General features: G+C 36.1%; 2 protein-coding genes and 2 long non-coding RNA genes across 5 annotated transcripts; all 4 read left to right on the top strand.

Moving 5' to 3' along the window:
- Positions 1–24369: 24369 nt before the first annotated feature.
- On the top strand, positions 24370–27938 carry LOC131617216 (uncharacterized). The gene is made up of 6 exons (XR_009288487.1): positions 24370–24729; positions 25176–25239; positions 25418–25470; positions 25637–25692; positions 25995–26125; positions 26249–27938. It is a non-coding gene; the product is annotated as an uncharacterized LOC131617216 (long non-coding RNA).
- A 40317-nt stretch (positions 27939–68255) lies between these two features.
- LOC131617214 (probable cytosolic oligopeptidase A) lies at positions 68256–98295 on the top strand. Its single transcript, XM_058888553.1, is given in 17 exon segments — positions 68256–68516; positions 68600–68767; positions 69305–69434; positions 69810–69886; positions 70235–70378; positions 70467–70697; positions 70760–70855; positions 76529–76645; positions 77074–77181; positions 77270–77512; positions 82911–83056; positions 96677–96794; positions 97202–97361; positions 97608–97639; positions 97731–97796; positions 97991–98062; positions 98160–98295. Coding segments are annotated over 17 exon segments (2196 nt in total). The 5' UTR covers positions 68256–68306; the 3' UTR covers positions 98238–98295.
- LOC131617215 (FAS1 domain-containing protein SELMODRAFT_448915-like) lies at positions 73398–74163 on the top strand. The gene has a single exon (XM_058888554.1). It carries the CDS (start codon positions 73496–73498, stop codon positions 74033–74035), a length of 540 nt encoding a protein of 179 aa, XP_058744537.1. The 5' UTR covers positions 73398–73495; the 3' UTR covers positions 74036–74163.
- Positions 98296–107891: 9596 nt separating the features above from the next.
- LOC131620550 (uncharacterized) lies at positions 107892–114639 on the top strand. Of its 2 annotated transcripts, none has more exons than XR_009289179.1 (6): positions 107892–108110; positions 109218–109260; positions 111035–111104; positions 112290–112425; positions 112513–112591; positions 114013–114639. It is a non-coding gene; the product is annotated as an uncharacterized LOC131620550 (long non-coding RNA). The 2 variants fall into 2 exon arrangements; XR_009289178.1 differs by having other exon boundaries at positions 107912–108110; positions 111226–112425; positions 114013–114616.
- The last annotated feature ends 29540 nt before the right edge of the window (positions 114640–144179 follow it).

The following is a 144179-nucleotide window of genomic DNA, read 5'->3' as shown; positions in this document are numbered from 1 at the left end:
TTATTTAGGTTTAATTAGTTTTTTTACCAATTTCTTTTAGGTGATAAAATACTATTTTCTCCTACTAATTTTAGACTTTAATACAATTTTAGACATATAAAAATAATCACTAAAAAAGATATTAGTTTTAGGCTAATTTCCTTTTAATTCTTTATGCTTAATTCGAATTCTTTTTCTCATGTAAAATTCTCATAAGAATAGTATCTTTTAATTTATTTTCGCACCATATTTTAAATCATTTGTTTTCATGTTTTGTGCTATATTTTCAAGTCATTCTTTTAGCCAATTTTTGTACCAATTTTGTATCATGCTTACTTGTGATTTTTGCTTGTAATTTTTGCTTGTAACTTCACTTGTTTGTTCCTTTAGATTTAGGACCTATAATCTCCATAACCTTTAGGTTAGTCTTTTCCCTTAAAATCCTAACAATTAGGTATAATCATGACATTAGGCTAGTTATTCATTTTAGGCTAGTTTTCTCCTTTTCCTTTTCAACTTTAAAACATTTAATAAAGGAAGATGCGAATCACATTAAGAAAGTGATAGAGAAATGAGTGGGATTCATTCCCTAATCTGTTTCTCAATCACTTAGTGGCATAGAAATGAATGGGATTCATTCCCTAATCTGTTTCTCTGTCACTACTTAATGGGAGAGAAATGAGTGGGATTCATTCCCTAATCTGTTTCTCGAACATTGATTAATGGGATAGAAATGAGTGGGATTCATTCCCTAATCTGTTTCTTGAACATTACATAATGGGATAGAAGTGAGTGGGATTCATTCCCTAATCTGCTTCTCGATCATTATACATTTTATGTGATTCGAATCGCAAAGTAAATTCCCTTAAAAAACACTCAACCAAAAACATTTAAAACACTTAATAAAGGCTCAGACCTAAACAAAGTAATGAAGTGGTGTGAAACCTTGTATTGGGTTTTGTTCATCATGAAGTTACATAAAAAACACAAACCAATCTTCTCTCTTCTTTCTCTTGCCTCCGAGGCATTCTTTCTCTTGCCTTCAGGGCATTCTTTCTCCTAATCGGACACGTTATTTCCGCTCCATTCCCAGCTTAAGACTCCAGAGGTCGAGCAGCGGAGTGCGAATGTAACTGTTCAACTAAAAAACACAAAAACAAACAAAAACTAAAGAGCCGAACTACGGCGCTCTGATTCCTGAAAAGGATACGTAGGCATTAGGTCGCGGGGCCTAAGCGAGCACAACTATTTATAAACCTTATTTTCCCCGTGTTTCTTCTTTCATTTGCATGCATTCCCTTAGTAATTAAGCTTTAGATTTATACACCCTTAGAATAGAACAAACATAAGTGGATCCTGTGGAGTACCACAGACGTGAGGGGTGCTAATACCTTCCCCTCGCGTAACCGACTCCCGTACCCTATCTCTGGTCGAAAGACCTTTTCTTATCCTTTCTTTATTTTAGGTTTTCTGATATTCCTTTCCCTCTTTGGGATAAATATATTGGTGGCGACTCTGTCTGTTTCATTTTCGCGAGCGTGCGACAGTTGGCGACTCTGCTGGGGATGTGATAGACCTGTGCTGGTCCATTCTTAGCGAGTCGATCCTAACTTGTGTTTGTTTTCTTTTCTTTGGGTGTTTATTTATTGCTTTATTGCTTTATTACTTTATTGCTTTATTGCTTTATTTCTTTATGCATCACATTTTATTTTCATATACTATGATTATTGTTCTGCTGTCTGTTGGGATGGGATGTTCTATGAGGTAAAAGGCCCAATACCCAGGCCAGAGTGATACTTAGGCTACCTAGGACAGAGTGGATAATCATGACGCCAACAGAATGTCAGGTTCTGTTGATTGCGATCATGAGACCCACGACCAGTCGAGGTTCAAATGGGATACCATTGTTGGCATGTATTTGCAACAATGATGGTGTTTCAGGAGAACTGTTAACGCTGGAGACCTTTTGACCTACCTTGTACTAGATCATACCTGTGAGAGGGGTTGGGAAATTTTGTTTTGCAGGAAAACATGCCTCCATCCTACCCCATGCCATTCAGACTATCTATCATAATCAACGTCGAACCTCTGAATCTGGAAGGTTCGACCTTATGTGACTTATGCAAAGGTTATCTATCAGAATCAACGTCGAACCTCTGAATCTGGAGGGTTCGACCATCTTTGACTTATGCACAAGCTATTTATCCAGAAAGCAACGTCGAACCTCTGAATCTGGAGGATTCGGCCATATCTTATGACCATGAGAAGTTATTATCACAAGAGGCCTTGATCCTTGATCCTGATTTATGATACATTTGCATCTTCATTAACATTTTTGCATTCATGCATGTGCATCCATGGTTACCAAGACTCTTACCACTCTTCCTCTCCATCAGATCAGTCAAGACGATTCCTCCACACCGATATCTGACAAGAGCTCACAGAAGAAGAATCATGGAGAACTATGAACAAGATCAAGCTGCCATTAGAGAAGAGATGGACCAAATGAAAGGCAAGGTTGATGCTATTTTGGAAGCTATCCAAGCCTTAAGAGCTGAAAGGGTTCCCGTTGCACAAGAGATTCTTGTTCCTGATAATCAAGCTGCTGCTAGTCAACCTGATGTCATTCCACCTTCTACTAATCCACTTGAGTTCCAACCAAGGACTAATGCTACTCTTGGAATGCCATTTAGCTTCATGACTGTTGATACTCTTGGAGCTTCAAACCAAGGAGGACCTATGCCTATAACTTCTGGAGTGCCAACTATGACTGGTCCTGCTTTCCCATTTCCTGCTCCACCTCCTCATACAGAGATTCCTTATCCTGCTTTTTGTGGTCCTCAGTTTGCCAATCCAGAAATGCATCCAATACCAACTGCTGAAAGAGCTCAACCCGTTGAGAGATCTGCTGAGAAGTATCAAATTCTTGAGGAAAGGATTCGAGCTATTGAAGGTTTTAGTGCCTATGGAATGGATGCTGAAGAGATGTGCCTAGTTCCTAATCTGGTTATTCCGCCCAAGTTCAAGACTCCTGACTTTCAGAAGTACAAGGGTTTAAGTTGTCCAAAGAGCCATATCATCATGTACTGTCGTAAGATGGCTTCTCACATCCACAATGACTCATTGCTCATCCATTGCTTTCAAGATAGCTTGTCTGGGGCATCTTTGAACTGGTATATGAACCTGGAGCGTAATAGGATCCGATCTTGGAAGGATTTGTCCGATGCCTTTCTCAAGCAATATCAATACAACATTGACATGGCGCCGACTAGGTTGCAACTACAGAATCAGGTGCAAAGGACCAATGAGACATTCAAAGAATATGCCCAAAGGTGGAGAGAAATGGCTGCTCAGGTTAATCCACCACTTTCTGAATCCGAACTGGTTGATATGTTCATGAACACTCTTCAAGGGCATTACTATGAAAGGATGGTGGGTAGTGTTTCTTCTGGTTTCTCCGATCTAGTCAGGATTGGTGAAAGAATTGAGAATGGCTTGAAAATTGGTAAGATCCAGAATCCCGCCAATGCTGCTGCTGCAAATCAATATGGGTACAAGAAGCCTCAGGGTAATTTCATCAAGAAGAAAGAAGGCGAGACTAGTGCTGTTTCTACTCAAGATCAAGCTCCTTGCTATCAAGTGAATGCCACCGCTCCTCAAGCTTATGTGGCACCTGTTGGTCCACAACCTTGGGTTCCTTATCAACAATATGTCCAACAACAACAACAAGGTTTCCAACAACAAGGTTATCAACAAAGACAAGGTCAACAGAGGCAGAATAGGCCAAAAAGGGTGTATGATCGTGTACCAATGACTTATAGCCAAGTTCTTGCTGCCTTGCTTGACCGCAAACTGATTCAATTAGCGGAAGCTAGGCCTCCTCCTGACCCCCTCCCTCCAAACTACAAGATTAATGCTAAGTGTGAATTCCACTCAGGAGGATCTGGTCACACCACTGAAGAATGCAGAGTTCTCAAAGACAAAGTTCAGGATCTGCTTGATGCAAAAGAGATTGAGTTTGCACCTGTGGCACCTAATGTGATCAATAATCCCATGCCACCTCACAATGGAGCTTCCACCAGTGGACCATGAAGACTTTATGTTTGTCAGAGAACATTTCATTTGCATTAGAATAAGGCCAAGCTTGCCATTGTATAGATTTCTTTAGTATTTTCAATTGTATTGCTTTTGTTGTTATCAAGTACTTCTCATTGTAAGAAACCCATTCTGTTTGAATAAATAAAAATAATACAATATACATGTTTTTCTCAAATCATTTCATCTTTGTCATTATGTTCATTGATACTTCACTCATTTGTCTTAAGCAACTAAAAAAGGAGAATGATGAAAATAAAAAATACATGCACTACTAACCGTATGCTTTTGGAACAAAGATCCTGCTGACGATGTACAGGCATTGTTTCAATTCCTAAACACCGGTGTTATAAGGGAGTGAAACCCTCGTCAACCCATTTGAGCCTAAGGCGTAGTAGTTTCTTTTTCAAAAATACAAAACCCTCAATCTTAACCAGGGGCAGGGTAGTCTTCAGTTAGTGCGACCGAGCGCTCAACTTTCAGGTATTCCATCAGAGGATCGATCATATCTCAGATCTCACAACAAAAAAAAGGAAGAGCACAATCCACAATGGATGTCTCTCATCCACTGAGAAGAAGGCAGTCACAACCTTTTCATCAAGTCAATCAACAAAGTCATACAACTTGTTCCCGAACGGAAAAAAAAGAGAATGAAAAGAAAGTTATGAATCATGATAAAAAAAAAGAAGAAAGAAACAATAGCCCGCTAAGTCAAAAGAAAAAAGAAAAAAGCTTTGAAGCAATTGACTTAGGCAAAAATTAGGGCATATCCCGCTGGACAACAAAAACCAAAATCAAAAGAAACTTTCTGTCCAGGCAAAAGTTAGGGAAAGCAAAAGAAAAGAACAAGAACAAAAATCCTCCAAGGGACAAGTTGTTATAATCATCAACGAAAGCACCAAAGGGTGACTGCCACCTCTATCAAAACCATAAAGGATCCTCATCCATCACAATCCTTCCTGAAAGGCGAATACTCGTGTCGAACTAGCTGAACATAGGACTGGAGGACATCACGAAGAAGGGGTGGGTTAAGTAGAACTTGAGCCTTTATCCTTTGTTTCTTAAACCGTGAACCCGGCCACGTTACAACCCTCAAAAGTCCTAATTGAAGCAGGGTTCGTTCTGAAAGCATACAAACTGTGAAATCATGTCAAAACTGACTCCTAATGTTGCTGTGTCATTTGTGTTAGTATCAGTACAACATTTTGACAAATAAAAACTTTTACTTTGAGATTAACATGTGCATTGCATTCTCATTATCTTTCCAAAACAGAATTGTCTCTAAATCTGAAAGCAAGTACTTGATACCAAGGAAAGTTCAACATTGAAATTCCATCGAGTAGTCTTACAAAGGCAAAGGTTGGTCATCTGCTGAGCAAATATCCAAAGAATCCATTAGGTGGAAGAGTTCCTTTCAATCTGGGGCATTCATTCCATGATCAACACTGGGGAAAACCATTGTAATCTCCATGATTCAAGCACGTCAAAGTTCTATCTCAAAGAGATCATGCAAGCTGGGGCAAGCTAGTAACAACTCCTTTTTTCATCTTCAATCGAGTGTCAGATATCGAAATAGGTGTTGAGGATTCAAACCAAACACCTTCACCAATTCCATCCCTCAAGCAATGACCTTTCCACAAAGGCAGACTCCATCCATCCCTTCATCCTGGAAATCATCATTCCATTCATCGTCATACATGCATCATGCATATCATTGCATTCTCATTATCATTTCTCCCACATTGATCTAATCATCAATAAAGCAGGGGCATCCACCCCACCTTGATTCTCAAACAAAGTTTCTGAACTCCACCTAATCTATTACCCGCACAAAAGCAGAAAACCCGATCAATTAATCAGTACACTGCATATAGAATTCATTGCATCGCATCTCCAGAAGTGCATAAAACAAATCAAGCATTGCATATGAAGCATAAGCCAAGTTAATCATCAGATGAGGTCCCTACAAAGTATTCAAGTTGATATTCCACTAGATCACTCAGAGTTACCATTGTGGTGTCATCTCCCAAAGTCAATCATGTTTATCTTTCTTCAACCCAGAGTTGACGGCTATTCCTTGTTGATTTCTCTTCCCCCTCTCAACCAGAGTTGACGGTTATCTTTTATTCAACCCAGAGTTGATCATTTACCTTTTCCCACTCAACCCAGAGTTGATGGTCATCTTTGTCCTTTCCCACTCAACCCAGAGTTGACGGTTATCTCTTGTTTCTTTTCCCTCTCAACCCAGAGTTGACGGTTATCTTTTCTTTTCCCTCTCAACCCAGAGTTGACGGTTATCTTTTGTCTATTCCCACTCAACCCAGAATTGACGGTTATCTTTTATTCAATCCAGAATTGATTTCTTCCTTTCCCACTCAACCCAGAGTTGACGGTTATCTTTTATTCAACCCAAAGTTGATCCTTTCACTTTTCCACTCAACCCAGAGTTGACGATTATCCTTTATCTTTCCCACTCAACCCAGAGTTGACGGTTATCTTTTGTCTCTTTCCCACTCAACCCAGAGTTGACGGTTATTCCCATTCGACTTTCTTTTCCCACTCAACCCAGAGTTGACGGTTATCTTTCCTACTTTCTCACTCAACCCAGAGTTGACGGCCATCTTGTTTCTTTTCCCACTCAACCCAGAGTTGACGGTTATCCTTTCTCCTTTTCCCACTCAACCCAGAGTTGACGGTTGTCCCTTGTTCAATCCAGAATTGATTTCTCCTTCCCACTCAACCCAGAGTTGACGGTTATTTCTAATTGTTCATCCTTCCCCTTTCAACCCAGAGTTGAATTACTTTCTCTCAACCCAGAGATGATGTCTATCTCTTGTTTTCAACCTAGAGTTGATGTTCTTACCTTCTGTCTCAACCCAGAGTTGATGCCTATATCTTGTCCCATTAATACTGATTTCCCTTTCTATTCTCAACCCAGAGTTGATGTTTACATCTTGTCCAACCCAGAGTTGACTTCCCTTTATTTTTCGACCCAGAGTCGACCCACTATTCTTCTTCAATCCAGAGTTGAATTCTATTTCATTTCTAACCCAGAGTTAATTTGTTCAACCCATAGTTGATACAATCTTCCTCAGTGGATTTGACACCATCTTTTCCCCAGTGGATCTTATCTCTCATCAGGCAAATTTTCAGGTTCTCTTGGTATTTAATCTCCTTCAACCTTGAATGATCGAAAGGCTAGCGCCAATCTCACCTTCAGGTTTAAGACGATTAAATAGGGGCAGCTGTTGCACCCCAAAATTTGCCCATCTGATTTTTCTACTAACTGGCTTATTGTTTTTAACTTCACTTGCATTTTAGGTCATTTGCACATCATGCATTCATTAAGAATAATGTTGGTTCATTAAATTAGTGGCGGTGGATTAAAGGCATCGACTGGATCAGGGTTTATCTCCCTATGAGTGCGTCCATCAAAGTTTCTATTGAGATCATATGGATTAAGTATATCAATATTCATTTATTAATCAAGAAAATTTTTCTTGTGGAATATGGACACAATTATTCGGTGCACTGCTTGGATTATTAGATACAAAGCAGTATAGTAGATTTGGGCTTCTCATTATCATTTAAAGAGTTATTTATCTCATTAGTTGGGATACCGTTCATTTACTTCGGTTTACAATGTTTAGAATTTATGTGGAGTTCTCTCAAATTCTTATTGGTCATTAGTTTCAAATGCAGCAAGTAAAGTATTGGCGAGAGATTGAATCTTTCAAATCAGAAGTATTGGAGGAAAGAATTTCCAAATTGTTGTTGAAAAGGAAGAAAAGTAAAACCTATTTATACTACAATCCAAGCGTTTAATCACCCAAGTCCAACATTCATTCAAGTTCAAATTCAGTTTCTAAAAGTACAGATCCATGTCACTTACAAATTATGTCCATCATTTGTTACATATACAGAAATCTACAATTCAAATCTACAATTCAAACTATATGTCAATCCAAATTCCACCATCCAAATGCTTCAAATACCATTCAACATCCTTCATAATTTAAACTACATAATTCAAGAGTCCATCTCAAGCTTCTTCATGTTCAAATAAAACGGCAGCCATAACAGCTCTGCACACATCCTGCTTCAACAATTCAAACAGCCGGTAATTCATAACAGTCCCTCAATCCGAAGGCTAAACTCGAACCATACGACTCAGCCTGCACCAATAAAAAGAAAAGAACATTCAGAATCAGCTTTCAAAACCTATTCACATTCAAGTGCAACATCCATAATCTATTCAAAATACAAAAAAGGGAGGGGAAGCTATTGTAAATACAGCAGAGTTGCAGCCTTACATTCATCGACATCACACCTGCTATCATATTCAAATGCCAACCAAATGAAACCCACAACAATTATACATTAACCACATACCATGTAATCTATTTTCCAATTTCTAACTCACTTCAGTTACCCTCAAAACCTCATATATACACTAAACAAAACCAGTCCCTGCACTATAACTCAGCCCATTTAACCTATAACAGTTAACTGTCATAACTACCTCCTAACCACTTTTCAGACCAATAACCAACTCTAACCGAATTCATAACAAATTTATAACTTCCCTAACTTCTAACCTATAACAGATTTCCTAACCATAGCCTAACAGAATAACTAACAATAACAGAATTTTTTCACTAACCGATTCGGTTATAAACTTAACAGAATCTATAACAGAAAGAGGAGCATCAGAAAATCAGAGGAACACACCTATATATATGAGGCCATCTTCATCATTCAGCTCCCCATTTTTTCTTTCTTCATCTCAACGATTCACTCTCTTGATTCCCTCACCATCTTCATCCATCTTCACCATTCTGATTCCTCCATCTTCATATCTCACTTTCAATATCTCTCTGAACCTTCACAACTCACCTTCATCACTGCTCCTCTCGATTCCTTCTGCAACCCAGCCATTTCTTCACACATCCACCACAGAACCACCACAAACAATCTTCAACATTTCATCATCTTCTCAATCACTCTCAAGTTTCTCTTTGATTCACCCTTCATTCTTCTTCGCATATTCAGAATCAAGAAGCTTTTTTCAATCTCGTTTCAACCTCCATCTTCAATCTGCAACACACTCCATTCTCCTGCACTTCTGAATCTCCACCATTGCATCAGCCTCAGCTCTCCATTCAATACGCTTCAATCATCATCACACTGCAGCACATCACGCACGCAACATCATCACCAGATTCAGAGAAAGCCGAAAAAGAGCAAGATGAAGAGGAAGCCGAAGAATCTAAAAAACTAAGAGTAGAAGTTACCTGAAGAACTTCTCTGCCTCAAATTGCGCCAATCGCTCTCTGGTAGTATCAATCTTTAATCTCCGTTCGCAGAATCAGTGGGACAGAAATCAAGCATGAGAAACGGGAGGGAGAAACGCTCTTAGTCCAGTTCGTAGCGGCGTCGTTCACGGTGAAGGATCGCCGGAAATCGCCATTTGTGAGGAGAGAGGCGAGAACGCGAGTGAGACGAGAGAGTGAAAAAGAAGTAGAAACGGCGCAACGAGGTTACCCTAAGTCCCAATTCTATTTTTCTTTTTTATTAAATTATTTTATTCTTTATGAAATAACTGGATCATAACAAAAACAGCTCCTGGGCTCATGCTTTTGGGCCCTGCGCCACCTTTGGATTTTCATCATCCCTAATTCACTGTTCACCCCCCTGTTTATATCTTTTATTTAGGTTTAATTAGTTTTTTTACCAATTTATTTTAGGTGATAAAATACTATTTTCTCCTACTAATTTTAGACTTTAATACAATTTTAGACATATAAAAATAATCACTAAAAAAGATATTAGTTTTAGGCTAATTTCCTTTTAATTCTTTATGCTTAATTCGAATTCTTTTTCTCATGTAAAATTCTCATAAGAATAGTATCTTTTAATTTATTTTCGCACCATATTTTAAATCATTTGTTTTCATGTTTTGTGCTATATTTTCAAGTCATTCTTTTAGCCAATTTTTGTACCAATTTTGTATCATGCTTACTTGTGATTTTTGCTTGTAATTTTTGCTTGTAACTTCACTTGTTTGTTCCTTTAGATTTAGGACCTATAATCTCCATAACCTTTAGGTTAGTCTTTTCCCTTAAAATCCTAACAATTAGGTATAATCATGACATTAGGCTAGTTATTCATTTTAGGCTAGTTTTCTCCTTTTCCTTTTCAACTTTAAAACATTTAATAAAGGAAGATGCGAATCACATTAAGAAAGTGATAGAGAAATGAGTGGGATTCATTCCCTAATCTGTTTCTCAATCACTTAGTGGCATAGAAATGAATGGGATTCATTCCCTAATCTGTTTCTCTGTCACTACTTAATGGGAGAGAAATGAGTGGGATTCATTCCCTAATCTGTTTCTCGAACATTGATTAATGGGATAGAAATGAGTGGGATTCATTCCCTAATCTGTTTCTTGAACATTACATAATGGGATAGAAGTGAGTGGGATTCATTCCCTAATCTTCTTCTCGATCATTATACATTTTATGTGATTCGAATCGCAAAGTAAATTCCCTTAAAAAACACTCAACCAAAAACATTTAAAACACTTAATAAAGGCTCAGACCTAAACAAAGTAATGAAGTGGTGCGAAACCTTGTATTGGGTTTTGTTCATCATGAAGTTACATAAAAAACACAAACCAATCTTCTCTCTTCTTTCTCTTGCCTCCGAGGCATTCTTTCTCTTGCCTTCAGGGCATTCTTTCTCCTAATCGGACACGTTATTTCCGCTCCATTCCCAGCTTAAGACTCCAGAGGTCGAGCAGCGGAGTGCGAATGTAACTGTTCAACTAAAAAACACAAAAACAAACAAAAACTAAAGAGCCGAACTACGGCGCTCTGATTCCTGAAAAGGATACGTAGGCATTAGGTCGCGGGGCCTAAGCGAGCACAACTATTTATAAACCTTATTTTCCCCGTGTTTATTCTTTCATTTGCATGCATTCCCTTAGTAATTAAGCTTTAGATTTATACACCCTTAGAATAGAACAAACATAAGTGGATCCTGTGGAGTACCACAGACGTGAGGGGTGCTAATACCTTCCCCTCGCGTAACCGACTTCTTACCCGATCTCTGGTCGCAAGACCTTTTCTTATCCTTTTCTTATTCTAGGTTTTCTGATATTCCTTTCCCTCGATGGGATAAATATATTGGTGGCGACTCTGTTCATTTTCGCGAGCGTGCGACAACTAGGTGGAGAATGTGCATTGATTATCGTAGACTCAATAAAGCCACGAGAAAAGATCACTTCCCTTTACCATTCATGGATCAGATGCTTGAGATATTATCCGTACAAAACTATTACTGCTTCTTAGATGGATATTCCGGATACAACCAGATTGTGATCAACCTAGAAGACCATGAGAAGACAGCTTTCACATGTCCGTTTAGAATTTTCGCATATAGGAGAATGCCATTTGGGTTATGTAATGCTCCAGCCACCTTTTAACGGTGTATGCAAGCGATCTTCTCTGACCCCATTGAAAAGAGTATTGAAGTATTCAAGGATGATTTTTCGGTATTCGAAAAATCATTTGACATTTGTCTGGCTAATCTGGATGAGGCACTGGGAAGATGTATTGAGACCAACCTAATTCTAAATTAGGAGAAATTCCATTTCATAGTAACTGAAGGTATTGTACTAGGGCACAAGGTATCTTCAAGAGGGCTTGAAGTGGATAAAGCCAAGGTGGAGGTAATCTCAAAACTTCCACCTCCAGTAAACATAAAAGGGGTAAGAAGCTTTTTGGGTCATGCGGGATTTTATCAAAGATTCGTAAAGGATTTCTCGAAGATTGCCAAACCATTGAGTAACTTACTCAACAAAGGTACGTGTTTTACTTTCGATGAGTCATGTGTCCAAGCTTTTAATGAATTAAAAGAAAGGCTAGTTACCGCACCTGTGATCGTAGCACCTGATTGGAAAAAACATTTTGAACTTATGTGTGATGCTAGCGATTATGCCATAGGCGCGGTACAAGGCCAAAGAAAGGGAAAAAATATTTCATGTCATACACTATGCAAGCAAAGTTTTAAACGACGCTCAAGTCAATTATGCCACTACAGAAAAAGAGTTGCTAGCTATAGTGTATGCCCATGAAAAATTCAGATCCTATCTCATTGGAACAAAGGTGGTGATTTACACAGACCACGTGGCTATTAAATATCTACTTACTAAACCGGAATCGAAACAAAGACTCATTCGATGGGTTCTTCTTTTGCAAGAATTTGACTTAGAAATCCGGGATAAAAAAAGGTTCAGAAAATGTGGTAGCAGATCATTTATCCCGTCTGGTCAATGTAAATGTCACCCACCAAGAAGCTGAAATAAATGATGAATTCCCGGATGAACAAATTTTTCAAATCCAAGTGAGACCTTGGTTCGCCGATCTTGCAAATCATAAAGCAACCAGTATGATACCAGAGGACTTCGATTGGCACCAAAAGAAAAAGTTGTTATCCGATGCTAAATACTATGTGTGGGACGAACCATATTTGTTCAAGATAGGTAAGGATGACATACTAAGAAGGTGTGTTACTGAAGAGGAAGCCCAACAAATTCTCTGGCATTGTCATAATTCTCCTAGTGGTGGGAATTTTAAGGGATGGAGAACAGCAACAAAAGTTCTCCAATCCGGTTTTTTCTGGCCAACTATTTTCAAAGACGCCCACCACCATGCGATAAATTGTGATAAATGCCAAAGAGTGGGAGGGATAAGTAAACGAGATGAGATGCCACTTCAAACCATGATCGAAGTTGAAGTTTTTGATTGTTTGGGCATCGATTTCATGGGACCTTTTCTTCCCTCATTTACTAATGAATATATTTTAGTTGTTGTGGATTATGTTTCCAAGTGGGTTGAAGTTATCGCTACTCCTAAGGCGGATGCCAAAACGGTATTGAAATTTTTAAATCGTAACATCTTTACCCGGTTTGGCATGCCTCGAGTAATTATCAGCGATGGTGGATCCCATTTTGTTAATGAACAGGTTGCTAAAGTGCTGGAGAAGTGTGGCATCAGTCATAAGATTGCTTCACCGTATCACCCTCAAACCAACGGGAAGGCGGAGATTTCTAACAGGGCAATAAAGAATATCTTAGAGAAGACGGTCTCAGTATCCAGAAAAGATTGGTCCGCAAGGATTGATGATGCTCTTTGGGCATATCGGACTGCATACAAAGCACCCACTAGTGCATCGCCTTTTCAGATGGTTTATGGTAAGGCATGTCACTTACATGTTGAGATAAAGCACAAAGCTTTGTGGGCTCTGCGCTTCTTTAATAGAGATGACAACTTAGCCTTTAAGAAAAGGAAAGAGCAACTCCATGAGCTCGAAGAGTTCAGGTACCTAGCATATGAGTCCAACAAAATGTATAAGGAAAATATGAAAAGATACCATGACAAGAAACTCAAAAAGAAAGAGTTTAAGGTGGGAGACCTTGTGCTTCTGTTCAATTCTAGGCTAAGATTATTTCCAGGTAAACTAAAGTCCAAGTGGTCAGGACCATTCATGGTCAAAGCAGTCAAGCCATATGGTGCTATTGTCATTGAGGATAGCAAAACCAAAGAGAGTTGGACTGTCAATAGAGAAAGACTGAAAGTTTACCTTGAGGGAGAATTTGACAGGGAAGTGTGTAATCTCGCACTTCTTAGCATGTAAGAAAGTCGTCCGTCGAGCTCAAACGATGTTAAACAAAGCGCTTGTTGGGAGGCAACCCAACGCAGTAAGTTTTCATTGTTTTCTCGTTTTTTTATTTTCGTTTAGTCTTATATATCATCAAACCAGTGTGATTGAGCAGGTACAACAGGGTAAATAAAACACTAAGGGCGCAACAAATTCTTTCGCATTACCGTGCCTAGGGACTCCGCACCGCGCCGCAAATCGTTTGCAGAAACTTTCGCGCGTCGCGGAGGAACATAGTGCGCCGCAGACATGCGAGAACAGACCCTTAATGAAAACCTATCATTAGTTGTTTTGCTTATTGCGGTAAGCCGGAGCCCGACCCTTTTCCTTTGGAGGGATGCACCAGCTCAACCAAATGAGACTCAGGAACAACCAGAGGGGGATAGTGAGTTGTTATGTTTATGATAACTGTCGTGATGATATCTTTTTTATTTTGTTATTTAGCCCCAATTTAGAATGAGTAGTTCTACAGCATAATGAAAAGCTCGAGCGAAACAATGAGAATGCCAACAATGGAGCAGCATGCATGAAAGTGGTAGTGAGTGGAAATTTTTGAAAAATTAATTTTTCCCTTTCTTTTTCAATAAAAGTGACAAGGCAGGTATGAATTTTCGAACTCTGACTCTTAGTGGGTGCATGAAACTTAGGTTGTTAGTAAATACTAATAGAAGTTCTTTAAGGTACACAATTTTTGTTGGATCGGCTAAGCCTTAACCATTGTGAGGAAAGATTTCCATTGTTTACTATATGCAGGAGACCATCGATTACTTTGACATGTTTGTATTTTGCTAAACCGGTTGTCGCATCGTTTTGTGAAAATCTGTGAAAATACTTAGGCACTTGTTTGAAATTGAGAGTTTCTTTGAGCCTATTCCATCTTAAAGCTTATTTTTTCTGTGAGAGTGTGATCCTTTGCTAACCATTCTTTGGGACTGAGGTCAAGATAAATATCATAATATGCACCAAGAAAAACATCTGGTGAGTTCTTGATCTCAATAAAAAGTTTTGTTTTGGACCATCAACCATAAAATTTGGTGATGTGTTTTCTCTTTTACCTTTATAGAAAGTAGGGGAGCATTCATTGAATCTGAATACAGGTTTATCTCCAAGTTGGGGAGATTCATAGTCAAAAGAAGAGTAAGTACAGGTGGTGTTTTGCAAAGAACAAAAGAAATTCGTAGCTTGAGAATAAAGAAAATCAAAAGAAAGACAATGTTGGAACCTAGAAAGTTGGGGAAAAAAAGAAGGAAAATGTTGAAGAAAAGAAAAGAAAATATTGAGCTACGAAGGAAAAGATGAACGGGTAAGAAAGTTAATAGCCTAGAGAAAAAGGAATGAGTTGTGATTAGGATGCTTCCCTAGAATAGGAACAACCTTTGAATATCTTCTTTTCTTTGAATCTAAACCACATTATAACCCTATAAAGACCTTCTGATTCTCAGATTTCACAGGACTTGATGCTAACAATACGGTGAACGTATGATATGAATACTTGTTGATTTAATTGTTTGGATGAGTGTTTAACCCCTCTTTTATTCATCATACTTTTTGATGAGAGTGATTAGTGTTGATTCAACTGAGGTTGTGTAGTGTTGTGAACTTCTGGAGGTAATTTCCTTTCAAAATCTGTTTCATGTGCATGTTCTGAGTTTGCAGGGAGATGAAGAGTATCTGATTTGATCACTGAATTAAGCCATTTGAAAAACTCTTTGAAAAATTTGTTGCATGATTGTTGGTATGTGTGGTTGTCTTCACTGAGGTGAGTAATTTTGTTTAGGGACAAACAAAACTCTATGTTGGGGATAGTTTATTAGGAGTGAATTATTAGTATTTTCATGTGTTAAAATAACTACCGTTTGATCTAAAGTCGAGCTTATTGTATGATTTTTAGTGATTTTATGGTTAGAATCGAACTCTAGAAGTTTGATGCTAATTGTAGAGCAAATTGAATCACTTTGGGTGTTATTTGTGCAGGTATTAAGGCTAGAAGGTAAGGACGAGGAAACATGAAGGCGTAAGGACACTGGAGACGTAAAATCACAAAGAAGTGGGATAAAGCAGAGGCCGAGCCGCAGCAAAACTGGGCGAGATGCGCCAAACCTTCAGGTCCCAGTTCGCGCCTCGCTAACCCGTGTCGTGCCGCAGGAGCTTCGTAAAAAGAAACTTTGTTATAAAAAGAAGCCCTAATCCTCATAAGTGAGAGATCTTTGGTGAGCTAAATTCAGAGAGCATTCATATTCCAGAGCTGAAAACAACATTCAACGGAGAATTCAACATCAATCGAAGACATTCCCTTGATCAAGATGAATCCATCTATGAAGTTTTGTGTGTTCTTCATGACTATGGAGAGCTAAACCCCATTGTGTTGAGTTTAAGGTATTAGTTAACCTATGAAGATGCAATAACTTTGATTAATTCCTGTGAACAATTGTTTAAGTTTTATTATCAATAAAGAACCTTGTTTTTATTTTATATCATTATTGAACTATCAATCGAGAGATAGGGTTCATACTTTTGCCCTAGGTTTTTATATTGATTTGTTCTTAATTCGCATAGATGGGATTATGAATAAGTTTTCGTAAATCATTATGTTTAAATTCCCTTTATCCTTGTTGTTATTCTGAGAGATCGAATATCGTATCAGTAGAGGTGGTTCTAAATTGATCTTAGACATGAGGTCAGGTTTGGGGATGAATGAAGATAATAACTTATATAACGGTTCACTTGTGGATTAATTGATCAATTGTATACAAATAGGTTGATGAACCCTAGAATTCAACATATTCATCACCATTGTTATTCATTCTTTAAGCTTTCAGTCAATTAATTATTGCTTTCTTATACGCACTTTTAGACTAAATAATCAAAACCAATGCTTTTTACTACTCATTATAATTCGACTATAGAACGCCAGTAATATTGACTCAGTCTCTGTGGATACGATATATTAGAAAATATTTACCCAAAATACTTTCAACACACCTCCGATATTTCCGCCTAGGAATCCTGGCAGTCTCCTAATTGGGCCTAGGTATCCAGTCTAGTTGCGAGATCTTGGCCCAACATTAGGGGGCTATAAATACCCTCTTTCACTAGAGGGTCAGGTATTCATTCTCTTCTAACCTTTAGCTTGTACTTGTGCTCTGATTGCTCGTTTTCTTACTTTGGCATCGGAGTATCTTGCAGGTACACCCCCCAGTTCACCGAAGATCCAACTCCTTGCAGGCCCTGAAGATCCATCTGATCAGGTAAGATCACATGGCAATGGCGTTTTTCTAATTGACCCAACAGTTTGATATTTTTTTCTAATATTATTGGTCTATATTTAGTGGTAGCCATGAGTGATTTATAATTGTTGTCAAACAAACTTGAAGTTAGATGAAGAATCAATACACCGATAAATCAACTTTTTATTTCAACTGTGAATTTTAGTGAGCTATTAGATGTATAGTAAAAATAAAACAAAAAAAAGGATAAATTTCAAAAACAAAAAAAAAAGACTTTTAAGTGAAGAGTTTAATGATTATGCACTCATGGTTAAGTTATATTATATAAGAAATGGAGTTTTTGTAAAATAAATATATGGAGGAATTTAAATAAAGGAACAAAAACTAAAGTATAATATTTATTAAGAACATTTCAAGATTTTAATAAAAATAGTGAAAGTAATTTTGTCAATATGACAAAAGTAGAATTTATCATAACCTCTCTCCTTTCCACCGTGTCAGATCATTCATTCCTGAGTCAGTCTTATTCCTTCCTTCATTCTCTCCTCAGAGTCAAACTGATGCACAAGTATAATACTCGTGTCAATCATCATCGAAGAATGGCATATGCTATAGTTGATGATCAAGAATTGCAAGAGGAAGGTTGTCTTACGTAGTGGTATTGAGATACTGACATCATTGGTTGAAGACCCGATGGATGCTCAGAATCAACCATTAACTCAAGCTCAAGTTACTGTGATTTATGAAGTCGAGACTCCTCAAATTCCTGCAATTATGGTTTATTGAATCTTACGACCACTAGGCCCTTTGGAATATAGATATATTTCCAATTGGCTGGGCAACAAATTCCTATTCAACAAGCTGCAATCCCTCAAATTATTATGACCACTACTCCTGCTGTGGTAAATCACGTTCCTCTCCATAATGAGAAAATCTTCTATGGTGCACCTTCTGAAGGCATGTGAAGAATAGAAGAATTTAAAGACCGATTTCTAGAGATGCAAAGAGAGATCAAGGCCCTAAGGAGAAAATATCTATTTGAAAAAGAAATTAATGATCTGTGTTTGGTTCCGAATGTCAGATTTCCTGCCAAGTTCAGACTCCCAGAATTTGAGAAGTACAAGGGGAATTCTTGCCCTCATAGCCATTTGTTTGTGTGGTTTGGACAACTATTTTGTGATGGCATAACATGGTAAGCTGTAATATCTACTCTTGCAGCTATATGATGTGTTTTGTGTGTGTGTGTGTGTGTTTTTCTTCTCTGCTGCAAAGAATCTCTAATAATAAGGTGACAAAATGTTTTAGCCAAAAATTTGCCAAAGGGGGAGATTGTAGATGTTTTTATATTGGCTATATTTTGTGGTAAAACATTCCTGTGATATGTGTGTGGAAGCATGCAGGATTGTTCGTTTGAGCTAGTACAAGTGTAACTCGGTGAACTGACTTTTGTTTTTATAAGCAACAATGTTGCGGTGAGCATGAGTCGCCACCGACTTTTATTTTGTCCAATTTTAGGAAAGGTAAAAAGTACAGAAAAAGACCTTTTAAAAAGAAAACGGGCTCGGGGGGTAAGTTATGAAAAGGGAAGGTGCAAGCACCCTTTTCATCCGTAGTTATCTACGGGCTCTTAATTTGCTTAGCTCATGTTTGTTTGTTTTGAGTTGAAAATGGGCGTAAGGACTTTAGCGTAAATGCGTAGCCTTAATTTTTTGAAAGAATATTGAAAAGATGTTTTTTAATTGAGCTAGGCAGATTAAGAGCACTACCCTAAATAGTTGGTCTTTTTCTATACTTTTTAAAGTTCCTAGGATTATCCATACTATATAGAAGTATGGAATCCTTGTTTATATTAGACGTGTGGGTCATCGAAGGGTCATCGAGATCGTTTGAAGGCAACAAGTAGAGGTACCTTTAGCAAATTCAAAGGGACAATCATCGTTTCGTAGGCAACCATTCGAGGGACTGGATCATATCATCGTAGGCAACATCGTGGGTCATCGAGGGACTTATGATCTTTGCGATGATTTTTAATCGAGGGACTTTTGCTAATGGGTACCTCTACATTCGAGGGACACGACCTTATAATCGAAGGCAACCAAAGAGAGGCGTACCCTAGGGGTGAGTGAGTGCAAGTGTGTTGGGTTCGATTATAATTTATCTTATTTTTTTGTGAGCTATCGTTCAATTCGAGCTTGCCATACATGCCCTAGTTTAAGCATACATCTAACACAATATAATAAAAATACAGGAATTAAAAGTGCGGGAAAAATAAAGAGACTTTTTAGATATTTCCATTTGGACCTATATACATTCTAATATCTAAATAAAAGCAATAAAGTAAATCAAACATGCGCCATACACGGGATTTTGAGATGGGAGAAGAAATCGGGAGGAAATAAAAAAACTAGTGGTTAATTAAATTAAATTAAAATTACTTGATTAATTCCTAAATTATTAAATTATTTAATTAATTAATTAACCTAAATCTATTAAATTAATTAAATCATATAAAAAAACAAGTTATATTTAAATTATAAAGAACCTAAAATTGACTAATTAACTTAAATTATAGAGGTCAATTAATTTTTTTTTTTTGTGATTTTTAGTTAATTATTAGTTAAAAAGGTTAAAAAGAAAAAGTAAGAAAGGTTAGAAAAAGAACACACACAAAAAAACAATTAAAGGCGTTGGGTTCAGGTGTGAACACTTTCTGAGAGTGCACCATAGAGCAGCACCTATGGGTCCTTCAGATCTGATCACTTATAAATCTATGGCAAGGGACGTGAGCCTCCATGGTGAGCCCCTGTTGGACGTGCGCACCTAATCTGGCATAGACAAAAGTTAAAAAATTAAACTTGTTGGTCACCGGGTATCGAACCCAGATCCCACAAGTTGCAGAGTTTTCACGCTTACCGTTTCAGCTATGATGGTTAGTCAAACAAGTGTCCAATGGAAATTATTAAATATAAAAACATGCAGTTAAAGGGAAATTCAAACGAAAGTCAAACTGGGGCCCTCTAGTGCCTGCGAGGAACCAATCGGATTAGGAGAGAGGTATTGGTATCGTTGACTGCCAAGTGAGACGGAGCCACGCGTCTGGTCAAAGTCAGACGCTTCATTTGTCATCTTCAACCTCCGCACCTGCGGATTTTGTTGCGAAAACAGCTTCCGATTTACCTGCGGATTTCGCTGTTTTTCTTTTACTCAACCTGCAACTATGGAACACGCACAAATACGATTCGAACAAAAATGAAAGGCACCCAGATTACATAAACAGAATCTCCTGAGTTCAAATACGTGATTTGTTTTGATTGAAAAATCCTGCACATGGAGATTCGAAGGAAAAAAGTGGGAAGCCCTAATAATGGTGAATCTTACTACGTGCGTCTGAGCTTTGGTTTTAGGGTTCAAATCCCTTTTATCACTCATCATAAACTTAAAGCACACATCAAACCATGTTAAAAACCATGATACATGCAAAAACGAAAGCAAACAATAATGTAAGTATGGTAAGTAATGAGATATGCATGTGTGCGTAGCATGGGAGTAATTCTAGGATTCTTACCTGCTATTTGGTACCTGGTGAGCAACCTGGGATGATTGGTTGGGCGTGGAAAGGACTCCAAATATCAAAACGAAAATTCAACTTCCTTGAGATTTTTGGGAACTTTTGGTGGCACTCCAAGGGCTAGGGTTTCGTGGCTTTGATGCTGAATGAAGTATGAATATATAGGAGACTGTATTAGGGTTTATAAGTTTGGAAAGGATCAATTGGCTTTGATTGAAAAAAAATGATTTTGAAAAAAATATGAAAACTTTCCAAACCAAGTTTCAACCTATTTTTCACAACTTTTTAACGTGTTATTGACCATTTGATGATGATTGGATCTGATTTAGATGAGGGGAATATTCTATGGCATATTTTTGTGTGATTTTATTTGATTTTATTTTGATTTTATTTTGATTCATATTGAATTTAAATGAATAAATCCAAATATAAATGTAAAAAATCATAAAATAAAATATCCAATGACATATGGGCCCTTAATAAGCTTGGAATTTCGTGGATGATTCAAAAGTTATTGCCCATTACTCAAAAATATGAAATTTGTCAATTAAGGCATTATGCATTTCTCAAATTTCGCCCAACTTGCACCACTCATATCTCATTAAATTTTTATCCTATGAAGGTGTTCTAGGACTTTTTGGAAAGCTCGGGATGTCCTCTACAAGCTACTTTGGAAGCTTTTTTGCATTTGGAGATTTTATCTTGATGATATGACTCGTGCGAGAAAACTGCTTTTTGCGAGCTTCTAGAAGGACCTGTAATGTTTTGGCTCATATCTCTTATGCGGAAGCATTTCTTGACCTTGGGCCCAACATCAAAGTTGTAGAGAATTGACTTTCTCCTTAAAAACCCTAATTTAGTAACTTGGACCTTTGTTGATTTTTGCGCTTTCCTTGATGAGTCATGATCAAATCTTGATCAAATGATGAATGGGACTTCAAAATGTTGATGTTGACCAAAAATCAGAAGTTTTGACTGTGATTTGATCATAGTTGACTTTTAACCTAGCATAGTCGACTGTTGACTTTTTGAGCCATTGATCGAGGAAACTTGTGAATCGAGGCTTGAAAATTGATACGAGGATACCCTAGGTCCTATGGGATACCATGAAGTCCATTTGAGGCCCTAGAAGTTCAGTTTCCTTGAAAAGAATCACAACCCTAATTTTGGACCATGTCACTTAGGAGAAACTTTTATCTGGCGAAAACCTTGAATACTCTTGGGATAATGAGAATACTTGAGTATGAGGAGACAAATTGTCTTGAACTATAGTGGGCAAATTTTGGGGTATGACAACAAGTTTTGTTGGATGTCATGCTCGATGTCATGACATCTGTGTCTGACAACAGTAGCTGTTACTTTTTAAGTTGTGATGTTTCCTTATTTATCTCAGTCTACTATTTAGGAAACTATATATTGTGTGTTGTATGATTTGTGCTAAATTATCTCGGTTTACAGCTTATGAGAACACCCAGTTGATGTGGAAATTAGGTTAACTTAGCTAACCCTAATTTATGTGTGGAAGGCCCATGGCCCAAGTCCTGCTGCCTGTTGACTATAAAACGACTGCAAATCCTACTTTCAGAGGCAGAGTTTTTGAGCGTGAAGATCATTATACTCTTTGTGTTTCCACCGTGTGTGTTGTTATTATTACTTGTGATCCAAACAATTATCACGTAGATGATTGCTTTGGAGTAGTATATCTTTGAGGTGTTTGTTAATTGTCACTCTAAGCTTTTAAGCACGAGTGTGTGTCTCTTGATTGAAGCTTTTAAGCAGATCAAGGTGTGTTTTTGAAGTGTGTCTTCTCTCTGAATTTGTTTAATGTTTATTTGTAATCACTGCTGTGATTGAGGTGGAGTGAGTGGAGATACTCAGGTCTAGGAATAGATTAGAATTACATTGGGTAGGTTTTAAGTGAGGAGTTGTAAACGGGGGAGTTTAACTCCGAATTAATTTTGCTTATATTGGATTCCCTCACTGGCTTTGTAGCCCCCAGAGTAGGTTGTTTGAACCGAACTGGGTAAACAATTATGTGCGTTCTATATTGTTTTTATGCGTTTCTGTTTTTAACGTTTTGTGCGGTATAATTGTGGATGTCATAACATCCAGTAAGACATCAAGCATGAGTTACTAGAATTTTCACTTATCATGAGACAACTTCACTCCCTATCTATCAACAGCTTCAGCAATCAATCCCACAGGTTTCATGTTAGGGCTATGTCTTAGAATATGTGCAAATTTCTCGACGAGCCATGTTGTCTTTGCCTGCCTATTATGTGCAGTTCGATAGCATGTATGTTCATCAATCAGACTTACAACTTGCCAAAATTGATTCCCCACCCTTTTGGTAATTCTCATGTAGAACTTGCAACCATCCATGATCCATGCATTTTACTACCATTCTCTTCCCATCATTTTTCTTCAGAGCAGCCTTTTTATTCATCTTCATTGCATACTCCTTCAAAGCATCCCTGACCATATCTTTGTTGTTAAACATCATACCTAGTTGAAGCTTGAATACCTCTCCACTTTTATAAGGAAGAAACTTTTGATGTTCCTCATCATCTTCACTAGTAGGAGGTGTAAGCAACACATCAAAGTCATCATCAACGTCAGAATTGTTCACCTCATCAATTAAGTTCTCACAAGGTAGAACTGTGGTCCAATCAAAGTCAACAATATCATCACTACACTCATACTCAGTGTCACTGAAACTGTCTAATTCACCTTCACTTCCAACATAATCAGTAACATCATCGTCAACTACTTGCAATTCACCCCTAAGTTGCACTTCATCCTCATCAATTTCAACTTCTATTTCCTCATCATCAGAATTTGGAGCAAACTCATCATTAAATTGTACTTCCTCATCATAATCATTTACTAATTTAGCCTCGTCTACCATTGCAGGATTCTGAGAAGGTCTGGAAAATATATTAAGCAAACCCAATCATAAGAAAACACACAAGCTATTAAACTACTACAATTTCAGCAAACCATAAACCCATAAAAAATTACAATTTACATACCTCATCTTCTAAAACCCGTGAAAACCTTTGCTTCTGATAGTGATTAAACGCAAAGAGAATGAAGGTGAAGAGCGTCGTAAACAATATTGAAGAACATAGAAGGTGAAAATGCTATGAAAAATGGTGAGAGAACAAAGGTGAAAACGCGCCGAAAGTTGCTGAGCGTATATGAAGGTGAAGGGATGCTATGGTTAACACTTAACACGATAGGGTTTCACAAAAATTACTTACAAGTTATAATTTATTTTAAAATACTTTTTTTAATATTTAACTTATTTAAAAATTGATATGTTTGTTTTTCAAGATTTTTAATTTTAATAAGTGACGTGGCAAGATTTTTTATGTGCCACATGAGCTATCTCAAGTGCCAAATAAACTAAAATGAAGAGGGACCCAAAAAAATCCAATCAAAGCTTAAGAGGGGACAAAAAGCTGAGTAATAAAATAGGAGGACTAAAAATTCAAATAAAATAAGGGACTAAAACTGCATTTAAGTTTTGTCAAAAAAAAACTGCATTTAAGTTTTTTATTTTATTTTATTTGTAGTGATTCACTTCACAAGTCTTCACCACACCCCCTTTTCTCTTTCTCTCTGTTTCATCTATTCTTCGCACGAGTTTCACGTGTCTGTGTTGGAGAGCTTCACGTGTTTCACGTGCCTGTCTGTGTTTGAAAGCTTCACGTGTTTCACGTGTGTAGCAGTACAATCGATTCAACTGGGTTCATTCTCAACTCATTCTCAAATATTCTCAAACTTCATATCTTTAACCGTTGCTAAAATAAATTTCACTTCACACGTTACTTCAAAAGAGATGGCAATACATTACTGGAGTGAAATAACATTCTCAAAAATTAAGTGGCATACTTCAACCTGACCAGATTCGGATTCAAGAATCGCGAATGCAACATGGGTAGAACTCTGCTTCTGTAACTTGGTGACTGCAGCAAGTGGCGACACCTTTGACCGTGCGAAAGAAGGAGCTGGCTGCGGTCACCAATTAGAGAAGCAGAGTGGCGACACCTTTGACCGCAACAAGTGATTTAATTGGTGATACTTCATTCACCCCAATGTATACTGTCTGGATTAAGCATAGGATGACATCTGTAAGTGAATTAAACTTTAACTAACTATTCGTTCCAAAGGCTTTAGTATATCATAAATTTGTCTTTAGTATCTCATAAACTTGCACAGATGTTTTTCGGCATTGTCTTGTCATGAGTCATCTTGGCTAAGCAGTTGGGTATCCAAAGGTTTTAGTATCTCATAAATTTGTTAAAACAATATGCATCAGAAAATTGAGGACACCCCCTAAACCGCAGCAGCAGCTGCTTTAGAATCCCCTAAACCTGCCCTCACTGTTACTTTGTGTGAGAATTTTTCCGTTTTTGACTGATTAGCCTTCTGTTTTTCTAGCTATATCTTAAGTCCTTATGCTTTTCTGTTTCCAATATTGGAGTAAGATGGCTTAATGTTATATTATGTATTGAATATGTGTTTTGAATTCAGAAAAGCACTTCTGGAATAATTTTTATGTGTCAACTCATTTTAGAATACTTTGGAAGCTACTCATCATGGACCTTTGACAAATAAGCCAACCATGTTTCTGTAGATTGGTGAGTGCTCTTTCTTTCCTCCTAGATGTATTTTAGATTGATACATCTTGTTTTATAAACATATTGCATACTCTATTCATTTTTCATAGTTACAAGAGTTGCAGAAGAAGATGTTAATTAACAGTTAACTGCAATTTGAGCATAGGTTAACAACTGAATTTCTTCTGTTCTGGTATAGGTAGTACTGAAGACTTTTGGAAGAGGCAAGATGCTGCTCAAGTTATGGCTCAGGTTGAGTTTACTTTTATACTTTTCCATAACCTTTGCATCAATATGTAGAGTTTCTCTGTGTGGATGCATTCTGTTGCAAAATGCTAAATGCTTTGTGTGGGGAATAATATGGTTAGTAGTATTTTATTTTGTTTACTGAAATGATGTTGTTTTTGAATTCTTACAGTTAGTTTGGGAAGGACTTGGACTTGGAGGAGGGACAGGTGTTGGGAACTGGAGCAGGTAGAATGATTATGTTAAGAAGTTGTATTGTTTCTCAGAGCTTATAAAAATAATTAATGACATGTGCATAAGTTGTTTTCAGTTTATTTTCTTAAGCTCTTCAAGATAGCTTATGAAAAGAGGTTATAGCTTCTTGTACAAAAACAATTTTATTTTAGTTTGTCATTTGCTATAGAAATAACTTATACATAAGCACTTATATGATAAGTGCCTATGCTATAATCACTTAATTAAGTGTCTTCCTTTCCTTCTACAATTGGTGAAAATTTTCTAATCTGAATCTAATTCTGACACTCTTACAGGGCAAATGATAAGAAGAAAGTCCTTCTTGGGATAGGCGGTGGACATTATGTGCCTAGGCATATGGATGTAATATTGCAAGTGATCATTTTCAGTGAAGTTAGAATTGAATTTTCTGATTATGTTAATTAATGTGAGGTTACAAACTATTCTCAAGTCTCAACCTCTTTAACTTTTGAGTTATTTTGAAAACCCCTTACTGATAAGCATTTAAAAGAAACATGAAACTAATACTTGCTTTGCCTTTGCGATATAGGAATGATGTTTGGGCCGGTCACCTACTTTCGGGATATTCAGTGCCAATGGAAGATCCAAAAGGAGAAACAAATGTGGAGATAGGAGGAACTTGGAAACAGTCTATAAAAGCTGCATATGAGGCCACTAAATCTGCTTTTCCTGGTGGCGAAATTCTTGCACATCTTGACCAAAAGTAAGCTTAACGGGACATTATCCTTCTGAAAACAGTTGTTTGCATGCATGCAAATCATTAACCAAAAGCTATATGATAATTGAGGGCTCAAAGGTTCATAAAGCCAAATAACTTCTATTGAATATCGGTTTTCGAGGATGATATTGTGAATACTGAATACGCAGATTGCAGACAGAGGCATGCTTTGACCTCACTCGCATGCTTTCCGGGAAACTTCCCAGAAGGTCACCCATCTCAATACTACTCCAAGTCAAGCACGCTTAACTATGAAGTTCTTATTGAACGGGCTCCCGAAAAGAAGATGCATCTTGTTGGTATAGGTAGTACCCATCAATTCTTATAAGCTTTCCTTCAACCATGCAGTCTCATACCTGCACGGCCTCAGGATTCCTCTCATTCCGATGTGGCGACCACCCTTGCCCTCATAGGCTTCAGGTGTTACATGCGGTGCAACCACCCCCGCCTTCTTCGGCCTCGGGTGTTACATGCCCACCAGCTTCCGCATGGTTCGTCCTCGAACCACATCGTACTGGGAGAGGTCTGGCTCTGATACCATTTGTAACGCCCTAGACTGCTTTCGGGATAATCGACTGACCCCACAAACCAACACGGGTCTTTTCAGCATGCTTTGACCTCACTCGCATGCCTTCCGGGAAACTTCTCAGAAGGTCACCCATCCCAATACTACTCCAAGTCAAGCACGCTTAACTGTGAAGTTCTTATTGAACGGGCTCCCGAAAAAAAGATGCATCTTGTTGGTATAGGTAGTACCCATCAATTCTTATAAGTTTTCCTTCAACCATGCAGTCTCATACCTGCACGGCCTCAGGATTCCTCTCATTCTGATGTGGCAACCACCCTTGCCCTCATAGGCCTCAGGTGTTACATGCGGTGCAACCACCCCCGCCTTCTTCGGCCTCGGGTGTTACAGCAACATGTTGTGTTAGAGACTTGTACAATAAAATATAGTTAGTTTCATGGCTATAAATCTGCGGCTGAGTTCATTATACTATAAAACCTGAACTTATTAGTTTGGTAAATGAGGAAACTAAAAGAAAAATCATTTGCAGAGTTCTCATTTTGATATATAGAAAAATGCTTTCTAGCTTTTGGTTCTCCAACTAGGGGTTTTGTTTTGCTGTGGAATTAGAAATAGATGATGAAGTGATGGAATACACTACTTGGAACTACGGTTCCTTCGATTCCTCCTCCTCAAGCTTCACAGCCATCATACACAGTGCTTCCGCCGCTCCTCTTCCACCGGTGGTGACTGAGGCTGATGCACGTCAAAATCATCAGGCAAGTGTTGTTTCGTTCATCAGTTAAACTTCTGCATGTTCTGTTTCTTTGCTATTTGTAGAACCTAATTGTGTAGTCTTAGAAGCTGTAAGAGTGAATTGTTCAACTGTGCTGGTAATTTGCAGTTTTTAGGATTAGCTGATAAGAAGCTACATTTTATATGATGTTAAATTGAAGTTCGCTCATGGTTAGGATAAAGGTAGGTGTATGAGGACACATTGGGGATAAACTTTTTATTTGTATTCATTGGTTTTGAAAAAGCAAGCATGAAGTAAAAGAAAGTTTCCATCAGGTATGCATTCATGTCATCCACATGATGTCTTTTTTAATACAATTGTTAAAATGTTAATGCATTTATTCTGATATTGTTGATATTCTGTGTCAAGAGTTGCTGATATTCTCCCATAAACAAAATGCGACCTTAACACGAATCAGACAAGTGAGATTGCATGACTTTAGACTTTTCTATAGTTGTCATAGTGATTCAATCTAAAATGTATGATGTCCTAGATTACCGTTCGCACGGGTACGTTAGAAATAATTTTTTTATAATAGTTTATATTTATTTATTATTTGCATATAAAATTATTTTGTAGGTCATATAGACTATATTTGCAATTATATTTTTAATTATTTAATGTGAAAGTTAATAAATTAAAAAAAAATAAAATTTTATGATAATTTAAAATGTATAAATTTGAAGAAATAAAAATTAAGTAACTAAAGAATATTATTAAATATTTCTTTGTAAACTATGTTGTATCTATATCTTCACATTCATCATTAGTCTCCGATATCTTCAACTTTTTTTTGAAGTAACTCTTGATATGGCAACATATAGTTGTCCATGAGAGAAAATTGGTTGTGGTAGATATACTCCAATATGTTTGAGTGACTGCCCTTGAATTTTATTGATAGTCATTGCAAATAAAACAACTAAAGGAAATTGGTGTGGTTAGAATTTGAAAGAGATTCTTTTATCAGAATGTGTTAATGATAAACTTGCGATATAAATTTTTTGACCAATATTTTCTCATTTTTTGTAATTATTAACCGTGTTCCATTACACAAACCTAAAGAAAGTTTGATATTTTTCAATAACATTACTGGTACTCTAACTTTTAACCTTAACTTGTGATTTGGAGGTCCAGAAGAAATAATTGTGTTTAAAAATTAAGAAGTTCAATATTATTTTAAAAAAATTTAAAAATAATTAAATAATAAATATATTTAATATATTAAATAATTATGAAAAATTAATTAGTTATTATCATGGAGATTTGATGTATAAAATTTCATTTTTCACAAAATATTATCAATAAAATAGCTTGGAATCTCATATATAAGAATTCTCTCTTTAAATATTTTTAATGTCATTTGATCACAAATTTGAACCTAAGATATATTTAATGTCATTTCGTTTTTTTTTCATATAAGATATATTTATGTTAAATACAATAATAATTATTTCTTGAATACAATATATTATTATTATTTATTAAATACAATAACAATAATAATAATAATATATTATTATTATTAATTTATTAAATACAATAATAATAATAAATTTAATTTATATTAACTTAGTTATGAAGAATAATAATAATTATTATTTAAATTATTTACATTTTAAAAACCTAAAAGATTTTATCTAAGTTTCTATTTCATTAATTTATAAAGAAAATTCATTGGTGATAAATTGAAATAAAGAAAACTTTATAAGTGTATGATTGAAAATAAATTAAAATAAAGAAAAATTCATGCTAATTTTTATTATTAATTAATAAAGGTTATGTGATGGACAAATGTGCTATATTTGGGCGTTATTACATATATTAAAAAAACGTAACACACATTAAATTAAAAAGATATTGAATCATTTAGATTTTTTAATTTTCAAGCATAAAAATTTTAGATATTTAATGATTGATGCATTGTCACCCTCAAGATTAAACGTTTAAATGTGAATTATATAAAAACCTAGGGGTGTAATCGGATCAGTTTGGACCGATTTTTGGTCAAAAAAAGGTCCGAACCAATAATATCTTCATCGGTTTGGTTTGTGTGGACCGTCCTTTCGGGCCATACCCCTCCGTGGGTGGGATACGTGAACTGACTCCTTTTTGTCGATCGGACGCTTTCGCGTCACTTTTGAAAAAGTTTACAGAGTCGCCACCGACCTTTTATTTTATCCAATGAAGGAAAGGTTTATAAAAGAAACAGAAAAAAGACCTTTGAGAGATTCTGGGTAAGGGGGTAGGTTATACAAAGGGAAGGTGTTAGCACCCTTTGTATCCATGGTTATCCATGGGCTCTTTAGTTTGCTTAGCTCATTTGCTTTACTTTTCAATTGATTCGGAATGCTTTACCTGTGTTTTTGAAATACCTTTGCAAATAGAATTTGTAATGATCCTTGTGCGGATATATACAAATGCTTGTTTATCTTTCGAAAGATGTTTTGAAAAGATCGTTAATTTTGTAATGATCCGTGTTTGGATGTATACAAAATATTGTCTTTTGGAAAATTTGTTTTGAAAAACAACAGTGTATGAGAATTTTGTTTGTTTTGATTTGAGCAAGCAAACTAGGAGGTCTACCCTGAGTTGTAAGGTCTTTATCCTTGTTCCCTTTAAAAATCTATCCATTCGTCGGATATAAACAAAAGGTTCGATTTTGTACTCGAAACAGTAGAGATGTAACTTTGATTTTGAAAAGAGTGAAAAGGGGTTACCCTAGGAGGTGCAAATGTGATTGTGATTGAATTCAGATATTTATCTTTGAAGTTAGTGATCTGATGGTTCAGTTTTATCTTTGACATACACGCAGTTTATATGGGTGCTGGAAATTAAAATGCGGAAATGTAAAGTGCAGAAAGTAAATCTACGCTATTACATCGATTGTGCGGGAAATGTAAACTAGCCTATTTACATGAATTTGACATCCTATACATTGATCTAGGAATTTAAATTGCAAGAAATAAAAGGCATATTTTTGGATTTTTTATGATTTATTTTAAATATAATTAATATGTGATTAATTAATTTTAAAATAAAGAAAAGATGAAAATATGATTAAACTTAGAAAATAAGTTTGAAATATGTACAAAACACTTGTTAATTAATTTTAGAACAAAACTATTTTTTTTGTAATTTTTGAAATTGTTTTTGGATTTTTTTTTTAAGTTAATTAAAACATAATTATGCAAATAATTACACAAATAATTAAAACTTAATAATAAAATTATCCTAAATATGTACAAAATTAGTTTATGATATATAAACAATATTTAACACAAAGAACAATTTTTTTATGATTTTTTGATGGGTTAGAATAATTAAAAAGCAAATATATAAATATATACTAATTAATTATGTAAAATATTGAAATTATGAAGAAAAATAAAATATTTTTATTTCAGAAAATAATATATATTTTTAGAAGTCTAAAATATTTTTTGTGGAATTTTTTGGATTTTTTTAACTATTTTTAATTAATTTTGCAATAAAATTAAAATCAAAGTAGAAAATATAAAAAGGATATGATCTGGTGTGGTATGGCTGAGAGTCCATGGTGTGCAGGCGTGTTGTGATGCGTTGGATGAGATTTAAATGAAATCAGATGGCTCTGGTTGTGAGGGGCATGGGATTCAGTGGACCTGCAACACACGTGATTAGAGAAAGATTTAAAAAACGCGCGCGCTTGGCTGGCCAACCAGAGCTTGCCACGCATCATCTTCTTCGTTCAAATCTCTGCAACCGTAGGTAAAACCTTTACCTACAGTCATTTTTCGTCACTAAAGCTCCTGCAAATTAAAAATCATGAAATATGCAAGATAAATATAATATGAGACCATGGATCAACTGCAAATGATCCACTGAACACAACTATGGCCTTATTTTCTTCTGATTTTGCCTTAAAAGGAAACCCCCGTTTTGAAGTCGTGAAACCCTAAAATGGTAACTTCATGTGTAAGCATCTAAAACTCAATTAAAGTTCCAGAAATGATCTACACACCACACCAAGTTCAAATATAGGTCTACATCGTGTTAGATATGCGTGTGTTATGAGATTTTGACAAGTTTTACTTTGAATGAATCGTGACCTGTAGTGCTTGATTCAAGTAGTTTCAGAGCTTGCAATTGATTGAGATAGCTTTAGTGATGTTCAAGGATGATATTTGAATGCTTAGTTTGTATTAAAATGGACTGAAATTAAAAATTCGAATTTGAAATTTCTTTGAAATTTTTCAAGTGTTTACAAGTGTGTTATGAGCTAAGCTTTGCCTCTGAACTTGTCTCCCTTATTACTGAACTAAGATAGCCTATTTATAAGCTTTGTGTGCTTAGAAATAAAGCTAATATATGCTATAGTTGCCTTTGTTGAAACTTGGCTTTTTTAATATTAAAAAAGCTTGAATTCTTGACCAAGTCACCTTGCCTTCAATGCACCTGCCTTGCCCTTCAATTCTCTGCAGAAAGATGAAGATTCCTTGAGGTGAGTTATGCTTGGAGATCAAGCAACCATTATCCATGCATTTTCCTTTTAATTTTAATCTTAAAGTAAGATAAAATCATGCAAAAAATGGACAATAAAGGTATGGGCTTAATCTTGGTCGTGGGAGGCCCATAGTAACATGGCAAAGATGTTTGGACCATAAAAACTTGGCATCTTTTGGAAAAAAAACATTTTTGAGCAATGTTGATTTCATGCATTTTCCCAAAATTTAGCCAACTTCAACAAGGTGTAAATCCTTCAATTTTTGTCATATGAAGGAGATCTTGCACTTTTTAGAAACCTCAAAGAGTCCTCTAACCAATGTCTTTGGTCTCATGTCAAAATGATTTTTGAAGCTCCTTGTGTGTCCTTTTGAAAAAAGTGTCTTTTTGTTGACTTTGAAAATGACCTGTAATGTCTTTGGTCATATTTTTCAAATGGTGAATCCAATGACCATGGGATCAATGGCATTTGAAAGATAATTGAATTTCCTTCAAAACAAGCTTTGGTTTGAATTTTTTGGATGAAGGATGAGAGAGTTATGATCAGTCAAAGTTGAGTTGACTTTTCAGGCAAAAACCCTAATTTTGAATCTTAGGGTTTTGTTGATTTTTGATCTTTCCTTGATGAATTATGATCATCCAATGATCAAATGTTGAATCCTTTGACAAAATATGGACTTTGACAAAAAATTTCATTTTTGACTGTCAGTTGACTTTTTTGGTCAAACGGGTCGTCTGTTGACTGTTTGAGCTGCTGACGGTGCGTCTGAGTGAATTGAAGTTTGAAAATTTGTATGATGGCACTTTGAGATGTATGGATGTATATGAAATCCATTTGAGCTCTCAAAACTTGTTGCTCCTGTTAAAACAAGAAAAACCCTGATTAGGGACTGTCTGTATAGGAGGCAGTTAAGCGTACCTGATTTTTGTGCAGTGTTGAGTTTCTGCTAATCATGTGATATTCAGAAGACTTCTAACACAAAAATCTTGGAAATTTGAATTGTGAATGATTGATTTGATTGATTGTACAAATCACTGTGAATTGTACTGTCTGCAGTTTGTCTGTCAACCGACTGTTCGTGTACTGAAGCAGCAGTTAAAGTGAAAAATCAACCGTCAAAGTTAATTTTCTTTTCTTTTTTGTTGTTATTTTTGTCTTTGTTTTGTGTGAAGCATGAAAATTTATTTGCATGACTTGTTAGAAACAGAAACATAATAAATAACTGATATTTACGGTATGCGGGCAAAATTACCGATAATAACCTAAAAATTGTTTACTGCACAGAAATAGAAATATTTGACTGGCAGAAAACACACAAGTTAAGATTTGATTTTTGAAAAAGAGATTTGAAAAGATTTTGAAAATAATGGAATATAGTACAAAAGTTAGTGGGAAACCAAAAACAATTGTTACCAGTATAGTGTGAGTTTCCTGCTTCTGCGCCTGCAAAAAGAGTTAACTCTGCATGATTGTGTTAGTACTATTTATCTGTAAAATAAATAAATAGTATTTGTGAAGTAAAGAACAGTATTTGGCGTTTGCGTAAGAATAAATTCCACTGTAAGCCAAGTTACTGTGTAAGAAAAATTCTGAAAACCAAGTTCTTCATATGTCAGGATATTTTGAAAAAAATCCATGTTTATATGAGACTCTTAATTTTCATATTGAAATTTTCCTGAAAAAAGAAGTGGGCAAATTTTGGGGTATAACAGTTGCCCCTATTCAATCTTCTTAAACCTGAAGAGATTGTCTGAAATCTGAGGGTAGAAGATGATTGAATAAATAGATGCCCTGAAAATTTGCACTTACCTTGATCAGCAGAGATGTTGGAAGTTGCATTTGAATGTTGTCTGTGAAATGTTGTTGGCAGATTGAAACATTACCTGAGATGGGCTTTCGGATGCCACCTGGACAATGTGTTGATGGTTTGTTCATCAGAATGAATCTGTTGATTATATCTTGATGAAGGATTTGAAAGTTGATCATTGTGGAACCGTTTGAGGTATCACTTTAGATCTGCAATGTTAGATCGTTCTGGAACCGTCGGAGGTTTCGCCTTAGATCCGCAATGTTAGATCGTTCTGGAACCGTCGGAGGTATCGCCTTAGATCTGCAATGTTAGATCGTTCTGGAACCGTCTGAGGTATCACTTTAGATCTGCAATGTTAGATCGTTCTGGAACCGTCTGAGGTATCGCCTTAGATCTGAAATGCTAGATCGTTCTGGAACCGTCTGAGGTATCGCCTTAGATCTGAAATGCTAGATCGTTCTGGAACCGTCGGAGGTATCGCCTTAGATCTGAAATGCTAGATCGTTCTGGAACCGTCTGAGGTATCGCCTTAGATCTGAAATGCTAGATCGTTCTGGAACCGTCGGAGGTATCGCCTTAGATCTGAAATGCTAGATCGTTCTGGAACCGTCTGAGGTATCGCCTTAGATCTGAAATGCTAGATCGTTCTGGAACCGTCTGAGGTATCGCCTTAGATCTGAAATGCTAGATCGTTCTGGAACCGTCGGAGGTATCGCCTTAGATCTGAAATGCTAGATCGTTCTGGAACCGTCTGAGGTATCGCCTTAGATCTGAAATGCTAGATCGTTCTGGAACCGTCTGAGGTATCGCCTTAGACTAGCAATGTTAGATGATAAATGAGTTGAGAATGAGAGTTCTTCAGAGTGAATCTTTGGTTTGATTGTATCTGAAAGGATTGCTTGTCTGAATAAGATTCAGGATGAACACTGCATGTGAGTGAGAACATCTTTGCTGAAGACATCTGTCTATCTGAAAAATCAAGTTAATAATATGCGATGTCTATGATGCATGTATGATATGAGATCCTCGAGCTAGAGGAGAAATATGCAAGTTATGTTGTGTATGAATATGCGTATGATGCATGATTGTGAATATGAATGCGAATATGAGCGTGAATATGAATGTGAATGTGATGCATGGTTTATGCAGCTTAGAGCGTGTCAAGCTCCTGATTGGGAAAATAAATCCCAGCTTAGTCGTCAAGAAATGAAGGCATTGTGATTGGGAAAATAAATCCCTGCTAGCCATTTGGAAGTGAAGGCATCGTGGTTGTTGATGATCTTCTGTCTCGCTTGAGTACCCTGGGTTGGGGAAATTCTTTGAGAACCAGGATATTCTATTGAAGGATCTTTGACTACTGCTTGGGGAACCAAAGGTAACTGGAAGCTCTGATGCCCTTTCAAATGGGAATGAGGAAGATGCATAATCCTCCGATGCACTATCTGACCAAGTCCGGGTGCGGGGATCACACCTTCTGAAGATAGTAATCTGGAACAACCCTGCTGAGGAATAAGACTTCTTTCGAAAGAAAAATCTTTTTGAGGGATTTGTTGAGGAATGTGTCTCCATTGGGGAAACTTCCTTCTGATGCTGGTTTAGGATAATGTCCAAATAATTGGGACATGTCCGGAATGCTATTCCTGTTTTTCCTGGTAAACATCAATCATATTCAAATGCATATGTTCATTCAAAATATCATTGGGATGCTCGCGTATTCAAAACAGAAAAAATGAAAATGTTAGTTATAAGCTGCATTGATTTTTGAAAAGGTGCCGTGATAGGCGGATTAGTATAGGGAGACAACAATCCTAGAAGTAGGAAATTGTCAGAAAGTTTTGAAAAGTATTTATGAAAAGAAATAGCTATGTGAGAACGATCCAGTCAAGTTTCAATTCTGCTATTGCCAATCTGTCTTCGAGCATCTCATCCCTCACTTGTTGGAAGAAAGTGATTGGACTGATCGGTGTCTTTGAGGTGTTGAACCTTGTCGGTGAGTAGGCAGCTGAGCGGGACATAGTTGTATGCTTTATTCCCTAATTTTTGCCTAGGCTGCCCTTTCAGGTTTTCAGCCTACCGGGATTGTATTTGTTTTGTCTCTAATTTTTGCCTGGATCGCCCTTTCGGGTTTTCAATCCACCGAGACGCTCATTTTTGCCTAAGTTGCCCTTTCAGGTTTTCAACTTAGCGAGCTGTATTTTTTTTTTAAGCAAAGTACTTTTTGACTATGTCCGCATTCACAGGGTGTGGGAAATCCTCGCCATCCATGGTGGTAAGCAACATGGCACCGCCGGAGAATATTTTCTTGATTATGAATGGTCCCTCGTAGGTGGGGGTCCATTTGCCTCTGGGATCACCTTGTGGTAAGATGATGCGTTTGATAACCAAGCCACCAGTTTGGTATGCTTGACTTTTGACTTTCTTGTTGAATGCTTTGATCATGCGCTTTTGGTATAGCTGGCCATGACAGATAGCTGCAAGTCTTTTCTCATCGATCAAGTGTATTTGGTCGAATCGAGTTTGAATCCAATCGTCTTCGTCTAGATCGGCTTCTTTCATGATCCTTAAGGAAGGAATCTGGATTTCGATTGGGAGAACTGCTTCCATACCGTAGACTAACGAGAATGGAGTTGCCCCTGTTGAAGTACGCGCAGATGTGTGATAACCATGAAGAGCAAAAGGTAACATCTCATGCCAGTCTTTGTAGGTTACTGTCATCTTTTGTATGATTTTCTTGATGTTTTTGTTGGCGGCTTCGACAGCGCCGTTCATCTTTGGTCGATATGGAGAAGAATTATGATGTTTGATCTGGAACTGCGTGCAGAGTTCAGTAATCATTTTGTTGTTTAGATTCGTGCCATTGTCAGTGATGATCCTTTCGGGGATGCCGTACCGACAAATGAGATTGTGCTTGATAAACCTGGCTACCACATTCTTGGTGACAGAAGCATATGAAGCTGCCTCTACCCACTTTGTGAAGTAGTCAATAGCGACCAGGATAAAGCGATGTCCGTTGGAAGCAGTAGGTTTGATTTCTCCAATCATATCAATACCCCACATTGCGAAAGTCCAAGGAGCCGTCAGAACGTTTAATGGAACTGGAGGTACATGCACTTTGTTGGCATATATCTGGCATTTGTGACAAGTTTTGGAATGATGATGGCAATCTGTCTCCATGGTAGACCAGTAGTAACCTGCTCTCAAGATCTTTTTAGCCATTGTATGTCCGTTGGAATGAGTACCGAAGGTACCATTGTGTATGTCTTCCATGATTTGTTCTGCTTCCTTCTTGTTTACGCAACGAAGTAAAGTCGAGTCATGGTTGCGCTTGTACAAAGTTCCATTGCTTAGGAAGAATTTGGAGGCAAATCTCCTTAGAAACTTTCTGTCGTTAATAGATGCCCCTTCAGGGTACTCCTGGGTTTCGAGATACCTTTGTATTTCATGGAACCATGATTTGTCTTCCATTTGTTTGGTATCGATCTCATTGCAATAGGCTGGTTCGTCTTGCCTGTAAATGGTGATCATAGGAGCTTCGTCGTCCCAATTGACTTTGAACATGGATGACATGGTAGCTAAGGCATCAGCTAGTTGATTTTCTTCGCGTGGGATGTGTTCGAAAGTGATCTCCTCGAAGTAAGGAATCAAACTCAACACATGTTCTTTGTATGGAATTAGATTTGGGTGCTTTGTGTCCCATTCCCCTTTGACTTGGTAGATTACCAAGGCCGAGTCTCCGTAGACTTCAAGGAATTTGATTTTTAGATCAATTGCAGCTTTGAGACCCAGAATGCATGCTTCGTATTCGGCTATATTGTTGGTGCAATTGAAACACAATCTGGCGGTGAAGGGTGTATGACCTCCTGTGGGGGAAATGATCACAGCTCCGATGCCATTGCCGAGCGCATTAGAAGCTCCGTCAAAAACCATAGTCCATCGGGATCCTGGTTGTTTGTAGTCATTGACTAGCATAATGTCTTCGTCTGGGAAGTCAAAGTTCAATGCCTGATAATCATCTACTGCTTGATGAGCTAAATGATCAGCTACCACACTTCCTTTGATTGCTTTTTGCGAAGTGTATTGAATGTCATATTCTGTTAGGATCATTTGCCATCTTGCAATCCTTCCAGAGAGAGCAGGTTTTTCGAACACGTATTTGATTGGATCCATCTTGGAGATCAGGAAAGTGGTGTGATTTAGCATATACTGTCTTAGTCGGCGAGCCGCCCATGCTAAGGCACAGCAAGTTTTTTCGAGTAGTGAGTATCTTGTTTCACAATCGGTAAACTTTTTGCTAAGATAGTAGATTGCGTGCTCCTTTCGACCGGAATCGTCATGTTGTCCGAGTACACACCCCATTGAATCTTCTAACACAGTTAGGTACATTATCAGAGGTCTGCCTTCCACAGGAGGTAACAAGATTGGCGGTTTTTGAAGGTATTCTTTGATTTTATCAAAGGCTAACTGGCATTTGTCATTCCATCTTTCCACTTGATCTTTCTTCAGTAATTTGAAGATTGGCACACAAGTAGGAGTCATATGGGCAATGAATCTGGCTATGTAGTTTAGACGTCCCAAGAATCCTCTGACTTGTTTCTCGGTACGGGGTATAGGCATTTCTTGAATGGCTTTGACCTTGGCAGGATCAACCTCAATACCTTTACTGCTGACGATGAAACCTAAGAGTTTACCGGATCTTACTCCAAAGGTACACTTGTTCGGGTTCAGTCGCAATCTGTATTTCTTGAGTCTGTCAAACAGCTTGTGTAAATGACTCAAATGTTCTTCTTCGGTGTTGGATTTTGCGATCATGTCATCGACATACACCTCTATTTCCTGATGAATCATATCATGAAATAGTGTTACCATTGCTCGTTGGTAGGTAGCTCCAGCATTTTTTAGACCAAAGGGCATTACTTTGTAACAAAAGGTTCCCCAGGGAGTTGTGAAGGTTGTTTTTTCCATGTCTTCGGGTGCCATCTTGATTTGATTGTACCCTGAGAATCCGTCCATAAAGGAGAATACCTTGCATTGTGCGGTATTGTCAACTAGTACATCGATGTGCGGTAAAGGGAAATCATCTTTAGGGCTTGCCCGGTTCAGATCTCTGTAGTCTACACACATTCTGACTTTCCCGTCTTTTTTGGGTACAGGCACGATGTTAGCTATCCAAGGAGGATAACTTACAACTTTTAGGAATCCGGCATTGAATTGTTTTTCAACCTCGTCTTTGATCTTTTTTGACATATCAGGCTTACTCCTTCGCAGTCTCTGTTTGACCGGAGTGCTTCCTTCTTTGATTGGCAGGCGATGAACTACAATGTCCGTGTCAAGGCCAGGCATATCTTGATAAGACCAGGCGAATATCTCGGCGTAGTCTTGCAACAATTGAATCAGTCTTTGCTTGACACTGTTTTCTAAGTCAGCCCCAATTCTGACCTCTTTCTTTTCTTCGTCACTGCCCAAGTTGATGACCTCAATCGGCTCCTCATGAGGCTGTATGGCTTTTTCTTCTTGTTCTAGAAGTCTTGCAATTTCTCTTGGCACTTCACAATCTTCCTCACTTTCGTCCTCAGTTTGGTAGATCGGATTTTCAAAGTCATGACGGGCAATAGCAGAGTCGTTATTGACTGGATCCAGCGTGTATGTGAATCTGCATGGTAGATATGTGAGTGTGTATGAAGAGAAAAACATAGCTATTTGAAAGCGAATAAAGAAAGAAAAAGGATCACAAAATTTTGAATATGCAAGCATCCCATGATTTTATTGAATGCACATAATCATGATATGACAAACCCTTTTTATAGAAGGACCGTTGTGCTAAGGCACACGGCTTTCAAGCTCATGGTTCGATTGTTCAGGAACCACTTTTATCTTTGCACAATATACACAAAGAAAACAGGAAATGGCATTTACTCCTGATCAAAGGAGATCACATCCTCTGCTTTCCAGTTGTTCAATCCACCGTTGTTAGCAGGGAGCACCCAGCTGTTCCAGTTGCAGTTGTTCTTTTCGTCTTCCGTAGCATTGATTCCGCTAGTGGGAAAATGCGTAGGTAATTCCTCAAGATAAGTTGGATGATTTGTTGGATATGAGAATCCAGGTGGAGGTCCCTCTATTGGCTGAGCGAGATGCTCGATAAGGCCGTCCCATGCAGTAGGAATGATGTTTTGAATAGAGACTTGTGCATCCTGATAAGGAGTGTACTGTGACAGAAAATAACCTTCGTTGTTTGGCATCTTCCTGGCTTCTTCAAGAGCGAAGTTGTCGTCGTACTGTTCGTCCCATCCAGTCGGGACAATGTCTTTGATGGGAGTTGAAAAGCTCGGAGGAGCGGAATATTTCACCATATAGTCGTATTTGCCGCTGGGTTCTCCTAGCGTGTCCCATACTTCTTTGGGTGGATTTTGATATTGCTGAGTGACGGGACTTGTGATACTTCCGTCATTTTGATTACCCTCTTCTGTTGGAGTAAGATCTTCCAGAGCAATGTAAGAATTCTGAGGTGTGATATACTGGTAGTTGTAACCGTCATTTGGTCCTCCCACAGCATCCCACATTCCCATGGTAATGGGTGGAATTTCGTCTGGATATGGCTGAATGATGTGGTTCAAGTATGTCCCTTCATCATTAATGGCGTTTACTTCTTGGCTGGCGAAGTGTGATATTAACCCTTCAGAGCGAGGATTTTGATCATTCTTTTGATTTTCACCATTATAGCCCAGACCTAACTTGTCGGACTTGTAGGGTATATCAGGGAGTTGTCCCCATACTGTGCGATCACCCTGTTCAATCATGGCTTTGGCATCTTTGAGAGAAGCCATAGTTGTAGCTGGAGTAGCAGGAATATGCTTGGTGGTAGAGATATCTGGAGATACAACCTCAAAAGCTTGATACGGAGTTTCGATGGATTCGCCCTTCATCTCAACATACTTGTCGTTGCTCAAGTGACTGACCATATATTCTTCTTCGCCATAGACTGTGACAACCTTTCCTTTTACTGGGTATTTTAACTTCTGATGCAGGGTAGAAGTTACAGCGTTTGCCCCATGTATCCAAGGGCGTCCTAGTAAACAGGAGTATGTTGGAAGAACGTCTATTACGGAAAAGATAACATCGAAAGTTTGAGAGCCCACTCTGATTGGGAGCTTAACTTCTCCGTACACCGTTCTTGTTGACCCATCGAAGGCTCTTACAACCACATCACTTGGTTGTAGCACAACTCCTTTGAAGTCAAGTTTTTCCAGTATTACCTTTGGTAACACGTTTAGAGAGGAACCATTGTCTATTAGCACATGAGACAGAGTGGTGCCGTTGCATTCGATAGAGATGTGCAGGGCCTTGTTGTGATTTCTTCCAGCAGGAGTTAGATCCACATCAGAGAAACCAAGACCATTGGGCACTGTAAGACTGGCGACACAATTCTCAAATTGGTCGATTGGGATTTCTTGAGGCACATGCGCAGCTTGAAGGAACTTCATTAGAGCTTTAGCATGAGCTTCTGAATATTTTAGCAGAGATAACATTGAGATTTTTGAAGCAGTGTGCCCCAGTTGCTCAACAATATTGTAATCACTTTTGCAGATGATTTTCAATATTTCGTCCATCTCTTGCTTTGATGGATCCTCAGCAGTGATCTCTACCGGATTTTGAACTGGTTCGATCAGTGGCTCTTTGCCTCGAGTGTTGATATCTGGAATAGGAATTGGAACCTGGATTGGACTAGCAGCAATATTTGGAGAAATTTCTGGTGAAAAGATTCTTCCACTTCTCGTGATCTTGCTAGTGCCTGCAATGTTACTTACAGCTGAAGTAGTTAGTGTTGCGTCCTCTTTAGTCGAGGGATCCTGCTTAACTCCATGAATGTAAACATTAGTGTCATATCCCCATGGGACAGCTTTGTCTGAGGAGTATGGAGTTGGTCTAGCAATGACTACTGATGCCACTTTGAGTGTAGCAGAAAGTTTGAATGGAGCCTTGGCAGAGATTTTGAATGGTAAGCTGGATATCACTGAGGCATCCTCTATTCTTATCCCGTTTGCAAAGACTTCGCACAGTACGTCCATAGAAGGGAGCCTCTCAAACATAATGATACGGCGATCCATCCATTTTTGAATTCCCATCCTCAGATTTTCACAACCATTGGGCAGGCAAGTGCAATAAAAGCAGTCGGGGTCACACCCTGGAAAGTAACCAGCTCGGATTAGCTTTCCTTTGACTTCGCAGAGTGGAGTTGATAATTCGTTCACATCATAGATGTAAACAGTGTCCAGGATAGCGTTGACAGTTTTGTCATGCTTTGGCATAGGTGTTGTGATGACATTTGGAGTTTCTGGAGGATCGAACTCAATTTCTCCAGCATCTATCATGTCTTGGATTTTATTTTTCAGGGCCCAGCAGTGATCTGCGTCATGTCCTGGACAGTTTGAATGATAGGCACATGTTGCATCAGGGCGATAATTCAGAGAAGAAGTATTGACATTCTTCGGAGGACCCCTTAATGTGATCAGATCCGCTTTAAGCAAGTGCTGCAATGCCTGAGAGATTGGCATGTTGATTTTGGTGAAAGTTCTTCTTGGTGCATCTGGTCGATGCGTATATTTTGGCTGTTGATCTTTTTGAGGTGCAGATGCGGAGATCATAACTGCCCCTACAGATTGATGCTGATCACTTTTGTGACTTGTCTGAATTTGCGCTGTATTGACCTCATTTCTGATGGGCCTTTTTGTAGTACCAGAGGAGGATCCTACTTGAATTTTTCCATTTCGAATGCCACTTTCGACACGTTCTCCGGTCAGTATTAGGTCAGTGAAACCTGATGACGAACTTCCCAGCAAATGGCTATAGAATGGGCCAGTTAAAGTGCCCATGAACATGTCGACTAGTTCGCGATCAGATAAGGGTGGTTGAACCCTTCCAGCCATATCTCTCCACTTTTGTGCATACTCTTTGAAACTTTCTTTTGGTCCCATAGACATGCCTCGCAATTGAGTACGAGTGGGTGTAAGATCAGCATTGTATTGGTACTGTTTGTAAAAAGCAGCAGCTAATTCTTCCCAAGTATGAACCTTGGTATTTTCTAGCTGGTAGTACCATTCGAGTTGTGTACCTGACAGACTTTCTTGAAAAAAGTGAATCCACAATTTGTTATCTGTTGTATGAGGTTGTATCTTCCTCACATAAGATCTCAAATGTAGTTTTGGACAAGAAACTCCATCATACTTTGCAAAGGTTGGAACTTTGAATTTTGGAGGGATGACAACATCCGACACGAGTCCCAGATCATTGAAATCTAAGCCAGGTATTTTTTGTATTTCCATAGCTTTCATACGATCCTCCAACTGTTGGTATTTGTCATCATCCTGTTCGTCTCCAGAATGATCTTCTTCTTCATTTGAAGAGAGAGAGGGTTTAGCAGAACCCTGGTTGCTTTGATTATCTTCTTGTTCACCATCACCGACTATTTCAGGGATTGGTGGCTTTTTGATCTTTTTGACAGGGATCTTGATCTTTCTTCTCAGGTGACTCACACCTACAGATCCTTTAGGCTTCTTTTTCTTCTTGAGTATCAGGGCTTTCAGCTCTTGTTGCCCCTTTGCCAGTTCCAGAATTGCCACTTGAACTTGGGCATTCTGTACTTCGAGATTCTTGATGCTTGCCTCAGATTCCATCTCTTCTGACTGAAATAAACAGCGAAGAGATGAGAAACCCGTCATGAGAACCTGTTATGAAATGTGTATGACTGGATGCCATGTGTATGCAATGTATGAAATGCAAATGCAATGTATATGAATGCAATGTATGAAATGTATATGCAATGCATGAAGTGAAATGTGTGTGCAATTTTTTCAAGGATCTTAGAGTTTAGATTTGTTAAAGAAGAAACAAACGTTAGTTAATCAATTTATTTCTTTTTTCTTTTTCTGCTTCTTTTTTTTTTGCTTCTTTTTTATTTGCCTCATTTGGGCTTACAAGACAGAAATAAAATGGAATGATCCTTCAGGTCTCCCGTGGACGCTTTCTCTTTGTCCCCAGGAATGCGTTGATTCTTTGTTCTTCTTGAAGCTGTCTGGTGAGCTCGAATAGCCTTCTCTCATAGTCCTGACAGTATGATTTGAAGGTGTCTCTTTCCTCTTTGAGTTGAACCCAAGATTTTTGCAACTCTTCTAGGTCAGTTGGCATGTCCGGGTGTAAAATAACTTGAGGTTCGTAACCTTCGACTTCTGGTTTGATAGTCACAGGTAGAACAGCGGGATAGGGCATCATGAGTTTTTGAGCATGAGTACGCACCCATCTGAGGTAAAGTTCCATAGGAATAGAATTCCATTGCCCCAGAGTTTTGCTTTCTATTCTATAGACACTGTCCCAAGCCTGTATGAATCTTCGTCGGTGTCTGTGAGAATCATTCTCGTAATCAAACACAATGCCACGGATAATCATGTCATGAGGACCGTTGCTTCTTGCATATCCGAATTGGCGTAGAGCTAGAGGGGGATTGTAAGTGATACCTCCTTTAATGCCAAGGAGTGGCACATTAGGGTATTCTCCACAATGATCAATGATAGTAATGTCTCTTTGAAAGAAGTTGTTCCATCGGATATCTGAATGAGATAAAGACATGATTCTGTAAGACCATTGTGCTCTTTGTTCATTTCTCAGTACTGATCGGGGAAGATGACATGTAAACCACCTAGCCAGTAGTGGTATACAGCACATGAGAGTTCCTCGTTTCTTCATGGTACGAGTGTGTAGAGAGTGTAGGATGTCTCCCAGCAATGTTGGTACCGGGTTACGGATTAGGAAAAGGTTGATGATGTGTATACTTATGAACTGGTCGGGATTTGGGAATAAAACCAACCCATAAATTAAAAGTGCCATAACTTCTTCAAAAGCTGGATAACTTTTGTTTTCTAGCAGTAGTCGAGCCTTTTCCAGTAAGAATTTGGCAAGCAAACCCTCAACTCCACTCTTTGTTTCCCAATTGGATTTGATTTCTGACTTTTGCAGATGTAAAGCAGCAGCAATGACTTCAGGTTTTGGTTTTCTTTCTAAACCAGTGAAAGGTAATTGATCTCGGATTGGTAATCCAATTAATTCAGAGAATTCTTCCAAAGTGGGTACCAACTGGTAATCAGGAAATGTGAAGCAATGATGTTCAGGGTCGAAGAACTGGAACAGGACCCGTATCATGTCTTCTTCAAACTTTGAGGTAACCAAATGGAGTAGGTGACCATGCTTTTCAGTGAATTGAGCATTCCTGGGGAATTCTGCTACCAAGACTTTGAGTTCAGATGGCACCGTTGAGATATTGATTCGGATGTAATCTCTGGTGGCGGGAGCCATTACCTGCAAAAACAAAAGTAAACTCTTTGATCCTTGAAATGTGTAGTGAAAAATGATGTGTTTATGATGCAAACATGTGGCACACAAAAACAAATCAAACAATAGCCTTAGGTTTAAAGGCTTGCATGAGGTTGATAGGTGATACCCTCCCCTCTGAAGTTGAGTTGGTTGAAAACCTGTCCTAGAATAGTATTCGGGTTCTATGATCCTTGGAGACAACATCTCAATACGGCGCTCGGACGGCCGATCAAGAATATTCCTCGAGGATAACTAGCTTCGATCAATTTCAAAGCTAGCCACTTAATAGGCCACAAGTCAAGTTCAACTAAAAGGTTCTAAGACAAATTAGTGTTAATGACACTTCGGAAGCCTAATATACTCCTTGATCGCTTTCAAGGGACATCAGTATAAACCAAAGCATCACACTAACGATGACTACCAGATCAACCGTATCGGTACATGCCGTACAGTTTCCTTGGTCTATTGTCATATACTTAAGGTATCTCGAGATTCGGGTTAGAATCTTTCACACAAGCAAAGTACCCAAGCAAACCTGTGAAAAGTAAAGCAATCAGATCAAACAATTGAAAACATCGAAATGATCTATACTCTAAAGGTAACCCCTTTTGAAAACATTTTGAATTTGTATTCCCCAGCAGAGTCGCCAGTTCTGTGGACCGTCCTTTCGGGCCATACCCCTCCGTGGGTGGGATACGTGAACTGACTCCTTTTTGTCGATCGGACGCTTTCGCGTCACTTTTGAAAAAGTTTACAGAGTCGCCACCGACCTTTTATTTTATCCAATGAAGGAAAGGTTTATAAAAGAAACAGAAAAAAGACCTTTGAGAGATTCTGGGTAAGGGGGTAGGTTATACAAAGGGAAGGTGTTAGCACCCTTTGTATCCATGGTTATCCATGGGCTCTTTAGTTTGCTTAGCTCATTTGCTTTACTTTTCAATTGATTCGGAATGCTTTACCTGTGTTTTTGAAATACCTTTGCAAATAGAATTTGTAATGATCCTTGTGCGGATATATACAAATGCTTGTTTATCTTTCGAAAGATGTTTTGAAAAGATCGTTAATTTTGTAATGATCCGTGTTTGGATGTATACAAAATATTGTCTTTTGGAAAATTTGTTTTGAAAAACAACAGTGTATGAGAATTTTGTTTGTTTTGATTTGAGCAAGCAAACTAGGAGGTCTACCCTGAGTTGTAAGGTCTTTATCCTTGTTCCCTTTAAAAATCTATCCATTCGTCGGATATAAACAAAAGGTTCGATTTTGTACTCGAAACAGTAGAGATGTAACTTTGATTTTGAAAAGAGTGAAAAGGGGTTACCCTAGGAGGTGCAAATGTGATTGTGATTGAATTCAGATATTTATCTTTGAAGTTAGTGATCTGATGGTTCAGTTTTATCTTTGACATACACGCAGTTTATATGGGTGCTGGAAATTAAAATGCGGAAATGTAAAGTGCAGAAAGTAAATCTACGCTATTACATCGATTGTGCGGGAAATGTAAACTAGCCTATTTACATGAATTTGACATCCTATACATTGATCTAGGAATTTAAATTGCAAGAAATAAAAGGCATATTTTTGGATTTTTTATGATTTATTTTAAATATAATTAATATGTGATTAATTAATTTTAAAATAAAGAAAAGATGAAAATATGATTAAACTTAGAAAATAAGTTTGAAATATGTACAAAACACTTGTTAATTAATTTTAGAACAAAACTATTTTTTTTGTAATTTTTGAAATTGTTTTTGGATTTTTTTTTTTAAGTTAATTAAAACATAATTATGCAAATAATTACACAAATAATTAAAACTTAATAATAAAATTATCCTAAATATGTACAAAATTAGTTTATGATATATAAACAATATTTAACACAAAGAACAATTTTTTTATGATTTTTTGATGGGTTAGAATAATTAAAAAGCAAATATATAAATATATACTAATTAATTATGTAAAATATTGAAATTATGAAGAAAAATAAAATATTTTTATTTCAGAAAATAATATATATTTTTAGAAGTCTAAAATATTTTTTGTGGAATTTTTTGGATTTTTTTAACTATTTTTAATTAATTTTGCAATAAAATTAAAATCAAAGTAGAAAATATAAAAAGGATATGATCTGGTGTGGTATGGCTGAGAGTCCATGGTGTGCAGGCGTGTTGTGATGCGTTGGATGAGATTTAAATGAAATCAGATGGCTCTGGTTGTGAGGGGCATGGGATTCAGTGGACCTGCAACACACGTGATTAGAGAAAGATTTAAAAAACGCGCGCGCTTGGCTGGCCAACCAGAGCTTGCCACGCATCATCTTCTTCGTTCAAATCTCTGCAACCGTAGGTAAAACCTTTACCTACAGTCATTTTTCGTCACTAAAGCTCCTGCAAATTAAAAATCATGAAATATGCAAGATAAATATAATATGAGACCATGGATCAACTGCAAATGATCCACTGAACACAACTATGGCCTTATTTTCTTCTGATTTTGCCTTAAAAGGAAACCCCCGTTTTGAAGTCGTGAAACCCTAAAATGGTAACTTCATGTGTAAGCATCTAAAACTCAATTAAAGTTCCAGAAATGATCTACACACCACACCAAGTTCAAATATAGGTCTACATCGTGTTAGATATGCGTGTGTTATGAGATTTTGACAAGTTTTACTTTGAATGAATCGTGACCTGTAGTGCTTGATTCAAGTAGTTTCAGAGCTTGCAATTGATTGAGATAGCTTTAGTGATGTTCAAGGATGATATTTGAATGCTTAGTTTGTATTAAAATGGACTGAAATTAAAAATTCGAATTTGAAATTTCTTTGAAATTTTTCAAGTGTTTACAAGTGTGTTATGAGCTAAGCTTTGCCTCTGAACTTGTCTCCCTTATTACTGAACTAAGATAGCCTATTTATAAGCTTTGTGTGCTTAGAAATAAAGCTAATATATGCTATAGTTGCCTTTGTTGAAACTTGGCTTTTTTAATATTAAAAAAGCTTGAATTCTTGACCAAGTCACCTTGCCTTCAATGCACCTGCCTTGCCCTTCAATTCTCTGCAGAAAGATGAAGATTCCTTGAGGTGAGTTATGCTTGGAGATCAAGCAACCATTATCCATGCATTTTCCTTTTAATTTTAATCTTAAAGTAAGATAAAATCATGCAAAAAATGGACAATAAAGGTATGGGCTTAATCTTGGTCGTGGGAGGCCCATAGTAACATGGCAAAGATGTTTGGACCATAAAAACTTGGCATCTTTTGGAAAAAAAACATTTTTGAGCAATGTTGATTTCATGCATTTTCCCAAAATTTAGCCAACTTCAACAAGGTGTAAATCCTTCAATTTTTGTCATATGAAGGAGATCTTGCACTTTTTAGAAACCTCAAAGAGTCCTCTAACCAATGTCTTTGGTCTCATGTCAAAATGATTTTTGAAGCTCCTTGTGTGTCCTTTTGAAAAAAGTGTCTTTTTGTTGACTTTGAAAATGACCTGTAATGTCTTTGGTCATATTTTTCAAATGGTGAATCCAATGACCATGGGATCAATGGCATTTGAAAGATAATTGAATTTCCTTCAAAACAAGCTTTGGTTTGAATTTTTTGGATGAAGGATGAGAGAGTTATGATCAGTCAAAGTTGAGTTGACTTTTCAGGCAAAAACCCTAATTTTGAATCTTAGGGTTTTGTTGATTTTTGATCTTTCCTTGATGAATTATGATCATCCAATGATCAAATGTTGAATCCTTTGACAAAATATGGACTTTGACAAAAAATTTCATTTTTGACTGTCAGTTGACTTTTTTGGTCAAACGGGTCGTCTGTTGACTGTTTGAGCTGCTGACGGTGCGTCTGAGTGAATTGAAGTTTGAAAATTTGTATGATGGCACTTTGAGATGTATGGATGTATATGAAATCCATTTGAGCTCTCAAAACTTGTTGCTCCTGTTAAAACAAGAAAAACCCTGATTAGGGACTGTCTGTATAGGAGGCAGTTAAGCGTACCTGATTTTTGTGCAGTGTTGAGTTTCTGCTAATCATGTGATATTCAGAAGACTTCTAACACAAAAATCTTGGAAATTTGAATTGTGAATGATTGATTTGATTGATTGTACAAATCACTGTGAATTGTACTGTCTGCAGTTTGTCTGTCAACCGACTGTTCGTGTACTGAAGCAGCAGTTAAAGTGAAAAATCAACCGTCAAAGTTAATTTTCTTTTCTTTTTTGTTGTTATTTTTGTCTTTGTTTTGTGTGAAGCATGAAAATTTATTTGCATGACTTGTTAGAAACAGAAACATAATAAATAACTGATATTTACGGTATGCGGGCAAAATTACCGATAATAACCTAAAAATTGTTTACTGCACAGAAATAGAAATATTTGACTGGCAGAAAACACACAAGTTAAGATTTGATTTTTGAAAAAGAGATTTGAAAAGATTTTGAAAATAATGGAATATAGTACAAAAGTTAGTGGGAAACCAAAAACAATTGTTATCTGTAAAATAAATAAATAGTATTTGTGAAGTAAAGAACAGTATTTGGCGTTTGCGTAAGAATAAATTCCACTGTAAGCCAAGTTACTGTGTAAGAAAAATTCTGAAAACCAAGTTCTTCATATGTCAGGATATTTTGAAAAAAATCCATGTTTATATGAGACTCTTAATTTTCATATTGAAATTTTCCTGAAAAAAGAAGTGGGCAAATTTTGGGGTATAACAGTTTGGTTCGGTTTTTAACATTTTTCAAAAATGGAACCGAACCAAACTAATCGGTTTGGTTCGGTTTGGGTTGGTTCGGTTGATCGGTTTTTAATATTTTTTTCAAACATTTTATTCATCAATGTATTTTCCAATATTGTATTTTTCGGTATATTTTATACTATTATTTTTTAAAATAATACATTTCATGTGGTTTATTTCATGCTCTAATTTTTCAAACAACTTGCAAGTTGTGCTTAAATTCATATATGAAACAATGACATACTTTCATTGAATAATAAAAAAAATTCACTATAAAAGTTGAATCTTGACATCGGAATGTTGGAGATAGATTTGAAAGTTTAACAAATAGAACACAGAAAAACACACATTAATTAACATGTTTCCGCCTTAAATACACAAAAAAAAACTATTGTGTAACAAGACTAGAAGGAGTTTTGTTGAAGAAGAAATCAGAAAGGTAAAAACAAATATGAAAATTAACGAAGAGAATTTGAACTCAAAGAAGGATACCATAACATATCATAGTGGCGATAGTGAGAGCAACATTTGAGATAGACAACTAGAGTAATTTAGTGAAAGCAAGTTTTTGTGACTTATGATTTTTACTTTATATGTTTTGGAGTTTAGTTCTAAATGCATGTTTTGCTTAAAGGAAGAAAGTAAAAATAAAGATGGAGAATGGTTGGAAAGATACAAAATTTGAGCTTAATGAAGGGTGGAATAAAGAATTTAGAGCGTAATTACTTCTATTGGTTCGGTTCATCGGTTTGGCGGTTCCTAAAAACTAAAACCGAGAACCAAACCAAACCACATCGGTTTTTATTGGTTCGGTTCGGTTTTAGAACCAAACCATAAACAATCGGTTTTATTTCGGTTTGGTTTGGTTTGGATTGTCGGTTTAATTGGTTTTTTCTGATCCGCTTACACCCCTATAAAAACCCATGCGTTGCATGGGTTTGATCATACGTATATTTAATTTTCTTGCAAGTAAAATTTATTTTTATTGTAATGTTTAATTTTTGTACTATTTAATTTGTTTCTAAACATTCTTCCAGTAATGTAATCCAAAATAAAATAAACAAAAAAATTGGCTTATTTTTTAATCTTAATTTTGTAAAATACATATTAAGATATGTATTTTTCAATTTTGTTTATATTTGTTGCAAAATCAACAACTAATGTATAGCTATGTGTTCAAAAGGTGTTATAATAATAAAAATATATGATCATTAATTTTATTGAAATAGAAAGGTTAAAAGGAATTTTAAAAATAATTTTATGTCATTGTGGAAACCAAAACGATAAAAATGATTATTAAATAAATTAATAATATAAAATAAAAAGAATGTGACATTTAATTCAGATGTGTGATATTTAATTATTGTAAATAAATTGATTGATATTTTCTTTTAAAACAACAACAACAATAAGAATAATAATAACAATAATAATAATAATAATAATAATAATAATAATAATAATAAATAAGAAGTTAATATAATTCATCATTTTATTTTATATGGATGTGTGAAGGGAGATAAACTCAACTAAAAATAAAGTGATAATAATGAGAGAAAAAAACTAAGAGAGAAACATAGAGAGGTGTGGCGTGAGAGAGGACTCCAAATGACACGTCAAGCAATAATATAATAATAATAATATTAATAATAATAATAATAGTAATAATAATAATTTTTTGTAAAACTTTACAAATAATAAGTTACAGTGAAAACCAATATAATTAACATTCATAGATACTTGCTCAAAGAGAAATTAAACACAAATAATTTTAGTGGTGTTAACCCCTAATACTTTAGAGAGTAAAAGTAAAAGATCACTTCTTGATACAAAGTAGTAATTTAGACTTGTGATCTTTATTAATCAACACCTAATACCCCAACCAACACCTAATCTTGGACGGCTGGATTTAATCATTAGTGAACACAATGTTATCCGTTTGTAATAGGTTCCTTTTAAACATTAAACCATTAGTATTATTTATTAATAAAAAAAATCTTAAATAATTTATTACAATATAATATAATAGACATAGTAGGGTAATTTGAGTCATTATCCAGTAAAATAAGTTAAGTATTATTTCAAACATACCTTATAAAATAAAAAAGTGAAATAAAAATTATAATACAAAATCAAAAAATATGTAGCATATAAGAAGAGTAATATAAAATTAAAAAGTATATTCGTATCATATAAGAGGTGTTAGGAGAAAATTACAATACAAAATCAAAAAAAATGTAGCAAATAAGTGAAGGATAGAAAAACACTTAGAAAGGGGGGGTTTGAATAAGTGTAGCTTTAAAAACTTGACAGATAAAAATAAATTGCACAGTTATTTTTATCCTGGTTCGTTGTTAACTAAACTACTCCAGTCCACCCCCGCAGAGATGATTTACCTCAACTGAGGATTTAATCCACTAATCGCACGGATTACAATGGTTTTTCACTTAGTCAGCAACTAAGTCTTCCAGAGTCTTCTGATCACACACTGATCACTCCAGGAACAACTGCTTAGATACCCTCTAAGACTTTTCTAGAGTCTACTGATCCACACGATCACTCTAGTTACAACCTGCTTAGATAACCTCTAAGACTTCCTAGAGTATTCTGATCCACACGATCACTCTAGTTCCTTACAACTTAATGTAATCAATTCTAAGAGTATTACAAATGCTTCTTAAAAGCGATAATCACAAACTGTGATATTTCTCTTAATCGTTTAAGCTTAATCTCACTAATATATTACAACAGCAATGTAGTGAGCTTTGATGAAGATGAAGATTCTGAGCTTTGAGTTTGAACAGAGTTTCAGCAAGTTAATAGGCGTTGTTTTGTTCAGGATCGTTAACCTTGCTTCTCATCAGAACTTCATATTTATAGGCGTTGGAGAAGATGACCGTTGAGTGCATTTAATGCTTTGCGTGTTCCGTACAGCATCGCATTTAATGTTATACGCTTTTGTCAACTACCTCGAGCCTTGTTCACGCTGTGTCTACTGACGTAGCCTTTAATAGCTTTTAACGTTCCTTTTGTCAGTCAGCGTAGCTTGCCACTTGTACTTTCTTCTGATCTGATGTTTGTGAATACAACGTTTGAATATCATCAGAGTCAAACAGCTTGGTGCAAAGCATCTTCTGATCTTCTGACCTTGAAGTGCTTCTGAGCGTGATACCATCAGAACTTCAGTGCTTCTGTTCTCTTGTTCTTCTGATGCTTCCATAGACCCATGTTCTGATTCTGCTTCGACCATCTTCTGATGTCTTGCCAGACCATGTTCTGATGTTGCATGCTGAACCCTTTGAGACAAAGCTTCTGAGCGCTGAATTATGCGTACTCTTTATATATTTCCTGAAAGGGAAATTGCATTGGATTAGAGTACCATATAATCTTAAGCAAAATTCATATTATTGTTATCATCAAAACTAAGATAATTGATCAGAACAAATCTTGTTCTAACAATCTCCCCCTTTTTGATGATGACAAAAACATATATAAATGATATGAATTTGCGATCAGAAAGAACAGACGGCAAAAGACAAATTACACAGCTATAGCATAAGCATATGAATATGTCTCCCCCTGAGATTAACAATCTCCCCCTGAGATAAATAATCTCCCCCTGAAATAAATACTCGAAGAACTTTAATAAAAGACTTCCCTGATTATTTCGGTAGAGACGATCATATAAGCTTCTGTCTTCAGAGAATTCATAGCTTCTGACTTCTGCTTCCATAGGACAGCTTCAGAACTAGAATTTCTTTAGATCCCTAGAACACTCACAGCTTCTGATTCCTGCTTCCATCTAGGACAGCTTCAGAACTTGAATTTCTTTGATCTTCTGAACATTCACAGCTTCTTATTTCTGCTTCCATTCAGGACAGCTTCAGAACTTGAATTTCTTTGATCCTTCAGAACATTCACAGCTTCTGATTTCTGCTTCCATCTAGGACAGCTTCAGAACTTGAGTTTTCTGGATCTTTAGGACATTCGCAGCTTCTGATTTCTGCTTCCCTCGGATAGCTTCAGAGCTTTGAATTTCTACCAACATCACTTCATGCTAGATTTGTATCAGAACATTGTTGAATGTACCAGAGCATCATCAGAGCATCTCTACATCCTGAAATGTTACAGAACAAAAACTAAACGACAAAAGTCAGCATGAACGAGTCAGAACATAAAATGTATATTCGAACACATGATATGTATCAGAGCCATATAGGCTAAAATAATGTATCAGAGCAAATAGAATTTTGTCAGAACAAATAGACAAATATGGATCAAATTCTATTATCAGTGCTTCTGATTTCTGAAGCTTGACAGCACTCAGCTTGCTTCAGTTTCCATGATTTTGCTTCTTGTGTTTGCTTTGAAGATTCTCTTCACTTCTTTATACCTGCAAAACACTTAAACCATATAGAACTTGCAGTTCTTGTTAGTAAATGTGTGGGAGCTTTACCCAGCAACTGATAGATTAATCAAATCATTTATCATTTATCTTCTCCCCCTTTTTGTCAAATCATCAAAAAGCAAAAAAGATTCAGAGACAAACAAAACGAAACACACGGAGGAAGAAGATGATTTCATTTAAGTTCAAACAGCAGGTACAGAAGTACATGAAGATAAGAAAGATCAGATGCACAAAGACAGATGCAACGAAAAGAAAGAAACAACACAGACTCAATCTAAGATGGCCCTAGTCTTGACAAGATCTTGGTCAGCATCTCTTGAACCATATTGTTGTGTCCTTCTTGCCTCACCATGAAAGCGCTATACTCAGCATTGAGTGAGCTTTGCTCATCCTGTCTCCTCTGAATTTCTTCCAGAGTCCTTGCAAGACGAGAAGATTCATCAGAAGAAGCTTCACCGCTTTCAACCACAGGAATAGCAACTTGATCTGTAGCTTCCATGGATAGATCATTTGCAGGGATTTCCTCAACAGGATCTGATTCAGCAACATGATCTTCAGCATCTGCTTCTTGCATAGAAGCATCTCCATATTCTGCAGCAGGAATTTACGAGTCTCCACTCTCAAGTGCCTGAAGAATGGCAGCTAGATTCCTGGGAGCAGAAGGACCTTCAACTTCTGGTGGGTCAACAACTTCTGGAATGACCAAGCTTGGGTCTTTCTCAGACGGGTTTTCCCTCAGATAGTCAAAGAGAGTCTTGAAGTCTCCAAGTAGAACAGGATATTGAGGTATCCAGACCACGATCTCCCTGCAAGGGTTGGCTTCCATTTCAGCAGCCAATCTTAATTGTTCCATCTCATCCAAGAAGGGCTTCTCTTCAGCAGCAACGCAATTTCTGAGAGGATGGTAGTATATACCATTATCTTCCTCCAGAAGGTAACCAGGGTAACCAGGGGCAGCAGCCACTAGTCTTTTCTGTACTCCCATTGCTTCTACTTGAAAATCCTTGCGAAATCTTCTCCAGAGATTTCTTGTAGAAACATCATCCAGACCATTTAGAAATGCATCCTTCAGAAGGTCTAGACTGCTAATCACCTCATGTCTGAAAAGTTCCAGGTAGGTATAGGGTTCAGGTTCAGGCGGATTGAAGGTGAATTTGTAGTCAGGATAGAGAAGACAGTAAGGTTTGGATTTTCTGGTAGGTAAGGGATGGAATATAGAAGGTGGAGGTACGGTGGATGAGGAAGAAGGGATATCTGAGAGAATGATTGATGAGGATGGAACATCAGAAGGGATGGATTGAGAAGAGGGTGAAGTATTTGTAAAGGGAATTGGTGAGAAGGATTTATCAGAAGGAGTTGGGGGAAGAATACTTAAAGGTGTGGGGTTTAGAATGGGAGAGGAGAAGGATGATGGAGAAGGATTTGGTAAGGTGAAGTTTACTTTTGGTTCAGAAGGAGGTGATTGGAAAGATGGTTTAGGGACAGAAGGAGGTGGAGTAAAAACCTTTCTGGAGATTTGTACAGAAGAAGAAGATCTGGTTCTGCGAAAGGAATCTCTGATCCTTTTATCTCTTCTTTCTTCAGAGTCCACCTTGTCAGGATCATAGGTGACCCTCAACTTCTTGGCTTTCTCAGCCTCATCTTCTTGGGCTTTTCTTTTTAGCCTAGTCTTTAGTTCCTTCTGATCCTTCTTCAGAAGATCAGCCTTGGACGGAAGTAATCTGCCACGGATCCAAGCAGGATCAATATCTGATTGCTTCCTAACACAATCTTCCAGGTAGGACTTGACAACCTGATGCAGTTCTTCTTGAAACAGGGAGGCAAAACCTTCAGCAACAACTCTTCTTGAGAGAATGTCAGGAAAACTTGGGCACACAGAGGGTACATTTTTGATGAGTTCTAATCTGAACAAATCCACACCATTAAAAATGGGACCTTGAACTACTCCAAGCAAATGGGATGCATTGAGTTTTCTGATGGAGTCCAGCACTTTGCTTTCAGTAATAATGTCTGAAATCATTCTTCCAAACGGAATAGTCGTTTTTGAAAGATGAGGGTACTTCGCCATTTCCTCTTCTCTTGACTCAAGGATTGAAGTCTTCAGATTCTCAAACAGAATGTGAGAGATGTTGATCTCAGTCTTTTTGCCAATGCAGAAAAGAGTGTGCTTGTGATCTTGACTGATGTAAGAAGAGGAGAGCATCCTTTTTCTGTGGTGAAGAGAACCCAGAATAATCTCAGCCCATACTCTATAAAATGGCCTCAAGGTGCCTGTGTTATTAGAGTCAATCCCAGAAGACTTAGAGATTTGTTTTTCAACTATTGACCAATCAACAGATGTATGTCGAAAACCAGACCAACCTTCTTCATCATTCAGATTGTATAGCTTCCTGATCAGTTTTTCAGAGATAACCACTTCATGCCCTAGCACGAATGAAATGATGGCCGTTGGGGTAACCGTTGCATGTACCCAGAAATCCTTCACAAGATCAGGATAAATTGGACCAACCAATCTATTGAGATACTTGGACCATCCTTGCTCAAGGATTCTTGCATCACACTTAAAGCCATTCGCTTTAAGATTGTTGAAGTCCACAGCAGTTTCACATAAAACCTCCAAGTCCTTCGTGGGTATCAAGCAAGTTTTCAAAGGAGCATATTCATAATTTCGTAGAAGGATTTGTGAAGAAGTAAGTCTTTCTTTTGAGGAAGATGAACAAGAGGAAGAGTTCATGATGATAATGCTTTGAGATCAAATCAGAAAACTAGGGTTTGAAGAGAGATGCAACGAAGTGAATGCACAAAATAGAGAGAAAGAGAGAAAAAGAGGGAATGAAGATGAAGCGGGTTATTTAAAAGATTTAAAAAGAAATCATTATGCATTTAATGAGAAATGACATTAGGAGAGAGAACACAGTAAATGAAATGATTTAATACAGTTACCTAGGTCGGCGTCTTTTCAACTGCACGCTTTGTACTAACCGTACTGACACGTGTTCACCATCAGATAATAGATGACAGCTGTAAATTTCAGAATAGACTTTACGCCTTCAGATTCATATCACTGCTTCTGATATGATCAAGTTTCTCTTATGGAAACATTCCTTCTGAAGTGTGCTGATATAAATCTGAATGATCTTCTGATCCATTACTTCTGATATACACAGCTTCTGGAGGTTCACTTCTTTGTTCTGCAGCTTCTGATAAGACAAAACTGTATCTGCAGAAATTCTTAAGCGCTTTGTTTCATTAGAAACAAGTTTATCATCAAATCAGATATTTATTGATTCATCCACAATCAATGTTTCAATATTGTATATTCTGTAGCATTAAGAGCATTCAGAATAATCAAGAACGAAACATCAATGCTTTAGAGACAAACAAAACAGATGGTTCCAAGATTAATAAACTTTCTTTTCTGATTTCCTACGAACCTAGTTTCTTCAACAAATTTAGGTACCAGAACTTGGAAGACTATCCTTCTTCCCTTCAAGTGTTGAGACCAACTTGAGTCCAGGTGACATGTCATGTTGATTTTTATCTTCTTTGTCGCCAAGAGAATCTGCAAAAGAAATAGTCTTTTTCTTTGGTACCCGCATTTTCTTGGGTCCTTTCTTGTTAGTTCTCTTCAAGTTCTGATTGAACTTAGGTTTAACATTGTAAACAGAAGGAGGAACAGCATGATAATTTTTAATGTGAGTTTCATGATATTTCCTAGGTTGTGTCACATGCTTTTTGGTGTGTGTTATGTGAAAACTTTGAGCATGTGAAGTGTGCCTAATATCATGGGAGTGGCCATACTTGAACTGATCATACAATGGCTTGTATGTGAGTTTCATTTCATCAACAGGTTCAAGTTTGTATTGGGTTTCACCCTCAAAACCAATGCCGACTCTTTTGTTTCCAGACACAGCATATATCATAGAAGCTAGCTGACTTCTGCCAATACTTCTAGATAAGAACTTCCTGAAACTTAAATCATATTCTTTCAGAATATGGTTTAGACTATGAGTGGATTGTTCTGAATCACAAGGAGATCCAACATTATTGGATAATTTTAAAAGTTTTTCTTTTAATTCAGAATTCTCCAACTCAAGCTTCTTTGTTTCAAATTCAAATAGCTTTTTCAGCTTTTTGTATTTGAGACTAATCTGAGACTTGAGTTCCAGAAGTTCAGTTAGACCGGAAACTAACTCATCTCTAGTAAGTTCAGAAAATACCTCTTCAGAATCTGATTCTGATGTAGATTCTGATCCGTCATCTTCTGTCGCCATCAGCGCACAGTTGGCCTGCTCATCTTCAGAGTCTGAATCATCTTCTGACTCATCCCAGGTTGCCATAAGACCTTTCTTCTTATGAAACTTCTTCTTGGGATTTTCCTTCTGAAGATTTGGACATTCATTCTTGAAGTGTCCAGGCTCATTGCATTCATAGCACATGACCTTCTTCTTGTCAAATCTTCTGTCATCAGAAGATTCTCCACGTTCAAATTTCTTTGAACTTCTGAAGCTTCTGAACTTCCTTTGCTTGGTCTTCCAGAGTTGATTTAGCCTTCTGGAGATCAGGGACAGTTCATCTTCTTCTTCAGATTCTGATTCTTCAGGATCTTCTTCTCTAGCCTGAAAAGCGTTAGTGCATTTCTTGATATTGGATTTTAATGCAATAGACTTACCTTTCTTTTGAGGCTCATTTGCGTCCAGCTCTATTTCATGACTTCTCAAGGCACTGATAAGCTCTTCCAGAGAAACTTCATTCAGATTCTTTGCAATCTTGAATGCAGTCACCATAGGACCCCATCTTCTGGGTAAGCTTCTGATGATCTTCTTTACGTGATCAGCCTTGGTGTATCCCTTGTCAAGAACTCTCAATCCAGCAGTAAGAGTTTGAAATCTTGAAAACATCTTTTCAATGTCTTCATCATCCTCCATCTTGAAGGCTTCATACTTCTGGATTAAAGCTAGAGCTTTAGTCTCCTTGACTTGAGCATTTCCTTCATGAGTCATTTTCAAGGACTCATATATGTCATAGGCCGTTTCCCTGTTAGATATCTTCTCATACTCAGCATGAGAGATAGCATTCAGCAAAATAGTTCTGCATTTATGATGATTCCTGAAAAGCTTTTTCTGATCATCATCCATTTCTTGCCTTGTCAGCTTTACGCCTCTGGCATTTACTGGATGTTTGTAACCATCCATCAGAAGATCCCATAGATCACCATCTAGACCAAGAAAGTAACTTTCCAGTTTATCTTTCCAGTATTCAAAGTTTTCACCATCAAATACCGGCGGTCTAGTATAACCATTGTTACCATTGTATTGCTCAGCAGAGCCAGATGTAGATGCAGGTGTAGACTTTTCACTTTCATCAACCATCTTTTACTGAAGCGTTTTTCTCTTCCTGAATCTTTTCTAAACACGGTTAAGTGCTTGCACCTTAGAACCGGCGCTCTGATGCCAATTGAAGGATAGAAAAACACTTAGAAAGGGGGGGTTTGAATAAGTGTAGCTTTAAAAACTTGACAGATAAAAATAAATTGCACAGTTATTTTTATCCTGGTTCGTTGTTAACTAAACTACTCCAGTCCACCCCCGCAGAGATGATTTACCTCAACTGAGGATTTAATCCACTAATCGCACGGATTACAATGGTTTTCCACTTAGTCAGCAACTAAGTCTTCCAGAGTCTTCTGATCACACACTGATCACTCCAGGAACAACTGCTTAGATACCCTCTAAGACTTTTCTAGAGTCTACTGATCCACACGATCACTCTAGTTACAACCTGCTTAGATAACCTCTAAGACTTCCTAGAGTATTCTGATCCACACGATCACTCTAGTTCCTTACAACTTAATGTAATCAATTCTAAGAGTATTACAAATGCTTCTTAAAAGCGATAATCACAAACTGTGATATTTCTCTTAATCGTTTAAGCTTAATCTCACTAATATATTACAACAGCAATGTAGTGAGCTTTGATGAAGATGAAGATTCTGAGCTTTGAGTTTGAACAGAGTTTCAGCAAGTTAATAGGCGTTGTTTTGTTCAGGATCGTTAACCTTGCTTCTCATCAGAACTTCATATTTATAGGCGTTGGAGAAGATGACCGTTGAGTGCATTTAATGCTTTGCGTGTTCCGTACAGCATCGCATTTAATGTTATACGCTTTTGTCAACTACCTCGAGCCTTGTTCACGCTGTGTCTACTGACGTAGCCTTTAATAGCTTTTAACGTTCCTTTTGTCAGTCAGCGTAGCTTGCCACTTGTACTTTCTTCTGATCTGATGTTTGTGAATACAACGTTTGAATATCATCAGAGTCAAACAGCTTGGTGCAAAGCATCTTCTGATCTTCTGACCTTGAAGTGCTTCTGAGCGTGATACCATCAGAACTTCAGTGCTTCTGTTCTCTTGTTCTTCTGATGCTTCCATAGACCCATGTTCTGATTCTGCTTCGACCATCTTCTGATGTCTTGCCAGACCATGTTCTGATGTTGCATGCTGAACCCTTTGAGACAAAGCTTCTGAGCGCTGAATTATGCGTACTCTTTATATATTTCCTGAAAGGGAAATTGCATTGGATTAGAGTACCATATAATCTTAAGCAAAATTCATATTATTGTTATCATCAAAACTAAGATAATTGATCAGAACAAATCTTGTTCTAACAATAAGAAGAGTAATATAAAATTAAAAAGTATATTTGTATCATATAATAGATGTTAGGAGCCAAGCCAAATATGAAGACCTACAATCAAATTAAATTGTGTATAATAACTCTACAAAATCCATACAACAAATTATGTATTTATATATGTGATTTTAGCTATTAATAAGATAATAAATCTGAATAGAAAGTGTAACCATAATTTTAGTAATTAAAAATAGTCATTAAAAATTATAACATTTTGTAACTACAATAAGTAATTATTATAATAGTAACCGAAATATACTAATAATTATTTTTAATATAATATAATATAACCATTATGAAATATAATAATAATTGTTAATTATTTAATGTTTAGTAACTGCAATAGGAATAATAGCTATTATGAATTATAATTTTCTATAATATAATTATTTATTAAAGTGTAATTATTTTTTATGACTTTTTAAATTTGTAGTAAATATAGAGAAATAGTTATTAATAAAATATAATCATCGAATCTACTTTAAATTTTAAAAATAAAAAATTTAACCGTAAAATATATAAAATTGTAAAATTCATTTTAAAAACGTAACAAAAAAATCATAAATCTAAACATAAAATATTTAGGAAACAAATAATATTATTCATAATATATATTTTTTAATAGTTATAATTAATATCCTTTACTTTGAAGAAATAATTATCTTTATATTTTTGAATAGTTATAAGTTTTAACTACTTTATTATAATAATTTAATATATTTATATTTTATAATTAAATTAAAATTATATGGAAATTAATATCCTTTATTTTGAGGAATTAATTATTATTATTGAATAAATATTTTCTATTAAATAAAAATTTATTAAAGTGTAATTATTTCTTAAAAAACGTAACAAAAAAAATCATAAATCTAAACATAAAATATTTAGGTATCAAATAATATTAATTATATTATATAATTTTGAATACTTATAATTAATATCCTTTACGTTGAAGAAATAATTATATTTATATTTTTGAATAGTTAAAATTTTAACTACTTTATTATAAAACTGTAATATATTTTTATTTTATAATTAAATTAAAATAATATGTGGTAATTAATATGATTTATTTTGAAGAATTAACTATTACTATTATTGTTATTTTTAATAAATATTTTCTATAAAATAACATTTAATTAAATTGTAATTATTTTTCAAGATTTTTTTTATTTGTAATAAATACTAATTTATAAAGAAATAGTTATTAATAAAATATAATCATTGAATCTATTTGAATCTATTTTTAATTTTAAAAATAAAAAAATTAAACCATAAAATATATAACATTATAAAATGCCATTTCAAAAAACATATCAAACAAATCATAAATTAATTATAATACATTTATATTTTATAATTAAATTAAATGATATGTGGAAATTAATATCCTTTACTTTGAAGAATTAATTATATTTATATTTTTGAATATTTTTAAATTTTAACTATTTTATTATAATAATTTAATATATTTATATTTTATAATTAAATTAAAATGATATGTGGAAATTAATATCCTATATTTTGGAGAAATTATTATTATTACTATTATTGATTAGTTATTAATTTTTAAATACTTTCTTATAATAATTTAATAAATTTATATTTTATAATTAAATTAAATGTTTTATTATAATAATTTAATATATTTATATTTTATATGATTAAATTAAAAATATATGTGGAAATAATACATTTTGAATTTTAAAAATAGTAAAATTTAACAATAAAATACATAACATTATAAAAAGCATTTTAAAAAAACATAATAAACAAATCAATTATTTTTATTAATCAACTATCTACCCAATACTATAATGTTGCCCAAACTGACTAATATACCCTTCCTTTATAAAATTTTTACACTAACAAAAGGCTATCTAGGTAATTAACAAATTAAAAATTGGTCTTTGTCATTTGTGTGATTCTCATTGGACAAACTCAAATAGTTTTGTACTACCATTCAACTTTTTTCATTTTTTGTTTTCCTTCTCTTCTCTCTCTTCCTCCTCACTTTCGTTCTTTCTCTCTCACTCTCTCGTCTTCTCTTCTCACTCTTTTCCCACAAACCCTAATACGATTTCACGTTATTTTCTCTCCGTCTTCTCTTCTCTCTGTTCTCTCTTTTGCTGTCACAAAATTTCCCCTCTCTCTTTCGTTTTCTCTCGTCTCCCCTCTCTTTTTCATTAGCGGTCGGAGATGACGAAGATACCAGAGCACAAGTCGCTCTCATCATCAAGCTTGAGGAGGTTGTCGATACCCACTGGTGAAGAAAACGAAGAAGGGATTCTAGATCTGTAAGTCTTTTCCTTTTCATTTTTCACTTTTTTTGGTTTTTTTAAGGTTTCTCATTCTATTTCATTTATCGCAGCAAATCAAAGCATTACTAGGTGAGAAGAACAATTAGGTATGATTTATGTTTATTGTTGTTATACCAGGTCCTGTTTTGTTTTGAATGTGTGTTTGCTATTGTTTCTCCCTACTTTAAATGCTACTATTTCTGTTCAATCAAGTCTGGAAAATGTTTTATGCTTCATTTTTCAGATATCCTTATGATGAAGCTGCTACTGTGGCAATTTCTACCATCAAAGAGTTCCCAAAATGACTTCAGAGAGGTATGTTAATGACTTTGGTTCAGTTGACTGAATTTGGTTCACTGAATTTGGTTCAGTGGCCTGAGTTTAAAGACCATACAAGTTTAATAGTTATTAGTGGTAGGTATCCTTTACCTTACAAATTTATTTTTATGAGGAATGTGGGTAGACGATAAGGAAGTTTAGTATGTTTGTGTATATGCTTTCTTATTCATCATAATATTAAGTTTATTTTCCTTGATTTAACAGGGTTGTGAGAGTCTCAGCAATGGCTTGGGTAAATCTGCTTCAGTGTTAGTTCAGAACCCCTTGAAAAAGTTCCAGCGTGGTTCAGGTGCAGGACCTGCCTTGGCTGCTGCTGTTCGAGCCGTTCCTGCAGCTCCCATAGCTCCTGCTTCAGCCTGTGCAAGTGTTGTACACTATGCTCTTCTTGGATTTAGAAATAGGTCTGTTACAAAATTGATTTGAAATGATATTGTTAGTAGACAATTTCTTATTTAGTAATTCTTGAATTCTCTTAATCTGAATGTAACAAACATCTTTTCTTTTCCACCCCCTTCACAACCTTGATCCTGAACGCAAAAAGGAGTCCATGGAGAAATATATTCCAACAAAACCCTGGGAAGAAGACTGATTAAATGGTGCTATTAGAGACATCTTACTTTGACTTTGTTCATAATGTCATTACTATTCTAATGCTTAATGGTTTCTTTATAATTCTATCTACAGATTATGATATAAGAGTTGAGTAATTTATACTCTTACTTCGCCGACCTATGAGATCACGAGGAGCTTTTATTAGTCGGCATGGCAGTCTTCCCATGCATCATGTAAGCTGGGCGGATGAGAACAAAATTTTGGCTGGTTAATTTTGAATGTCATTGCTAGATAATATTTCTTTAGGTCCATAGTATCCACTTTCTATTTATGTGGGTTGGTTGCAGATGTAGATTGCTACTTGGTATGGAGAAGAAGAGGGAATAAGAGGAAGAGTTTGATTCTAATTTCACCTCAAGATAAATAATTATTGACTGATTTTTAAGATTTGATTTTTCTGACTTATTATCTATTGCTCTGAAGTGGTTTTGATAGAGATTTAGGATTTGTGAATATTTTCGGGGCTTTTGTTTCCCTTTTGATCTTACTGAGTTATGAATCATTTTAGTAAAAGTCTGTATACCTGTTGCAGGAGAGTGTTTGTCTCAAATGTGGATACCTGTTGCAATAAGTGTGAGGCTTGTGTCTTCACAGGTACTTATCGTTCGCTACTTCACTTCTTTTTGCTGCTTTATTTGATGTTCTTATAACTCATTCTAAATTCTTTTAAATTGATCTATTCTTTTTTGTTCTTGTACTATTCTATTCAATATTTGAATTTATTAGGAGTTATATTATTGCTATGTATATATTAATAATTATTTATGGCAAATTGAATTATCCAATTAAGTCTTGATAATACTGATTATTCTATTGAAATGCAGGATGTTTGATAAATTCTAAGATTCGGTACTACAATTTGATCTATGACTCGACTGCAATAAAAAATTGCGCCTTGATGAAGATAATAGATTTAATGTAAAGCAGGGAATTTTATCTATCCTAATTATAAGAATTGTCGCCGTCACAATAATCGGTTCTCTAGGAAATATTGCAATTGCAATGTTGGTGTTGTTTCTTGCCTATTGAGGAATGCCTCTACCTTAAAAGCATAATTTTTTGACTGTTATGGAATAACTTTTTATTTCTAAATTCATAATACATTATAGGTAATAAATTAATATCTTTTGAATTCATAAATACATTATAATCCAGCTGCATTAATCATTATTTTAACTTTGTATTAATAAAAACTAATTAATACTCCCTCCGTTCCTTTTTAAGTGTCATTTTAGCAAAAAGCTCTTCAACCAAGATAGTGGATTGTTAGAGTTACTTTTCCTATCATACCCTTATTTATTTTTCTCTTTCCAAATAAATTCATTCATACATTCTCTTTTTCCAATAACTAATTGAAAAATGTGAGGTGGAGTTATTGAGAAAATAAGGGTATAATTGACAAATTATAACATTAAATTATAAAACGACACTTAAATAGGAAAAAAAAATTCTTCTAAAACGACACTTAAAAAGGAACGGAGGGAGTAATTAATAAGATTAATTTTAATAAATACAAAAACTTGATTAAAGAATAAATTGATGATATAAATTTGTAAGAATTCAATGTGTCATAAACGAGTATTATTATTTTTATTTTGTCAAAAAAAAAACCAGTATTATTATTTTCATTATTTTCAGTCAAATTAAAATAATATAACTCCTAATTTAATGTCCTAATTTAATGTCCTAATCAAATATTAGGATACAATGAAAATAATATATATGCTGAAGAATTCAAATATTGAGTGTGCTAAAGAATTCAGAGATTGAGTGTGTTTACTAGTTATTTGAGAATATAATTACTAAAATATATCTTGTCTTTTGTCAAAATTATTTTAAATATTTAGTTCTATATTTATATACTTTATCATCTATTTGGAAGTAAAAAATAAACACTAAATTGTAATCAAGGTTGGGAACTAAAAAATAAACACTAAATTGGAATGAAGGTTTATGTATTGTTTTTTTATTTGCAATTTAGTTTTATCCAAAAAGAAATATTTTTGTATAATTGTTAGTTTAAATTTGTTTCACAATATAATTAATCATTTCTAACTTCACTATCAAATTATTATTTTAACAAAATTCTTATAATTATTACCTTTATCTTCCGGGCCACTATCTTAATTTTACAATATGTAGTTCAATTTAAATTCACATGTGTATCTAAATACATCTTTTTTATGGATTATTATTTTAATTTAAAACCTAATTTTCATACTACTAATATGTTTTTAATAATTTTTTTAAATCGTTAATTTTCGTTTTATATCTACAATTTGGTAAAACTTATTTACTTCACATTTTTTGTATCGTTTATAAAATACTACACCACAAATAATGCATTATACAAATTTTATCATTTTATATTTATAAGTGTTTTTAAATAAATTATGCACCATTTAAAATTAATTGACCAAACAGACTAAATTTCCCTTTCACTTAAAAATTATTTATAAATAAAAAAGGATAATTATGTAACTAACAATACAATAATAATTTTTTTATTTATTTTTCAATAACCAGAAGTCAATTGTTTGTCTCTCATTAGTCCAATTTAATTTTTTCCTCTTTCCCTCCATAACATCCTTGGATATTTCTCATCACTTTCTACAATTTTCTCTTTGTGTTCTTCTCTTTCAAATTTTGTATTTATATCTAAAATTTTATATTTGTATCGATTAGATTTCATTTTTTTCCAACTCACATGTTCTTACATGTTATTAGGTTGTATTTTACGGGTCACTATCAACAAAATACATAAGTAATTTATTTCAAATTTATTTTATTTAAATAATTTTATACCATATCAATTGCATGATAGTGTTTAATAACATTAAAAACGTATTTATCTCACGGGTCACTAACAAGTAAATATTTATTTTACTTTAATCCATCATTATTTTAATTTAAGAGACAAAATTTTTATTTTTAAATATTAATTTTTTTCTCCATCTAATAATTATATTTTTTTCTTTTTTATTATTTAATATAATTAAATCTATATGATTATTGCTCATTTTAAAAAAAGATAAATCATTTCAAATTTTACATTTGTATTTGATATTATTTAAATATTATGACATTAAGACTCATTCATGTGTTATCACATTAACAAATATTTTATTAATATTTTTTATTTCATGATTAATATTTAAAGATTCTAAGTTACTAAATATATTTTTTAGTTATTTACGCAATATTATAATTAAATTACCCGTGCGGGAGCACGGGTCTCTTACTAGTTTGTAGTATATAATTAAATTAAAATGATATATGACACATAAGTATGAGGATATGTGAAGATGACACATAAGCAAATGCTATGTGAAGATGACACATAAGCAAATGCTAGGGTTGTCATCATGACAACCTTACATTTATATTAAGTAGATTAGACATATCCATAGGTTACCAAAACTAAATTATATCAAAACTGAATAACTTTTCTTACAAAGAATAATTATTTAATTTCTAAAAAAATCTTACATACCTAATTAATGACTTTTAACTAAATAACTTTTCTTACAAAGAATAATTATTTAATTTCTAAAAAAATATTACATACCTAATTAATGACTTTTTTCAATAACATTAATGATTTACTATTCATTAAAGAAAATAATTAAGTATTAAAGTATATTTACTTAAAATAATAACTTTTTAAATGAATAAAACAACCTAAGATAGCAGAAAACAGCTTATTATACAATGAGACACCAAACATAGCCTCACTCTTACGTTGGATTCATCCACTTCTTAAACACATTTGTTTCATTTTCACCCTAAACAATTCAATAAATCCCATCCTTGTCCCCTATGGTCTCTTCATTTTCCTTCTGCATTGATTCACTTCACAGCTCCACTTCTCCTTCCTTCACATCCTCTTCTTCTTCATCCATGGCTGCTTCTACGCTAACCGACATTGTTGAACCTAATCCTATTCTCGAGAAATTTGTGTTTCCGCCTTACGATGTTATTGAACCCAAACACGTTCGACCTGCCATGCGTACCCTTCTTAATAAACTGGTAACAAGTTATTATCTTTTGTTTTGTTTTGGATTTTTTTGTAGGTTTTGAATGATTTTGTGTTTTTGGGGTTTGATTTGTAGGAACGTGATTTGGATGAACTTGAAAGGACGGTGGAACCTTCATGGCCTAAATTGGTAGAACCATTGGAGAAAATTATGGACCAGTTGGTTGTTGCTTGGAATATAATCTATCATTTTAAAACTGTTAAGGATAATGCTGAGCTCCGTTCAGCCATTGAAGATGTTCAGGTATTTTTTGTTTTATTTTCGTGTTTTTGCTGTTGTAATTGTGCTATTTTGATTCTGTTAATGGGACTGTAACTGTTATATTTTCATATTAGTTAAAATATGGTTGTTTGGGCATTTGGGGTGTAGAACAATAGTTTTTGTGAAATGCATGGTGTTAAATAGAGGCTATAACCTCTTATTGTTCAGTGACGTGCAGTTTAGTACATAGTGTTGTCAAATAGTGGTTATAGCAGTGATATAGTCTATGAAGCACGGATACAACACTGACACGTCTTTTTTCAAAGGTGTTGGTGTTACGGAGGCAATAGTAATATAGCATTGTGGAATTTGAACTACATGTTACTTTTTTTGCAATCTCAGATTGGTTTTTGTGCTCAATGATGACTATGAGTCATATGGCAACATGTTATTATGTTGGTTTGCTCTCTTGTTTAAAATATTTTCATGGGTTGTTGGTCATCTACGTATTTCATTTCTCTTACAAATTGTGATTGCTGTAATTTTATTATGCTGACAATGATTAATTTATATTTGCAGGCAGAAAAAGTTAAGTTTGAGGTTAGACTGGGCCAAAGCAAGCCTATTTATAATGCATTCAAAGCTATTAAAGAGTCTTCTAATTGGAATTGTTGAAAGTAAGTTGCCAAATGTCTTGTTGTATTGGCATGTTATTTTACATCCATAGATTGCTTGAATTGCTTTGTGTTGCGTTCTGATGCTGGTTCCCAGCTTCTAGATTTTATTTGGGAAGATGGAGAATTGTGAACGATGTTTGATGTGTAGCTGGTGTGAAGTTTTCTGATTTAGGGTTTCACTACTTTTGCTAATTTTCTGAATTATCATAAGAGCGATGTTGTATGTGTTTCACTTATTGATAGTTGACTGGAAATAGAAATATCTGTGACTTTACTCATAAACTTGTGCCAATTGCCAAATAACAAGTTGTTGTTCTATTTGCTTTCTATGGGATTTAAGAAAAACTCGTTACTAAAACCCTTCATTTTACATTTTGTTTGTAACAATTGAATTTGTGCCTATTCAGACCAAATAACAAAGGCAGTTCTTAGTGGTGTTTCTCTTGAAGATGATAAAAGAGAACAGTTTAATAAAATTGAACAGGTGCGCTATTTTAACAACTAAAAACAAATGTAAATTGTGATTATTAATATATTCCATGCTAATTGATTCTCAGTTTACCACCATTTATTGTGATTATGTACTAGGCTTTGGCTAACTGGGCATATCCTATTTTCGGACTATTGATGAAATTGAGATCACGAGTTTGTAATTCTACATATTTTGTTATTTGTGTAGCAAATAAGTAGGACAAGCAACATGAACTGGTTCATTAACAAACCAAATGTAGCGATAAGATTTGATTTAATGAATCTCCATAACTAAATGAAATTCAAGTGATGATGTTTTTTAATTTAATTTTTAATATTTTTGTCACGGTTTCATCTGTAGGAGCTGAAAAGATTATCAGTAAAATTTGGGGAGAACGTTCTGGATGCAACCAAAAAGTTCGAAAAGCTCATTACAGATAAGAAAGAGATTGAAGGATTACTTGTTACTGCTCTTGGATTGGCTGCACAAACTGCAGTATCCAAGGTAAATTATGTTGACATGTTATTACTCTCAAGTTATGACAAATCAGCCTATCTTTTCAAGTTTTGATTACTTGATGAAAAAAATGCAGGGGCATGAAAATGCCACCGCTGAGAATGGGCCATGGGTAATTACATTGGATATTCCAAGTTATGTTGCTGTTATGCGACATGCTCGCAATCGTTCTTTGCGTGAGGAAGTCTACCGTGCGATGATGACACTGGCATCTAGTGGAGATTTGGATAATACTCCACTAATTGAGCAAATTTTAAAGCTTAGGTTGGAAAAGGCCAAGCTTCTCAACTACAATAACTTTGCTGAGGTATGACTCTTTCATTATTAACAACATATTTCTATGTAGGTTGTTCATGTGTTATCTTTCAGTTTAGCATGGCAACCAAAATGGCAACTCTTGATAAAGTAGAAGAACTTCTAGAAAAGCTTCGTAGAGCTTCCTGGGATGCTGCAGTACAAGGTAATGTATATGTTGTGTCTATGGTGTAGTAGTGTTTGCATCATGATTTAAATTGTATGCAGGTTTTTAGTTACTTACATATATGGTGTAATAATTTAGATGATCTATTGTTGTTCCTTGCAGATCTGGATGACCTTAAGAAATGGAAAATTCTTTGCCCACCTCCCAACCTTCTAGGTCACCTCTGGTGAAAAACCACATATATCCCTGACTTCGGAAATGCATTTCCGAAATGCAAGAAAAAGGTGTTTTCGGAGATGCATATCCGAAAGCGCCTTTTTTTTTTCAAAATTTGTCTTATTTCGGAAGTTCATTTCCGAAAATAGCATTTCGGAAGTTCATTTCCGAAATACTGCGCGTTTTGCAGATTAAGCAAAACAGCGCCCTCCCCCATTCATTTTACCCTAATCTTCTTCCAAACTCAGACTCTCTTCAAAATTTCTGCAAAAAGCAAATGTGAAGTATCAGAGATTGCCAACATCTTCTTCGAATCTCAACCTAAATCATCTCAAACTCTATTAGTGGTAAGTTTATCAATTTTTTTCAATTTTGAGATCCATTATTATATCTCTACTAGGGTTGTTTAGGTTGTTTAGATCCATTACTCAAACTCAAAATTGCTATTTAGGTTGTTTAGAATGAATAAAATTAGTTATGATTTAGGATTTTGGGGTCTGCCATTGGAGGTTGCAGAAAACTTCTTCGCAGGGGTGTTTCGGAAGTTCATTTCCGAAAAACACCTCCATTCCCAGTTTCGGAAATGAACTTCCGAAGTGTATCAGAATTTCAATTTTTTTAGTTTTTTCTGTTGTCTCGCATATTAATCGATTTCAATTGTTTTCAGGAGCATGTCAGGCAACCAAGCATGCATCAGACAGGGTAGAGAGACCCAGACTGCGTCGGCTAGACGCGAGCGGGCGGCGCAGCTGGCGTCGACGCAGGGACGGGGGCAGGGCCGGGGACGCGTGCGAGTTCCCGTGGAGATGGACGAGGGTACCTCTACATCTGGATCGAGGAGTCGTCTGGCTTGGGTATCTTCTTTCCGCCAGCGAGAGGAGGAGGAGGAGGCAGTGCCATACCACGAGGCGGAGGAGATACGGATGTTGACCCTCCACTCGGGGAGGAGGATGAGCAGGAGGAGGGCTACCTGGGAGGGTCCAGTGACACTTCTGTGCTGCTTACCTACCACGAGCACGTCGCTCGGCGTACCTGGGAGGGAGAGGTATTTTTTATAATTTTCCCGACTATATTATTTAACCGTTTATAATTTATCCGTTTATTTAATATTTTCTTAACGGTTTATTTAACATATTTTTTTATTTGTTTTTTTTGTAACAGGAGAGAGAGCCTTTGAAAATGGTGAACCACTCCCGGAAGATTTTCAGTCTGTTTAAACCAACTGTTGAGTGGTTTAACGGCGCGGTGAGAGCTTCAGGGCTTAGTGGGCTCTGCATGACGGGGTACACCACCATCAGCCACAGCATGCAGGGGGCCTTTGTGGAGCGGTGGCACATGGAGACGTCTTCTTTCCACTTACCGGTTGGGGAGATGATGATCACCTTGCATGATGTGTAGTGTCTTCTCCACCTGCCAATCAGGGGGGCGCTGTTGACCCACTCCCGGATCCAGAGGGTCGAAGCCAGTCAGTGGATGGCGCTCTATTTGGGTATGGAGCCCGAAGTTGCTGACTATGAGTGCATCACGACATCTGGGCCTCATATCCGGTTCACCACACTGAGCGCCTATTTCGAGCACCACCTGGTGTCGGCGGCCGAATCCGAGGATGCGGGTGACGACCTATTTACACAGTATCATCGTGGCTGCGCTCTCCGGTGCTGGTACATGTTTGTGGTGGGCGCTGCGATCTTTGTGGACAAAAGTGCGATGTACGTCGACGTGACCTACCTCCGCTACTTCATGGACTTGACCATCGTTCACCAGTGGAACTGGGGGGCAGCTACTCTGGCATACCTATACCAGAAGCTGAATGAGGCCTCCAACTGGAGGACGAGGCAGTTGACCGGATCCTGCACACTACTTACGGTACGTTTCATTTTAATTGTTTCGTATTTATTTATGTTTCGTATTTATTTTTAGGGTTAAATAAGTTTTTAGTCCCTATAAATATGGCAACTTTCAATTTTAGTCCCTGCAAAAATTTTCTTCAAACAATGGTCCTCACAATATTTTCCGTCCCTATTTTTAGTCCCTCCCGTTAAATTTCACTAACGGAGGCTTACGTGGCACGCCACGTGTAGCGCCACGTCAATTAAAGTCAATATTGATTAAAAATAGATAGATTGCGGGGGTTTTAAACCCCCTCTAAATAACGTAAAAAACCACAATAACAACATTTCCATGCTACGACATATCCTAATTATCTCTTCCTATATTAGCAAACATTATTATTTATATAAAACCCAACATTTCCATTATTATTTAGCAAACAGTCAAACTTAAAAAACCCAATTAGTGGACTCAAATCTTATTCTCACAACACATTCAATACAAATTATATAAAACCAAGAAACCACCAACAAACTTCACTCATCATTCTCTTCCATCCAAAACCAAGAAAACAAACCCAAGAACACAAATCTCTCTCTCTTTTTCTCTCCCTCTTTCTCTCCCATTCTCCCTCTGCCATGGAAAACACCAACCACTATCCTCATTTCCTCATCATCACACTCATCTTCTTCACAACCTTCACATCATGCAATAGTACCTCCACAAACACATCATCATCAACAACACCATCTCCACCAATGCCAACTCAAGAACTAAACAACATTCTTGACGCGCTCATAGGCTCAGGAGACACAACCATAACCAAATGGCTAAGCATCTTATCAATGTCAAACCCATCACTAAGCCTAACACTCTTCATCCCTCAACAAACACTCTCACCATCCTCCACACTAGACCCCTTCACTTTCCCATACCATATCGTCCCGCAGCGTCTCTCCTTCGCCGACCTCCTCCTCGTCCCTCGCTACTCCCGTCTCCCCACTCTCCTCCCCGGTAAAACCATCGCCATCACCGATAACTCCATCGGTAACTTCACACTCGACGATGTCCTCCTCACTCATCCTGATCTTTATAACACTTCTTCGCTCGCTGTTCATGGCATTGAGAGGCTTCTTGATTACTCTATCTTTGGTGATGATGCTATTATGTTAATTTGATGACTATACAAAATTTGCTTTTTTGTATGCAGTAGTTGTATTGCATCTCGTGTGTTCTAATTCTTTCTCTCGCTAGAATTATTTTATATTATTAATTTGTATAAATCTCTCACCCATCAATTGTATGTTACTGCTACAATAAATTTACCAGTTACCACTTACTACCTATTAATTTAATATATAAGAATAAAGAATAATTAATTAATAAACCTTAAACCCATCCATTCTTAATAATTAATATAAACCTCCCACAAATTAATTTATTTAAAGGTATAATCCATATAAGTAAATAACTTAACGAGACTTTTAATAATAAAGGTTTTTAAAAATTTTAAAAATTATTTTAAACAAACTACTTTTTATATATAGTAGATTAAACAATTATTATATTCTATTTTAAAGTAGCTTTAAACAATTTAACATAGAGTTTAATTGGAATGCACTGACAGTGTAAAGAAGTTTTACACCGTCAGTGAATAATGAACGTTGGATTGTAAATTATATTATATTTTTAATTTAATCATTTATTAATTCGTATTAGTGGGTGGTTATGATTCACTGACTGTGTAAAAAATTTTACACTGATAGTGCATAGTAATTAATCTCTTTAAAATATGTAATAATACATCTTATTTTCTATTTATTATTAAAATTTATTAACAATTAAACGAAATTTGTTTTCCCTTTGAACAAACAATAAAATATGATGATAAATAGAAATTTTTTTTTTAATATTTTAAAAGTGTCACACTTTTACATATAGAGCCTTTTGTCAAGCTTAATTATATAAAGAATATGATTATTTTAAAAATATTTATTTGGTAGTGGATTGTTATAAATAATTTTTTAAAAATAAATTAAAGTTAATAAAATCTTATTTAAAACTAATAATATCTTAACAATATTAAATAAATTAACTTTATTGTCAGTCAATGTAAAATATTAAATGAAATTGATTATCATAATTTAATAAATAATTTTACATTTCAAAAATAGTAAGAAGATTAAAAAAAAGTTACAGTAAAAAAGTTCTTTATATGTGAGATTGTTTTTTTAAGTTATTTTAAGGGGGTTTATAACCCCCGCAATATGTCACTTTTTCTTTAGAGTTGACCTGAACTGACGTGGCATGACACATGGCATGCCATGTAAGCCTCCGTTAGTGGAATTTAACGGTAGGGACCAAAAATAGAGACGGAAAATATTGCGAGGACCATTGTTTGAAGGAAAATTTTGTAGGGACTAAATTTGAAAGTTGCAATATTTATAGGGACCCCTAACATATTTAACCCTTATTTTTAATACATTATTGTGTTTGTGTTTCAGAGCTGGATCATCTCTTACTTCTCCCGCATCCACGGCTTCCACATTGATCCTGAGTACGATGATGCCATGCCCAGGGCCGCCAGATACGTTCTCCAGAGGGGGAACAATGCAGTGGGACCATACCATGGGTACCTGGACCGCACGATGCACGATGACGTCACTTGGAGGCCATTCAGCGACTACACTCATATTGTCCCCTTTGACGGCATATCTTTATATTCTGGCTGGTTGGTATGCGGGACCACTACCATGGTCCGGTATCTCCCTGAGCGGTGCATGCGGCAGTTTGGGTATGTGCAGATGATACCCAGGTCACCTTTTGAGGCTGCTCCCGACACGGTGACCCGAGTGCAGCTCACTAGCATATTTGAGGATTGGGAGCGTCATGTGGTACAGGAGGAGTATTGTCGCATTCGGGTCACCCAGGACTGGCACAGTGTGGAGGGGTACGTCACATGGTTCTATCGGGTGTCACATCCTCTGTTGAGACTCGACGCTCCCGGCGCTCCTAGGCCAGCACACGAGGAGATCCTGGAGAACCAGCAGGCCGAGGATGACCACGCCATAGATCTCCTGCCGATCTGCCAGCGGATAGAGATGCTTGGGCGGGACGCGTTGGATCGAGGTGTCGTTCATCAGGGCGGTCCAGAGGTTGTCGCCGTGATGGAGATGATCGTCACTGATGCGGGCCGTGCGGCGGCATACAGGCGACAGAGGAGGTCCCAGAGAGAGAGGGTTAGGCATACCCAGTAGGAGTCCGAGTTTATTTTTTTGTTTTCGGATTGTATCTTTCGCACACTATTACTATTTGGATCGGCTTGTATATATTATCTGGATTTGATTTATCATATTAGTATTTTCTGTTTATATGTCGCTTATTTTATTTGGCGTTGCAGTTTAATTAAAAATACGAGACTGTTTCGAAAAACATAAAAAAAAACACAGTTTCTGCATAATTCGGAAGTGCATTTCCGAAACCCCCCAAAATCTGAAAAAAGGTGTTTTCGAAAGTACATCTCCGAAAACACCCCCCATTTGGTGTTTTCGGAGATGCACTTCCGAAGTCTGAGAAAATTTAAAAAAAAAAATACTTCGGAAATGCATTTCCGAAGCAGGGGTAAAGTGGGGTTTTTGCTGGGGGTGACCCCCATAGGGAGGTGGGTAAAGAAGTTTTCTAAGAAATTCTCAAAAGACCAGGGTGCACTGGAAACTGATGATTTGACAGATTGGGACATTAAGTTTTGGAGTGAGAGGCTTCGTGAATCAAAATATAACATTAATGAGGTTTTAGTTTTGACCCTGTTAGAAGGATTTGTAACTTGTAATGTAATTGCATATCATGAAGGATCTAATTCTTTTATTTCCAGTAATTTGTTCCACCCACATATGATTTTTTTTTGTCGCTGAACAGTTTTTCTCTCTCTAAAACTATCTAACTAATGATATATAAACATCATAATTAAAGGGAAAGCTCCTTAATACTATTCACAGTACTTTTGACATCCTGTCAGGTGTTCTTTTTTTTTCTTTCATGTCAACCTCATACCAAAGTTCATTCCTACCAGTCCCACCCGCCAGTCCTTTGGCTAATTTACTAAGCAATACAAGATTTTATTACCTCTAATAGTGGAGCAGTTTTTCCTTTGTTATTGAAACTTTTGATTTGCCTATGAAATCTCATACATAATACATCTGCTACTGTTGTCTCATAGGAAGAACTGCGTCAGTATTTCTCATTGCCAAATGTTCTGAATGGACTCTTTGACCTTGCAAAAACACTTTTTGGCGTTGAAGTTGAACCAGCTGATGGTCTAGCTCCGGTAATCAAATTCCCTTTTTCTTAGGTGTGGTGCTTGTATTGGGGAGCATCTATGACAAACTTTCTAACTCATGTTTATTGTTATTCAGGTTTGGGATAAAGATGTTAAGTTCTTTCGTGTTAAAGATTCTTCAGGTAGTCCAGTTGCGTATTTTTATTTTGATCCCTACAGTCGTCCTGAAAAAAGTCAAGGCGCATGGATGAGTGAAGTTGTTTCTCGTAGTCGTGTACTGTCACCTGATGGTACCTCATCAAGGTTGCCTGTTGGCCTAGTGGTGTGCAATCACACACCTCCAGTAGGAAGCAAGCCAAGTTTAATGACATTCTTTGAGGTAACCCATATTATTACTTTAAGCATTAATCACATTTTCATACCCCAAATTTATCCTACCCTTTAACTTCTAACTGGCTTAGGCTTTGCATTCATGTACATACGTCACTTAGGTCATAACTCACACCCATGCATTCATATCATTGGCATCAATCAAAGACCAGCAGGAAAGAACTTTTTGTGGCAAGGAATCTCCTACCAGATGTGTGGATCTGAGGTAATCAGGTGGCTCTATGTTCATGGAAGTCCTCTTGGATTAGGTTTTTCTCAGTCTCAATCCAAGGCATTGGTTGAAGGATACTGACTTGCAAATCATCCGGTTCTTTAAATCAGGGTTTCTTTGACCAAAGTCAACCAGTTGACCTTCTGGTCAACATTTAATCAGGAATGGTTTCTATGTGTGAAAAGCTTCTCATACCGACTATGTGGATGTGTTTGTTTGACTGGATTTGGCTAGAAGAGATTTAATCGGGAATTTCATCAATAGTCGGAAAAATCAGAACAGTTGACTTTTGGGTCAAAATCAGAAGAATTATTTAAATATTGACTTTTGGTGGAAAATTAATCAAGAAAAGTCAAAGAATGGATAAAATCGGGAGTTCGACAAAAAGTTGCCAAAATAGCAAAAAGACAAGTTTCCAACACTTAGAAAAAATTTTAATGCTTTAAATCAGGATGAGCAGTCCACTTCAGCACTGGATTACACATGGCAAAAGGCATTTTTTGGAGAAATTTCCAACATCAAAGTTATTCCTCTCATGGAGGAGAACAACTTTGTAGTTGGACACTTTTTCATTTGAAGCTTGTATGAAGAGTTAAAGTGTTGAGAAGTTTCTGAAAACTCATTCAAACCAAGTCACAATCCAGGTCACAAGTCAGATCATGACCTGGCATTTTAGCAAACACATGGCATGCCAAATCTCCAGCCATTTTCAGAGCTCTACAAAAGTGCCATGAATACAAACTTGGTATCAATCTCTTCTTTGCCATCTCCTCTATCCATTGAAACAAGAATTGGTATGATTGGACAAATATTGAGTGAGATATAAGCCTTCAAAGTGGTGTCCCAACCTTGACCAAACTCTGCAGGCAGCCAAGGCACAAAATTCTGGGCACGCAATGCATTTCAGCAAACACATGGTGTGCCAAGTGTCAATGCCTCTTTCTTCCTCCATAAGTCACTATCTTGAACAAGCTTGGTTCTAAACTACTCTTTGCCATGTCCTCTATCTATTGAGACCAGTATCACTAATTTTGGACATGTGTTGATCAAGATAGAGAGGCTCAAAGTACTTCCCTCACAAAGTTACAATCTGACTGCATGCATAGCCCAGTTCCTTGCTCTGCGCGTGTAGTGGGAATTGCATGAGTTCAAGGCTATTTTTCTCATACTTCTAGGCCTTATCTTGAGATGCTTTCAACATCAATCTTGTTCTATCCCATGCCCTCTTTGCTATGACAACATTCTTGCATCATTTGACCACACATGGCTTGAGATATAAGTGTCCAAAGTGAGCAACATAGCATTGGTAATATGGCAAGGCACACAAGTAATTGCTGCAGCATCATGCATGAATTGTTCCATATATTATCTCCACATACCATGACAAGCCATGCAAACACTATCATATTGAAAGCATGCCTAAGAATTATTCCATGCAATATTTGCTCATTAGCTTAAGAGAGAAAGCAAAGCAACAACTACAACATACAACACACTTCAAGTCCCACATTGGAAAAATGCAAAAGAAACTTATTGCAAACTACACTTCAAGTCCCACACTCAAGAAAGCTGGCTCAAGCTCCAATCATTTGCCATATATAAGGAACTGTGCATAGCTCTCATTTTTACACACTCCCATTCCGAAAATTCACGATCCAGTTTTCACACTCTCTTCCCTCTCCCTCTCACTTCCACTCACTCCCTCTCCACGTTCTCCCCATCCTCCAGTTCACTCTCCCCTACTCCGTCTGAGTTTGTTACGAACCGTAACTAACTCCGGCCACCGCAACTGTCGTCCCCGGAGCCTCAACCGCCACCATAACAAACCTTTCCTTCACCATAACTAATTCCCTCCGATCGAAACACCACCGTAACTACCTTCTCCCACCAAATTCTATGCTACAGTGAATCTTTGAACAAGCTGAACGCGTCGTCGAAACTGAACCTACTCCTCAGCTTTCTCGTGCCATATCTCGGAGCCTACAGCACTGGAATTGAACTCGAGGGAGTGAAAGAGGCTGCAGCTGGTAGGAGTTTCCTCTCCTTCAAAGTCTTGATCCGAGGATCTTTCAGGTAAACGATCTTGAACTTTTTCAGCATCTTAGGTCGCATGGATTAGTTCACGCATTCAACGCTTGTACACATATGAGTTGCCTTCAGTGCTTGGATTTCGTTTTCAATCTGTGTGTGATGGTTGTTATTTGCGTGTTTGAATAACTGGCTCAAACTCTCTGAACAAATACAAGTCGATTGATATGTGTAGGTAGGCTTCTGTGGAGTTTTGTCAAAGATTATAGTCTAGATCTTGTTTTCGGTTAGCATGTTAGGGGGTTTGAATGGGAAAATAAAGGGGAGATTCGGATTCAGCATTGAAAACCGAGTGGAGTAGTGGCTGCGTGGTTGATTTCTGGGCGGTGTTGGATTAGCTCCGGCGGCGGGAACGTCGGAGATGGTGACCGGAAGGTTTCCGGCGTCTGCATGGTTTCATGAAGCCTTTGACGTGGCTTTTGCTCATTCGCTGATCTTTTGTTTTGTTATTATTCCTATTTTGTCTTTTTCAAATGATTGGGTGTTGTGGTGGCGCGATGTGGTTGGCTCGTTCCCTGTTTTTGTCTTATTAGACTTAAGTTCTCCCCTTGACCAATTGATGTACTATCATGCCACGCTTCTTCTTTTTCTTTAATCATGCTTTGCAAGTAATAAATATGTGCTACAATAATGAAATAATGCTGAATAATAAAAATCACATAGTGGAAATAAGTGAACAAATGGGTTGGAGTAGTGCTGGGCCATGCGCCCTTGGGCCTATTTCTTTCTGTTATCTTCACCCCCTGGTTCTGGGCCCAGCTTCGCTTATAACTAATTTCAGTTCATATTGCTGTTTGCTAATTCACCCCCCTGCTGTTAATAAAAAAACATAATAAAAATTGATTTTCTTTTTATTCTTTTTGCATGTTAATTGTTTTTCCCCTTGAATAAAAGTGTAAAAAATGTGTTTCTAACCAATTAGAATTTTAGAATTTCATAGATTCTATTTTAGAATTTAATTGATTTGTTTGTCATTTATTTCTTTAATTTTTAATTGGTTGATAACTCATAAAAAATAATAGTTTTTCCTTGATAATTCAAAATTTGTTTCCCATGTGAATAAAAATGAATTTGTTTTGTGGTCGATTTCCTTCATGCTTGTGAATATATTTTCATGAATAGTATAGATTTAATTCTTTCCTTTTGTGGATTTTTTTTACATTGTGAGATGCTTAAATAATTTCTTCCCCTTTTCTATTAGGGATTAAAACAATGACTCTAGGCTTAGAAAGTAGGTTAGTCTCCCCTTTTTTTTCATTCTTTTTTCTTTTACAACTTTAATCCATCTAATAAATATCAAAATAAAACCCCTTTAAAAAATACAAAGAAAATACTTAAAAAACATTAATAAAAAAGTGAAAATCATTAAAAAGGGAATGGAAGCTTGAATCTCCCTTGCTTTAGGGAATCATTCGAGTGCTTGGATCTCCCTTGCTTTAGGGTTCCATTCGGGCGTAAGTTCCCAAATTCTAAAAGACACAAACCAAAGAGTAACTCGAGTTTCCCTTGCTTTAGGAATTTCCTCGAAGCACTCAAACTCTCTCTCTCTCTCTCTCCTTTCTTAAGGGCATTGTTATCTCCGCTCTATTGCATCCTAGGTCGATCCCTTATGCAAGAGCGCGAGCGTTAACTCCGCCCAACTAAAAAACGCAAAAACAAACAGAAAATCTTGAGCCGAACTACGGCGCTCTGATTCCTGAAAAGGATACGTAGGCATCAAGTCGCGGGGCTTGAACGAGCATATTTGTAAATATTCCTTCTTTTCCCCGTATTTCTTTTGCATACATTCGCATGTAGACATAGACATAGTACACACCCTTTAGATAGAAACAAACATAGGTGAATACCATCGAGTACGATGGGCGCGAGGGGTGCTATTACCTTCCCCTTGCGTAACCGACTCCCGTGCCTTGATTCTCTGGTCGCAAGACCTTGTTCCTTCCTTTGTTAGGTTTTCTGATATTCCTTTCCCTTATGGGATAAATATATTGGTGGCGACTCTGTTCATTTTTTCGCGAGCGTGCGACACACATGTGTTATAATGAATAGTTTCTTGAGCTATATTAATGGGAGCACTAATCGCTTCTAGCAGTGTCTGGTCTTAACATGATTATATATTTTAGACCATGTCAAATATTACTTAAAATATGTTTCCCATTAATTAACAACAATTTCCTCACCTTATTGGTGTTGAACTAAACTTTTACTCTAAATGCATTCGTGATCTCTCACCTTATTTCCAGTTAACTGTATTCTAAGGCATACTTTTTGAAGGAGAACATGAATAATAAGGACTTTGAATATAACAATGTAATATAATTGATAATAACTTGAGAAATGCATAACCAAAGGTAAAAGCCGACAGAATTTTTTCTTTTTTTTGCTGAATAAACTAGCGAAGCTTTGCCATATATAACAAAAGATTATCCACTCATGACTTAGGCAAAATTATCAAAGCTTAACCATGAAGCATAAGTTGTATCTCAAGGCTTAATCACTCAATAGATACATTCATGCTTAATCACCTGGTAAAGATGTGGTATTATAAGATGTTTTCTTAAATTCTAACAATTTGATATGAAACATATCTTGCAAAGATTCCTTGATTCAATAATTAAGGATTAGAGTTCTTATTTCCTGATAACTTTATTTTGGGCAACCTTCATCCTAATTTGGGAAACTCCTGTTCTCAATTGAATTGTGAAGTCATTCATGTTAAAGACTTAAACCTGAAATGGAACATATCAAGATAATAAAAGTTTAAAAATTCTACACTTGATATCTTGATAACAGTGCAACAAGAACATTATTAAATTAGTAAGCTATAGAAAAATGGAACAGTCTCTCAGTCCAAATTATCAACAATTTTAAATTATAAGACTGTGACTTTAGAATTTGGATGTAGCAGATGAAGTTATACTTGTAAACTTTCAAGATTCATTGTCTTTCTGCGTGTTGTTAAACTACTCTTTCATGTTTGATGTGTAGATTGAGACTGAGTTGTAGCTACTAAGTTGTTTCCTTATTAATCATTAAAAAACCAAACAGGTTCACAAACTATTGTTTTTCGTCGTCTCCTTTTTCTCAGGTTGAGACTGTCTTCCATGAATTCGGCCACGCACTTCAACACATGCTTACTAAGGAGGATGAGGGTCTAGTTTCTGGTCTTAGGGGAATAGAGTTGGATGCTATTGAATTACCTTCTCAGTTTATGGAAAACTGGTGTTACCATAAGTAAGTAATAAATAAATCCATATAAACTGGTCTGACATAGATGTTACTTTGATCCTTATTTTTGTTAAGTATTGTAATATTTCAAAACCTGAATATCTGTAATACGGTGAACTGACTTTATTGAAATGTTGCGGATAGCAAGAGTCGCCACCGACTTTTATTTTATCCAATTGGAAAGGCAAAAAAGAACAGGAAAGACCTTTGAAAGACTTTGAGTTCGGGGGGTAGGTTATACAAAGGGAAGGTGTAAGGCACCCTTTGCATCCATGGTTATCCATGGGCTCTTAATTGCTTAGCTCACTTGTTTGTTCGAATTGTTTGAAAAGTAGGGTGTGAATAGAAAAAAGATTTCGTTAAGGACTTTAGCTTGTAAATAAGCGTAGCCTTGTTTTGAAATTGTTTTGGAAAGGAGGTGTGAAAAGCATTTGAATTTGTTTGAGTGGAGCAAGCAATTAAGAACTACCTACCCTAAGTTTGTCTTTCGTGTTCTTTAAGTCTTTCGGGCGAAAGGGTCTATCCATACCATGAGAGGGCAGGAAGTCTTTCAATTGGATGTACGGGTCATCGAGAAAATATCGTTCGCCATAAAACTGTCCCATGAAGAGGTAAGTAGTCTTTAGGGAAGGATATAATAGTCATTTAGGCAATAGTAAAGATACCTTAGCAATCGAAGGGACTATCATCATTTATCGAGGCAACATCGAGGGACGAGATCATTTTATTCGTAGGCAACTCGAAGGGACTATGATCTTTTATTCCGAGGGACTATGATGATTTGAATTCGTAGGCAGCTCGAAGGGACTATGATCTTTTATTCCGAGGGACTATGATGATTTGAATTCGTAGGCAGCAAGCTAAGGTATCCCTATACTCGAAGGGACTTGACTATTTGATCGTGAAGGCAGCATAAGAGGGGTAACCTTAAAGGTGTGTGGTGTGGCACAATCATGTGGTTAATTTCAGATAATTATCTTGTAAAGTTTAGTGATTCTAGATTCAATTAATAGTCTTGCCACTCCCTATTTTACTAACCACGCAGTTATATAACAATTATGCGGAAATTAAAAGGCAGAAAATAAACCTACAACTATTACAAGGCTTTGGGGCAGTTACATAATAGAGGAAGAATGGAGCGCGACAATAAAAACCTAACTATTACAAAAAAAAACCTTTTCGCAAACCTATACACATTTTCTAGAATTTAAATGGCAGAATTTAAATAAAATAAAGGCAAAATAATTTAAATAAATATAAATAAATAACAAAAAAAAGCGAAATTTAAATAAAATAAACAATTGAAGTTAAAGGCATGCGACATACACTGGAGTATGGGATGAGAAGAGAAATTCGCGTTGATTAAAAGGATAAACCTTTGAAGGTTAAAACCTAATGGCCAAACCTAAAGGTTAACCTACGGTGAATAGACAACTCTTACATTGTTGATAAATTATAGGGTTTGCCTAAACCTTTGAAGGTTAACTTAAACCTAGTTAAACTAATTATCTAATTAATCTAAATTAATTAACCTAAAATTATAAATTAATTATTAAAACCTAAATTAATAAAAGCCTAAACTTGTTAGCCTAAAAAAACCTAAATTAATTAATATTATTTAAGCTTAAAATTAATTAAAACCTAAAATTATTTATTTAACCTAAAATTGAATTTTACTAATTAAAAAAAAAGGTTAATCCTAAATTAAAAAACTAAACTTAACTATTAATTTAAAAAAACCTAATCCTAATTTAATTGATAAATGGTTGGTTTGATTAAAAGAAATAAAAAGAAACCATTTAAATAAAATAATAAATAAGACAAAACCTGGCTGGCGCTGGATCAAGTGTGATAGACCTTTGAAGGTACATGGTAGACCAGCGTGTTCTAGTGGCTTGGATCTGGGCGTGTAGAGATCCAATGGTGAGATGCTGAGGGCATACCATGGGCGTGAGCAGGAGAGACGCGTGGGATCTGGGAACAGAAGAATGCAAAGAAATTAGAACAAAATAAACACAAGGGGTGGGTATCGAACCCATGCCCCTGCATACAAGAACCTTTGGACACGCTGCTTCTCCACTGGACCGTCACTTCTTCTCTGTTTACTAATTGTCCCTAAATAAATAAAAGGAAAAAATATGAATGAATGGTCAGTCAACGATAATACAGTCCAAGTGGTCCCCACGGTAGCGTGTTCATCCAATCAGAAAGAGAAAGGTCGTTTTTGACTTGTTGACTGTCCAGTTAACATGAGGCACGCGTAGAGAGAGAGAGAGAGAGAAAGGATTTATGACTAGCCAATGGAAGAGACCAGAACAGCCACGCGTATGAGACCATTGTGCCAAGAACTGTTCATCGTCATCTTCATCAATTTCCTGCGGATTTTGTTGTAAACATAGCTGCGATTTTATCTGCGGCTTCCACCTTCGAATTCTGCAATATTCAAACTAAAAAAAACGCGTGAAGCAAAGTAACATGAATGCCCAGATTATCTAATTAGGACCTCACGAGTTCGACGGAGCCGCTAGTTTGCCCAGAAAGTCCCTGTATGAAGCAATACGAAGAAATAAAAGCCTATGCCCTAATTATGGTGTATGCGTTTCCCCATGCTAAAGCTCATGAACGAAAGTCTATCACAATCTTAAACAACAAGGTGAACGAGTATGTACACATGAAATTGATTCAAAGGTCACGATTTACGAGTTTGAGAAGAATGGAACCTTTACCAATGGTGTAACTCACGTAGTCTCGTTCTGAGCGTGTGCAAGCGTCAAAGTTGATGAGGAATGGCTCCTGAGATCTTCAAGAGAACGTATTGATGCCCAGATTCCATTGAAGACGGCCAGAGAAAGCTACAGCTCGTGCCCTAGGTTTCCTTGATTGTTTTTGTTATTTGAAACCCTCATGTCTATCCTAATTTTCGTCCCCTACTTTTCTGACCTTGATGAGTATATATATACTAGAAGGAATTAGGTCAGTCAAGATGCATCAAATCTTTATAAATTATTTGATTGAAACTTGATTTTAGAAAATATATAGAACTTCTATTTTGAGCTCAATCATGTACCAATCAACCCCTAATCATTCCTTTGGCCCTCAAGATGAATTTTCTGATTTCAATCACAATCCATGCGCCCCATATATTTTATTTAATATTTATTCAATTTATTTTGATTTTAAATAAATAATAATCAAAATAAATAAAATAAAGTCCAAAATCATGCAAGAACGAAATTACTTGGTCATCAAGATGATTCTTGGGCCTTTACATGATCCATAATAAGGCCCCATAATTTAATTCACTATTTTTGACCTTTTACTTAATTTATTTTGTTTTTTAAGTGAATAAAATACAAATAAATCAAATAAATAGCACAAAAATATGAAAACAATTTTATGGGCCCTTATTGGACTTATGATCATGTGTGAAAACCCAAACTCCAGACCATTAGTCAAAATAAACCATTTTGTTCAAGTTAACTTTTGTGCGTTTCTCTAAAATCGCCCAACTTTAGCAAGTCATAACTCCTTCGTTTTTTATTGTATGGAAGTGTACTTGAACTTTTTAGAAAGCTTAGAATGTCCTCTAAATGATGCTTTTGGTTTCATATCAATTGAGTTTATCATGTTCAAGTTATGACCTTTGAGAAAAAATGACTTTTTAAGATCCTTTAGAAGGACCTGTAATGTTTTGGCTTATATCTTCCTGATGGAACATTTTTGGACTTGGCATGTGAGGGAAAAAGTTGTAGAGAATTCAATTTCCTTCAAAATGAGCTTTGGATGGGAAATTTTTAATGTTCCATGTGAAAGTTATGGCCAGTCAAAGTTCAGTTGACTTTTTCCTTAAAAACCCTAATTTAGAAACTCAGGTTCTTGATGATTCTGGAGCTTTTCTTGATGAACCATGATCAATTCTTGATTAAATGGTGAATGATACTTCAATATGAGGGTCTTGACAAAAAATCAGGAGTTTTGACTTTGCTTTGACCACAGTTGACTTTTAGGTTAACTTAGTCGACTGTTGATTTTCTGAACAATTGAGTGACCAATCCTTTGAGATGAGACTTGATACTTGTCATGGAGATGATGTGAGATATATTGAGCCACATGAGATTCCTTAGATCCATTGATTCACTGATTTTCCTTTGAACAAGCCAAACCCTAGTTTCAGAGCCTTGTATAGGAGAATGTGTCTAGGAGCTTTAGGTATTGATTTGAATTTGTATAAGAGAAATAGTATGGGCAAATTTTGGGGTATGACAGCTGCCCCTGTTCAACTTTCTTAAACCTGAAGATGGAGACTGACATGTGTGCCTGTCGGAATCTGAGGGTTGAAGAGGATTGAACACTAGAATGCCCAGAAATTTGCCCTTGCTGAAGTAAGGACTTTTGTCGGAGATGGGCTTAAAAATGCCATCCAGGCCTTGAGAAAAAGTTTATTGTAGATGGGCTTAAAGATGCCATCCAAGTGTTTGGAGAAGATGTATGATTGAGAGTCAGAATGTGTCGTATGTTAGACTATTTTCTGAGGAATAGACTTAGGTCGAGTCGTACGTTAGACTGGGTCTAGTTTGCATCAGCAGATGTCTGGAAAACCGTGCGTTAGGTCGAAGAATAAATCATGCATTAGACTATTCTCAATTGCATCCTCAGATGTCTGGAAAACCGTGCGTTAGGTCGAAGAATAAATCATGCGTTAGACTATTCTCAATTGCATCCTCAGATGTCTGGAAAACCGTGCGTTAGGTTGAAGAATAAATCGTGCGTTAGACTATTCTCAATTGCATCCTCAGATGTCTGGAAAACCGTGCGTTAGGTTGAAGAATAAATCGTGCGTTAGACTATTCTCAATTGCATCCTCAGATGTCTGGAAAACCGTGCGTTAGGTCGATGAATAAGTCGTGCGTTAGACTAATCCGATTTGCATCCTCAGATGTCTGGAAAACCGTGCGTTAGGTTGATGGATACGTCGTGTGTTAGACTATTCTCAATTGCATCCTCAGATGTCTGGAAAACCGTGCGTTAGGTCGAAGAATAAATCATGCGTTAGACTATCCTCAATTGCATCCTCAGATGTCTGGAAAACCGTGCGTTAGGTCGATGAATAAGTCGTGCGTTAGACTAATCCGATTTGCATCCTCAGATGTCTGGAAACCGTGCTTTAGGTTGATGGATACGTCGTGTGTTAGACTACCCAATTTGCATCCGTAGATGTCTAGAAGGTCGTGCGTTAGGCTTTGCTTTGAATAAGATTCGAACTTTTGTAATGTACCTGTCAGATAATATTCACTTGGTAACAATATCAGTTTTATGCAATGTTTATGATGTATGTAATGAATGAGATGGAGTTCTCAAAAATAAAATGGGACGCTTTGTATGTTATGTATGAATTATAACCGCATGCAATGTATGAATATGCATGTGATGTATATGATGTATGGCTATGATTTATGTTACTCGAAGCATCTTGATTGAGAAGATAAATCTCTATGTCATTGTGAGTTTGATGTTTTGATCTTTGCTTGGAGATGCTCAGCTGGGGATTTATGATTTCTGCTTGGGGATGAATGATATTAGTAAGCCATGTTGGAGAAGAGCAAAGTGTTGGAGAACCGGTGGTGTTGAAGATGTAAACTCTGTTTGGGGAGCCATGTCTTTGTTGGGACGAATATGTTTGAAGATATCTTCTTAGTGATTACTCTGTGGGGGGTATGATCTTGTGAAATCAGACGTTGCCCCCAGTATTATAGTAACTACCATTCCTTGATTTGATTAGGACACATCACTGAGTATTGATCAAGATGTCAAACAGGACTTGTATAGATTTGCCCTTGCTAGTAGGAACTTTGGATAGATTCGCCTCGTGAGGACTTTATGAGATGTGCACTATGGGCGACATGCCCCTAGTACTTAGTATGATGCCCCTGACTGATCGGAAAATAGTTTGAAATCTACTTGTGATGTATGCCTTTGACTTTTTGGCATTTGAGAGATTCTTCGAATCTTGACTTGATTGCCCCAGATTGATTGGGCAAAACGTGCCATGCCCCTTGTATACGTAGTAGACGTTGCTTCTCGGAGTAATCTTGTCTATCGGGATAACTTCGAATCATTAGCCATACCCTGTGCAAGTTTTTTCTGATGCTAACATTTGAATTTATGTAGCAGAATATGTTTAATAATGAATTCATGAGATGCAATGCATACGTTTGTCTTGAGTTTTTGAAAACATTTAAAACAAGAGATGTAACAGCGTGATATTTGTAAAAACATGATATTTGTAAAACAAAGAAATACCAACTCAGCATTTTCGGTAAACTTTAAGGAGTCAGGATACCTTTTTAGTGACAGTATACTTTCGAACTAACCATGCTTCAGTTAGGACTTTCAAGGGTTGTAACGTGGCTTAGTTCACGGTCTAAGAAACAAAGGATAATGGCTCGAAATTTATTTATACCCATCCCCTTCTTCGTGATGTTCTTCAGTCCTAAGCTCAGTTAATTCAACTTATGCATTCAGGTTCCAAGAGACTTTTGGATTTGCACCTTTGATAATGATGATGGTTCATAAGCAAAGAGAATTTTTGAGATGGCAGTCACTTCTTCCTTTTGGTCGTCACAACATTGTGTTGTTCAGGAATTTATTAACTTTTCTCTTCTCTTCTTTCTTTTTTTTTTTTGATATCCCTAACTTTTGCCTGAACTGTCTATTTTGAGCTTACAGTCAGCGGGATGCCTTGATTTTTGCCTAAGTCTTCTTTTTGATTTTTTGACTTAGCAGGCTTTTCTTTGTATATATATTTTTTCACTTTTTTTTTGTTTGAAAAATACTGACTGCCTTGCTTAATGATTGATGATACATCATTGGCTTTTGATTGACATCTCCAACACTTCTTTGATGTGTGCGGATGAATGCTTGCGATTGAAACCTTTGTTGAAAGATTTACTGAATGATTCTCTTAAAATAGAATGCACCGCCAAATTAACTGAGAACTACCCTGCCCCAGGTTATGATCAAGGGTTTTAATTAGTACAAGAAAGAAACTTCTACTTCTTAGGCTCAAAGGGGTTGGCGAGGGATTAACATCCTTATATCTCCACTGTCTAGGAATTGAAACAATGCCTGTATATCGTCAGCATAGTCCGCTCAAAAGCATACTGTATGAGGTTGAGGTATCGTTTTCGTCATCCTCCCTCAAAAGGTATACAGTTTTAGGAGGAGTTGAGTATCATAAAACATATGCAAAGTAAAGATGCAGTTTAGATGAGTGATAGCGAAATAATTTATTCAAGACAAACATATGCAATGCACTGATGATGATTGTTAAAACAGATAATGTCTATCATAAGCCGAATGTTTAAACAAACAGAATAGGAATTGCGCATGAAAGTAGATCTAATGATCCAAAAGATCGTCCGTCTAGACGTCGATCAGTCTCATCATGACTAGGCATAGGAGCGGTGATCACCACAATATTTTCAGGAGGGTGGAATTTGATTTCTCCTTCATTGATCAGATCTTGAATCTTATTCTTCGATGTCTAACAATTGTTTGTGTAACGTCCAGGACTGTTGCAATGGTATGCACACCTCGCATTGAGTTTATAGCCAAGAGTAGAGGTGTTTGAACTCTTAGGAGCATTCATCAAAGTAATCGATCTGATCTTCAACAGATGTTATACTGATCTTGGTGAATTGACTCTTAGGTACATCTGGCTTACGTTGTTGTGGTGTCGGTGTAGAGATCAAAAGTGCCCCATCATATTGGTTGCGTTCATTACGGCCTTTGCAGTGTCAGCCATACAAGGCTCCTCAGGTGAGTTGAAATCAATGACCTTGTCATGAATGAAGTTTTGAATCATATGCTTCAGCGGTCTACCATCCTTTACATCATGCTCAGGATTGTCCGAATAATAAGCACATCTCGCATTTGTAATTGTGCCCAGGAATAAGAGTGCCTTCAATTCTTCTTGCACCTTGGCTGATTTCAGAGTCACAGTTTGGGATCGGATGTTCTGAGCCTGAAGGTGTTTGACTGATTGCTCGAAATAAATTTGGGCTGAAGTAAACAGCGAGAGAGGATGAGATACCTGTTGTGAGAAAACCTGTTATGCGATGTTATGAATGCAAATGCAATGTTTTCAAGGATCTTTAGAATTTTAGTTAGAAACATTAGAAAGTGATTTGGTCGCGTCTTTGTCTGAAGAATTCTGACTTTTGTATTTGAACGTCCTTCTTTGAGAATCAAGCTCACCATATCAAGTGGGTCATCGCCTCTGATTCAGGATATCTCTGAATTTGAAGGTACATGGCTAGAGGAAAATAAATCCTCTTGCCCCTTGATAGGTACTGAGCCTTTGAATTGGAAGGCATAAGGCCAAAGGAAAATAAATCCTTTTGCCCCTTGATAGGTGCGGTGTCTTTGAACTGGGAGACATTTGGCCAGAGGAAAATAAATCCTCTTGCCCCTTGATGAGAATTTAGTCCTTTAATAAGGGCATATGAAATTGTGCGCCATAATTTCCTAAGATCCTTGAAAGGGTTAGCTAACATGTGATGTTATGATGTTATGATGTCATGCAGATGCAATGCATTAAGTAAAGCATAAGGTCATAAGGACGAGATGTCCTACAGGAAAATCCTGCAAGGAAGTAAAAGGTTAAAGCATAAGGTAATGAGGACGAAATGTCCTACAAGCAAATCCTGCAAGGAAATAGAAAGTTAGAGCATAAGGTAATGAGGACGAAATGTCCTACGAGCAAATCCTGCAAGGAAATAGAAAGGTTAGATAACAAACAAGTCACACAAGAGTCCTTGAGTTTAAAGGTTTGCATGAAGTATGACCAGGTAACTACCCTTCCCCAAAGGTACTTCTAAGGATAAGGATGATATCAGCAACAGGTTCTACCAAGTTACTCAGAATTGTCAGCCCCTCCAAAGCACCCTCGAACATGGTACATGCATACCACGCAATGATACTTTGAGAAAGAACCTATCTGAGTTGTAGTATCGGGTAGCGACTATGCCCTTAACATGCATCAAGAGTAGTCCCCCCACTACGTTCCTAAAGGCCAAGATGGGTTAAAGGTGACTAAAGGTCCTTAAGCTCCGACTCACCTACAGATATCCACACGAACCTCTCTCATGCAAAAGAGGCATGCAAACATCCATAGAGGCCTAACTTAAGCGTGAACTCTCATATTGACCAACCCAAGCATGCACAAGGGAGGTCGCCATGACTATGCCACTCCTATCTTAAGGTGCACTCGAATCCGGGAATAGGATTCATCTTCCATTCAATACCCATAACAACCTTGAAGAATAAAACAAGCAAACAAACAATTATGTGATCCTAAACTTTAAGGTAACCCCTCTTTTAATTCGAAAGCATCCCCAGCAGAGTCGCCAATTCTGTAATACGGTGAACTGACTTTATTGAAATGTTGCGGATAGCAAGAGTCGCCACCGACTTTTATTTTATCCAATTGGAAAGGCAAAAAAGAACAGGAAAGACCTTTGAAAGACTTTGAGTTCGGGGGGTAGGTTATACAAAGGGAAGGTGTAAGGCACCCTTTGCATCCATGGTTATCCATGGGCTCTTAATTGCTTAGCTCACTTGTTTGTTCGAATTGTTTGAAAAGTAGGGTGTGAATAGAAAAAAGATTTCGTTAAGGACTTTAGCTTGTAAATAAGCGTAGCCTTGTTTTGAAATTGTTTTGGAAAGGAGGTGTGAAAAGCATTTGAATTTGTTTGAGTGGAGCAAGCAATTAAGAACTACCTACCCTAAGTTTGTCTTTCGTGTTCTTTAAGTCTTTCGGGCGAAAGGGTCTATCCATACCATGAGAGGGCAGGAAGTCTTTCAATTGGATGTACGGGTCATCGAGAAAATATCGTTCGCCATAAAACTGTCCCATGAAGAGGTAAGTAGTCTTTAGGGAAGGATATAATAGTCATTTAGGCAATAGTAAAGATACCTTAGCAATCGAAGGGACTATCATCATTTATCGAGGCAACATCGAGGGACGAGATCATTTTATTCGTAGGCAACTCGAAGGGACTATGATCTTTTATTCCGAGGGACTATGATGATTTGAATTCGTAGGCAGCTCGAAGGGACTATGATCTTTTATTCCGAGGGACTATGATGATTTGAATTCGTAGGCAGCAAGCTAAGGTATCCCTATACTCGAAGGGACTTGACTATTTGATCGTGAAGGCAGCATAAGAGGGGTAACCTTAAAGGTGTGTGGTGTGGCACAATCATGTGGTTAATTTCAGATAATTATCTTGTAAAGTTTAGTGATTCTAGATTCAATTAATAGTCTTGCCACTCCCTATTTTACTAACCACGCAGTTATATAACAATTATGCGGAAATTAAAAGGCAGAAAATAAACCTACAACTATTACAAGGCTTTGGGGCAGTTACATAATAGAGGAAGAATGGAGCGCGACAATAAAAACCTAACTATTACAAAAAAAAACCTTTTCGCAAACCTATACACATTTTCTAGAATTTAAATGGCAGAATTTAAATAAAATAAAGGCAAAATAATTTAAATAAATATAAATAAATAACAAAAAAAAGCGAAATTTAAATAAAATAAACAATTGAAGTTAAAGGCATGCGACATACACTGGAGTATGGGATGAGAAGAGAAATTCGCGTTGATTAAAAGGATAAACCTTTGAAGGTTAAAACCTAATGGCCAAACCTAAAGGTTAACCTACGGTGAATAGACAACTCTTACATTGTTGATAAATTATAGGGTTTGCCTAAACCTTTGAAGGTTAACTTAAACCTAGTTAAACTAATTATCTAATTAATCTAAATTAATTAACCTAAAATTATAAATTAATTATTAAAACCTAAATTAATAAAAGCCTAAACTTGTTAGCCTAAAAAAACCTAAATTAATTAATATTATTTAAGCTTAAAATTAATTAAAACCTAAAATTATTTATTTAACCTAAAATTGAATTTTACTAATTAAAAAAAAAGGTTAATCCTAAATTAAAAAACTAAACTTAACTATTAATTTAAAAAAACCTAATCCTAATTTAATTGATAAATGGTTGGTTTGATTAAAAGAAATAAAAAGAAACCATTTAAATAAAATAATAAATAAGACAAAACCTGGCTGGCGCTGGATCAAGTGTGATAGACCTTTGAAGGTACATGGTAGACCAGCGTGTTCTAGTGGCTTGGATCTGGGCGTGTAGAGATCCAATGGTGAGATGCTGAGGGCATACCATGGGCGTGAGCAGGAGAGACGCGTGGGATCTGGGAACAGAAGAATGCAAAGAAATTAGAACAAAATAAACACAAGGGGTGGGTATCGAACCCATGCCCCTGCATACAAGAACCTTTGGACACGCTGCTTCTCCACTGGACCGTCACTTCTTCTCTGTTTACTAATTGTCCCTAAATAAATAAAAGGAAAAAATATGAATGAATGGTCAGTCAACGATAATACAGTCCAAGTGGTCCCCACGGTAGCGTGTTCATCCAATCAGAAAGAGAAAGGTCGTTTTTGACTTGTTGACTGTCCAGTTAACATGAGGCACGCGTAGAGAGAGAGAGAGAGAGAGAGAAAGGATTTATGACTAGCCAATGGAAGAGACCAGAACAGCCACGCGTATGAGACCATTGTGCCAAGAACTGTTCATCGTCATCTTCATCAATTTCCTGCGGATTTTGTTGTAAACATAGCTGCGATTTTATCTGCGGCTTCCACCTTCGAATTCTGCAATATTCAAACTAAAAAAAACGCGTGAAGCAAAGTAACATGAATGCCCAGATTATCTAATTAGGACCTCACGAGTTCGACGGAGCCGCTAGTTTGCCCAGAAAGTCCCTGTATGAAGCAATACGAAGAAATAAAAGCCTATGCCCTAATTATGGTGTATGCGTTTCCCCATGCTAAAGCTCATGAACGAAAGTCTATCACAATCTTAAACAACAAGGTGAACGAGTATGTACACATGAAATTGATTCAAAGGTCACGATTTACGAGTTTGAGAAGAATGGAACCTTTACCAATGGTGTAACTCACGTAGTCTCGTTCTGAGCGTGTGCAAGCGTCAAAGTTGATGAGGAATGGCTCCTGAGATCTTCAAGAGAACGTATTGATGCCCAGATTCCATTGAAGACGGCCAGAGAAAGCTACAGCTCGTGCCCTAGGTTTCCTTGATTGTTTTTGTTATTTGAAACCCTCATGTCTATCCTAATTTTCGTCCCCTACTTTTCTGACCTTGATGAGTATATATATACTAGAAGGAATTAGGTCAGTCAAGATGCATCAAATCTTTATAAATTATTTGATTGAAACTTGATTTTAGAAAATATATAGAACTTCTATTTTGAGCTCAATCATGTACCAATCAACCCCTAATCATTCCTTTGGCCCTCAAGATGAATTTTCTGATTTCAATCACAATCCATGCGCCCCATATATTTTATTTAATATTTATTCAATTTATTTTGATTTTAAATAAATAATAATCAAAATAAATAAAATAAAGTCCAAAATCATGCAAGAACGAAATTACTTGGTCATCAAGATGATTCTTGGGCCTTTACATGATCCATAATAAGGCCCCATAATTTAATTCACTATTTTTGACCTTTTACTTAATTTATTTTGTTTTTTAAGTGAATAAAATACAAATAAATCAAATAAATAGCACAAAAATATGAAAACAATTTTATGGGCCCTTATTGGACTTATGATCATGTGTGAAAACCCAAACTCCAGACCATTAGTCAAAATAAACCATTTTGTTCAAGTTAACTTTTGTGCGTTTCTCTAAAATCGCCCAACTTTAGCAAGTCATAACTCCTTCGTTTTTTATTGTATGGAAGTGTACTTGAACTTTTTAGAAAGCTTAGAATGTCCTCTAAATGATGCTTTTGGTTTCATATCAATTGAGTTTATCATGTTCAAGTTATGACCTTTGAGAAAAAATGACTTTTTAAGATCCTTTAGAAAGACCTGTAATGTTTTGGCTTATATCTTCCTGATGGAACATTTTTGGACTTGGCATGTGAGGGAAAAAGTTGTAGAGAATTCAATTTCCTTCAAAATGAGCTTTGGATGGGAAATTTTTAATGTTCCATGTGAAAGTTATGGCCAGTCAAAGTTCAGTTGACTTTTTCCTTAAAAACCCTAATTTAGAAACTCAGGTTCTTGATGATTCTGGAGCTTTTCTTGATGAACCATGATCAATTCTTGATTAAATGGTGAATGATACTTCAATATGAGGGTCTTGACAAAAAATCAGGAGTTTTGACTTTGCTTTGACCACAGTTGACTTTTAGGTTAACTTAGTCGACTGTTGATTTTCTGAACAATTGAGTGACCAATCCTTTGAGATGAGACTTGATACTTGTCATGGAGATGATGTGAGATATATTGAGCCACATGAGATTCCTTAGATCCATTGATTCACTGATTTTCCTTTGAACAAGCCAAACCCTAGTTTCAGAGCCTTGTATAGGAGAATGTGTCTAGGAGCTTTAGGTATTGATTTGAATTTGTATAAGAGAAATAGTATGGGCAAATTTTGGGGTATGACAATATCATTATTATTTATATTTTTCATTTTTTGTTTTGTTTATTTAGAGAGACTTTAAAGGGCATCGTAAAACATTTTGAAACTGGGGAGGCTCTTCCTGAAGAAATATATTTGAAGCTCGTTGCTGCTAGAGCTTATCATGTTGGCTCTATAAGTCTTCAAAATGTTAGTGTTACGTCTCTAGGCGCACCATGTGACTGACTAAACACGCCACCTCTGCAATTCCCCTCTCCGACTCTATCATATTTACTCTTTGCTCATCTATATATGTCTTTGACTCGTTTGCCCTAGCATCTTGTGGTTTTACAGGCATTCAATATGTACTTTGTTTCAAGTGCTTGACCTTATTATGCTATTCTTTTTCCTTATGGCTCTCCCGTCCTATCCTTTATTTTCTATTCCATTTTCTTTAAAATAGATCTTAGGTTTTTCTCTTCCTGCATAAACTGTATTTGGTTCTTTATTTCTTCACCCTTTCTTTTGCTGTGTATTTCTGAAGGACGGAACAAACTTATTTAAGATGTTACACGTGTTAAATAAATGTCTTACATTGTAATATATATTCGTTGCAGATAAGTTATGCAATTGTAGATCTGGAAATCCATACAAAATATGTTCTCGGGGGACCAGAGTCCATCTTTGATTTGGAACGCAGAGTATCCAAGAAAACTCAAGTGACTCCTCTATTGCCAGAGGATAGGTCCCTTTGCAGCAGTTTTCATATGTTTGGAGGTTTGCTATGCTTCTTACACCTCTTTGTTTAATACTCCATCAGTTCCTTTATATATGTCTTTTAAGGTTATTTTGCACAAACCAAGAAATAACTTCAATTGATAAGGATAGGAATAGGATATAGCTTACAAGTGACATAGAGTAGTTAATGTAACGTTGAAGTTTGAAAAGAATGGATAAATGCTAATAGTAACAAAATTTGAAATCTCACATTACTTTCTTCTTTCTGGATTTTGCATTTGTCAGGTGGATATGCAGCTGGGTTGTACAGCTATGCGGTATATTATAGACATTTTGGTTGGTAGTATAATTGAAGATATCTGATGATGGTTATGAAGTCCGCTTTATTTTGTTTCTCATGGAATGCAGTGGGCTGAAGTGCTGTCTGCAGATGCTTTCTCAGCATTTGAGGAAGCAGGATTGGATGATAAAAAGGTATATTTATTAGATTAAGAAAAACTGTCAATAAGGATTTGTTTTTCTGTTTAGGCCTCTAGATACGTATGTTTCTGTCTTCAATAAATCCTCGGAAAAAAATACAACATAGCATATCTTGTTTTGAGATGTATTATATTTATTTTTTATAGTAAACAATCATTGTTAAATATTATATACTTGCATTTACACAGGCTGTTACAGAAATGGGTCGCAAATTTCGGGAGACCATTCTTGCTCTTGGAGGTGGCAAGCCAGCGCTGGAGGTGAGAATTCAGATACACATTTTCTCTTCCTCTTTCATTTGTTGATATGTGTTGAACATGTAATGCAATGTAATGGTTAATGGTTTGATGCATGCAGGTGTTTGTGCAATTCCGTGGGAGAGAACCAACACCAGATGCATTGCTTAGACACAGTGGTCTAGTTGCAGCTCATTGATATAATTTACCCCACTTTTCTTTTGAATAAAATGTGTTATAAATTATAAAATATAATAATTGTGGCTTTGGAATAAAATGGAACATTTCTGTAAATTGTATTAAGAAAAAAATAGAACATTGATAACACGATTTTATATCGTATATTTAGCTTGAAATCCGTAGATATTTATAGCATTTTCCGTTTATTATATTGTTTTATTATGATATTATGCGAGTATTTGCTTTGTTTCAGGTTTTATCAACCTATTGAGACTATTTGTGAAAAGGAGAGGAAATGGAGCTAAAACGACTACTATTTGTACCTAAAAGATGAAAAATGGGTGCTGAAGTGAAAAGGAGGTGCAAAAGGAGACCCAAATGTGCAAAGCAATGACCCAGCCCACGAAGGATCAATTGTGCGTGGCCCAAATCACACAAGCAAGAGGAGACGCACGTCTCCAGCAACTTCCTGCCACGTCACCAAGTGGAGACGCACGTCTCCAATTCTCCCTAAATTTTCTCCACTTGAGACGCACGTCTCAAGTCATTCAACGGAGCCCCTCAAAAAGTGGAGACGCACGTCTCCAAGCCCCAGTCTGAGAAGTTCTCTCATTTCACGCATTCCAACTGCAAAGGCTCGCCTATAAATAGAGGCAGCCACTTCACTTCAAACGGTCCGATTTCCTGCTAACGAAGTGCTGCCGAAATTGTTCCGCGTTTGCTATTTTTCTTCCTACTTTCATTTAAACAGTCTTATTTTCTCATAACAATTTCTACACCGGAAATTGTTGTGAACCTTTTATAAATCTAGCCTTACGTTAGATTTATCGTTTTAATTCCTTGTTTTTAATTTCTGTCCGTTTAATTCTGAAGAACGATCCAGCCAACTTGTGGTGGAGGTTCATACTTCAAGATTCAATTGCAAATTTATTTTATTCAGGTTTATTATTTACCGCCTTTATTTATATTATTATTGCATGATATATTATATGCAATTTAACATGCCTTTTATTATAAGCCAAATTAATTTATGCATGCTTAACCGTATTGATATGTCTGGCTAATTAACTAAGATATCGGTATGTAAAGTAAGTTAACTGTGGGATCCGAAATAAATTGGCTTAATTATATTTTATTAAATATCACTTGTTTTTGGTTTGTATGTCTAATTTAATTAGTAAGTCTTAAAACCAATAGAGCGAAAGTTTGAGGGGTTAGGACGGTCAAAGGTTAAAATCAATAGAGCGAAAGTTTGAGATCTTTAACTGGATAGTAGACATAGGACATTAGTTTTAAGGATGGCGAAAGCGTATTAAAACTAATTATAACTTATTTATTTTCAAAAAATGTTTTTACACCCGAGCGGGATGGCGAAAGCGTACGTTAGGGATATTAGCATGTTCCGAGTCAACAGAGCGAAAGTTTGAGATTAGGGATTTAAATAGATAACGACTTCATAAAACAAGCATTTTATTAATTACGTTGTTTCCAAAAAGCTTTTCTAAAATCTAATGGGATGGCGAAAGCGTACATTACGAGTTAGGATAGTAATCTAAATCAACAGAGCGAAAGTTTGAGAGGAGGATTTTTAATCAATTGAGTTAATAAAGATTTTTAATCGAATTATGCATTAGCCAATGGACCTTCGGATCACCTTAAGTTAAACGAAATACATACTGATATCCGTCTATTACTATATTTCTTAATATTCACAATCACTTTCCCTTAGGAACAATCAAAATATTAGTAGCCTTAGCTTTACAAAGTAACCTTAGATAACGGTAGATCGATTCATAGTCCCTGTGGATTCGATATCTTTTAAAACTACACGACACGACTGTGCACTTGCAGTCATCAAATTAATAGACACGTAAAGTCGCGATCAAACATACACATGGTTGTGTCATAAGTGTTAAAATTTGATGATCCTATTGGATAACATACTTTCTATAGTCTTGTTATGAATTGTTTCAAGGTAGCAATGACAGGAAGACGATTCTCCAAATGCCTACGGTTAGGAATCTCAACAACCTCATGTGTATAGTGTAGTTTAGTTCCCTTTCTCATGATTGTTCCTCAAGTCTGAGTATATAACATATTCATCATCTCCATAAGCTCTTCCATAGTTTTGTATCCTTCTAACCATGAGGAAAGAATACAGGGCATGTGAAAGAGGGTGACAGACTAACAAAATAAAAGTGAATTTCAGTATATAAAAGAACATTTTCCTTTAGTAGAATTCACATGTAATAAGACACACTCAATTATTAATTCATTGCTAGGGAACAAATTAAATATATGTAGAATAGAAAATAAACAACTATAGTGAGATAGAACAATAAGTTACACTATAAGTAATTAACACTATAAAAGTGACACAAATAGTAGTAGCAACACAACAAAAATCAATCGATAACCATACAAATCTTACAAAGTGATATCAATACAAAGCTTACACTGAATGAATATAAAACTTGTTTCTTCATTTAGGCATATCTGAGAAAGGATTTATTTTTAAACCGAACATGGAGATTTCGTCTCAATAATGTTCTATAATCGAAGTGTTCCGGACTAGATCTTACGCTTGTTTCCTGCAATATACCACAAAAACCATTATTTGAAACTCCAACAAAATCATGGTACCACTGTAATTTCCTCAAATTCATTGTGACTATGTATATGATTTCTAACATGCAATAATACATAAAGCAATTTACATCTTCTAAACAATTTATTGATAATATGAAGTTGTATATGAAATAAAATTCTTGTGCTTTCTTAGGATTTTAGCTAACAACAATATTACAAAACCAATTTATTCAAACTGAATTATCAACACTGTAAAACCAATCACAAAGTACATAGACTCATCTGTTAAATAAAGAGAATGAGTATATAAACTACTGAAATCCAATGATTTTCCGTGAAAAATAGTTTTTGAATTTTTCTCTTAACTTCTAACAAAGCAAAAAGAACAACAACCTCTCTAATTATTAAATTATGAGTCAAACAAGCAATTACTATAATAAAAATCACAACATATACCTTAGAGCTCGGACACTGCATTAAAGCAAAATGGACAAGTAAAGTCCTCAGTCACTATATTTGGAAGGAGATGGAAATGTATCAGTACTGTCAAAGTCATATTTTATATGAAAGAAACTATCACAAGAGAGAAGAACATAACAGAACACTAAAAAGCATATAAAAGAGCAATAAAAATGATAGCTCAAGAGAGTAACATTTATAAAATACAAATTAAAGGTAGATATACAATACTGCACTCGAAAACTATCAGCCATAAGCATCTCTGGCAAAATGCCAAAATGTTGACTATTTTGATTGCTTTAAAAAAAAGCTCATCATAGGAAGACACTGGTAAGACTAAGATGCATTGTTGAACATAGTGAATAAAAATTAGATGGATAATATAATGTACCTCCAGTCTTTCCAAGCAAGTTGTAAAAGTCCCTAAAGTTAAAAATCACATTTCCTGCTCTCGACCTTCAACATACCCAGGGATGAAGCATAGCGAATACCTCATTTCGTTAATCGTTACTCTAACAAACATGCATAAGAATACCAGTTGTTGAACGTAAATTTTGAAAAAGTCATTAGGTACAGATTACTTAAATTAGGAATCAATTTACTCTCAAAAGTATTGAAATATAAATCAGCATAGCTTGTGCCCATCTAAAAAAACTTATCCATCTACTTTTGCAGTTTGGCTTAGTTGCTCAAGTGCACAAAAATACAAGGAAGAGGCTTTGATAATAATAGAAATTTATAGGTAACCTATTTTCTTCTCATATTCTTTTATGCTATCTCAAATAGTAGGTCATAAATTGGTCTTCATGTTGACCTATTGTCAATCTATCATTTTCACAACCAAATAAATTGGACCATTTTAAGTTCACACAACATAAACAACTAAACATTCCACAAAGTATTTAACTTCAAGATAGGCCAAGTGTTTGAGACCTTTACACATAGGTAGCCTAAAACACTATAATGTTTCACAAACATAATTCACAGAGTAGACACATTAAAGTAATCGCCAATATGTGCATTCAAAACCTAAGTCAGCAAAAGAATTTGAGAAATGCAGGCATAAATGCAAGAAGAATAATTATTTACCTCAAAATCAAGCTCAGTAAAAGCTCTGCCTCCATTTAATCTTACATTTCAAAAAGATGATGTCTTACCCACCTTCATACTGCAATCACACCGAAAGTACATGATATTAGATTGAATAAACATGATAACTATTATTAATCATTGCAACTTACAATAGTTAATTATTTCTTCTTCCAGAATTCTGAAGCAATGCATAGAAAGATTGATCAAGGCATAGACAGAATCGATAAGAAAGTAATGCATTGACATTGAAAGGATAGTGCTAAGCTTTAACCTAACATTCAAATTCAATCAAAGGATAGGAAAGTAATACAAAACATCATAGAGGACATTAGAAGTTTAGACTAGCAATAAAATCCAATACGAAGAAAAAATCAAAATTTACTTGTGATTTTATGATACCTAATAATAGAAAATCGCAAGAAATGAAAATCAAAGATCTATGAAAGTTCAAATCCAAATATAATGAAGATTAAAAAATGGTATACGGAAAAAAAATTATTATTCATCTAATTAATTTTATATACAAAAATTTACTATTGATCCAGATATTTTTGTAAAGGATATCTAAATAAAAATAATATTTGTATACGGGAAAAAATTATTATTGATCTAAATATTTTTATATAAAAAAATGGTCTTTATGATTTAAATATTTTTGATTAAAAAATGGTATACAGGAAAAATCCTATTATTGATCTAAATATTTTTATATATGAAAATTTAATATTAATTCATATATTTTTGATAACGTTACCTAAACAAAAATAATATGTGTACACGGGAACATAAAGTTATTGATCAAAATATTGATTATTAATAGGACATGAAGTTACTAATTAAAATAGTTTTTTATTAATTAGACACTCAATTAGTATTTTTTTCACGGATTACCAGAAATTTTTCTATTAAAAAATATACATCTGAAACAAATGCGCGTCCCGTACCAGAACCCGTGCGAACGCACGAGTTTGTTACTAGTGTAATATATACATTTTGATGCAAACTAATCACCTAGCGATAAGAGCTTCTATTGTTATGCAAATGGTTATGGGTTCAACACTCATGGTTGGGAAAGTTTTAAAATTTTGTATAATAAAAATAATAAGATGAAAAAGAAAGAACTTAAGAGATAAAAGATTAGAAAAGAATGTGATATGTACTTGGAAAATAAGATGAGAAGAAGACGCAATACCGCTAGGAGAGATTTGAGAAGACTTAAACTGAAACCTTAAATGTGAGGAAGAGAAAATCATTTGTAATTGTAAGATTAAAGCATAATATGTTTGTGTTTGGGTTAGATATAAGTTAAGTGAAGTTTGGGGGTTGTAATATAATGCGACTTGATTCGGTTTGTAAAATACAAACCGCAAACCGAACCGAACCACGCGGTTTTATAAAAAATGACCCAAACACATCCGAACCAAATGCGTTTTTTTGCGGTTTCGATTTGGTTCGATTTTGCAGTTTTTTATTGGGCTAATTTGGTTTTTAACACCCCTACCCATGGTTGACAAAGTTTTAAAAATTGTAAACTTTCACAATTTCCAAACTTACCGAAAAAAAACCACGTTAAATAAAAAAAAAGAAAATGAAAAATAGCTATTAATCCAAAATAAGATAAAGTTTATATGATTGACAAGTTTAAAAGTTGCCATTCTTTTTCTTTATTTTATTTAATGATTAAAAATAAAAAATAAATTATAATTAAATAATTTTAATAAATACGTATTTCATGTTTCTCTCTTTATGTCTAAAAAATAATTCAATTAAATTGGTATGCAGTGTAAAATTGCTTTCAATTAGTCTCCATTATCATTGTTAACATATCTCAATCCATCCCATAATATTTTTAAGTATCTAGTATCCTTTGAGTAGATACACTTTCGGAAATACATTTTTCTCCTTCTATTTTAAATTTTTCCGGAGATATATCTACAAAATTATTTTTTTAATAGAAAATCCAGCTTCATTAATATCAATCAAGCAAGAATTACAAATGTTACGAGACAATTGAAATGGAACATACTCCATACATAGTCTAAAAACACTTCTAACATAAAACACGACATAATCATAAGAGACATTATACATATAATTTTCAAAAGCTAAGGCACAACCAAACCAAAACCAGCAACGTATCATCGAGCAATCCACTCTCTTGCAAACACCATCAATAGCAATGTAGAAATGAGAATCCATAGTCTTTTTCCAAATCCAATTAAGGATGATTTCTTTGACTTGTGTTTGCACATTTCGACTTTCTTTGGTCTCAAAGTTGCCCCAATTTTTTGAGTGTTCACAAATTAATAGATGACTAGAGATAGTTATGGAATATATGTTGAACTCATAAGCAGTGGCGGAGCCAGCGCCCGGCCAGGTAGGGCAGCTGCCCAGGCTCCGCCCGACCACGCTTCATCATCATGCGCCGAAGATTTGCCATGGCCATCCTCTGCAACACCATTCCGACGAACACCGTGACTTCATTCTTTCTTCTTTTTTATTTCTTTTTATTTCTTTTTCAGTTCGATTCTCGCTACGACATTCTTGTTGTGTTGCTATTTGTTGTTGTTGCAAGTTGTGCTTGACGAATTAATGGAGAAATGGAGTCGAATTTGTCGTTTTGCGTTGTGCCCACCAAGTGTATGGTAAAAGTTCTGAACCAAAATTCTCCTTTCTTTATGTTTTTTTTGCTTTTGCTGGATATGTGGATTTACTTGCATCTGTGAGTAGTTTTACAGTGTTTACTGATGAAACATGTTGTATAATGAACCATGTACATTCCTTCATTCAATTTAATATAAATATAAGTTATGATGTTGTTGTTTCATGAATGTGTTGTTTCATATATGCTTATTCTATTTATTTCAATTTAATACACCAAGTAGCTTTTGTTGCAGCCATGTCCTGCCTTTATTAAATAACTTCATCCACATCCATGGTTTTATTTGTGCCTCGAGAGCTCAACAATTTCTTATTGAACATTGCATTTAATTGTGAGAGATGTCAAGTCTTCCAATGTCATTTTTTCATCTACCCTGCTTAACTCTTTTCAAACCTAATCATTTTGTTGTTTACTGAACTTTGGTTGGGAATGCTTAGATATCTCTGCTTGAATCTTTTCCTGGTGCTTAGATATCTCTGCTTGAATCATTTATTTCTTTTCCTAACCATTTTGTTGTTTATTGAACATTGTTAAAATTAATTTTAAGTTTTGTTCACTGAGCTTTATTGCTACTGTCATCACTTAAATGTGATTTTATCAACTACATTTTCTAAATAAATTTGATGCTTACGTGCTTATGGAGTTATATTGACATGTTTTTTTATGCTCATACATATAATGGGTGTGAAAAGGGTAAATAGTTGAACCTTTAAAAACTTTAGCTTTTATATTTCTTAGAATAAAAGTGAATAGATGAACAAAAATGGAGCAATGAATTTAATATGTTTGGTTTCAGAAGATTCACTAATAGATTGAACTTTGTCTAAATCTAACTTTGAAAGGAAATTTAGAGTACATATGAAATTCATTATTAGTTCCATTGTCCAACCCTTTTATTTAATTTTTTATATTTTCTGTTTTTAAAGCTATACTTTTTCTATATAATAGGGGGACTTAAAAATATTAGTAGATAGAAGAGTTTGTTTCTTTATTGTTTTGAACCAAATCCTTCTTCTAGATATTTCGGTAAGTTAATCCCTTCATTTTAGTCTTTCAAATCCTTCTTTTAAATTTCTAATTTATGTTTTTCTCGTCTCCATGTTTTATGCTTTTAACACTATAACTGTTTTCAAAGCACGAAAGCAAAGAAACAGGCGTGAGCAAAGATAGGAAAGACAACCACATTTAATAGGTTTGTGATTAGCTGATTTAGTACTGTTTATGATTTTGATTCAAAATTTGGAACTTTATGATTTTGCCGTCTTTAAATTTTTGCCCGGGCTTTATAAATTTTCTGGCTCCGCCACTGCTCATAAGCTTCCTCAATCACTATGAAGTGCCAATAGACACACATAAACATGCTAAAAGACACAAAAATCTTTTAAGGCATTTTGTCAAACACCAAGAGTGCATCATTTACCACTAAAACACAAAAACACATAACATAAATTAATAAACCGAAATTAACCATCTCAGTTCAAATTTTCATATTGTATAACCATAGCGGCTTTGGTGGTGGACGATAAATTTCGGACAACAGAGTTGCATGAGCAGCAACTTGAGGGAGAGAATCATCCATTGTTGTTGTGTTTGAGGTGTGCAGAAAACTCACAACTAACTTGTCAGTTCTTCTTGGCGGTGGTGGTTCCGGTGACGGTCGTAAAAGAAGAAAAGAAAACTTGACGGTTGGTAATGGTTGAGAGAGGGAGGTTTCAGTGAGAAGTTTGGTTATGGTGAGGGAATGAGAAGAAAAAGGGATGGAAAAGAAAGTGCTCTCAAAAGAGAGGGAGGGTGCCACCATAGAGGTGGAAGGAAAGGACCACCATGGAGGTGGAGAAGAGCCACGAAACCCTAGAGGATTGGGGAAAAAATTTCTAGAGAGAAGGAGGAACATCTCTCTCTAGAAATACCTTGACTGGTGTTTTTTATCTACCGCTAGGAGAGATTTGAGAAGACTTAAACTGAAACCTTAAATGTGAGGAAGAGAAAATCATTTGTAATCGTAAGATTAAAGCATAATATGTTTGAGTTCGGGTTAGATATAAGTTACGTGAAGTTTGGGGGTTGTAATGTAATGCGATTTTGTCCGGTTTGTAAAATACAAACCGTAAACCGAACCGCGCGGTTTTATAAAAAATGGCCCAAACACATCCGAACCAAATGCGTTTTTTTGTGGTTTCGATTTGATTCGATTTTGCGGTATTTTATTGGGCTGATTTAGTTTTGAACACCCCTACCCATGGTTGACAAAGTTTTAAAAATCGTAAACTCTCACAATTTCCAAACTTACCAAAAGATAAACCACGTTAAATAAAAAAAAATGATAAATAGCTATTAATCCAAAATAGGATAAAGTTTATATTATTGACATGTATAAAAGTTGCCATTCTTTTTCTTTATTTTATTTAATGATTAAAAATAAAAAATAAATTATAATTAAATAATTTTAATAAATACATATTCCATGTTTCTCTCTTTATGTTTAAAAAATAATTCAATTAAATTGATATGCAGTGTAAAATTGCTTCTAATTAGTCTCAATTATCATTGTAACATATCTCAATCCAACTTATAGTATTTTTAAATACTTAATATCCTTTTAGTAGATACTCTTGGAAGTACATTTTTCTTCTTCTATTTTAAATTTTTTCAAAAATATATCTACAAAACAATTTTAAATTAAAAAATATTCCGTTAAAAGAAAATTCTATAGATATATCTACAACACAAATCAACCTAAAATAAATAAAAATGCTTCTGGAGATAAAAAAAAACATAAAGATAAATTTGACACTATATATGGTGTGCCACAATCTCAAAGGATGAGGTGAGATATTCTTTAAAAATAAATAAATTTCTGGATAGTCGCGCCAAAAAAACTAGTAATTAATTCCCACTCAGTCCCTGTCCCCGTCATCACCGCCACCGCACCCAACAAAACCTAAAATGCTTCCTTTCGCCCCAAACCTATCATTTCCCCACTGCGCAAATCCACTTCGCTTAAATTCCTATAGGAAAACGTGGAAGACGAAGATGCAGATGAATGGAACTTTTCAATGTTATAAACTGTTTCAGGAGTATAACGCTAAGGTATTTTCAACCTGCTTCTTCGTGTGTTCCATTTTAGGTTAAACTTGTTCATAATTTCGGCTACATTATTTGATTTATTTGAAATTAGTTTCTTGATAGTGGATACATTAAGGCAATGATGTTATTTTCACCTTTTAGATCGGACAAGAGGTTGAAACCTGAAGTTTCTTGATATTGGCTAGGTGTTTAACAGTATCTGTTTGAAAACACCTTTTTCATGGTTTATTCTATACGGATACTGATAATGCAGTCATGTTGAGGCTCTTCTTTTATGCCTATTGTTTGAGAAAAAGTGAATCTGAGCCTTCCTTCATGTGAAACCCTTTAATTAGGGTTTACAGACTCATTAATTGTTAGTTTAAATATGAGGCTCTACACACTCAGAGAGCTAAGGTTGTTTTGAGAGTTGTTGCCTCTCTCTGTGTTGTTGTGGTGGCCGATGATCATTCGGTAAAATTTGTAAACAGCTCTTAACATATTCATTATATTGCACCCATATATTCTTCAATGTGAACTTTTTTTTTCTTTTTCTTTTTTGATGACATGCAATGTTATCTTCTTCATTTTCTTCTTCATCTTCTTAGATATAACAAGGCAGTGATGATGTTTTTAATGATTGAATCCGACGTTGAGTGAAGAGTTGTTTCATGGCGAGGTGATTTTGTGTTTGTGTGGAATTACATTTGTTGTAGTTCTGTATCAGATGCTAGACGCAGCCTTTGGGAACCTCTTCTCTCGCCTGTCCGAGAAAAGGCGAATCTGAGCCTTCTTTTGTTCAACCCTCTCTCAAATTGTGTTTGGGACCCCTCTATTTGTCCTTCTTTTACGGTTTGATCTACTTTTGTTTGTTTGAATTGTTTCCAACCAAGTCAAATTGAATTATGTTGGCGTTAGAGTAGTGAGAAGCATTTCTCGCAACTAATTTTTTAATGAAATTATGAAGAGAAAGCTAAGGATGATTCAACTCGAGCATTATTGTTTTGTTATTTTCATAGTGGTTATGGCACTTTTTATTCTAAAATCACAAATGGTTGGTATTTCATATCTTCGGTTACATTTCATTCTGTTCTTTTTCTTTTGGCTAACTGCATTTTTATCTTTGTTCAGGACATGCAAATGAATTTGACGGGTTCAATGTTTAAATGCTAAGGTATCTTCAATTATCTTATTGTGTTTTATATTAGGTTATAGTTAAAACTCTTATGTGACTCGCACATTTCTTCTGTGATGTGATTTATTTGATTCTTGATAGAGGACGCAATGAGGCAATGATGTTGCTTTCAGCTTTTATAAATCAAACAGGTGGTTGAAGATGAAGAGTCTTAGTACTGGCAAGGTGTTGCAGTATCTGTTTGAAAATACCATTTATTGGTTTACTCTACAGATACTTGTTATGCAGCTATGTTAAGGCTCTTTTCTTCTGTCAATTGTTTGAGAAAAAGGTGAATCTGAGCCTTTCTATGAAACCCTGAAAAGTTTAAGTATGAGGCTCCACGCTCAGAGAGATAGGGCTGTTTTGAGAGTTGTTGCCTCTTTGTGTTGTTGTGGTAGCTGATGATCCATCTTAATGAAGTTTCTAAACAACTCTCATTTCATATATACTTACTCTGTTCTTCCATGAGCTTGTTTTTCTTCTTCTTCTTCTTCTTCTTCTTCTTCTTCTTCTTCTTCTTCTTCTTCTTCTTTGATAACAAGGCAATATTTACTGTCTTTTTCTTCTTCTTATATAATAAGGCAGTGATGATGTTTTCAGCAATTGAGCCAGACATTGGGTGAAGAGATGTTTCCTGGTGAGGTGAGGTGAGGTGATTCTGCGCCTGTGTGAAATCACACTTGTTGTATTTTGCACAGACGCTGTTATTGACGCAGCCCTTGGGAACCTCTTCACTCTTCTGTCTGAGAAAAGGCGAATCTGAGCCTTCTTTTCTTCAGCCCCATCTTTAATTTTGTAAGGATGGGGGTCCCTGTATTGTTCTCCCCTTTTTTTGAATTTGGTTTAATTTTGTTTGTTTTCCATCAAGTAAATTTTTTAATGATGGAAGCATTAGAGTAGTGAGAAGTGTTTCTCACAAAAACTAATTTTTTTCAATGCAGCCCATAATTATTTATCGTTACAAGTGATTTTAGACTAAAAGACAAAATTTGCATCGTTTGTTTATTCCAAAACCACTCATATGTTTTCTAGTATGCTTACATTTTTTGACAGTGATTATGTTATTATTAAAAAGACTAATTATGAGATTTCATCTATAGATGAAGTGTTTTTCTTTAGTTTTCATGCCTGTATTTTTGTTGTTTAATGATCTTTTTTTTACATATAATACATGAATTTGGAATGAGTTTCTGATATTACTTACTGTGAGACTTTATTTTGATTTTCCATCTCTTTCATTTATGACACTTGTCGCTTTTGAGGATTGCTATCTACGTAATTTTTTTCCTCCTAAAATTTCTAAGCAAGAATAAAAAAATGACACGTGAACATGCTACATTGCTGCAAGCATAGCAGTACACCATTCTTATTTCCTAATGCCGTACATCATTTAAGTCTTTTTGGAGTTATGTTTTCATTTGAAGTGATGTAGTTCGTCATTCTTACTTCTAATGCTGTACATCATATGTAGTCTTTTTGGAGTCATGTTTTCATTTTCATTTGAAGCGATATTGTTTATTGATTTATTCTTGAAATTTATTTAGGTATGCCTGTACATAGTTAAAAGATAAATACTGAGAATGAATTGGCACTTAACTCTTGAGAAAATTATAACATAACAAGCCTTGTTTATCAATCAGTATTTATATTTAAATATTTAAATAGAGGGCTTGGAACTCTTTTATCCCAAATGGTTAGTAGTTTATTTCTTCTCTTTTCATTTTGCACTGTTTTGTTTGTCTAAGTGCATTTTTCTTTGATATAAATGCAGATGAATTTGAGGTTTTTGATGTTAAAATGTTCAGACGAAGCACGCCGCACTTGTTCTAATTACTTTTGAGGTATTTTTAACTTGCTCTATGTGCTTAATAAATTATTAATTTTCTGTTTTTGCACTTGCTAAACCTCTTATATGACTTACACATTCAACAATATCTTATTATTATATAAATTGCTTGGTAGAGGATACTTGGAGGCTATGATGTTGTTTTCAACTTTTAGATCAGACAAGAGGTTGAAGAACCTGGCTACTGGCATGGTGTTACAGTATCTATTTGAAAATACCATCGTGGTTCATTCTACAGGTACTGATTATGCAGCCGTGGTCAGGCTCTTTTCTTCCACTTTTTGCTTGAGATAAGGGGAATCTGAGCCTTCCTCCGTAACCCTGCAATTATGGTTTACACACATTGGTTGCTAGTTTAATTATGAGGCTCCACATTCAGAGATAAGGTTGTATTGAGAGGCATTGCCACTCCGAGTTGCTGTGCAAGCCGATGATCCTTCTCAGTGAAATTTGCTAACAGCTCTGCACATATACATACATACACACACATACTCTCTTTTCTATTCCGATTCTTCTCTCTTAGATAACAAAGTAGTGATGATGATTTCAGCAATTGAATCAGACGTTGTGCGAAGAGTTGTTTCCTGGCCATGTGACTCTTTGTCTGTGTGAAATTACCTTTGTGGTCATTTGCACAGATTCTGTTGATGCAGCCTTTGCAAACATCTTCTCTTTTGTGTCTGAGAAAAGGCGAATCTGAGCCTCATTTTGTTCAACCCTAACTCATTTTTTTTTTTTTTGGGATTTTCCCTTTTCTTTCCGTCTTTCATTTGCTCTTTTGAAATTTTGTTTGTTTCTATTCTATGTCAAATTTAATGTTGTAAGCATGGTACTATGGAACACATCAACATTTTCTGTGAAACAGATATCCACTCTACTTACTTGGTTTCATGTGAATTGACTTCCTAAAAATTTTTCTTTGAAAATAATTTATTGTACTCAAACTATCATTTCATTCTTGAATATAGTTTTTTGTACTCCATCCGTAGTGGAAAGAGAAGGACTCAGGGTACACCTTTCCTAATGCTGCACTAATTATAGTAACCGTGTTTCACTTGACCCACCTCATCAATTTCTGTGCGAGGGATTTCTAGACGCTCCTTGGTTTCATACGAAGTGAAGTCCAAAAAGAATTTCTATGTTTATATTTTTATATCACTCTACTATTGTTTCGTGCTAGAGAGGGGATGACTCTAAGAAGGAATGGTCGCTTAGTTCTTGAGAAAACTATAATTTTCTTTGAGCATTGGATATCCATGCATTTTTTATACATTTGAAATAGAGAACTAGAGGGCTTGGTAATCCTATTTCAAATGGTCAGTATTTCTATTTTATACTTTCTATTTCTTTTCATTATGTTGTTTTGTTTGGCTAAGTGTATTTTCTTTTTTTGTCGAATGCAGATGAATAGGAGGTTTTCGATGTTAAAATGATTTCAGGGGAAGCGTGCTACTCCTGTTCTAATGAGTAATAGCTTCTAAGGTACTTTAATGCACTTCATATTAGGTTATCTCTATACATTTCCTTTTTTTGCACTTGCTAAGCCTCACTTTTCTCACATGATATGGTTTTTTGACACTTTTCTTTATGGAGGACACACAAGGCAGTGATGTTGTTTTCAGCTTTTAAATCAGACAACAGGTTGAAAAGCCTTATTACTGGCAAGGTGTTTCAGTATTTGTTTGAAAATACCGTTGTGGTTCATTCTACATATACTGGCAACGCAGCCATGGTGATGCTCTTATCTTCTACCTCTTGTTTGAGAAAAGGTGAATCTGAGCCTTCATCTGAAACCCTGCAATTAGGGATTTCATACTCATTAGTCGTTAGTTTAAGTATGAGGCTCAATACTCAGAGATAAGGTTGTTTTGAGAGCTGTTGCCACTCTGAGTTGCTGAGCCAATGATCTTTCTCAGTGAAATTTGCAAACAGCTCTTCATACATGCATGCATACACATATACATACTCCCTCCGTCTCAATTATATACTTCTTTTTCTTCTTCTTCCATCTCCTCCTCTTGGATAACAAGGCAGTGATGTTCTCAACAATTGAATCAGACATGAGTGAAGATCTGTTTCCAGGCATGGTGACTCTGTGTCTCTGTGAAATCCTCTCTGGGTTCTTTGCACAGATACTGTTGACGCAGCCTTGGCGAACTTGCTCGTTTGTTTGAGAAAAGGCGAATCTGAGCCTCCTTTTGTTCAACCCTAACTCTAATTGTGTTTGGGTCCTTTTCTTTATTCCGTTTGGTTGAATTTTGTTTGTTTCCCAGAGTCAAATTTAACGATTGGGACATAAAAAGATCTTGTCGTAAATCATTTTTTTGCTGCAGTTCATAAAATACTTATCCTTGACTGCATTTAAATTGTAACTTACAAGTATAACTGGCACATATAATAAATTGTAACTCACAAGTATAACTGGCACATATAATACTTTGTTCATTTAATAATCACGCCTATACTTTCGGCTTTGCATACATTTGACAGTGATATAAAGTAGCACATATAGTAGTTTTTTATCTTTTAGTTTTCGTGGTTTTTTTATGGTGTTTTTTTTCTTTTTTAATGATATAAAGTTGCACATAAAAGATCTTGTCATAAATCATTTTTTTGCTGCAGTTCATAAAATACTTATCCTTAACTGCATATTTAAATTGTAACTCACAAATATAACTGGCACATATAATACTTTGTTCATTCAATAATCATGCCTATACTTTTGGCTTTGCATACATTTGATTTGACAGTGATATAAAGTTGCACATATAGTAGTTTTCTTATCTTTTAGTTTTCGTGCTTTTTTGATGGTGTTTTTTGCATAATATTAAAATTGAAATTAACTGGCAATATAGTTTTTAACTTGAGACTTTATTTTGTTTTCCATGTCCCTTTCATTGCAGACTGTTCCTTTGAGCATTGAGGCTTTCACACCTTACCAGAACTTTAAGAAAGTTAAAAAATGAGTAAAGGACTCATGGATCATACTACGTAGCTATTTGATTTTATAGCAAAAGACAAATTAGCTCATTGAGGATTCTGTACGTACATGGAAGCCAATTTAACGTCATAATTGATATGGATTGTTAAACTATACCTTCGAGATATGTTCAAATACTGGAGGAACTGTATCCCAATTTAAAGCTTAAAATGGACCTAGATTCTTCTATTCTATGCCACCAATTTATCTACTATCTACTATACAAACAATTAATAAGAGAATGACCAATCTGACTAATATGCCTTTTGCTAAAAAGTTCTTTACACATAAAAAAGGGCAATCTATCTATCTATAATATAAGAAAATTAATGGTTCTGGAAAAGTCTAAAATACCCTTATTTGAGTTTTTGCCACCACATTAAAATTATGGTTTTTTGGTCTTTGTACCATCAAGTTCTTAATTTTATTATTAAAATAATACAACACTTATATTTTATCAAACTTATCAAATCTCTAATTGTTCTTTATTTTTTTTCTTTTTCATCACTTTTTCACTTCTATCTTCCAAAAAAAATATCAATCAATTTATAATATAAGAAAATTAATGGTTGTGGAAAAGTACAAAATACTCTTATTTGATTTTTTGCCACCACATTAAAATTGTGGTTTTTTGGTCTTTGTACCATAAAGTTCTTAATTTTATTATTAAAATAATACAACTCTTATATTTTATCAAACTTATCAAATCTCTCTCTATTCTCTATTTTTTTTTTCTCTTTCATCACTTTCTCACTTCTTTCTTCTAAAAAAAAATCAATCAATCTATAATATAAGAAAATTAATGATTGTGGAAAAGTCTAAAATACCCTTATTTGAGTTTTTGGCACCACATTAAAATTGTGGTTTTTTTTTGTCTTTGTACCATAAAGTTCTTAATTTTATTATTAAAATAATACAACTCTTATATTTTATCAAACTTAATTGGCTAAATTACAGTTTTGGTCCTCCTATTTTAGGTTTTTCACGATTTTGGTCCCCCTATTTCCTTTTTAAACAGTTTTGGTCCCCTATCCCAATTTTGTCCATGAACAGTGTATAAACAGTACATATCCGTACATGAACAGTACATGTCCGTACATGAACAGTGCATGAACAGTTGCATCAAAATTGGAATGGGGGACCAAAACTGTTTAAAAAGAAAATAGGGGACCAAAATCGTGGAAAATCCAAAACAGAGGGACCAAAACTGTAATTTAGCCAACTTAATTTTATTATTCAAATATTGTACCATATTGTCTTTGTACCATAAAATTCTATTATTTACGAAAAATGATATTTATGACCCAAATATTTTTTATTTAAAAATGGTATACGGGAAACAATTTATTATTCATCTAAATATTTTTATATACGAAATTTACTATTGATCCAAATATTTTTGTAAATGATACCTAAACAAAAATGAATTTTGTATACGGGAAAAAAATTATTATTGCTTTAAATATTTTTATATACGAGAAATGATATTTATGATTAAATATTTTTAATCCAAAAATGGTATACGGGAAAAAAATCTATTATTGATCTAAATATTTTTATATATGATATAATTAATTATTTATCTAATTTTTTTTCTTTTTTTACATTTTTATTTAAAATATATGATGTATCCAAATTCGCGTAACCAAACAGAACCCGTGCGTATGCACGAGTTTGTTACTAGTTCTGTAACTAACAAAATCACATACCACTTTTTTAACTTTTCAATAACCAAGCGACAATTGTTTTGTTTCTCATTGGTCCAACTTTTTAACCTTTCAATAACCAACTTTTTCTCCCCAACACACTTCTTCTCTTAAATTTTAAATTTCTTTCACATTTTATTTTCCCACACTTTCTTACTTTCTTTTAACTATTTTTCATTTAATCACAAAATCTACTATACAAACAATTAATAAGAGATTGACCAATCTGACTAATACGCCCTTTGCTACAAAGTTCTTTACACATAAAAAAGGGCAATTTTGTAATTAACAAAATCACATACCACTTTTTCAACTTTTCAATAACCAAGCGACAATTGTTAGTTTCTCATTGGTCCAACTTTTTAACCTTTCAATAACCAACTTTTTCTTCCCAACACACTTCTTCTCTCTCTTACTTAAATTTCAAATTTCTTTCACATTTCATTTTCCCACACTTTATTACTTTCTTTTAACTATTTTTCATTTAATCACAAAAATTATTAATAATCTATTTTTTTTAATTTTAATAAAATTAAATATTTATTTATCTCACATGTCACTATCAATACAATATTTAATTTATTTTAAACGATCATTACACACTTTCTCTATCTTACTTAAAATTTCAAATTTCTCTCAAATTTTCTTCACACACTTTCTTACTTTCACTTTAATTTTTTTTTCTATTTATGTATCAACTCTAAAAAATAATGTATTTTTTAATTTTAATAAAATTAAAAATATTGTAATCTCACGGGTCACTATCAGCACAATACTTATTTTATTTTAATCAACCATTGTTTTTATTAGAGAGATAATATCCTTATTTTTTTAATTTTTTTTCTTTCTTCATTTAACCATTCTTTTTTTAATGATTATTTAATAAAATTAAATTCATATGATTATTGTTCATTTTACGTTTGTATTTAAATATATTTTATATTACATCAAATAAATTTTTCATTTTACGGGTCATCATCAACAAAATATCTATTTTATTTTAATCAATAATTACTATAAATTGAGAAATAATTTTATATAATTATTTAATACAATTGAATTTATATGATATTTTTCATTTATAATTAAATTATTTATTTTAAATTTATACGTATTTAATTAAATTTCATATAATATTAAATAAATTTACCCGTGCGGAAGCACGAATATCTTACTAGTTGGTCTAATATAATGTATTTCTGTCAAGTGTCTAGAAACCCATTTATATGCAGATACGCTTGTCCGTGGTGGAAAGAGAAAGACTTTGAGTAGAAAAGGGCACTTCGTGACAAAACTTTAACACTGCTAGTCTTAGATATCAATTTGCTTCTGATTTATACTAAGCAGAGAAAAGAATGGACACCTAAGGAATCCTTCCCAAATCTACTTTGTGATGTTTTGCAACTCTTTACCAAAACTGGAACCGGTTATCCACATTAATGATCTCCTAGAGCTTGATCCTTTGAGTCATTGTAGTATGACTTAAAATTTTCACAAGTCATCCAATCCCATTACTCAAAGAAACCCAAAATGCTTCATTTCACCCAAGGCCTAGCTTTCCCCATTCAATGTTAATGCCACAAATCTATTTTGCTTAAATTGCGAGAGAGGAGTGCCATAGAGGAAGTGGTGAATGGTTGAGCCTCAACATTACTACCCCTTTCACCGTAGGACTGTCGTTTTGAAAGATATGCTTAAATAGAAAACTAGAGGATCTGTTACTCCTATCTACATTGGTTAGTTCTTTATATTTTCTGTATTTTTTTTTCCATTTTGTGGTGGTTTCTAATTGTTTGGCGTAGTGCAGGTTTCATATAATGCGCTTCATTAGTTCTTTATAATAGCTTATCACAATAAAATTTTGTTTTATCACTTTTTAAACTTGGTGATGTTGGCATTTTATCTGTGATGTGGTTTGTTTCTGTTAGAATGCAAGATATTTTAACAGAGTACTCAATGAAGCTGTGATGCTCTTCTCTTCCACTTTTTGTTTGAGATAAGGTGAATCTGAGCCTTCCTCTGTAACCCTGCAAATATGGTTTACACACATTAGTTGTTAGATTAATTATGTGGATCCAAATTCAGAGATAAGGTTGTCGTCTTCAGAGGCATTGCCACTCTGAGTTGTTGTGTGCAAGTCGATGATCCTTCTCAGTGAAATTTGCTAACAGCTCTGCACATATACATAATACTCACATGTACTCTCTTTTTGATGTAGGAAGGCTGGCCGCGCGTATTGAAGAAGAAATCGCGCGACGGAAAGCATTTTAATATTTAAGAATTTTCTTATTTAAATATTTCAGCAATTTCTTTTTTATTATTTGTTTTATTAAATTTCTGTTTTGGATTAAAAGCCCATAAGGCCCATTAGGATTTCTTTTGTTTCCTGTATTTAAAGACCTTTGGCATGACCATAAGGATTATCTCTTTTATTATATAGAATCCAAAGTTTTCTTTATTCCTGGTGGACTCCAGAGCTTATCTATAGGGTTTGCGCTTGCAACCCTGTTTTCATTCAAGGTTTAGCGCTTGCTATTCCTTTGGGCGGCTTCTGACTGCGTCAGTTGGTATCAGAGCAGGTTTTCTCCTGTTCTTTTCGTAGCTTGACAACTATGGCGGATCAACCGGTGACCAAAGCAGATCTTGAGGGAATTACCACGGCTTTTACCGCGACTCTAACTGCTTTGACTGAACAGATGGCGAATTTAGCAAATCAGGCGAACAACGCCAACAATAATAGGAATCGACGAAGAGACAGGAGAGAGGAACCAATTAGGGTTCTACGGGGTGGAAACTGTGTCGAAGATTCGAGTTCTGATGAAGAAGAACCTCACGATGAAGAGGATAATCGTGGGAATCTACAGAACAACCATGACTATCGAGTGAAGGCTGATATTCCATTGTTCTACAGAACGATGGGAGTGGAGGAGTTTCTTGATTGGCAGATCGACGTCGACAGGTTCTTCGACGTTATGGGAGTCCCTGAGAACAAGCAAGTCAAGATGGTTGCGATCAGGCTTAAAAGTACTGCAGCTGTCTGGTGGGATAAACTTGTTGTTCAAAGGCAGAGGCAAAGAAAGGGGCCAGTCAGAACTTGGCGAAGAATGAAACAATTGATGCTGGAGCGGTTTTTACCGGAAGATTATGAACAAATTCTTTATAAGATGTACATTGAGTGTGTTCAGGGCAAGAGAACCGTGACTGAATACACAGCTGAGTTCCTGAGGTTTTTTGAGCGCAATGAATTGGGAGAATCAGAGAATCAGAAAGTGGCTCGATACATCAGTGGCCTAAAGGGGTCCTTACAGGAGAAGATGGGTTTACAGACTGTATGGACTGTAGCTGAAGCATCCAGTTTAGCTTTGAAGGCGAAATTGATGGAGAAATCTCCTCGAAATTTCTCGTCTATTAGAAGGTACTCACCCCAAAGTAACTTTGACTCAGCAGGTGACAAGGAAAAGAATGCAACATCCCGGGATTCCAACCCTGGGAATAAGGGGGCTAGCAGCTCTAGCGGTGTGCAGCAAGGAAAAACACCGATTCAGAGGCAAAATAATCCATATGTTAGACCCTCGATAGACACTTGTTATCGTTGTAACAGGAGAGGCCACAAAATCAAATGTTTGTCCAACAAGGAGAGTCGCTGTTGTTGTGGAAGAGAGGGAGGAAGATGAGGAAAGAGAAGATCTTACAGTTGAGAACGATGAATATGCCGATGTTGAATTTGCAAAAGAAGAATCTGATGAGAGGGTAAATTTTGTGTTGCAGCGAATGTTACTAGCATCCAAAGACGAAGGACAGCGCAAGAATTTGTTTAAAACACATTGTTCTATCAAGAATAAAGTGTGTAATCTGATTGTGGATAATGGTAGCACAGAGAATCTGGTGTCGCAGAAATTGGTAGAATATTTAAAGTTGCCCACAGAACCCCATGAGAAGCCATACACTCTCGGTTGGGTAAGCAAGGGCTCCCAAGTTCGAGTAACACTAGCCTGCAAAGTTCCTATCTCCATCGGAAAATATTATAAAGAAGAGGTACTATGTGATGTTCTTGATATGGATGTTTGTCATATTTTATTTGGTAGACCTTGGCAGTTTGATAATGATATCACTTATCGAGGACGAGATAACGTGGTGATGTTTACATGGAACACACATAAAATTGCTATGGCTCCTGTTTTACACTTTGATAAGAATCTAGGAGGAAAAAAGTCTAGTTTCTTGGTGATGACGAAGAGTGAAAAGGAGCTTGAGGAAGCTGTAAAAGAAACTGAATGTTTCTGTCCAGTGGTGATCAAAGGGTTGATGAATGCTGTGAAGAAGGAAACAACGATTCCAGAAGAAGTACTAGAGATCCTTGAGGATTTCAAGGAGTTGACTGCAGAGGAATTACCAGATGATTTGCCTCCTATGCGAGATATTCAACATCAAATTGACCTCATCCCGGGGTCTAGCTTACCAAACCTTCCTCACTATCGCATGAGCCCCAAGGAGAATGAGATTTTAAGGGAGCAAATTGAGGATTTGTTGAAGAAGGGATTTATTCGTGAGAGCATGAGTCCATGTGCAGTACCAGTTCTTTTAGTCCCTAAGAAAGGAAATCAGTGGAGGATGTGTGTTGACAGTTGAGCCATTAATAAGATAACTATCAAGTATCGATTCCCAATTCCCCGGTTGGAAGACATGCTTGACGAGTTGGCCGGTTCTAAGGTATTCTCGAAGATAGATTTGCGCAGTGGCTATCATCAGATCAGAATCAGACCTGGCGATGAATGGAAAACCGCTTTCAAGAGCAAAGAGGGATTGTATGAGTGGTTGGTGATGCCTTTTGGTTTGTCAAACGCCCCTAGCACCTTCATGCGGTTGATGAATCAGGTTTTGCGCCCGTTTACTGGTTCTTTTGTAGTAGTTTATTTTGATGATATTCTGATTTATAGTAAGACCAAGACAGAACATTTGCAGCATGTAAGGCAAGTGTTGCAAGTCTTACAGGAGAACCAGTTGTACATTAATCTGAAAAAATGTACATTCAACGCCAATAAGTTACTTTTTCTAGGCTTTGTTGTTGGAGAAGAAGGGATTCAGGTTGATGAAGATAAGGTGAGTGCTATAAGGGAGTGGCCTGCACCTAAATCCGTGACTGAGGTTCGTAGCTTTCATGGTTTGGCCACCTTCTATAGGCGGTTTATCAAAGATTTCAGTACTATCACTGCACCTATTATTGAATGTTTGAAGAAAGGGAAGTTCAATTGGGGGTTTGAGCAAGAGCAGAGTTTTGCACTGATTAAGGAGAAGCTATGTACCGCATCAGTATTAGCACTTCCCGATTTTGACAAGTTGTTCCAAGTTGAATGTGATGCTAGTGGTGTGGGAATAGGAGCTGTGTTATCTCAGGAGAAGAAACCTGTAGCCTTTTTCAGCGAGAAATTAAGCGATGCCCGCCAGAAATGGAGTACTTATGATCAGGAATTCTATGCAGTCTTTAGAGCCCTACGTCAGTGGGAACATTATTTGGTTCAAAGGGAGTTCATTTTATTCACTGACCATCAAGCTTTAAAGTTTCTCCATAGCCAGAAAGTGATAAACAAGATGCATGCTCGATGGGTGAGTTTTCTGCAAAAATTTCCTTTTATTATTCAGCATAAGTCGGGGGCTCTTAACAAGGTAGCAGATGCATTAAGTAGGAGGGCTTCTTTGCTAATTACCTTAGCGCAAGAGATAATAGGTTTTGAGTGCCTGAAAGAGCTGTATGAAAGTGATGTTGAGTTCAAGGAGTTATGGGCTAAGTGTAGTGGGAAACATCCTTGTGCAGATTTTCATATTCGAGATGGCTATCTTTTTAAAGGGGGTCAACTATGCATTCCTTGCTCCTCTTTAAGAGAGAAGTTGATTCGAGACCTGCATGGTGGTGGTCTTAGCAGTCATCTGGGTAGAGACAAGACCATTGCTAGCCTGGAGGAGAGATATTATTGGCCACATTTAAGGAGGGACGCTAGTACTATAGTCGGGAGGTGTTATACTTGTCAGGTTTCTAAGAGTCAGTCTCAAAATACTGGTCTTTATATGCCTTTACCTATTCCTGATGATATTTGGCAAGACTTAGCCATGGATTTTGTGTTGGGTTTGCCTCGTACACAGAGAGGTGTAGATTCTGTGTTTGTTGTAGTAGACAGATTCTCCAAGATGACCCACTTCATTGCTTGTAAAAAGACTGCTGATGCGTCCAACATAGCCAAACTGTTTTTCAGGGAGGTTGTGCGTCTTCACGGGGTTCCTAAGTCAATTACTTCAGACAGGGACACCAAATTTCTTAGTCATTTTTGGATTACTCTTTGGAGATTGTTTGGAACCACACTGAACCGGAGTTCTACAGCTCATCCTCAAACAGATGGACAAACTGAGGTAACCAACAGAACTTTGGCAAATATGATTCGAAGTGTTTGTGGTGATAAGCCGAAACAGTGGGATTTAGTTTTACCTCAGGTCGAATTTTCCTACAACAGCGTTGTGCATTCAGCTACAGGGAAATCACCATTCTCCCTGGTCTATACCTCTGTTCCTAAGCAGGTAGTTGATTTGGTTAAGTTTCCTAAGGCGCCTGGAGTTAGTGCGGCGGTTGAGAATATGGCCGAGGAAATGGTGACTGTTAAAGAAGCTGTCAAGGCTAAGTTAGAGGCTACTGGGCAGAAGAATAAAGCAGCTGCTGACAAACGCAGAAGAGTCAAAGTTTTCAATGTAGGAGACGATGTGATGGTGTTTCTGCGCAAAGAGAGGTTCCCGGTTGGTACTTACAACAAACTGCAGCCACGCAAATATGGTCCGTTCAAAGTGATACGGAAGATCAATGATAATGCTTATGTGGTAGCTCTCCCAGATGCCATGAATATATCTAATACCTTTAACGTTGCTGACATTCATGAGTATCAAGCAGATCAGGCTCTTTATCAAGAAGAGAACTCGGGGTCGAGTTCTTCAGAGGTGGAAGAGACTGATGTAGGAAGGCTGGCCGCGCGTATTGAAGAAGAAATCGCGCGACGGAAAGCATTTTAATATTTAAGAATTTTCTTATTTTAATATTTCAGCAATTTATTTTTTATTATTTGTTTTATTAAATTTCTGTTTTGGATTAAAAGCCCATAAGGCCCATTAGGATTTCTTTTGTTTCCTGTATTTAAAGACCTTTGGCATGGCCATAAGGATTATCTCTTTTATTATATAGAATCCAAAGTTTTCTTTATTCCTGGTGGACTCCAGAGCTTATCTATAGGGTTTGCGCTTGCAACCCTGTTTTCATTCAAGGTTTAGCGCTTGCTATTCCTTTGGGCGGCTTCTGACTGCGTCACTTTTCTATTCCAATTTTTCTCGCTCTTAAATAACAAGGCAGTGGCGATGATTTCAGCTATTGAATCATACATCGTGTGAGGAGTTGTTTCCTGGCCATGTGACTCTTTGCCTGTGTGAAATTATCCATGTGGCCCTATGCACAGATTCTGTTGATGCAGCCTTCGCAAACATCTCTTTTGTGTCTGAGAAAAGGCGAATCTGAGTCTCCTTTTGTTCAACCCTAACTCAATATTTTTGGGATTTTTCCCTTCTTCCCCCGCCTTTCATTTATTCTTTTGAATCTTTGTGTGTTTCTATGTCAAATTTGATGTTGTAAGCATGGTACAATGGAACACATCACCATTTTCTGAAACAGATATCCACTCTACTTGGTTTCATGTGAATTGACTTCCTAAATTTTTTCTTTGAAAATAATTTATTGTACTCGTACTTTTATTACATTCTTGAACATAGTTTATTGTACTCCAACCACGTTGGAATGAGAATAACTCAGTATACCTTCCCTGCTATAGTAATTATTTCATTTGACGCATTTCATCAATTTATGTGCGACACGTTTCTAGACACTACTTGGTTTCATATGAAGTGTCAAAAAGAATTTCTATGCTTATTTATTTTCTCACTACTGTTGTTTCATGCTAGAAATTTATTTTGATATGCTTGTTGATGATGGAAAGGGGATGACTCTGAGAAGGAATGATCACTTAACTCTCAAGGAAACTAGAAACTACTTTGAGCATTGGATATCCATGCATTTTTTTATATTTATTTGAGTGGAGAGCATTTCTATTTCAAATGGTCAGTATTTCTATTTCTTTTCATTATGTTATTTTGTTTGGCTAAGTGCATTTTTCTTTTTTGTTGAATGCAAATGAATAGGATGTTTTTGACTTTAAAATGATTTCAAGGGAAGCGTGCTACTCCTGTTCTAATGAGTAATAACTCATAAGGTACTTTAATGCACTTCATATTAGGTTATTTCTATACATTTTCTTTTTTTGCACTTGATAAGCCTCACTTTTCTCACATGATATGATTTTTTGACATGTTGTTTCCAGCTTTTAAATTAGACAACAGGTTGAAGAGCCTTATCACTGGCAAGGTGTTTCAGTATATGTTTGAAAATACCATTGTGGTTCATTCTACATATACTGGCAACACAGCCATATTGATGCTCTTCTCTTCCCCCTCTTGTTTGAGAAAAGGTGAATCTGAGCCTTCATCTGAAACCCCTGCAATTAGGGTTTTCATACTCATTAGTCGTTAGTTTATGCTGAAATACGAGAGACTAAGAAACATTTGAATAAACCGTGTATTTTGTAAAGCACTATAGAGACTTTATTATATATAGAGATTACAGCTAATTACATGATATAGTCGATGTGAGACTATTCTATATACAAATATGAAGGATAGAAAAACACTTAGAAAGGGGGGGTTTGAATAAGTGTAGCTTTAAAAACTTGACAGATAAAAATAAATTGCACAGTTATTTTTATCCTGGTTCGTTGTTAACTAAACTACTCCAGTCCACCCCCGCAGAGATGATTTACCTCAACTGAGGATTTAATCCACTAATCGCACGGATTACAATGGTTTTCCACTTAGTCAGCAACTAAGTCTTCCAGAGTCTTCTGATCACACACTGATCACTCCAGGAACAACTGCTTAGATACCCTCTAAGACTTTTCTAGAGTCTACTGATCAACACGATCACTCTAGTTACAATCTGCTTAGTTCACTCCTAAGACTTCCTAGAGTATTCTGATCCACACGATCACTCTAGTTCCTTACAACTTAATGTAATCAATCTAAGAGTATTACAAATGCTTCTTAAAAGCGATAATCACAACTGTGATATTTCTCTTAACGTTTAAGCTTAATCTCACTAATATATTACAACAGCAATGTAGTGAGCTTTGATGAAGATGAAGATTCTGAGCTTTGGATTTAACAGCGTTTCAGCAAGTTTGATATAAGTTGTTTTGGTGCAGAATCGTTAAAATCGTCAACCTTGCTTCTCATCAGAACTTCATATTTATAGGCGTTGGAGAAGATGACCGTTGAGTGCATTTAATGCTTTGCGTGTTCCGTACAGCATTGCATTTAATGTTATACGCTTTTGTCAACTACCTCGAGCCTTGTTCACGCTGTGTCTACTGACGTAGCCTTTAGTAGCTTTTAACGTTCCTTTTGTCAGTCAGCGTAGCTTGCCACTTGTACTTTCTTCTGATCTGATGTTTGTGAATACAACGTTTGAATATCATCAGAGTCAAACAGCTTGGTGCATAGCATCTTCTGATCTTCTGACCGTGAAGTGCTTCTGTTGCGTGATACCATCTTCTGAGCTTCAGTGCTTCTGATCTCATGTTCTTCTGATGCTTCCATAGACCCATGTTCTGATTCTGCTTCGACCATCTTCTGATGTCTTGCCAGACCATGTTCTGATGTTGCATGCTGAACCCTTTGAGACAAAGCTTCTGAGCGCTGAATTATGCGTACTCTTTATATATTTCCTGAAAGGGAAATTGCATTGGATTAGAGTACCATATTATCTTAAGCAAAATTCATATTATTGTTATCATCAAAACTAAGATAATTGATCAGAACAAATCTTGTTCTAACAATCTCCCCCTTTTTGATGATGACAAAAACATATATAAATGATATGAATTTGCGATCAGAAAGAACAGACGGCAAAAGACAAATTACACAGCTATAGCATAAGCATATGAATATGTCTCCCCCTGAGATTAACAATCTCCCCCTGAGATAAATAATCTCCCCCTGAAATAAATACTCGAAGAACTTTAATAAAAGACTTCCCTGATTATTTCGGTAGAGACGATCATATAAGCTTCTGTCTTTAGAGAATTCATAGCTTCTGACTTCTGCTTCCATAGGACAGCTTCAGAACTAGAATTTCCTTAGATCCCTAGAACACTCACAGCTTCTGATTCCTGCTTCCATCTAGGACAGCTTCAGAACTTGAATTTCTTTGATCTTCTGAACATTCACAGCTTCTGATTTCTGCTTCCATTCAGGACAGCTTCAGAACTTGAATTTCTTTGATCTTCTGAACATTCACAGCTTCTGATTTCTGCTTCCATTTAGGACAGCTTCAGAACTTGAGTTTTCTGGATCTTTTAGAACATTCACAGCTTTGAATTTTTGCTTCCCTCGGATAGCTTCAGAGCTTTGAATTTCTACCAACATCACTTCATGCTAGATTTGTATCAGAACATTGTTGAATGTACCAGAGCATCATCAGAGCATCTCTACATCCTGAAATGTTACAGAACAAAAACTAAACGACAAAAGTCAGCATGAACGAGTTAGAACATAAAATGTATATTCTAACACATTATATGTATCAGAGCTATAACATTATATGTATCAGAGCCATATAGGCTAAAATAATGTATCAGAGCAAATAGAATTTTGTCAAAGCAAATAGACAAATATAGATCAAATTCTATTATCAGTGCTTCTGATTCTTGAAGCTTTCTTGCTTCTGATCTCGGAAGCTTGACAGCACTCGGCTTGCTTCAGTTTCCATGGTTTTGCTTCTGTGTTTGCTTTGAAGATTCTCTTCACTTCTTTATACCTGCAAAACACTTAAACCATGTAGAACTTGCAGTTCTTGTTAGTGAATGTGTGGGAGCTTTACCCAGCAACTGATAGATTAATCAAATCATTTATCATTTATCTTCTCCCCCTTTTTGTCATAACATCAAAAAGAATATCTCAAAAGATTCAGATGCATAAAACGACAAATAGAGTCACTGGAATGTAAAACAAATTTTTCATTGATAATCAAAAAGGATTACAAGAAGTTCCTATGTTTAACAAGCAGATGCAACAAGGAAAAGAAAACTACAAAGACCAAATCCTAAGACCCTAGCTAAGACAAAGTCTGTGCCAGCAAGCCATGAAGGAGTGAAACGCCTCATTGACTGCTTCTCGGGCTTTCAGGCGAGGAGTCAGGGAGACTTGGTTCTGATGCAGATCTTCCACCATCTTTACCAGAGACAGCATTCCCAGCAGGTGAAGATGAAGAGATTTCTTCGGAATCGATTAAGGGAGAGGAAGGGTTAGATGAAGAAGAAGCTGAGTCTTGAAGGTCGAAAGATGAGGAAGAAGATGGAGATGATGGAGGGCTTTCACCAGGAGGATGAAACACACGTCTAGAATAGTTTCCAGACAACATTGCTTCGAATGGATTCACCTTGAGAGGATCATAGGTGATTTTGATCTTTTTGGGTTTGGAAGGTGATGTTTCAACAGCTTTTCTTTTGTTGTTTTGATCATTTTCATTATTTCCTGGGCTTGATGAAGAGTTCATGATGGGTTTGCAGAAAAATGAACAGGTAGGGTTTGATATGGAAGAGAGAGAGAGAGAAAAACTTGATGAGGAATGCAAGGAGATAGAGAAAGATGAGAGGGAAAGAGAAGAGTATAAAAAGAAAACTGAAAGAGAGTAAATGATGAAAAGCATTTAATGTTACGTGACATGAGGAGAGATAATAATGACAAAAGACGTGATTTGCACAGTTACCTAAGTAGACGTCCCTTCAACTGCACGCACGTTTATCCATGAATAGTAACGACAGGTTTACCATCCCGAGATAAAACGTAACAGCTGTTTTGCTTTAAAAGAGGTTCTGAATCAACTTAGACAATGAAACGTTAGTAATAACCGAATCATAATTTCTAAAAGATTTCAATCAGAACTTCTGATATAAAAAATAATCCATTTTCATTTCAGAAGATACTCATACATGAGAAATTCTCATCTTCTCATTCTGGGCATAAATCCATACTGATGTTCTTCAGAATGAACTTAAACCTATCTTCAGCCAGGGGTTTTGTAAAGATATCAGCCCATTGATGGTCTGTATCAACAAAGTTTAAAGATATAACACCCTTCTGAACATAGTCCCTTATGAAATGATGTTTAATCTCAATATGTTTAGCTTTTGAATGAAGAATAGGATTCTTAGATAAACATATAGCAGAAGTATTATCACAGAATATAGGAATGTTACTCTCAAATATCTGATAATCTTCTAACTGACTCTTCATCCAGAGCATCTGTGTACTACAACCAGCAGCAGCGACATATTCTGCTTCTGTTGTTGATAGAGCAATAGTTGCTTGCTTCTTGCTATACCAAGAGATCAAATGACTTCCAAGAAATTGGCAACTTCCTGAAGTACTTTTTCTTTCAATTCTGTCTCCAGCATAGTCAGCATCGCAGAATCCTACTAAGTTGTATTCTTTAGATTTTCTGTAAACTAAGCCAACATTAGTAGTACCTTTCAGATACCTTAGAATTCTCTTAACAGCAGTTAAATGAGATTCTCTAGGATCTGATTGGAATCTAGCACACAAACAAACACTGAACAGAATGTCAGGTCTAGAAGCAGTCAGATATAGAAGAGATCCAATCATACCTCTGTATAACTTCTGATCTACCTTCTTACTTACCTCATCCTTACCTAGGATGCATGTTGGATGCATAGGAGTTTTGGCTTCTTTGCAGTCTAGAAGATTAAACTTCTTCAGAAGTTCCTTCACATACTTGGTTTGATGAACATACGTTCCTTCTGATGTTTGATTTATTTGTATTCCAAGGAAATACTTGAGTTCTCCCATCATGCTCATTTCAAACTCAGCCTGCATAGACTTAGCAAACTCCTTTCCAAGTGTAGCATTAGATGTTCCAAAAATAATATCATCTACATATATTTGACAAATTAAAATATCCCTTTTAAAGGTTTTACAAAAGAGAGTAGTGTCCACTTTTCCTCTAGTGAAACCATTATCCAGAAGGAAAGAACTTAAGCGTTCATACCAAGCTCTGGGAGCCTGTTTCAATCCATACAATGATTTCTTAAGTTTAAAAACATGATTAGGAGACATAGAGTCTTCAAAACCAGGAGGTTGATGGACATAAACTTCTTCATCTATATAACCATTTAAGAAGGCACTCTTGACATCCATCTGATAAAGAGTGATGTTATGTTGAGTGGCAAATGAAATTAATAGACGAATAGATTCTAACCTGGCCACTGGTGCAAAGGTTTCTGTATAATCAATCCCTTCTTGCTGACTATAACCCTGAGCCACCAGTCTGACTTTGTTCCTTACCACTTCACCTTTCTCACTGAGCTTGTTTCTGAAGACCCATTTTGTACCAATTATATTGAATCCATCTGGTCTAGGAACAAGATCCCAAACATCATTCCTTGTAAACTGATTCAGTTCTTCTTGCATAGCAATTATCCAGTCTGGATCTTCTAGAGCATGATCAACAGAAGTTGGCTCGATCAAAGATATAAGACCTAATTGACAGTCTGCATTGTTCTTAAGGAATGCTCTTGTTCTGATTGGATCATCCTTCTTTCCAAGAATGACATCTTCTGAATGACCAGAGATGAGTCTGGATGATCTTCTGACAGATGGTTCTTCAGAAATACTTAGATCCTCCAGAGAAGCTGATACTTGATCTTCAGATTCTTTGCTTCTGAGAAGCTCTGCTTCTGATGCGTTGCTTCTTGGCTCAACAACTTCTGATATATCAATATCACAATCTGCAAAATTATCAAACTGCTTTGGTTTTTCAGAACCAAGCTTATCATCAAACCTGATATTGATTGATTCTTCTACAATCAATGTTTCAGTATTGTATACTCTGTAGCCTTTTGAGCGTTCAGAATATCCAAGAAGGAAACATTTTTGTGCTTTGGAATCAAACTTACCAAGATGATCTTTAGTGTTCAGAATAAAGCATACACATCCAAAAGGATGGAAATATGAAATGTTGGGCTTTCTATTCTTCCACAATTCATAAGGAGTCTTATTTAGAATAGGTCTGATAGAGATTCTATTCTGAATATAGCATGCAGTGTTTATTGCTTCTGCCCAGAAATGCTTAGCCATATTGGTTTCATTGATCATGGTTCTGGCCATTTCTTGCAGAGTCCTATTCTTTCGTTCTACAACCCCATTTTGCTGTGGAGTTCTAGGACAAGAGAAATCATGGGCAATACCATTTTCTTTGAAGAACTCTTCAAAGGATCTGTTCTCAAATTCACCACCATGATCACTTCTGACCTTTATGATTTTACACTCTTTTTCAGATTGAATCTGAATGCAGAAATCAAAGAACACTGAATGAGTCTCATCTTTGTGTTTCAAGAATTTTACCCATGTCCAGCGGCTATAATCATCTACGATGACTAATCCATATTTCTTCCCTCTGACAGATGCTGTTTTGACTGGGCCAAACAGATCAATGTGCAAGAGTTCTAATGGCCTTGAGGTAGAAACAACATTCTTGGACTTGAATGCAGGTTTGGAGAACTTGCCCTTCTGACATGCTTCACAAAGAGCATCTGATTTGAATTTCAGATTAGGGAGTCCTCTGACCAGATTCAGTTTGTTAATGTGAGAAATCTTTCTCAAACTAGCATGACCTAATCTTCTGTGCCAGACCCACTGCTCTTCAGAAACAGACATAAGACAAGTCACCTTCTGACTCATAAGATCTTGCAGATCTGTCTTATAAATGTTGTTCTTCCTCTTGCCTGTAAATAGGATTGAGCCATCCTTCTGATTTACAGCCTTGCAAGACTCTTGATTAAAGATTATATCATAACCATTGTCACTCAATTGACTGATAGATAAGAGGTTATGTGTTAATCCTTCTACAAGAAGTACATTAGAAATGGAAGGAGAGTTACCAGACTTTATAGATCCAGAGCCAATTATCTTGCCCTTCTGATCTCCTCCAAACTTGACTTCTCCTCCAGACTTAAGCACCAGGTCTTGGAACATAGACCTTCTTCCTGTCATGTGTCGTGAGCATCCAGAGTCCAGGTACCATGACATGTTGTGCTTTGTCCTTTTTGCAGTCAAGGATATCTCTTCAGAATCTGATTCTGATGTAGATTCTGATTCGTCATCTTCTGTGGCCATCAGCGCACAGTTAGCCTGCTCATCTTCAGAGTCTGAATCATCTTCTGACTCATCCCAGGTTGCCATAAGACTTTTCTTCTTATGAAACTTCTTCTTGGGATTTTCCTTCTGAAGATTTGGACATTCATTCTTGTAGTGTCCAGGCTCATTGCATTCATAGCACATGACCTTCTTCTTGTCAAATCTTCTGTCATCAGAAGATTCTCCACGTTCAAATTTCTTTGAACTTCTGAAGCCTCTGAACTTCCTTTGCTTGGTCTTCCAGAGTTGATTTAGCCTTCTGGAGATTAAGGACAATTCATCTTCTTCTTCAGATTCTGATTCTTCAGGATCTTCTTCTTTAGCCTGAAAAGCGTTAGTGCATTTCTTGATATTAGATTTTAATGCAATAGACTTACCTTTCTTTTGAGGCTCATTTGCGTCCAGCTCTATTTCATGACTTCTCAAGGCACTGATAAGCTCTTCCAGAGAAACTTCATTCAGATTCTTTGCAATCTTGAATGCAGTCACCATAGGACCCCATCTTCTGGGTAAGCTTCTGATGATCTTCTTTACATGATCAGCCTTGGTGTATCCCTTGTCAAGAACTCTCAATCCAGCAGTAAGAGTTTGAAATCTTGAAAACATCTTTTCAATGTCTTCATCATCCTCCATCTTGAAGGCTTCATACTTCTGGATTAAAGCTAGAGCTTTAGTCTCCTTGACTTGAGCATTTCCTTCATGAGTCATTTTCAAGGACTCATATATGTCATAGGCCGTTTCCCTGTTAGATATCTTCTCATACTCAGCATGAGAGATAGCATTCAGCAAAACAGTTCTGCATTTATGATGATTCCTGAAAAGCTTTTTCTGATCATCATCCATTTCTTGCCTTGTCAGCTTTACGCCTCTGGCATTTACAGGATGTTTGTAACCATCCATCAGAAGATCCCATAGATCACCATCTAGACCCAGAAAGTAACTTTCCAGTTTATCTTTCCAGTATTCAAAGTTTTCACCATCAAATACCGGTGGTCTAGTATAACCATTGTTACCGTTGTATTGCTCAGCAGAGCCAGATGTAGATGCAGGTGTAGGTGTAGACTTTTCACTTTCATCAACCATCTTTTACTGAAGCGTTTTTCTCTTCCTGAATCTTTTCTAAACACGGTTAAGTGCTTGCACCTTAGAACCGGCGCTCTGATGCCAATTGAAGGATAGAAAAACACTTAGAAAGGGGGGGTTTGAATAAGTGTAGCTTTAAAAACTTGACAGATAAAAATAAATTGCACAGTTATTTTTATCCTGGTTCGTTGTTAACTAAACTACTCCAGTCCACCCCCGCAGAGATGATTTACCTCAACTGAGGATTTAATCCACTAATCGCACGGATTACAATGGTTTTCCACTTAGTCAGCAACTAAGTCTTCCAGAGTCTTCTGATCACACACTGATCACTCCAGGAACAACTGCTTAGATACCCTCTAAGACTTTTCTAGAGTCTACTGATCAACACGATCACTCTAGTTACAATCTGCTTAGTTCACTCCTAAGACTTCCTAGAGTATTCTGATCCACACGATCACTCTAGTTCCTTACAACTTAATGTAATCAATCTAAGAGTATTACAAATGCTTCTTAAAAGCGATAATCACAACTGTGATATTTCTCTTAACGTTTAAGCTTAATCTCACTAATATATTACAACAACAATGTAGTGAGCTTTGATGAAGATGAAGATTCTGAGCTTTGGATTTAACAGCGTTTCAGCAAGTTTGATATAAGTTGTTTTGGTGCAGAATCGTTAAAATCGTCAACCTTGCTTCTCATCAGAACTTCATATTTATAGGCGTTGGAGAAGATGACCGTTGAGTGCATTTAATGCTTTGCGTGTTCCATACAGCATTGCATTTAATGTTATACGCTTTTGTCAACTACCTCGAGCCTTGTTCACGCTGTGTCTACTGACGTAGCCTTTAGTAGCTTTTAACGTTCCTTTTGTCAGTCAGCGTAGCTTGCCACTTGTACTTTCTTCTGATCTGATGTTTGTGAATACAACGTTTGAATATCATCAGAGTCAAACAGCTTGGTGCATAGCATCTTCTGATCTTCTGACCGTGAAGTGCTTCTGTTGCGTGATACCATCTTCTGAGCTTCAGTGCTTCTGATCTCATGTTCTTCTGATGCTTCCATAGACCCATGTTCTGATTCTGCTTCGACCATCTTCTGATGTCTTGCCAGACCATGTTCTGATGTTGCATGCTGAACCCTTTGAGACAAAGCTTCTGAGCGCTGAATTATGCGTACTCTTTATATATTTCCTGAAAGGGAAATTGCATTGGATTAGAGTACCATATTATCTTAAGCAAAATTCATATTATTGTTATCATCAAAACTAAGATAATTGATCAGAACAAATCTTGTTCTAACAAAATATTCTTAACACTATATTTACAAATATTAACACTCCCCCTCAAGCTTGAGCATATAAGTCTAATGCACCAAGCTTGCCACATATATAATTAGTTTTGGGACTTCGCAAGGATTTTGTAAACACATCTGCTAATTGATCATTGGAGTTAACAAAGCTTGTGACAATGTCGCCTGATTCAATCTTCTCTCTGACAAAGTGACAGTCTATCTCAGTATGTTTGGTCCTCTCATGGAAGACTGAATTTGAAGTAATGTGCAATGCAACTTGATTATCACAAACAAGTGTCATTGGTCTTGCTTCTTCAATTTAAAGTTCTTTGAGCAACTATTTTAACCAAATGAGTTCACATGTTGCCATTGCCATGGCCCTATACTCTGCCTCGGCGCTTGATCTTGCAACTACATTTTGTTTCTTACTTTTTTAGGATATTAGGTTTCCTCTAACAAGTACACAATACCCAGAGATGAATTGTCTATCAATGGGTGACCCAACCCAATCAGCATCGGAGTATCCAATTAATTGAGTATGTCCTTTATCTTCATACACTAGGCCTTCTCCTAGAGATGTTGTTTTAACTGGAATATTCCCTGCTGATCACTGCCTGTTATGACAATATCATCCACATATACAATAAGATAGATACACCCTGGGGCAGAGTGACGATAAAACACAGAATGATCAGCTTCACTATGGACCATACTAAACTGTTGTACTACAGTGCTGAATCTGCCAAACCATGCTCTCGGAGATTGCTTAAGACCATAAAGAGACCTGTGTAGCCTACAAATCATATTTGAGGACTCCCCCTGAGCAACAAACCCAGGTGGTTGCTCCATATATACTCCCTCTTCAAGATCACCATGTAAAAAGGCATTTTTGATGTCAAGTTGATGAAGAGGCCAATGTCGAATGGATGCAATGGCTAGAAGTCTAACAGATGTCATCTTGTCTACAGGCGATAAGGTGTCACTATAATCCAACCCAAAAATCTGAGTGTATCCTTTGGCTACCAAGCGAGCTTTAAATCGATCAATCTTACCATCCGGACCAACTTCACTATATAACCCCAATGACAACCTACTAAAGATTTTCCAGGGGGTAGAGAAACCAGTTCCCAAGTACCACTTCCTTGAAGAGCACACATTTCGTCAATCATTGCTTGCCTCCACTCAGGGTGAGATAATGCTTCACCTGGAGTGTTAGGAATAGAAATAAAAGACAAAGAAGACAAACAAGTATACCGCAAAGGGGAAAGACGATGATAACATAAATCAATATAATGTGGGGAAGGATTTCGTGTTTGACGTATACCTTTTCGAAGAGCAATCAAAAGATTGGACTCAAGTGGTGGGATCGGATCCAATGATGGCGAAGGCGTCGGAGGAGAGTCTGCAATGACCTCAGGGGCAGGTACTGTCTCAGAAATATGTACTGTCTCAGGGATAGGTACGACATACGTGGGTTGACGACGCTGATATGTTTGAAGTGGGCGAGAAGTGAGGGGGTCAATTGTAGGGCTAAAATTATGGGGGATAATGAGAAATGGGACTTCCGGAAGAGGTGTGGGAGTATTGTCCTGAAGGGGTTTCGGAGTTACTTGGCTGGACTCAAAATATGGAACAAACTCGAAGAAGGTTACATCGGCCGATACGAGGTATTGTTGTAGAGTATGTGAGTAGCAACGATAACCTTTTTGGGATCGATGATAACCAAGAAAGACACACTTTAGTGATCGAGCCGATAGTTTATCAAGACTAGGAGAGAGATTGTGTACAAAACATGTGGACCCGAAGTCTCGAGGAGGAATTGGGTGCAGTGGATAATTGGGAAAAAGGATTGAATGAGAGATTCTATTGTTAAGGACAGATGAGGGCATGCGATTTATAAGGTAACATGATGTTAACACAACATCCCCCCAAAACCGAAGTGGAACATTACCATGGAGAAGTAGGGTCCGAGTGGTTTCTACGAGATGCCGATTTTTGCGTTCGCCTATCCCGTTTTGTTGAGGTGTATGGGGATGTAGATGTTCTTGATTGGTTGCACTTTTTGGCTGAAACACTCTGGTCACCATCAGAGAAACACAGCAGCAGAAAATAACTAGCATACGACCAGAGAAGCAGAATGGCCAATACTGACACGCATACCCGATAGAGACAGAAACAACACCACATACTAAGTCTGCACAACATACAACCAACATACTCATCTCAGAATTCTACAAGCTAGCTACACTACTCAAGCACACATCAGCTAGCTACTCAACTACTTCAAGCACAACATAAACTGTCAGCAACTGGCTTGATCATTAAACAAAAGACAATTAGTTCTGAACATAGAAAAACTTGTTCTGGGGTGACAGTACTACTCCCCCTATTTAACAACTATAATTTCTGACTCACTGGCTTTAGAGCTCCCATGGGGTGTCTCAGCAGATGTTATGACAATGTCAGGAACATGGGTTCCTTGAAAGAGCTTATGATGAATAGGGATGACAAGCAGACTCAAACCCGTCGGGCCCACCCGAACCCGAGTCAACGGGTGAAAACCTAAATTGACTGGGTTTGGGTGCCACCTGATATTTCGGGTGCGGGTTTGGGTAGTATGAAACCCGCACCCAAATCCCGAAATCACACCCGCTTATATATATATATATATATATATATATATATATATATATATATACACATCAGCATCTTCTTCATAAACAATGCTAAGCTTGTAGACAATGCTGAGCCTTGAGAAATTGACCAGCTCTCTTGAATCTGATGCTGAGCTTGTAGACAATGCTGATGAAGAAAATCATGATGGATCTGAGAAATTTTGGGGAGAAGACAGTAGTTTGCATTGTCTACAGTCAAAGCTTGTGGCCAAATTTTTTGGGGAGAATACAGTTGTTTGCATATGTGTTAAGCTGATACAGGTTTTGTAGTGAATGTCATGACCGATGTCATGACATCCTTGTGTGACAGCAGGAGCTGTTATATTTTACTAATTGTGTTTCCTGATTTCTCTTAATCTACAATTTAGAAAACCTTTTATTGTGTGCTGAATATTTCGCCCAGAAGATTTTGCTGACAGCACATTCTGTCACAACCAGATGGCGTGCAAATTAGGTTAACTTGGTTAACCATAATTTTTTTCTAAAAAAGCCCAAGGCCCAAGAGCTACATATAGAAAGTCTGCAATCCTAATTTGGAACGCAGAGAGAGAAAGATTGTTAATTGTGAAGAACCATAGTTCTGTAGCTGTCTCTTGTACTCCAAGCAATTGTCTTTGATGATTGCGTTGGAATATGTTGTTTGTGTTAATTGTCACTCAAAGCTTTTAAGCACGAGTGTGTGTCTCTTGATTGAAGCTTTGAAGCAGATCAAGATGTGTTTTTGAAGTGTGTCTTCTCTCTGAATTTGTATAATGTTTATTTGTAATCACTGTTGTGATTGCGGGGGAGTGAGTGAAGATACCCAGGTCTAGGAATAGATTGGAATTACATTGGGTAGGTTTTAAGTGAGGAGTTGTAAACGGAGAGTTTAACTCCGAATTAATTCTGCTTATATTGGATTTCCTCACTGGCTTGATAGCCCCAAGAGTAGGTTGTTTGAACCGAACTGGATAAACAATTCTGTGTGTTCTTTATTGTTTTCATGCGTTTCTGTTTTAACGATTTATGTTGTATAATTGTGGATGTCATAACATCCAGTAAGACATCCAGCGTGAGTTACTAGAATTTTCAATGATAGATGCGAACCCTTGGTACATTGTGGCAATAGAACATAAGGAACGGAAACCAACTACGGTGACAAGTAACAAATTTTTCACCAATGACATTCAGGCCACCCACAATTATGTTTTAAGATGAACCGTTAACACTCTCTGTGGTATGAGCTGTAATGTTCCGGCCCAAGATCAACGTAGTAAAGTTTAGCATTCCTTCAAAAGAAACTTCATTGCTTCTCTCCTCCCGTGTATTAGTAGGATTGTGACACGCTTTGACTGACTCCATCATGGTTTTAAAAAGGTTGTCGAACAGATTTAGAAGTTGTGACATTTCAGAAGATCCAGATGGTAGTTTCTTCAATAGGGACCGCGGCAAGAAAGACTGTCTTGGTGAATAATCCTTGATATTCGGCATTCTATTGATACTCCCCATAGTCATCGTACTCTGACGAAAAAAAATCCTTCTTCAACACATTTCACCCCCTTGAAGCCTTTGTTTTGTTTCTTATAAGTATGGTAGGTTAATGGAGGCTTTGTGAGTATGGCTTCCTTCTCCTGCTGAGAAGGAGAATGATTCTTATTATTATAATGCAATTGATAGCCTACTCGAGGCTTTGCGAGTATGGATTCCTTCTCCTCCTGCTAAGAAGGAGGATGATTCTTATTATTATAATGCAATTGATAGCCTACTTGAGGCTTTGGGAGTATGACTTCCTTCTTCTCCTACTGAGAAGGAGAAGGAGGATGATTGTTATTTTAACGCAATTGATAGCTTACTTGAGGTTTTGCGAGTATGCATTCCCTGTCCTCCTGAGAGAAGCAGGAGGTGTTGCCAGCTTGCCAGAATAGATGTTTCTCTAACTTGGTAACCGCAGGAAGTATCTTTTCTAGAAGAAATAGTGGAATCGGTACTTTGCTCGTTGTACTTTGGTTCCAGTATTCTATTGCGAGCTCTCGAGGTGTGGAAGTAAAATTTTGTTGTGTTAAAGACACCAATGCCGAGAATATTATGAAAATAAGAATCACACGCATGGTTGATAATTGTTTGAGCATGTTTGATAAATGGTTGAGTATGGTTTGAGTTTGAGAATTGTTTAGAAGATGATGTTATTTATAGGAGAATGAAAATTTATGGAAGGTGAAAGTGAAAGGATGAGGAAGTGTGAATAGTTAGATAAACATGCGATTTTATGGATGCTGGTAAAATGAAAATTAATGGAAGGTAAGAGGATGAGTACGTGACACGTGATTTTGTGGAGGTGAATATTTTGAAGGTACAGACCGAGATATGAAATTTACGATATTTTATCTAAAAGTAATGTAACCCATTTGAGGTGTCCAACTTAAAAATGCCTTCCTCCAAAAATCAATTCATTAATGATAGTTTAAATTATACTACTCTAAAATTCATTAATGATAGTATCAATGATACTAATTTTGTTGAATCATGAATGTTTAAATGATTGTATTTTTACTCCCAAATACACTAATGATAGTTTCAATGCTATAATTTTTTTGAATCTTTAGATATTTGTATATTTACTCCCAAATTCATTAATGACAGTTTCAATGCTATTAATTTTGTTGAATGAATGTTTAGATATTACATTTATACTTCCAAATTAATTAATGATAGTTCTAATGCAATTAATTATTATACATCTTGTCGAATCAAATTAAATTATCACTTTTTAAAAGTTAATTTTGAAAATACCTGTCTTGCTAACTAGTGTCCTCAGGGCATTGGTTTGCCTTTCAAAAAAGGAAAATATTTTATAGAAAATTTAATATCTTCTATCAATTAGTGTATGCGCGCGCTATTTTTGTTTCATTACTTTTAAGTTGCAGGAAGCATTTTTAAGTTGGACACCTCAGATGAGTTACATTAGTTTTAGATAAAATATCGTAAACTTCGCATCTCGGTCTATACCTTCAAAATATTCACCTCCACAAAATCACGTGTCACGTACTCATCCTCTTACCTTCCATTAATTTTCATTTTACCAGCATCCATAAAATCGCATGTTTATCTAAGTATTCACACTTCCCCATCCTTTCACTTTCACCTTCCATAAATTTTCATTCTCCTATAAATAACACCATCTTCTAAACAATTCTCAAACTCAAACCATACTCAACCATTTATCAAACATGCTCAAACAATTATCAACTATGCGTGTGATTCTTATTTTCATAATATTCTCGGCATTGGTGTCTTTAACACAACAAAATTTTACTTCCACACCTCGAGAGCTCGCAATAGAATACTGGAACCGAAGTACAACGAGCAAAGTATCGATTCCACTATTTCTTTTAGAAAAGATACTTCCTGCGGTTACCAAGTTAGAGAAGCATCTATTCTACAAAGCTGCCAACACCTCGTGCTTCTCTCAGGAGGACAGAGAATTCATACTCGCAAAGCCTCAAGTAAGCTATCAATTGCATTAAAATAAGAATCATCCTCCTTCTTAGTAGGAGGAGAAGGAAGCCATACTCGTAAAGCCTCAAGTAGGCTATCAATTGCATTATAATAATAAGAATCATCCTCCTTCTCAGCAGGAGGAGAAGGAATCCATACTCGCAAAGCCTCAAGTAGGCTATCAATTGCATTATAATAATAAGAATCATCCTCCTTCTCAGCAGGAGGAGAAGGAAGCCATACTCACAAAGCCTCCATTAACCCACGATACTTGTAAGAAACAAAACAAAGGCTTCAAGGGGGTGAAATGTGTTGAAGAAGGATTTTTTTTCGTTAGAGTACGATGACTATGGGGAGTATCAACAGAATGCCGAATATCAAGGATTTTTCACCAAGACAGTCTTTCTTGCCGCGGTCCCTATTGAAGAAACTACCATCTGGATCTTCTGAAATGTCACAACTTTTAAATGTGTTCGACAACCTTTTTAAAACCATGATGGAGTTAGTCAAAGCGTGTCACAATCCTGCTAATACAGGGGAGGAGAGAAGCTGTGAAGTTTCTTTTGAAGGAATGCTAAACTTTACCACGTTGATCTTGGGCCAGAACATTACAGCTCATACCACAGAGAGTGTCAACGGTTCATCTCAAAACATAATTGTGGGTGGCCTGAATGTCATTGGTGAAAAATCTGTTACTTTTCACCGTAGTTGGTTTTCGTTCCTTATGTTCTACTGCCACAATGTACCAAGGGTTCGCATCTATCATTGAAAAATCTAGTAACTCACGCTGGGTGTCTTACTGGATGTTATGACATCCACAATTACACAACATAAATCGTTAAAACAAAAACGCATGAAAACAATAAAGAACACACAAAATTGTTTACCCAGTTCGGTTCAAACCACCTACTCTGGGGGTTACCAAGCCAGGGAGGAAATTCAATATAAGCAGAATTTTAATTCGGAGTTAAACTCCCCGTTTACAACTCCTCATTTAAAACCTACCCAATGTAATTCCAATCTATTATTAGATCTGTGTATCTTCACACACTCCCCATCAATTACAATAGTGATTACAAATAAACATTATACAAATTCAGAGAGAAGACACTTCAAAAACACACCTTGATCTGCTTAAAAGCTTCAATCAAAAGAGACACACTCGTGCTTAAAAGCTTTGAGTGACATTTAACACAAACAACCTATTTCAACACAATTAACAATTGCTTGGAGTACAAGAGACAGCTACAGAACTATGGTTCTTCACAATTAACAATCTTTCTCTCTCTGCGTTCCAAATTAGGATTGCAGACTTTTTATATGTAGCTCTTGGGCCTTGGGCTTTTTTAGAAACAAATTAGGATTAACCAAGTTAACCTAATTTACACGCCATCTGGTTGTTACAGAATGTGCTGTCGGCAAAATCTTCTGGGCGAAATATTCAGCACACAATAAAAGGTTTCCTAAATTGTAGATAAGAGAAATCAGGAAACACAATTAATCAAATATAACAGCTCCTGCTGTCACACAGGGATGTCATGACATCGGTCATGACATACAGGTTTCTTTTAGCACAACTATAATCTCTGACTTACTGACTTCAGAGCTCCCATGGGGTGTCTCAGCAGATGTTATGACAATGTCAGGAACACGGGTTCCTTGAAAGAGCTTATGATGAAAGAGTAAAGGGTTTGCTCTTTTGCACATAGAATCTGTCATTCAGGATGTTAGGAAATTGATTCAAGATAATTCCACAAATAAGGAAGTGAAAGCAATGAGGCCTTTAACACTCTAGCTACCAGCATGCTTTAAAGTTTGCTAAAATATATAAGTCCATAGTCGACTTTGGTCTTAGTACCAATAGCAAAGATGAATTTACCTAGAACAGCAGAAATTGTAGACTTGTGTTGAGTTGACACCCAGTTGGCAGCTCCAATCATGTGAAGTATGATATACTTCACACTTAGCTTGCTGGCATTCAACTTTTCTTTGACAGGCCACGTCTTGACTTGTCCAACAGTAATTACCTTGCACATTTGATTATCAGACACTTCCAACTCAGGATGAGCTTCATTGGATCTTTCCAGAAATTTGTTGATCACAATGGGGGAGAAGGTAACATAATTTCCCCTGACAAACACTTTCAAGTAATCCTTAGCTTTCTTGTTGGCACAATCTTCATGTAAATTCACAACGAATTCCTTCACAAGGACTTCATAACACTTGGAGAATTGAGTCACAGTTTTTATCAGCCCAGCTTCATGAATGAGATTCATAATCTCTTCACACTCAAGAGCATTCTGAGCAAGCTCCCTCTCTAAGGCCAATCTTTTCTGATAGACATATTTCTATCTGATTACACTAGATGGATAGTGAAAAGAAATATTATCAATAGGCACTTCAGGGACACTAGCAGCAAGCTTGCTAGTAGAGGCCTTCTTCTTGGGAGGGAAGCAAGCTTAACCACAGTCTTTTTCTTCAGAGAGTCCTCATCCACAACTTGCTTCCCTGTCCTCCTCATAAGCCTTTTGGCTATACTTGGATTGATAAAAGCAACCAAGTCATCATTAGAGAGATCATCAAGGTTGATCACCTTATCAGCATTGGTCTTCTTAGGTTCTTTCTCTTCAGCTTGACCACCTTCAGTGTGACCCTCATCCTTATTAACAGAAATTCCATCTTTATCTTTCTTCGTAGGATGTTCTCATCCTTTGCTCATAGCTCTCCAGGCCTTGCTGTCCACAGACTTCAAAACAACTACCATACGAGGTTTCCAGTAGTCATAGTTAGGCCCATCCAGAATGGGTGGTCTATTCCCCAAAACAATTACATCCTTGTCCATAGTACCAGAATTTATTGTCCCTAGATCTCACCCAGAAATAAACAGGCAGGGTGCCTGCTCTGATGCCAATTGAGTGTGAAGAGATTGTGAATCTCATTCATGAAGCTGAGCTGATAAAAACTGTGAATCAATTCTCCAAGTGTTATGAAGTCCTTGTGAAGGAGTTCATTGTGAATTTACATGAAGATTGTGCCAACAAGAAAGCTAAGGATTACTTGAAAGTGTTTGTCAGGGGAAATTGTGTTAACTTCTCCATTGTGATCAACAAATTTCTGGAAAGATCCAATGAAGCTCAGCCTGAGTTGGAAGTGTCTGATAATCAAATGTGCAAGGTAATTACTGCTGGACAAGTCAAGACGTGGTCTGTCAAAGGAAAGTTGACTAGCAAACTAAGTGTGAAGTATGCTATACTTCACAGGATTGGAGATGCCAACTGGGTGCCAACTCAACACAAGTCTACAATTTCTGCTGTTCTAGGTAAATTCATCTTTGTTATTGGTGGTACTAAGACCAAAGTCGACTATGGTTCTTATATTTTTAAGCAAACTTTAAAGCATGCTGGTAGCTATAATATTAAAGGCCCATTGCTTTCCCGTCCCTTATTTGTGGAATTATCTTGAATCAATTTCCTAACATCCCGAATGACAAAGATTCTTTGTGCAAAAGAGCAAACCCTTTACTCTTTCAAGGAACCCATGTTCCTGACACTGTCATAACATCTGCTGAGACACCCCATGGGAGCTCTTAAGTCAGTAAGTCAGAGATTATAGCTGTGCTAAAAGAAACCTGTAAAGAGCTTGAAGCAAGGAAGCTGAGACTTGAGAAATTGATAAGCTCTCTTGAATCTGATGCTGAGCTTGTAGACAATGTTGATGAAGAAGATGTTGATGGATCTGAGGAAGGAGGAGATGTTGAACCTGAAGGGGAAGAGGATGAAGATGCCAGTCCTGATGATGGCACTGAGGAAGAAAGGATACTGCTGAAGGTTCTGAGTCAGATGACTAATGCTCTTTTTATATTTTGATATCATTTATTTTGATTTCTCTTGAATATGGGCCGGTACTTACAATGTGTTGATATGTTGCTTTGGCAACATTTATAGCTAAATAGGGGGAGTAGTACTGTCACCCCAGAACAAGTTTTTCTGTGTTCAGAACTAATTTTCTTTTGTTTAATGATCAAGCCAGTTGCTGACAGTTTATGTTGTGCTTGAAGTAGTTGAGTAGCTAGCTGATGTGTGCTTGAGTAGTGTAGCTATCTTGTAGAATTCTGAGATGAGTATGTTGGGTGTATGTTGTGCAGACTTACTATGTGGTGTTTTCTGCCTCTATTGGGTATGTGTGTCATTATTAGCCATTCTGCTTCTCTGGTCGTATGCTAGTTATTTTCTGCTGCTGTGTTTCTCTGATGGTGACCAAAGTGTTTTAGCTAAAAATTTGCCAATGGGGGAGTTTGTAGATGTTCTTGATTGGCTGCACTTTGTGGTAAAACACTGTTTGTTTGCGTGGATGTCTTGACTGATGTCATGTTTTTATTATAGTGTGCTATGCAAAATGTGTTAGGTTGCTAATACTGGGTTCACGATGGATGTCAAGCTGGATGTCGTGACATCACGCTATGTCAGCTTGATTGCTGTTTCTATTTTTGTCTATTTGTTTCCTTATTT

This window comes from Vicia villosa, linkage group LG7 (assembly GCF_029867415.1).
Source record: "Vicia villosa cultivar HV-30 ecotype Madison, WI linkage group LG7, Vvil1.0, whole genome shotgun sequence".
NCBI classification, from domain to species: Eukaryota; Viridiplantae; Streptophyta; class Magnoliopsida; order Fabales; family Fabaceae; genus Vicia; species Vicia villosa.
The sequence above is the reverse complement of the archived record's forward strand: the minus strand, read 5'-3'. Positions and strand labels throughout refer to the sequence as shown.

Bases quoted from the DNA above. Each gene is read 5' to 3' on its own strand.
- LOC131617215 (XM_058888554.1), top strand. From the start codon at position 73,496: ATGGAAAACACCAACCACTATCCTCATTTCCTCATCATCACACTCATC.